Source organism: Podarcis vaucheri (assembly GCF_965113315.1).
Source record: "Podarcis vaucheri genome assembly, chromosome: 6".
Classification (NCBI taxonomy): domain Eukaryota; kingdom Metazoa; phylum Chordata; class Lepidosauria; order Squamata; family Lacertidae; genus Podarcis; species Podarcis vaucheri.
This window is the reverse complement of record NC_138764.1, coordinates 83087386-83209281: the sequence shown is the minus strand read 5'-3', so window position 1 is coordinate 83209281 and position 121896 is coordinate 83087386. Positions and strand designations below refer to the sequence as shown.

Below are 121896 nucleotides of genomic sequence, written 5' to 3'. Positions count from 1 at the left end.
GATCTGAAGCTAGAGAAGCTGCTGGTTCTTAACTATTTATGGAATAGATTCCCCAAGACTGTTGCTATCTCTCATTTGGCAGCATTGTTTCCACCAAGGGCCAATGCATCACTGTATCGAGAGGCCTTGAAACAGATGGATTTCCTACTTGCCTTAAATGCAGACAAAAGGAGGAGGGAACCCCTGGTGGGAAACACTCTCCCCTGGGATTACAGGCTTGTTCTGAGCTTCCTGTCAATAACTTCAGGCACAGAATAATCTAACGCATCTGATTAAGATGGGATGCGGTTGGAGTCAGTGGGGGAGGAACATGTAAAAATAGAAAACGTGTTTATAATAGGCAACATTGTTACAACTTCAGAGACATAAGGCTGTTTTCAGAGAACTTACATATTTGCTGCTCTCACCAATTTTTTACCACTAAAGTTAAAAAGAGATGGGAAGGGGGATCTCCCAAAGGAGATTTTTGAAGGTATTATTGTGGGAAAGACACAGCTAGGCACAAACCTTCACTAAATGCTCCTAATGCAGTGGTTAGACACAAGCTAACTGGGAAGAAATTCCCCATTAGAAACAGAGGGATGAGCACAGCACCTTAGCTAAAGCTGTTGGAGTGATGGGGAGCTGATGCACTCCAACTCCATCCATCCCTGGACATTCACTATCACTACTGAATTACCCAAATATAAACCATGTTAACTGCTCCGTTCAGTCCAAAGGGTCCATGCCAGCAACTTGAGGTTGCTACTTGCACTGCATGAAGGTGCAATTCCACTTGCTAGCCCATTGGGCAATGTGATGAGTAACCACAGTGATAGAATATATTCGTCATGCTGTACCAAGTGAAATCTGGCACAGCAGTGGATAAGCGTGTGAGCTGTGAAGTCACTGGCTGAGTGGCTTGAGGCAAAGCACTATAGCCCTGTCCGGATGCCTCGCGATTACAAAATGATTGAAAAGGACTCCACACTTGCTGACCTCGCCACCTCTCCTGTGCCCCCCCCCAAATGTGTTGGGAGGAGGAAGGTTTGAGCTATATGAATGTAAATTTCTTATGTGATTTGGGACCCTTGTTGTTTTGTGGGAGAACACCCCAATAAGGCTTAGAATAACTTCTCATCTACAACATGGAAGTATTGACCTACCTTATCCGAATGTTGTAAAGATTACTGCTAAGGAGAATATACTGAACCCTTTTATTAAAAGGCATCAAAGCAAACCAGTTCCAGCGGTCAAGAGGTGGACAGATCTCCTGTCTATAGTTTCTCCTTATACCGCCTTCATTTGTCCTAGAGAAGGCTACTCTAGGCCTTTTATGAAATTCTGACTAACAAGCAAAATGATCAAACCGAGCATGCATGCATAAAAACACTTGTATAAAAAATTTATTCTGTTCACAGGGCCAGTATTTTCTTGCTATGTAAATGGAATTTGTAGGAAGGCGAGGCAGGTATACAGAATACATAAGAGTCTCCTTACCTTTACCTGTTTACATTACCTGTGATTCTGAAACATTCATTTCAGTATCTGGTTTGAATGTGCAAATTTAAGATAAACCAACCTCAAACGGGGATTTAAAAAGGCCCTAAGGGCTGCTGTCATGCCTGATTCATTTGGAGTGGCAGTGCCAAACAGCAGCAAGGTCAATGGTCCTAGAATGCAGATTAGCACCTGTAATACAGCAAATTGAGTGCTGCCCAAGATCTGACAGTTATATGTGGTTAGATGTGTATGGCTAGTGTTTCCAATTATCCATACCTTTGAATATTGGTGGTTTTGAGGCTCCAATTTCTTGTGGTTTCAAGCATACCCAATTCTTGATGCAGGCCATAAGTGCCAATTTAAGAAAAGTGAACATGTGTCCTGTCTTTTGTACAAAGGCACAAGATGACATACCAGTCAACTCTGTCTAAGCAGGTTGACTAGCGATGAGTTCATGTTGGAGAATGCCTTAGCTCTCCAAACTCTTGAAAGCAAGACACATGGAAGATGCAGTATTCTGAGGCTCTCCAAGTCAAGAAAGCAAATGGTCTGATCTCTATAAAAAGTATAGCTATAGTCATCTTGAAGAATACAGCGCTTCCTTCCTAAACAATTGTCCTTGTTTGCTTCTAGAGAAGAGTGCCAAGAACCAGCCATGAAAAAATTGTTCTGGCTGTGGATTGGAGCTAGAGGGAAATCTTCAGAACCAGGCTGCCCCTAGATAACTTGATATATATGTAGGATACAACATGCAAGGCACTGTACAAAAATACCCAGAGAACTGGCAATCTACTATTTGGCTGCCAATGTCTATGGTGTAGAAGGCCACATGGAATCTTGACTGTGCCTCCGGTCCACAGTTCCTTGGGCATTTCATCCTAGAGCGCCTCCACACCCCACATCCTTCCCCAAAGCATCTCCTGTCAGCTATTGGCCTGCAGCCAGCCATTCAGCTCTCTGGGTACAAGAACACACAGATGCTGGCATTGCGTTAAGTTGTAGGAATTTATTTTAAATAACCTACAGTTGATTAAAAGGGGATTCATGATAAAAATAGAAGATACTTGTTGAGGAAAGACTGCGGGAAACTTGTTTTTGCACCACACTAAGCTAACAATGCCTCTAAAACTAATGGATTATAGCAAAAAAGGTTTCACATTAAAATTCTGCTTTAATTTTTTTTAAAGTTTTTGTACACAATTACAAAAGAAAAAAAATAAAAAGACCTAAGATCTTGATTATTTTTCCTTTTTTTTTTTTTGGACCAAAGCTCGCTTCCCTCAAAATTTTATTGACCTGTGAAAGTTCTTTTTACACAATAAAATCTTTCAAGTAAAAGAGAGGAGGGTGGAGTTTTCTTTTTTTAAAAAAAGGAGGGAGAAAAGAAAAACAACCCTGCCAAAAAAAGCAAAACAAAACCCACAAATGTGGATATTCCTGCTATATATATATATATCTATATATATATATATAATGTACTCAGAACAAAGTATGATGGGAAAACATTTTGTTACCAATTTATTTGTACTCATAATGCATCAACCCTCCCCAGCCCATTCCTTCCTACCCCCTGCAAATCTACATGATCTTTAAGATCAAGAAGAAAAAAAAGCTTAAATATTTTAAAATAATTAAAAGTAGTAAAAATTCACATTAACAAAAAAAGAAAGAAAAAGAAAATAACACTCAAGTCAGGAAGGATCTTCCCATCATGCTTTGCTTTGAAGAGATGTTGCATTTTTATTATAGGTTTTCAATACCATGATGGTGGCAAGTAAAAATGAAAACAACTGGGTGTTTCCATGATGACTGTTGTGGCCAGAGCCAGTGTGCTGAGAGGGCTTCAGTTGTGTTAAATTAATTGAGGGAGACGGGGCGGGAAATTAAGGGAATCCATTTTCTATTAAAATATAGAAGTTATTGCAAAACCCTAACTGTAAAAACACACCAATATCTCATTGGATTCTGTATACAGTAGCTAATGATTTCCAAGCTCCTCAGTGTAATGGTGAATTTGCCTGGCAGAAGGTTAACAAATTCCCCCATCCACTTGTCCTCCCCCTCCAGAGACAAAAACACAAACCATACAGCTAGAATTTGGGTTTCTGAAACAGGTTTAAATAAGTTGTCCATAGGACAACTGGCTCAGCAACTCTATAATATTTCCAGGCCTATCTTTTCTCAAAGATGTTGGGTATTTCATCAGACACTCGCTTTCCCCTCCCGACACCCCCCTCCCCTCCCCCAAATATAAAGGACAAGTAAGGCTCACAGTTTTATCAATCTCCCTAAAACCAGGCTATTCCCATTCTCATTCATAAGATTCAGCCCATTAAAATCAGGTTAGAACTCAAAGTCTTCATCTGCCATGTCAATTGCCCAGGCAAATTTCTCCCGTTGGGTTTTGTTATAGATCTTCTCTATAGGTATTCCAAATTTCTTGCACCTGGAGGGAGGGAGGGAGAGAGAGAGAGAGAGATAGAGGAATAAAAAGGATGAACAGCAAGAGGTGTGTACAGCCAAACAACTACAAAAGTGCATCCCAGCAGAAGCAATGCCTCTTTTCCTTTCAAAGACTAAAGCAAGGCACTAGGATGGAGGCTGCTCTTTCTTCCCCAACAGGCAAGAGCTTACCAGGCAACAGAAATCCTAGGATCCAGATAATTTAGTTTGGAGGTCCCCAAGGCAATCTGCTTGTTTTCCTCCCGGTCTGTAGCTTGGACCTCCAATTTCATCAGCTGTTCTGCAACCCTTTGTACTGCTTTCTTCTTACTTTCTACGGTCCTGTGAGGGGCAAGGAGATACTTTTTTTTAGGTGGGAACTATAAATGGCTTTTCTTTCTATGGGAATGAAGAACACCCGAACAGACCTGCTAGGTGAGACCAAAGGCTAATCTAGTCCAATATTCTGTTTCCCACAGTGCTCAGCCAGCTGCCTCTGGGAAGCCCATAAGCAGGCCATGAACACAAAAGCCCTCTCCCTCAGTTGCTCCACAGTTACTGGTATTTAGAGGCATGTGGTCTCTAATCCTGAAGAAAGGCTGCAGCTATCATGACTAGCAGCCACTGATAGCTTTTTTCCACGACAGGCATGAATTTATTGATTCTCTTTTTAAAGCAGTCTAAAAACTACATACTGTGGTAGCCACTACGCACTGTGTGATAAAGGTTTTTTTTCCTGACAAGTAAGGGGAGACATGGTAGAGATATATAAAATTAGGCAGGAGGTAAAGAGGTTTTTTTCTTCCCTTCATATAGTACCATCCCAGTGACAAGGTGAGCCATTTGAACAGAAATCTCATTCTGAGCAAAGTTGGTTTCCCTGAACGCCATGCAGAAGTGTTTGGATACACGCGAGCGTCACAGCAATGTGACTTACTTTTTAGATTTCTCATCCCTCCGGACCTTGGCATCGGCTTTGGCGCTTTTCAGTTCTCTTTTGGCATCAGCCAGCTGTTCCTTCTTGGCATCAATCTAGGGAAGGCAAAACACAAACAGAAAGCAGGAGATGGAAGGTGTGGAGCTGACAAGCTGCAAACAGCTAGTAGACTTTTGTCTCCATTGGAGTTCTAGATACCAAGGCAGCGTCACTGTCTAACACACTTCACTGGGTGTCCAACAAGCCTTTTTTTACCTTGACTAAAGTTTCACAGAAGAGCTGGCTGGGATTTACATTTTCAGATAGGCATGCAAGGATCAAACTTGCAGAAGTGATTACCAGGACTTTAGATACCAAACTTATGGTACCGCACTTAGAAAGGAACATTGATTCACTTACTGTGAGTGGCATAAGAAGATATCCATTTAGAGGGTTGTTTCTATTGATTTGCCCAAAGCAGGGAAAAGTGACTTGAATAATCTCCTCACCCAAGCTCCTCTGTGCAGTTTGATCCATGACTAAGCTTGAAGCAAAGAGTAGATCAGGCAGCCATCATGGCAGACAATGGTGTGGCAGTAGCTGTCGCCCCGCACCAGCCTAGAAAGCCCATTCATGGTATGTGAGCTATTATTTGTTTCTCAGGTTGCCATGGGAGATAGAGCAACATGGGGAGGCTAGGTGAGATCTAAGTGCAGGTTCTGAAGAAATATAAATGGTCCTCTAAGGTGGAGGCTGAATGTTCTGGAGGATGCTTCTTAAGGAGGCCTTTACAAATGCATACAGCTCTAAATTGTAAAGCCAGGCGTGAATAAATGCAGACAACCATGTTGGTACAGCAGCATCAATAATGTCAATATTAGTCGATTCCTGGATGCCCTAGTGGCATTTGCTGTGATCTGCAGAGGAATGGGCAAATGCTGAGTTTCAAAGGCAAAGGGAGAAAAGTATATGAAAGAAATAGAGTAAACCTGAGCCCAAAGCCAGAGAAGAGAAGAAAATGAGGGGGAAAAGTCATCTTTGGGCAATGACAGGGACTAAACTGAAGGAGGCACTAGGGTGAGGATAGCCTATAAAAATATTCAAGTCACATGTTACACCTGGGAAAATCAGGAGACACAACTCATGGGTGGGGAACCTGTGCTCCTTTAGATGCTGATGGACTCCCAGCTCCCATCAGCCCCAGCCAGCATGGCCAAAGTTCAGGCGTGATGGGATGGGGGAGCCTAAGTCCAGCAACATCTGGAGGCCCACAAATCTCCCACCCTGGGCCTAGATGGATGTTTCTCAGGCCAACCAGAGAAGACCCAAGGTTTTATCCAAGAAATACCTGATGTGTCACAAGTCCAACAGTATGCACTGTCAGACTAGAAGCCCTGGCAGGGGTGCCAAGTTTGCTTCTGTTGGCAGGAGAATCCTCTGAGCAGACCCTGCCGAGTTGCAAGTTTATTAGATGGGGGGGGGGAGAGAACCTAGGGCTCAGGAAAAGTTTGTGGCAAAGATTCACATGTACAATTACACAAAACAGAGCTTGCAACCCTTCATATGAATAATGCAATTCAGGAAACAAAGTGTGAAATACAAATAGTCAATGGGTGACTAGGGAAGAAGTGCATGACGCCATATAGATGGAATCCTCCAAATAAAATTCCCATCATCCCTACTGCCTACTTAAAGGTTCAGATGCACTGTGCTAAGTCACATCAGGAAACTTTCTCAGCCCAAGCAATAATGGGTTTGTTCTAAAGCAGAGACAGGGAACCTATGGCTTTGCAGGTGCTCTTGAATGCTAACTCCCATCAGTTCCAGCCTAGCAACATTTGTAGGGCTACAGGTCCCCCATCTCTGCTCTAAAGGAATGAAAAGCAGAAGCTGTATGATCTGTGGCAAACTAAGTAAGATGATCTGAAGCTGAAGGCTCGCAGCTCCATTTGCCTAAGCTGTGACTGACAGACTATTCAGCTCAGCTAAGAATAATGGGATAGGTGAGTTGGGGGGGGGGGAGAGTGAAGGCAAACAAGTCGTTATCATTCTGTCAAAGCTGTCAGTCCTAACAACTGAAGCAGCCAGGTTAGATATTATGAAAGCCAAAAAGAACACCCCACTGATTAATAAAACAGATTCAGGCTGTGAACCAACCTAACCAAAATGACCTCAGGGTTTTTGTCAGAAATAACCTGAAAAGTAAAAGGGTGGTTTAGACAAGCAAAATATAATCAAATACTTGATATAGGTAGGCTTGCAATTTTGTGGAGGAGGAAGGTGGATAATTTTGTGTTAAACCACACCATTATCCTCAAGCCATGGAAATGGAATAGTTGTGTTTTGAACTTGCTTTAAGTTCACAAGATAATGAGAAAGTCATAGCCTTTATAGAAATCTGCACGGAATACTTTAGAAAAATAAGGCCTGAGCCACACAAATAGTTCATCACACGGTAAAATAATTTTTGGATCTGACCACTTCAGACTACAGGTGGGAGAAGAATTGCACATTCAAGCTTTTCTCCAGGAATGTGGATACAGAAAATGAGCACATCAGAGAAACTACTACGATCGAAACTTTCTGCCTGCCTATTTAATTTTCTAAATGCAAGGAACTTGGAAAAAACCTTCACTCAAATGATTTCTCCACCTGTGGGTCTCAAGTGGTACAGTCCAAATACAGCTTTGCCATGTGATTGGCAGTTTGTGCAGACAAGCTGGAAGTCTTCCCTGAGGTCAACTGGTCAAGAAGCTTTCAAATTCAACAATGAAACTTTTCCTCAGCACTGATATTTATGATGCCTCAGATAAACCTCAGGAAAGCGCCCAAGCATATGTATCATTAGTCTCTTGTTCTTTAAACCAAGTTATTCCTTTGCCCAAGAGTGTCTAAATACAGGTAGGATCCAGAAAACCAGGAGCAGAATTTTGCTCACACAAAGGGGCTTTCACACCTTCACCCTTCCTGAACAATCCCGAAAAAACTGTTCCTGGGAGTTGGTGGTCTCCCTCAAGCAGCATGGGAAATGGGCCAGGAGGTTCAGGAGACGGTCCTTATTTGAAAGACAAGCTTTCTGGTCATGTAAGGCAGTGTTCCCCAACCTTGGGCCTCCAGCTGTTTTTGGACTACAATTCCCATCATCCTTGACCACTGGTCTTGCTAGCGAGGGATGATGGGAGTTGTAGTCCAAAAACAGCTGGAGGCCCAAGGTTGGGGAACACTGATGTAAGGGACTCTCTGGAGTTTGCCCAGTGTCCTGTGAGTAAATCAGGATGGGAAAATGCATCATAACATCAGATAGCTGTCAGGAGCAAAAAAATAATTATGGTACGTTTTGTGACCCCACTAGAGATGCTTTATAGATATTTCTCCTCCAGGACTAAAAGGCAACTTGCCTGATGTGCAATTCAGTCAGAAACAGGAAGGATTTGAAGAATGATTTTCTGTAATAAAATCAAGCAGGTTTGTCTTTCTAAAAATCAGAGAAACAGGCTTCACTAATGAAGTTAGAGGAGAGCTTGACGCAGGTCAACTAAGTAAAAGAGGTAGCCAAACTAAGTCTTGGTTTGGGTTTTAACGAAAGGAAGCAGTCAGTTACCTTGCTCTGTAAATTCATCATGGATTTCTCAAAGGTCTTTGGAGGCGCCCTCTGGTGGTTGCAGAGAATAGCAACAGCTCTATTGGCACGGTTATAAGACAGGATCTTTGCTGGGACATTATCATCCGCTAGAAAAGTTCAAAATGAACAAGTGAAATTTGCATTTCTGTATGGAAAAGTCTAGCTCTTTCTTGGATAATTTCACTTTTTCATGGGGAAGAGAAATTAGCAGCTTGGCTCTCAGCCATCTGTACCATGCTTATAATGGGACTGGGGGCTGTAGTTTAATACTAAATAACATGTTTTGCATGTAGAAGGTCTGAGGTTCAGCCCCCAGCATCTCTAGTTAAGGATCTCAGGCAACAGAGGGGAGAAATGGTGTTCAGAAGGACGACTGCATACAGAAAGACGTGCTCTTTTGAGGTGAGTCCACAGCTTAGTGGCAGAACATATACTTTGTATGTAAAGGATCTCAAGTTCAATCCCTGGCACCTCCGCTTAACAGAATCAGAGAGCGAGTGATTGGAAAGGTTTCTGCCTGAGACCATGGAGTGAGTAATACTGGGGGTAGATGAAAAAATGTCCTGACTGGATGCAAAGCAGATTTCTACATTCTTTATGCAAGCTTGAACACCTTAAAGTGCTATGAAAATGCTAATGATTACAACTTGTATTCTAGTGTATCAGCTCCAGTATTCAGTTTAAACCCCTTGCATTTCAATAGTTATCCATGGTCTCTGATCTAACCATTATTTGCCTCTTGCATTCCTTCTTTGCAAGCCTGGGCTTGCTGAATTTTAAAAAGGCACACCACCCATTTATATGGACAACACAAACAAAACACCTTTATCAGGCAAAGCCTAGGGTCAAGCCTGCCTTCATTGTGGACAGAACATTATCTGATTAAGGTGCATATTACAGACACCCACTGTGGTGGGAGATGGGTTATAATGGTTTTCTCGGGAACTAGGTAAAGTAAAGAGACCCCTGACCAGTCGTGGCCGACTCTTGGGGTTGCGGCGCTCATCTTGCTTTATTGGCCGAGGGAGCCGGCATACAACTTGCAGGTCATGTGGCCAGCATGACTAAGCCTCTTCTGGCGAACCAGAGCAGTGCACGGAAACGCTGTTTACCTTCCCGCCGGAGTGGTACCTTGTTATCTACTTGCACTTTGACATGCTTTCGAACTGCTAGGTTGGCAGGAGCAGGGACCGAGCAACGGGAACTCACCCCGTCGCGGGGATTCGAACCGCCAACCTTCCGATCGGCAAGTCCTAGTCTCAAGTCGTAGACCCACAGCGCCACCCACGTCCCTTGTCTAAGGGAACCAAATAAATCCTTAAAGGCTGTTAGAGATTTACCAAGTGTCCTGGCTAGCTGTCTTCCCTCTGGCCTGGCTAATTTAGGGCAGCCTTTGTCAACCTGATGCCATCCAGATGTTCTGTACAGCTTCCTAGAAGTTGTAGTCCAAAACATTTGGAGGACACTAGGTTAGCAAAGGCAAGTCACAGGCACCGTTCCTATTTGAAATGTTTCAATACACCTTTGAAGATCTCTTGGAAACCACAGTTGTTTTAAGAATTCTGTGGTCTCCTTTGACATTCTTCGCCACTTGGCACTGGCTGACAAGCTGTCTCTAACCTAATTCAAGGTACTGCTGGGCACATTTCAAATCCGAAATGGACTTGGAAAGGCACAGATTTCAGTTCCTTCCTCTTCAGAAGGTCAGCTAGCCACAACAGCAACTTTGGAACTTTGTTCAATGTGGTTCAAAAATAATTGCCTCTGAACAGAACATGGAACTGTGGAGACGCCAAAGTAATTTCCAGCCAGTGGCTCTTAAGTCTGCATTTGGATCGATGTTACAATCAACACAGAACCAGAAAAGTATGAGGTGTGCTAATCTAAAAAGTACTTACCAGTTGTGAGCTCCTTTAGCTGCTGCTGTAGCGTAATGGAGGCATTATACGTTCGAAATACCTTGGCTGTAAGTCCTTCCATAAGGTCTTGAAGATGCTTATTTAAGATGCTAGTCTAAGGGGAAGAAATAAAGAAGGAGGATTAAATTAATTCCAGCATTCATCAGCAGAACACCTCAACCTGTACACCCTCCTTACTGTCGTAATTTGAGGAGATGGGAAGTGGGAGGATGAGCCTATCAGTGGCTGGTAGCCACCATGGATCTGTTCTACCTCTGCTGTCCAAGGAAGTATGCCTCTAAATACCAGTTGCTGCGAATCACAAGTGAGAAGGGCTCTGCTGCACTGAGATCCTGCACCTGGGCTTTCCATAGGCATCTGGCAGGTCACTTATGAGCTATATGACAATTCAGCAGAAGGGGCAGATACGCTAACAGATGCAACTGGGGAAAATGGTTGTGGGCATGGCATGGAAGCAGATAATATTACTACTACTACTACTACTACTACTGCAACAAAAAGGTAGAGTCTGCAGTTAGGGAGGCTGGGGTATTTTGTACAAGAAAGACACATTTCCTTTTCATGTGACACAGATACTCCAACTAGCCTGTGTGTCAAATTAAGCCCACCAGGTGAGCCAATTTGGTCCACATGGCCATCTTTGGCAGGTCACACCTCCTTGTCACTCCTCTGATGACACATGCGTATCAGAAGAGGCAGCTGCCAAGGAACAACTGGGAGTGCACGTTTTTTGGCAGCTTACCTTCAGCACTATTTAAATTTGGCACTGCTGACATTGTTGCACTCAGGAGCTCTGGAACAGAACCAGATCCCTGCTGCTTTCCGAAAGGCATGGATCCACCCAATGCTATATGTCAGGCATTTAACGTGTGGTGAACCTTTTGGATTCCAACTCTTACTTAGGGACTTATGAATGCTTGGTGGGTGGGGAGATCATGGGAAAGTGTTTCTGCTTCCATCTATATGCATTCATTAGAGCAGGCATCCCCAAACTTGGCCCTCCAGCTATTTTGGGACTACAACTCCCATCAGCCCTGACCACCAGTCCTGTTAGCTAGGGATGATGGGAGTTGTAGTCCCAAAACAGCTGGAGGGCCGAGTTTGGAGATGCCTGCATTAGTGTGTTCTCTTCAGATGCATGTAGATCAGAAGTGGAGCCTGTCCCGTCCCGTCCCCCCGCCAGCCCCACTAGTATACTCAGTGTCCCCAGAATAAATGCCTGAAAGCGGATTTAGTGAACTGGTAAGCTGGGAATAACAATCCTCTGGCCCTCTTTGGACTACAGCCAGCTCCCATCATCTCTGACCATGAGCCATGCTAGCTGGGGCTGATAGGAGTGGAAGCCCAAAATCCCGATGGTAAACAATGGAGCTTGTATTACACATTTTTTAATGTGTTTTCAATCTTTACAGGTTACCCTATAACAAAAAGTTCTCAGGGCAGCTTATAGGATAAAAGAAAGAGGAATGCAATCAATTGTGATGCAACACTAAAACCAAACCCCAAATTATAATAGAGAAACAGAAACAAGCCCGCAGTATTGTATCACACATCCTTCTCTCAAACTGCTGCTACATTACAGTGTCTACGAGGGCAGATTTCAGTTCCATGAACTCTTCTGTTAAATGCAAAACTGCCTGCACCATAAGCAGCATGTTAAAAATTGCACCCTTTTCCAAGCCAGTGTAAAGGGAACCATAACCACAGCAAGAATTTCAATTAAAAAATCCAAACAAGGTTATCATTTATGATTAACTCTCAAGTACCAGGTATGGAAGGCACTCACATTAAGTCTATCAAAGAGGTCATCTTCAGGCTGTTTGTTTTCCATGAACAACTGAAGATTCTTAAAAACCTACAAGGCAAATGGATGGGAGAGAAGAAGACCATTACAGCATGAAAAAAAGAAACTGGATGGACATCATCCCAACTTGATGACAGTATAACATGCTCCTCACTGATTCACATGTCCATGCTTCCATGTACACAATGCTGAAGGAACACTGTTCACTAGTGGCCTACAGGAAGTGTGTTGGTGTATCCTGCAAACAAGGGATAGGTATACGTAGACCACTATTCATCAGTGGGGGAGGGGAGAGGCAACAAATATTTTCCTGACTGAAGAGGTAAATCAAAGAACTGGGGTGCCTTCCCAATAAGAATAAGCTGAAAGCACTAAGGTAGAGATGATTTTTTTCTGGGGGGGGGGGAGAGCTATGCAACTTTATAAAAACAGTTAACACTATGGAGACAGCGAAGAAAATGAAAATTAAAGAAGGATCCATTAAGCATGAAGGTTAAATGGAACCTCCTTGTTTAGATGCAGCTGGTAAGAGCATGAGACTCTTAATCTCAGGGTTGTGGGTCTTTGGGCAAAACAATTCCTGCATTGCAGGGGGTTGGACTAGATGACCCTTGTGGTCCCATCCAAATCTACATTTCTATGACTCCAAGATGTGAAATATTTATGAGCAGGTGGACACTGTACTTACTCAAGGTGAGATCTGAAGACTCACCAGAAGAAAGACAATTCAGTAAGAAGACTTTTCAGACTCCCTCTCATTAAATGATAAGTGCACAAGAAAAAATTCTTACCCTTTTCTCAACAGGGACTTTGTTGTAGTATCGTATGGAATCCTTTCCAAGGAAGTCAAATTCTACCACGTATTCCTGGCCATCCAACTCCGGATGCAAATTAATATGTTCTACACGGAGGGAGCAGCAGCCCACTGTGTCAGCCGTCTCCCCTTCCTCTTTCTCATTACCAGCTCTCAGAGCAAGCTGAAAATATGAAACAATGAAAGAGAGCAGAGAGATGTCACAAATAGCATTCAAAACAGGAGGCATTTTTAACCCCATTGGTTAGCCAGTGAGAAGCTGCTTCAGGATTCCTTGTGCTGAGAAGCTATCAGTTTAAACTCTAGAGCTGTGATTATAGCATTTGTAAATGCAACTGAAAGAATACACTAGGCTTGGTCCTATGCTATCTATCTGTTTAGGTGACGGGGGGCCTGTCTGTGTGCCGTCCACATGCCTTACTGAGCTAACACGGGGCAGTGCTTATAGGTAAGTTAGTGCCAATTTTACCACTGATGTTGCAGCAAAATTCCATTTATCATCATTTTATTCCAGAATAGATCTGCCCACTTTGGCTGCCACCTCTTAACAGCATTGCAAAAAGTAAATTGTGTGTGCATGTATGTACATATGGAGAGGCGTCCCGAGGAAAGTGGGCAGAATTTTACCCGTACTCATTCAGCTCATAGTTAAGCAATCACAAAAAGCAGTGCATTTGCCAAGGAAAGCTTCCCATCTCTGCTTTAGAAATATTTCTGGATTATTCAACTCCATTGGCACCTACTTCAAACATCTCTCCAGCACATTTAGTACCGTTGTGCTTAGAAGCTTATCAGTTTCAAACCCATGCTTCAACAAGACTAGGCCGAGGAGCCCTGCCTAGGCAATAAAAAAAGGAAGGAACTGGAAAAGTGACAGATTCTCACTTTGTCAATGAAGTACAGCGCAACCGCCCTCTGCCGCACTTTCATCTCTTTGGACTTCCAGTCTTCTCGATAATTATTTCGAATCTTATCTACACATTTCTTCAGTCTCCGAGCAGTCTCATATTTCTGCCAGTCCTTCTCACCCTGCAGAGGCAATCACAAGGAACAACATGACGACCTGCTCCAAAGCATAGAGGCTCTAGTTTGGAGATGGAGCATATTTTAAGAATACTTTTCCAAGATCCCCTCATTGCCACTGTACAGAAATTATTCGACTTGAACGTTATTGGCTATTTCAGAAGTGCCTAAGGGGTTAAGAAGTTTTAAAGACCCACTACGCTGGTAGCAGTCTCGCAAAAAAGTAATGAAGTACTCTTTGGATCTTCCATTTAATGACACATTGATTCCTTAGGAACGGTCAGTAGAGAGAGAGAGAGAGAGAGAGAGAGAGAGAGAGAGAGAGAGTTTGGACTTGATATCCTGCTTTATCACTACCCGAAGGAGTCTCAAAGTAGCTAACATTCTCCTTTCCCTTCCTCCCCCACAACAAACACTCTGTGAGGTGAGGGGCTGAGAGACTTGTGTGACTGGCCCAAGGTCACCCAGCAGCTGCATGTGGAGGAGTGGGGAAGCGAACCCAGTTCCTCAGATTACGAATCTACCGCTCTTAACCACTACACCACACTGGCTCTGTTCAGTAGTTCAGTAGTCCCTGGTTCAATTCCAGCATCTCCAGGAAGGGCTGGGAAAGACTCCCGTCTGAAATCCTGGAGAGCTGCTTGCAGTCAGTGTAGACGCTGCCAAACTAGATGGAGCAGTACAAGGCTGATTCCTATGATACAGAGCATTGGGCATGTCAGAAGTAGCTTGCAAGTTTTCAGACAAACTATCACCTTGATTCTAGAACTGGGATTCAACATGATGTACTTAATAGATCCTTGGATGTTCTCTGTCCATGACACCAACCAGGTCACCTTGTTATCATGCCGGACTTCTTTCCATTTATGTCCAGGGGGAGGGGGAGGAACTTTTGAATCTCTGTACAAGGGGTGGGGTGGGGTGGGGACAAGAACACAACAATGATTTCAAAACTGAAAAGACTACAATCTGTGAATAACAGAAAAATACAACCAGGAAATAATTTATTCAGTTTAATTCAGATAATCGAAGCTGGCACCATTAATTGAAATGAAAGTCACAATACGAACTGTCTAGATTTGCCAGATATTTATAGGCCTCAAGCCCGGCAATCAGAAAAACCAAGTGTGTAAATGTTTGCATCGATCCTTATATATATTTGCTTTAAGATTCTTAAAGGTTTGAAAGCAAACAAGGCCTATGCTATTCTTACAAATAAAAACTACAATTTTAAGCTTACTGCCATGTTAAAAGCTACTAAGCAATTTAGACACTGTAAGGTTTTGAAACAGCCCTGTTGAGGTATGTTAAGAAGTCTTTCCCTCTGCAACCTTTACCCTGCACTCATGTTTCTACAAATCACTTTTGCAGAAATACCAAACTGCCTAAGCCGCTGAAATCTTACCTCACTCCATCAGCTCTCACCATCCAGTCCCGCCTTCCCCAAAGCTTGCTTACTGAATATAATACTTTGCTCCTTAGGCAGACCAGGCTATCAATATTCTAAGGTCTTCTGAAACTGGGCAAATTGCTCTTTTGCCTTAAAATATAAGCTACCATGTCTTGAACTGCAGATTTTTTTCAACATGTCTGACACGGTAAACATTGGGTAAGAGAGATCCCATCTTATTACAGTATACCAGGGACCAAGCTGTGATGGGGCTATACCCTCCACAATCTATTAAAGTTAAAGAGATACGATGGTGTCTGTGAGCTAGGAAACTGGTCTGAAGTGACACAAGGCGAGTGATTTGTTAAAGCTAACCAAGTCTTAGGCTGAACAGTAGAATGCCCGTTTATCTCAAAGTAAGCTACTTTGAGCTTCCCGAAGGAAAAAGGAGGGTGGAAATGCAACCACCACCATCTACTAATATTTAAAAATTAATAAACATTTGAGTTTTGCCAGTTCACAATCCTTTTTTTTAAAGAAACTAACTAATGATTTGACAGTTGTTTGTGAACTATGGTGAAAAGTTCACAAGTGGCACTTAACGTGGTATGTACTGGACTTCAACTCTTAGGCTGCACTTATGTTAACGGAGACCCTACAAAGAAACAACAGATTCTACTTGGCAGAAAGGTTATCCGGAGCGAAAAGCCTGAACACAGCTGCTATGCTGTCACTCCTAACTAGTGTGTGAAATCTTCCATGCTCACTTGCTACAATTGATGATGATGTCTTCTGGCATTATCCGCCTCTTCAGCATGCCCATTTTGGGATGGTTTCCACGCCCTCTGAAGAGACCCGGAGGCTCAATCTTAAAGTTGGCAATTCTTTCCTTATGGTTATCCATGATACAATAGCCATATTCTTTTAATAACCGCTCGTTCTCCTCTTTAATTTTCTAGGGGAAAACAAAACACCCACAAAAAAGGAAAAAATTACAACACACTCCAAACCACACTATAAATTATTCAGAGTCAGAGTTACAAGAAATTCATTAGCTCCATCCAGGTTGTGCTGCAAGAGGCATTTTACAAGTACAGCAAAGCACAGTGAAAGAAAGAGGTTGTGATCTTGAGAGTGTTAATAGTCACAGGCCTACTCAACACAGTTTAGAAACAACTTGAAATATCCCCAGCATTTCAAGATCCCATCCTTCCACCATGACTAGCCCATCTCAACGACACTTCTCATTTATCTGAAGTCTTATATCTGGGCCAGCCTTTAATCCCTTCCTTAATTCACCATTTAGCACCCATCATATTAGATTGTACCCTTTGTTTGCACCTTGAAACAACAACAACAAATTCTAAATCAAGTTACCTGTTTTTCCTCCTTGGTCATCTGTTTTCTGGCTTCTGACTGCGCTTTGAAATACTGACTCATATGGTTAAAGTCACACTTGCTGAGGCTGGTGATGGTACTCTTTTCTTCATGGGTCATTTCCTGCAAAAAAGAAATCAGAATCTGTAAAACGCTTAAAAAGGAAACTGCACTCCACCTTGTTTTCAGTAAAGTCAGTTTGGATGCTGCTATCATATATAAGATCAGTGAAGTTACAACAAGAGCTATAAACCTATAAAAGGCCAAATGCAGAATGGAAGAACATCATGGTTTCATCTTTGAGAGTTATTAACATCTAATTAAGAAAGAAGGCATCCTTCATCAAACCATACTCAAATGCTGAGAGATGAAACCTTATCAACATTCTACACCAAAGAAGTCTCTGAAGTCAGGGACTATATGTCAAGTATATTCCTATAATTTCATGTTTTTTCCAGGGGAGCTTGAAATCCTGATTTTAAACCCCCTTCAGAATGGGGAGCGCAGAAACAAATGGAGAGAGGGAGGCAAGGAAGAATTCCAGATTGCTGTGCAGTCACACACCTAGACTTGGGAAGCCCTTCTTAGCTTTCCTCTAATTATAAAATTTTTCACCAGGCACTGCCCAGGATGGATTTGATATTAAAGCTTTTTTAAAGAATGCTAAGTGCTGTGGGTAAAACCTCAGCGCCTAGGACTTGCCGATTGTCAGGTCGGCAGTTCGAATCCCTGCAGTGGGGTGCGCTCCCATTGCTCGGTCCCAGCGCCTGCCAAGCTAGCAGTTCGAAAGCACCCCCGGGTGCAAGTAGATAAATAGGGACCGCTTACTAGCAGGAAGGTAAATGGCGTTTCCGTGTGCTGCGCTGGCTCGCCAGATGCAGCTTGTCACGCTGGCCACGTGACCCGGAAGTGTCTGCGGACAGCGCTGGCCCCCGGCCTCTTAAGTGAGATGGGCGCACAACCCTAGAGTCGGACATGACTGGCCCATATGGGCAGGGGTACCTTTACCTTTTAAGACTCTCAGGGTGCCAAATATTGCACTTGAACAATGCTCCAGCAGGCATTGTTTATTACAAAAGTATCCCTATCTCCTAGCAGTCCAGAGTGAAATATAGGAAGCTCTCTCAGTTTATGTGAACAATGCTGTGAGGTATCTAGGCTGAGAAATGATTTCCTCCAAGCAGCTAAGGGTAGAATATGGTACTTCTCTTCAACCATTTCATATTCACACCAACCATGAAAGATGGTTGAAAAAATGGTCCGATGTCATCCAATGATACTACACTAGCTATTATACATTATTTTGATCATACTTGTTCCATGTTACATGAACAGAAGAGAACGCAGCCAGCCTGCCAATCCTGGGTCACCTGTGACAGCCTATTTAATATACTTCATCATTTGGCAGATTGATTCTAGTCAGGAAAGCTTTTAATAAAAGGTTCCTGGTCCATAGAGTTTAAGTAGAGCATGCCTGTGATAAACACAGGCACATTTCACTGTTTCAGATAGTAAAAAAATAGTAATAATCAAGCCATTTCAACTTAACCAAAGCATTAGGCAGCACTTCTATCACCAGGCAAAAGTAGCTATCTCTTCTTAGCATGACTGACAGCTCTTGTAGTTCTCAACTTTAGGATACAGGTACAACAATGGATACCAGACAAGATGCCTCTAGTCTAAGGCATTATTTAAGTTCCAACTGCTTAAATCTTGGCAACCATGAGCATACACAAGCATAATATAATTTTACTTGCAAAATATAGATTTATTTAAAAACCTAATTTACTTACTAGACAACACTGACTACAAACTGTGGGGCACAAAATTTCTTTGAATAAGCAACTTATCTGTGCATTCTAAATACCCCAAAATACAAAAGCTGAATGTAAACCTCACTCATGAACAAATCAACCCTCCTGCTTAACCACTACAAGGAAATTCTCTATTTGCCAAATGGAGGAGGGTTGACTTCACGTCTCTGGCTTAGATTTCCTCTCGACTCTCCTCTTGCCCCCTTATAGCACAAGTAGGAATCTGCTTTCTTCGCTTCTTTCTCTTCTCCTTCCTGTTGTAGAAGTTTCTCTCTTTTCTCAGCCAAACAAAATGTAGAAAATCTGTTCTATTCCTCCCCAGAACATTTCATATTCTCACTCACTCACTCAAAGTTGCACATGCAGTAACAGTGACTGGCTGTTGGAAAACGACGAAGGCAAACAGAAGCAAATTTCCTGCCCTTCCTCAAGCACAGAACCCCAAGTGTTCAACGAGGAAGCAAAGAAGCAATGAGCCATCTGCTACTACTGTAAAAGCAACAATTTAGCAGGTGTCCAGGCAAGTGGCAAACTGCATGCCTACCTTAGCTACCTAAGGAACCAAATACTCCCACCCTTCCATAACCTTGACCATACCTTTCTCCAGTCTTTGAAGAAGTTTTTCCTGAAGATGTCCTTTGTAGTGTATTCGTGATCAAGCATTTTTGCAAAGAACGTTGCTACTTCTTCTGCTTTGGGACTGAGCTTCATAACTTTACCTACAACAGAGAAGGCAATCCATGAGGAAACAGGAAAAAACGAGGTGGCATCCTACAGACGCTCAACCCCTCAACCAGCCTACTCCTCTTACCTCAGAGAGAAGGGATCCAGGAACATCCCTCCCCAGCGTTGGCCCTCTGTGAATATACAATGCACAGCCAAAATAATGACCCTGCGAACAAGTTATTGAACATCCTTGTGTTTCAGGGGAAGCCAGGGGTCAGGAGGAGGAGGGCTGTAACCAAAGTCACACACTGGGCTCCAATTTTTACTATGGGCAGTACAAATTTACTTTACATTCACTAGCCTAACCCAGCAACTTTACATCAGTTAGCATGAAAATAGTGTTGGGTCTGATTCTAAGTTTTTCAGAAGCGAATGAAGTCAGGTTCTCCAATTTTGGGTTTCTGTTTCGCTTTCAAAGAGGAAGAGCACAGGAATTTTTGCACCTTTAAAAAGGGAGACTCTGGAACCGTGTTAATATGCGAAATGACCAACATACAAACAAGGAGAGGAGGAATTAGCTCCCAAAACAACCAAGGGAAGAGGCCAACAGTAGAAAGAGCACACTGAAGAGGACAAGGCTAAGTTAAGAAAACCAGCCATCTCAGACCACAAGCAGAGCCAGACTGGAAGGAGGGAAAATTTCTCCTGGAGATGAGGTGAAAGGCCTTGAAGACACTGCCTGTCTAATCCAGTAGGGGGAGCTATTCCACTCAGGAATGTCCTCCAGCTCTGTCCTTAGGAAGAAGTGCAATCTCCAACGAAGTATGGCATTAATGTTTTCAATTTATCCATTGAGTTCTATTAGCTCTCACTTCCTTCTCTGGGGATACTTAAAAAAACAAAACACCTTTCTTTTCATTTCTCTGAGTCTTTTCCACCATCCTCTTTACCCAGTCACACCATCCCATTCCCACTCAACTGTCAGACTGCAGGCATTGAGTACATTCAGGGATTGTTTGGTATTATTGGAGAGGGGTGGAGTTATTCCTTCTTAGTTCCTCTGTCCAAGTCTTCTTGCACTTCTGCAAAGCTCAAGGGTACCCCGAGTTTGCCAACGGCATCCTCCTGTCTGTGGCTTTCGCTATTTCCAGATAATTTGCAACAGCATTCAGATAACTGATTTGGAATTAGAATACAGGATGATGGAATCTCTTAACTCTTCCCCTGTGGATGTACAGTGAGACTCTTCTCTGACTACAGCGAGTTCAATCCTATTAGTCTACAAGAGGTGAAGCAATCAAAGGATTCCCATGCATCATAGTAGTTCAGCTGTATGCTCCCACATAACAACATTGGCTTGCCATTAGTCCTAGTGGGGCCGACCCCATTATATGCATGAAGCAAGGGATAAAGGCATCAGGCTCTCATCTCATAGCTGACATGCCCATGATCAGACTGTCTTCCTCTTTATCCTGTTCTTGAGGATCATGTAAATGGCACAAGGGTCCTCCATATTGGGCTGATTTTGTGCTGTGTGAGAGGACACTGGTATTTCTAACTCCACTGGCTTAAAAAGTTGTTGTTAAAAGGCTGCCTGCTTGATATACCAGTGATTCGTGACTGTCCTCTTTCCCCTTGACTGAAGAATTGTAATAGAGGCTCAGCATGAAATAACTAGCTGCACAGAAAGGCAGATTTTTCCCACAGCTCAAGGGGGAAGCAATTGCTGCATCAATGCACTGCAGACCCAACATCTCCCCCTTTCTAACCAATGTGACTAATGTAGGCCCAGACAGTGTTAACGTCACACCAGTCTTCAGTGCACCCAGAGAAGGTGGTTGCCAGCATTCCACAGCAATACCAAACAGGAACAAATATTTCACTTGCCAGCAGCCTAAAGAGTTGGCATCGTTTCAGAATAATGGATTCCTGTGAAATCCAATCCAGCCACTACTTGTACTGGTATAGTTAAGGCAGACAGAGAAGGAAATATGGAGTCTTCATGATGCATAGGGTGTGCCCTGGGTGGGGGGGGGGGAAGAATTTTCCATCTAGCTTAAAGGAAGTAAACTATAGAAAAGTACTACAGAAAACTGCTAAGAAGAGTACTTCTGAATGTTGTAAAAGATTTATGGCCATCTGATCTATTTTGTAACATCTATTTTGGAAGATTAGGAACATAGGAATGATGTTCACTTGACATTTTGTGCTCTGATAGGGATATCAAACTCACAAGGGCATAGAGGTACAATCTGAGGTTTGTCCTTTCAAATACTCAGAAGTACGATCAGAAAGGGACTGGGTCCCTGCTTCTATCTATCTTTGAGCACGAAGGAGGTAGAAAATGGAGAATGAAATGTAGAGTCCAATGCCTGTGGTCTCATAATGCTAAAACAAGGTTAACGTAATTTCTGAATGAGACCAGTAACTACATTGTGTGTTCATGTGCTATTAAGACAGTTTCTAGGATGATTTGGTAGTTAGGCTGAATATAAACCATTTGGGGATTTTATACATTAGTGGCAGCTTGGTCAAACTGCATTCAACTGATTTCACTGTGATAGGACCAGAGGTGTTTATTCCCCTGAAAATATAAATATCAAGTTAATTTAAATTGCTCACAAACTTGCTTGGGGAGATTACTTGGGCATAGATGCCATAAGCTTTCAACTAACTCACATGGGCCAATTAATCCCTCTCACATTTCATATTTTAAAGGAACTTGAAAAAGTAGTTTCTAATGATGGCAGCAATCTCCGGAGCCAGCATAAATAGTCATGTCAACCTCCTTTTCAGTAAATTTAATCTCTCAAACACTGGAAAGGTTCCAACAGTCATTACAGATGAGTCAGAACCAGGAAATTCAACAGGGATAGGGCGGGAAGAAGATATGGATAATCTTTGAATTGACCTTTGGTCATTGGGCAGGGACAGTATGTTAAGTGGCAATACCTTGCTCTGGAAGCAAAGGACCCTCAACCAGCTTTAGCAATACAGAACTAGAAGTGGTCCTCAATGAGAACATGCCTTGCATTCTAACTGGAAAGATGCATGTAGGCAATGAATGCACATCAGCTGCACATGAGGAATCCCGCTGCCAAAAACAACGGTACTGGGTCAGACTTGAGAAATAAAACCACTTTAAAGGAAAATATTATTACCAGACAGCACTCACTGTCATTAAAAAAAATGAAAGGGGAAAAATCATTATCTCTGAACAACTTTTGCTGTGAGAACCCACCACTGAAATACATTCCACTTTCTCAAAACAAACCTCATTTAATATGACTGGATACTTCACAAGTGTCTTCCTATGCAATTATGTATCTTTCTTTCCTTCCTGCTACTAATACTTTAACATTTCTAAATGACACTGTATTCACAGCTTTGGAAATGATCCAGCACTTCTGTGCAGACATCAGGGAGCACAAGGGAACACTATCCTGTCTCTGCACCAGTCACAATTCACTGTCCACACAGGGGGACAAGAGGGTTAAGGATTGTCACATCACAAGCCTTGAATGGAGGAGGAGGAAAGGGAGATGGACAGACCTGTACTCAACAGACTCCAGAATCCAGTACTGGTTGCATGGTTGTGCAGATGAAATTCCAACCACCTCCAGAGAATATATAAACCATCAGCCACATTTTACCAGCATGGGATGACCCTCCCTACAAGGTCTCCCAGTATGGGCTTTTTCTGCCTTATGAATGCTCATTATAAAGACACCTATTTCTCCACCAAACACCAGCCTTTAGTAGCTTACCATCATAGTAGAATTTGACATTTTCAGGCACAGGTTCATATGGTGGTGCAAACACAGGGCCTTTGTGTTCCAAGAATTTCCACTTAATACCTTCAGGATAGCGCTCTTCCTCCCACCTTTAAAAAAAAGGGGTGGGGTGGGAGAGAGAAACATGTGCTCATTCAAATGCCATATGGATTCAAAATCTACAAATGGGGCATCATGAATGCTAAAATTAGTCAATTCAGCAAATTCAACAATCCATCCTTTCATTTACTCCATTTACTTCTTTCATTTTTATAATGCCTTTCTGCCAAGACACACAATATAATTTAGCACATTAGAACAGGAAATGGTACAAAATATTCTCAGCTTCCTTGCCTCTGACTTCCCTGAGAGGATATAGGTCTTTCTTAAAAAGCCCCAGGGAAGGCTGGAGTGGGGCTGCCCCAAAAGTTCTCTTAGGTCTTGGTGGTTATACTCTTCCTCGCCTGGGCTTCCTCATTTCCACCTTCCCTCAGGGCACATGGGTTTTGTTTTGTTTCATTTATTCACACAAAACTTCTATTACATTTTAATCTAGAAAGCCAACCCGTTGTGCTACACACATTACCCATGTCTGCATTTATCACCCAGCACTTTCTGACTGCCTCACAAGCAAGACAATATATTCCAGACTTCTTCACAAAGAAGCTAGCTTTGTTTTTATGTCAGTTTAGATGCATGTCTTATTTGTATACACCACTTGGGGTGTTAGTAAAAGCAACAAGGAGGAGAAATCCCCAGAGTAACCTGCACTAGGGTCAGTGACCTCTCCTGTGGTCAGAAGAGGGAAATGATGATTAATGTTGCTTGAGGTACAGAAATGGCACAGGCCAAACTCATCCCCACTTAAAAGTCTGCTGGGTTGTACTGGCAGCAGGGGATGACACTTTTCTGCAATAACACTAAATCCAAACCTGAAATGCTCAAATTCTCAGGTACTTGTCATGTCTCTACAGAAAAACCTGAAATAGGCATTTCCGATACAGGGATTCGCAACATATCACCAGTGAGCCATATCTTTCTTCCTAGATTAACTTAGCAACTGACTTATGTGTTTAGTCTGTCTGTATTTCAAGCAGCAGAACTGAAGGTCACATAATATCTTACAGCAGAAGCAGGCACTGGGTAAAGGGTGGGTAGATGCTATTTTAAAAAAGTTTTGTTTTCATTGTGTGTAGAAACATACAGAGAGCAGAGATACTCATCAACTTTTTTCTATGGTGTATACCAGGCAGGAAGGGAGCGAGGAGGGGAGAGGACCTTTTAAGCTTCCACTTTACTACTGTGTGGAAAGAGCTCTTAGCAACAGTTTTTAAGGTGTCCTGCAGCTATCACACACTGTGTGAAGTAGCTCCAAAAGAAATAGTGGTTGGATGGGGATACAGAAAGATCCTAAAAGATAAAAAGAAACATTGGAAGCAGCCCAAAGTATCATAAATTTCCTCCATGCTAGTTTCACCAGCTCTACCACTTGGAAAGAGTTGCTATGACTTAGACCTTAGACATTTTCACCCCTGGCTATGTGGGAATACAGAGAGACTTCATCTACCACTACAAGTAGTGCTGAGAATAATAGCTTGATTCCTCATATTACTTATCTGATAGAAGGTTGGCATTACTCCTCTAAAATCTGATAGAAGGTTGGCATTACTCCTCTAAAACCCTAAACTCTAAAACCCAACCAAACAGGTTTCTTTTAAAACAACTGGCATCTCTCCAGCCCCTCAATACCCCCTTGTCTTTCACTCTGTCAGATCTGCTTGAGGTGGAGGGGGGGCATCACCAGCTGAATTACATGCAAATTTCTGGGAGTTAATTTGGCAACGTGGGCTAACAGTTTTCATTTGAAAGCAGGATCACTTCAAAAGTGTGGCTGCTGTGCTCCACAGGGTACAAGGGTGGGAGTGGGCAATGGTAAGAACCAGCAAGCAAGCATGGATGAACAACTCTACATTAAGCTTGAGATATCTGCTTGGCCATGTGTTTGTTTTCCCCCTAGAACTCTATCAGCTGGTGTTAGGCTGCAAGACAGTGGTGGGAAGACATAGCAGCAATGGCCAATCGTGGCTCCCTGACGTGCACATATTACAATACATTTTTTAAAAAACTATTCCTTACATTTGTATTTTAAATTTTTAAGTACAGAAAAGTAAAGACAGAGTGCCCTGCATTGTAATGGGCAATGTGTTTCACGATGAAACACAGAAACAAGAAGCATAAAGCAAAGGAAAATTAGCAAAGGAAAAACCACAAACTCTTCCTCAGAACTATTTTCTATTGAAACTGCCAACAAATTCTCAATGAAAACGATCCTTGGGTTTTGAAGCCATAAAGTATGTTTAAATATCTGCTGGAATGTTTTCACTTAATCAGTTTGTTGACACAGCCTCTCTCTAAGGAGTGTATCTCGAAACACTGGGAGTTGGTTAGCCAAAAGTACAGAACTAAAGAACAAACACCAAAAAGTTATTCAAAACACAGTGCTGCACAAAGTGGATTGCAATGCAATACACCATTATGAGACTGTTAGCACTGTGTCCATTTTAAGCAAAATTCAGGATCAAATCAACCTTGATCCAGAAAACCGTGGAGGGATGCCATGCATGGAGTAAGGCCTTGAATTTTCAATCTTAGACAGTTGCTTTCACAGGCTTCTTTTAAAATTCCCTGTGGTATGAGGTAGGCTAATGCTCAGGAATGTTAGTTAAAAAAAGAAAAAGAAGGGGGGAAAAAGACTAGCTTTACATCGCTGCATATGCCTAAAAAGGTTGGTTTAGTTTGTGGACTGCAGCCTGTAAGGGTTAACGTTTTGAAGGAAGGCTAAGCAGCATGTTCATAACACAAAAGCAAGAGTCATGAAGTTTTATAAAGAGTGATTCTCTTGCAAAAGGCATACTAGTTTGGAAAGTAAGAAAATAAGCAGAACTACAAAAAGTATTAATATGGTTCAAAGGAGGTAAGCTTTCAACTGTTAGATTCGTCAACTAAACCTTCAGTGGATTAATTAGTAGAGTCAAACTTTAAAATTAGGTGCCAAGCTATTTTTTGCGGGGCTGGGAAATAGGAATGTTTCAAAAACCTTCCTTGGAAGTTTTAAGCAGGAGTTGGATGGCCATCTGTCATGGATGCTTTAGTTGAGATTCCTGCCTTGCAAGGAGTTCAACAAAATGACCCTCAAGGTCCCTTCCAATTCTAAGATTCTATGATTTCACTTGTTCTAAAATGATGCAGCAGTGTTTTCTATCCCTTGATAAAACGGTGTAGACTGAGGGGGTCCACTTGCTGGTATAATTCAAGGGACCACTGGTCTGGCTACCTCAGCAACAGGGACACGCTCCCTTAGTCTAAGCAACTGCTAACTGGAAGAACAAAATGAAGATAAGAGCCCTGCTAGATCAGATTAAAAGCACCAGCCTGTTCCAGTGTATGGGAAACCCACAAGCAGAACCAGATTGCAGCAACACGGTTCACACTTGTGATTCCCAGCAACTGGTATAAATGAGAAAGGGCTAATAGTCCTTGATAGACTGATGCTCTGTGAACAATATCATGAATAATGAACAGTGGCTGTGAGCAGGTGTTTAAAAAGTGTACTTAAGTGAAGGGTAGAGGGCTTTTTGAACGAACATTTTCACTGCTCCCAACTGGCAATTTTTGCTGAGCAAATATAACTTTATGAAATCAGCAAAGTGCTAGTTGTAAACTTCACTTATTTTTTGTGATACTTTTGCTGCTAGTGAAATTGATATTAACAGAAAACAAAAAACTACCGCTAAACGTTCTAATAACAGATAGACATGCCACCTAATAATAAGAGAAACAAAGGTTATGACTTCAGTACCTCAGGACTTCTAATAAAATGGATATTAAATTTTTGTTCCAATGATAAATCAATTGGTTGAAAGCCAATTATTAACCTAACAAATCCTTAACTAGCTGAGAGCTCAAACTGGGGTTTTCCTTTTCACTCTAAAATGGAAGATAATCCTGTTTGCAGCTTTGAAGTCCAACCACAAAGAGTTTTCAGTCAGCATTTTTTCAGATGTAAGAGGAAGCAGCCAGCCACAGGCTGAAATATCAGAGGTGTGTTACCATTTCCATTTCTGCTCCTCTTCTTTTTTTGTTTTCTTCTTCTTCATGTCTCCTTCAGGAGGCTTCTTATCTTTGCTCTTTATTTTCTTGGGTTTGATATCCTGAAGAGAGATTTTTTTAAAGAGAGAGATGCTATACAGGGAGTAGTTTTACAAAATACTCTTACATTTAAAAACAAATAAATTTTGTAAGAAACCATTTGAAATGTGCTTCTCGCAAAAAGGCCCTTGGTCTGAATCAAACTACTTATTCAGTTTCCTACCAGTGGCAAGGAATTATCATCAATTAACATGCAGAGTGTATCATGGTATGACATAAATAAATTGGCAAAGCCATATACCGGAGGTAGAGAGAAGTGAAAGGGCATTATGTAGAGAAAAAAGGAGATGAGGACCACTTAGCCTAAGGATGGAGGAGGAGTTGCAACTTTGTGGCGAGCAGAGCCCAGCCACCAGTATGCTCTCTGCATGAATCTAGCCAAAAATCAGGATCTCTACATACTGATCTTAACATGTACTCTAGATCAAGACATCATGTTTTTTTGGGGGTTATTGTTTTCAGATGAATGCTAAATTGGATATTCTAAGCAAAATAAAGTGTTCTTTCTCCACAGTTGTCTCCACAACCTGTTATTACCCCAGAGATCCAGAAAATATAAATTCAACCAAACCTCCTCTTCTTCCTGTTTCCGCTTCTTTGATTTTTTTATATCTTCAGTTTTGATCTTCTTGGGTTTGTAGTCGACACTGAAACAGATCCAACAATTGTAAACAAATCATTCATTTCCAGTCCCGGATTTTATTACTCTCACCCTCCACACACAAATGTTGCTGCTGTGCTGCTTACAGCCTGCATTCCAAAAGCACCAACACCCCAATTCTTGTAGCTCAGATAAAACCTGCTGCTTGACTTTAAGTTATACGTTTCCTGAAGCCCCTTCCGTGAGAACAGATACAGCTACTTTCCAGCGTCTGTAGACAAATGCCAGTTCTCTACCTGTGCTGAATGCACACTGACAATATATACATGGCTGTTGCAGACAGAATACAATCAAGAAATAAAATCTGCTATTTTTGTATTTGTTGTTGCAACCTGTTGCCCCTCATTTGCACTGATCACTTTTCTTCTCTTTGCTGTTGCAGGACCAGGGGGCGGGGAGAGTTTAAACTCCCTTTGCAGCAGAAAGGGGTTACACTAGTAGGACGACTGATACTGGTCCTGACCCAGTGTGAATCCCAGGCACCTAGCGGTCCCAGATGTAGTGGGATCCAGATGAGCACTGTGATACACACATCAGGTCCACAGTTGCTTCTATATTAACATCTCCCTTGCAGGATCAAGGCAATTCACTATAGAAGACAGTTGGGGTTCACAAAGTATTATTAACACTCACTATTCATTTGGTCCTTAACATTTTGTCTTACTCATTATTCTTTTGTTTTATAAAAGCATTTTTCAGCTACCTTTCAAAAGATCAAGGCCGCTTACATAAAATGAAAACAAACAAAAAACTGCGCTATTAGAAAACAAGTAAACCCCCCAGAATATGGCCCTCCCTCAAGGGTAATTAAAAGCATTCACTTTTCACTGAGTGGAATGATGATGTCTGAGTGACAACTGATATCTGGAATGGGCAAAAGAACTTAAGCCCTTAAATCCATTGATCTCAATGGGTCTATTCTGAGTTATGACTTAGGCAAGATACTATAGTTGCTTGCTATAGACAGATGCAAATGTCCCATTTCCCCCGCTTTTCACTGTAGGTAATGTTCACAAGCTACTCACTCATCATCCTCTCGGGGTCTCTTTAGGGGCTTATAGTCTTCTTTGTAGTAGCCATCGTCATCCATTTCTTCCTTAATACGAGGTGGGCTAGACAGAAAAGGAAATGAGTTATTTAGTCAAGAACATGACTACTAAGCTTCAGCTTGTAGCCTGACTTCACCTACCACTGCAACCCACGCGAGGAGAACTCTCTCATTATCCCTGCCATATTTAGAGTTTAACAGGATGTGTGACTTTCATATAGTTTCAGCTAAACTGAAAATGTAACACCATATTGCAGGGCTGGTGGGGTTCTGCCCCTTAACCTCCCCTCCCCCCGATTTTGGTGTCAGCAAAAAAGAAAATTAAAATAAACATGCTGGAAAGTAGATCCCAACACCCTGGAGGGGATACCAATAACTCCCCGCTTCTTAGCTGATCTGTGTATGGTTTCCTCCAAAATCTCCCCCATAACACCCTACTAGGTTTCTATATTCCTACAACAATGGGGCAATGGATTACAAATCCTGAACACAAACTTGTAGATGTTAGCAAGTATTAAGTGTTAAAGATGTGTCAGATTCAAACTACTTGATTGCTTTTTAGTTACAACAATTCAAGTTTTAAAATTGTTTTAATAAATCTACTCTCCCTGAAATATCCACACACTGGATATTGGGATATTCCATAATAGAAATTACTAGTTCTATTTTGTTTTACCTACAGGTATGCATGGCATTTTTGTACGGTGTGTGTGTGTGGGGGGGTATTCATATTTAAAGAGAATCTATAGCTTGCCCTTCCAGTGAAAACCATGGTGGGTCAAAGCATATAAAACAATGTAACAAAAAGTGGCTGTGTTCAAACATCATATTGACCCAGACTTCCTACCTTATCATGGTTTATCAGGAATAAGCAGCATGCTAATGCAAGCTGCCTGATCTCACAGCTGGAAAAACTCAGCAGCGCTGGCAAATACACCTCTACAGTTACTGGGAACAAATGCATGCTGCTAAAGGAGCCATTTTGATGGAAGTCACTTTACAAAGCTACTCAGGAGACCACATTTCAGCCACTGAAAGCTAATTTATTGAGCTGACTCTAAAAATACTTTTTTTCCAAAGGCAAAAATTCTGCAGCTATTTCGCAATGAAGATTGCATTCTGTGGAATACAAAAGATCTTAGAGCTGCAGTCTGCTTGGATGTTTCAGTGCAGTGAAAACTCCACAAAACCCAAAACACTGCAGGCAATGAGGTCACCTTCTGCAGTGCCATCTCTCTTCTAAAAAGATGTAGCCTGATCTGCTTTCCACTTCAAATATCTAACACTGATAAGATCAGCTGGTAATACAAGACAGCAGAGTAAAATACTTGTACAAGGAATGCTAGTATTTAAAAGTACAAAGGCACTGCAGATTTTAAAGGCTGTGTTTTAAATCAATCCACCATCGTGCCTCAAAATGCAGGAGATTGCTGGAAACAGGCTGCATGATAGTGGAAAAGTCTGGCGTCAGTTCCACGAGGTATTTATGCTGAGCATAACTGCTGCTGGCTTTTTGACAAGCGGGTTTTACATTCTTAAGATTGCAGTTCCTAGAAATACCAAGAGGGGTCCTTGCTTTCTTCTACTAAGAATCAAGCAGTTTATATATGCTTGAATACTGTTTTAGAAACAGTGCACAGGTGGAACAACTTTAGTTTGACCCTAAATTCCTAGTTCTTCTACTGAGCGTTTGATATTGATAGGGAACAACTTTAAAAGTCTATGTTATTTTAGAGTCTTTATCAGGGCAAAGAAAAGAGGATCCCAGAAGTCTCAGGGATCCCACTGAGAGAAATTCCACTCATCTTCTGGGTACAAGTCAAAACTAAAAATCTAACAGTCTTCTTCACACAAGGCTCCCAGCTGCATACCTGGAGAAGCCATTTTCTTTTTCCTTCTTTATTTTCACTTCACCAGATGATTTACTCTGAAAACAGAAGTGAGAGCTGGTTAGTAAGCTATAAAAAGCACTGTCATATCTTCCCTGTTCATTCAAATATAACTGACAAAAGACCCTTGTACCAGGAGCAAGTGCACCTCCAGCTATTCCTCAGAAATGCTTTCGGCATTATTGGATCCGGTCAATCTCCAATACGTGCTTTGTCCTGCTGTTTTCCTATCTATCTAGATGTTCTCCCCAAGTTTTTCCTTTTGTCTGGCCACAACTGTAGAATTTGCTATCAACTCCTTGGCTTATTTAGACAAGGCTTCTGCTTGTACTGTTACACTGCATAATTATGCACTTTGCCCAGACATGAACAGATGGGTAAGAAAATTATCAAGGTCCTGTCTGTCCCTCTTCTGTCTGTCAAGGCTGGGCTAAGGTGTGCACCTGCATCGGTGCAATGTTTGTAATATCCTGCATCAAGTTACCTACAGAATCCCTCCTCATGTAGAACACAACGTGTGCTGAAGTTCGGCCTATAGCTGCTATAAAGTTTAACATGGCTTTTATTATGACAAGTTTACAACAGCCATTTAAACAGACGCACAGTGATGTCATCTAACACCTAATGCCACGGGGCTCTTATAGCCTTGAGTTTCTGCTGAAACTGCATGTGGGATCTGACTAGCAAAACAGCTTAAAAATGTCAAAAATGCGAAGCTGCTCGTGTCTTTATCCACAACAAAAGCCCAGTCCAAAGCAGTGCCATTCAGCCCCACCACCATCCTTTACCTTTTCTTCCTTTCGTTTCTCCTTGTCTCTATCTTTGTGTTTGTCTTTGTGTTTGTCGTGTTTCTCTGAACTGCCATCTTTGTGTTTGGTTTTCTCCTTCTCTTTGTGTTTCTTCTCCGAGGAATCTTTGTGCTCACTGGAAGATACAAGAGTCAGTTGGGACAGGATCGGTAGCAACTGACACGCCAAGCCCTAGAAAGTTCTCTATTAATATGAAGAATCACACAACTGTAGCAATAAGAAACATAGTAAAGTCAAGATGCCTCGGGGACACCACAGACTAATGCATTTTCGCCTGAAGGAGTTTCAACAATATATGTGCACTGTTCAGTACACCTTAAGCCCAGTACTAACATCTTGGCATTTATGCTTTTAACAGTAGACATTAACTGGAACCTTCAGTGGATTTGTCCCCCTACTGAGACGGGGTAAAAAGAAGACAAACCCTGTAGTTATAACACCAAACATAATATTTATGGCTCATATTGGTACTGATAAATTTATTAGGTGAGAGAAACAGAGGCACACAGCAATTAAGCAATGGGCTGTGGTTCACTCAATTCAGTCCCTAGAAGAGCCAGAAACTGAGTTCAGGAGTTCTTTCATGTCTAGTTACATGCTTCTCCTGTTAGTGCATTTTAGAAACCAATGATGCTTGTGCCATATGGCCTTCGCCAAGCCTCACTTCTTCCCTCTCCCCACCAGTGGCCTGTTTCACTTATGAGGGAGAGAACAAATGGAACGTATATTAAGGCTAAAAAAATGATGGGTTTTCATTACATCAGAAAGAAAATGGTATATCTCTACAGTCATACCTCAGGATAAATACGCTTCAGGTTGAGCGCTTTCAGGTTGCGCTCTGTGGCGACCCGGAAGTAATGGAGCGCGTTACTTCCAGGTTTCGCCGCTCGCACAGACGGTCAAAATGACGTCACGCACATGTGCGGAAACGGCAAAACGCGACCTGCGCAGACGCGTCTTATGTTCTGTTCGGGATGCGACTGGGGCTCTGGAACGGATCCCGTTCGCATCCTGAGGTACCACTGTAATTCTATTCTAATGCCAAAATCAAAACAAAACCCAGTCTCTTTAGAAAGTGGTCCATTTCCCAATTAACTATTCAGTGGCTGCTTAGACCACAATAATCAAAATTAAACTTGTAGATTACAGAGATGAATTGTTGAAAAACCCTTGAAGATGTGGTATATCCTGCTAGGGAAAGATTTAAGGCTCATGTGTGATTACATTAAATCCAGGCACATGATAAAGAAAGCAGCTCTTAAGAGAACTCCAATACTGCATTTTGAGAAGTCAACTGCAGCCTTCTCCTATTACACTCATTAGGTTTCCTTACTTCATTATCCTGACCCTCTTGCCCCTCAATGACTCTGCAAGCTAAGTACTCTGGATTCCCCTTTCATTCCTCCCACTTGCTAGTGCCACTCTATTTCTTATGGTTTGATTCTCAGCTCCCACAAGCCCTTCCAATGTGACTTACTGCTTCTTGAATCTGGAAAATTCTCCGTCCCTAATGTAGAGACACATACCACAATAAAGTCAAATAAGCAACTATATTTATTACATTTTTATTCTGCCCATATCCTAATAATATTTTTAATGTACTTTTTCTTGGTTTTAATGAATGTATGGTATAGTTTGTTTTTTGTAAAGTTGATTTAAGTTGCCTGCGACAAGAAAAAGTATCTAATAAACTTAAATAACAACAACAATATAGAACAAGTGCCTCCCCATATTTCAGCTCACTACCACTCTGAAAAGGTTAGACTAAGCGATAGTGATCTCCTCTGCTCATCAAATTAACTTCATGACCAAGTGGGGATTCGAACCTGGGTCTCCCCAGGTCTGGTTAAACACTATATAATACCAGCCTTCAATGTCATATACCTTCTCCAAATGCCCATAAAACATTTAGTCCTTTTAAAAATGGGATGCAATTTTTGAGTCACTTCAGCATTTAAGTATTTAAGGCAAGAACCACTACATATAAAGAAATCATATTTACCAAATACAAAAAGATGGAATTTCTAATACAATCTTCTGTTCCCCACAGTGGCCAACCTTTTTTGGTTCACATAATTTATTTCAACAATCCAACTTTCATAAAATGGAAAGCCCACTTGTTACAATATCTAACAAACTTAAACTGGCTAACAGTATTTTTATTTCACTTTTGTTTTATGCAGTTGTGATTCCCCCCCCCCCTTTCATGAAAATGATGCTGAAAAGGTTAAGTTACATAACTTCATATCCAATAATCAGGTCTGAATTTTGCTGTCTGTTTGCCTGTTGCAAAGCAAGCAGATGCAGAATTAGGAATGCCTAAATGTCATCCGCTCCTTGCTTGGAGGACAGAGAATATACTTCTTTCTACCCATTCATGGTTTATTGTCTTGAGAAACTTGGGTTCCCAACCTCTATCGCTTCAAAAGAGAAAATAGGAAAAAGAAAAAGGGAAAATGTACAGGTGCTGTAAAGAATTAAGAGAGGATCAATACTAGCTTGGCTAAGTATGCTAGGTTATTAACCAATGTTAAGCCAGAGTTGTATGATGTAGTTTGGGTACAACAGGGAATAGGTTTAATGAAGTCAGGATTGTTGCACTGAACAGAGTGTTTGATAGTGAAAAGGGAAGAGACCTCTTAAAACCATGGTTTATAAAACAATGGATAATCATCAAAACCTGGCCACTATGATGGAGGTTAATTGCTACTATGATGTGCTCCAACAGACATGGACACCAGCAAAAAGTAACAGTTTTTAATTGCAGGAACACAACAAATTTTTAGCCAGCTTTTAGTCATGGCACATTAAAGATTCTTCACATTTTTCTACTGCAAAAACATCCTCTGATCTTTTTTTCATTACTTCTACCTGGGTGTATTAAATACAACTGACACGAATTCTTGTCACCTGCAGCACTACAATCAGTTTCCCTACTTCAGTCACAAACACATGCACCCCACAGCTATACAAATTGACAAGTAAAAAAGACAGACACAGTGAGAACTTTCCTGGTAACAAATACCTATTTAGAGAACATACACATATGAAATGTCACCACAAGCAAACTTCTCAACAGGAAAAAAAAAGAGAGATTTAATTTGCATGACAGCAGAAAATAGGAAAAAACCACCAACAAATGGTATGTGTCTCTGAAGAAAAAACTCACAGACCAGTGCAGCTTCTAATAAGTGAAGGTAAGCAAATGTGTCATTTAACTTAATATCGTTTTGTAATCAGACAAGAACTATTCGGAGCACCTCACATCAAGACATAAGCCCTCATTTTAAATGCCTGTTTGTTATGAATGAATAAGATTGGTAAACTAGCTTATGTGCCAAAATAAAAAATAAAAATTTTTGCCATCCTGTGAAAGAGAGAACATAATTCCCATTTGACAGGTGTGAAATGGATGACATGGGGATGGCAACCTGGATCATACGTCAGCCTGAGATCAGGCAATACAATTGACTCAAATCTACACTGCAGTCCAGTCCTTACTTTAAAAAGCATGTTCAGCATGTGCAAACAATCTCCTGCTGGCACAGACAAAAACTGTTCACCTAACAACTAATAAGGTGGTGTTTTGCTGCCTGAGGCAAAAAGCCCCTGTTCTATGTACAGAAGCCAAGGAGATTGGCAGCTGGATCTATCAGTGGTAATAGGCCAGTGTCTTCCATGGCTCTTGAGGGCAACGTGCTAATTGAGAGGATTCAGGACAGGCTGTTGGCACAAACAGCTCTATCCTCCAATACAGGGGAATGTTGTCCCTCAGCATCTACACCCGAAGCAGCAACCCCACTCTGCCTAATGGTAGGGCCGGCCCTGGCTCTCCTGCGCAAGCTCTGGAATTCCTTCTTCTACCAAGGTTCAGAACAAGTAGGGAAGCTTGCAGGGCAAGTTACCGTACAAAATGTTACTTTGGCCTTTTCCAAGAAGAGAACACTGCAGCTGCATTCATTGCTTAATTCTCAACCTGGCCAACAGGCACAGACTACCATTTCGGAAAGCTTACCTTCTCTAGTAGGCAAAGCAACTGGCCCTAGTGCAGGCTTCCTCAAACTTGGCCCTCCAGATGTTTTTGGCCTACAACTCCCATGATCCCTAGCTAGCAGGACCAGTAGTCAGGGGTGATGGGAATTGTAGTCTCAAAACATCTGGAGGGCAGAGGTTGAGGAAGCCTGCCCTAGTGTAACACAGTTATCTTCCCAGATGTAGGACAGCAGTGTGTTGCAGCTACTTTTACTCCTCAGCCTGGGGCAGGATGATAATGAATGGTTAGTTGTTTCCTGACAGCCTCTCCTTCAGCTAGATCATAGTAAAGGACACTCTGTTCCCTTCAAACATCAGCTCACAGCTTGCCACCGAAGCTGCATTACATAGCTTCCCCTCTGAATCATGAAGGATGGATCAAGTCTATGCACAAATCAGGTTTAGAGACTGTTGCATGAATCAGTCTTCACTCATAGCTGAGCTGGGATCACAACTTTTATTATTTTATATTTATATCCCACCTTTCCTCCAAGTTGGTCAAGGCAGCATACCTGGTCTCCCCTACTTCATTTTATCCTTGAAACAACTCTATAAAGGCCTTAAAAGCCTAATGTCTAATGACCTGGTTTTTAAGTGTTGCCTACAGAATTCTTATTCCGACAGAGTGCATAAGACAACATGCAACTGGTGTAAAGACTGAAAATTGGTGGTGGTTCTTTTTGCAGGGGAGGCACTACTCCACTCTGTGGTCCACCAAAGTGGAGGACTCAGATTCAGTACAGGAATCTGAAAGGTTCTTTCGGCCAATTACGTGTGGAGAAGCATGGTAGAGCTAGAAAACGATATTTTTGCTCCTATGAAGTGTTTTACTCAGTGTTTGCATCTGTTTCTGCTCCATGTTTCTTGTTTTCATAAAAGCTTTTGATTTGATTCACAGGAAGCAAAGTATTTTGATGATTTATTCTGAGATGTACTTAAAAAAAAAACCTCTGCAAAAAGCACTTTACTTTATTAGTAGATTGATGCACAGCTATTCCTTCAGGAAGTGTTTCCTTCAAGTAGGCATCACTGTACTCTCTGGAAATTGCTCACAACATTAATGGCATTGCTAGAGTTAAGACGTAGCTTTTTGTTTGGAGATGAACTAACCAAAAAAACTGCACTGAATATGACATAGCAAGCCACTCTGAGCCTTTGACCAGCCTGCTTTCCAAGTTGCCTTTGGGCTGAAAGATATTGGATGTTGGATCCAATATGTTGGATTTAAAAGCATTAAGATTAATCCAGAAACAATAATAAATTCAAGTAAACTTGAATGTTGGCTGGGCTCCTTTGGGAGGAAGGCTGCAGTATAATTGTAATAAATAAATTTTGCTCCCTTAATGGAATAACTTTATAAGTATGAAAACAGCTCTAGTACCAAGGCAACCCCCACCCCACCAAAACTTCAATATGGCTAGCCCAAACACTCTGGTTTGCCCCTGATCATCTCTTACACGTCACCTTATGCAGGCCTAAACCATTCTACAGGAATTAGGCCTGCCCCTTTGGCCAGTTTTCCCACTTCCTGGATCATATTAAGTGTAATTCAGCAACCTGCCTCCCTAACATGGGTGTATGCTACAGAGTTCTATGTAAGCAGAGACACTGCTTGAGCACGGGAAGATCTGCTGCCGAGCCAAGTTTGAGGTTTTAATATTAGTATATAAAATCTTTTATTTATACAGGTTCTAGTAATTCAACTCCTGACAGAGTTCTGGTCTCTCTCTCTCTCTCCCTCTCTCCCTAGGGTAGGACTGAGCACATGTATATTTATGAGATGAAACATGGGAGGCATGTGATTTCAAAACACAAAAGGAGTAAGAATGGAAAAAGTGACAGAATTTCTTCACTGATTTACCATATTCATGTTATACAAAGTGAGGAATGTGCACCTCCCCTACTTGCCCTCTCAGCATGCCTGTACCACCTCCTCAGACATCACCAGACATCTGCTAAATATGAAACATGAATCCAACCCTAAAGCACATGGGCCATGATTGCAAGAGCAATATCCTAGAAAAAATTCTGAATTAAATGCATGATCCAAGTTATGTAGTCAGTTCACGTTGAGCCCCCATATAGGCGATCTGCGGCATAAGAGGCAGGATACACTCATATGCTTGATCCCCTCGACACACAGGGGAGTCATCTCAGTATACACTTCCTGATCTGGCACATGAAGTGCTTCAAATTGCAAATATTATGTTCTCAATGAATCTATTATAATTGAATCGTGCACATTACACAGTGCATGCTTGGATGGGACAAGGCAATTTATTGTGTCTACTCAGAAGTATGTACTACTGAATTGAATCAGGTAAAGGGGCACAGCGTGCCTTCTAGAAAGTACTGTATTAGTCAGTGCAGGAAATCATCATGAATAGGTGGCCAGATAATGAATATAAGGTGATTGGTATATAAATATGTTCATTTAAAATGCCTCTAAGTTTTAGGAAACCATAAAATATGAATACAATTACTAAGCAATCATACTTGAAAAGCTCTACATACCATAATTAATTTGTCTGCATATAAATTCTAACCAAGAGCTCCTCACTTGGGAAGAACTGTCACACAAGATTCATTGAATGGACACAAGTAAACATGTGCTTGATGAATAAGGTGCTACAGCCTGTGGCACTGTCTACCCTTTATCCACTGTGTTCTCACCAATAATAATAATAATAATAATAATAATAATAATAATAATAATAATAATTTATTTACACCCCACCCATTTGGCTGAGTTTTTTTTGCTCGCCTTCTAAGATATATATCTTATCTTTTGGAAGCCTGCAATGTGATTGAGATTATAAACAAGAAACACATCAGAATAATGAGCCAAAAGCCAAGCAGGTTTTGCATTATACCATGCAAAAAGTCCCTTTCTAAAAGGCTGTAAACAGTACAATGTGGGTGGAGGAGAGAAGAGAGTTTCACAACAATTTAGCAACATTTGGAAGCACAAGGTGAAATACCACCCCCATTCCCTGCAAAGTGTGTTAATTGGCATTGCTGGGATTTAAGCAACCAGTAAAGTGTGCAACAGCTTAGCTAAGACATTTACAGCCTCTGCCTCCAAGGTCTATGAATGTTGTAAGTTTTGGAGTTATGTTGGCTATCTATCACAAATTGGAAAATGAAATGGTTTATTAAAATGTATTCAAGTTTAGAAAAAAGCACAAAAGGGATCAAGGTGTTAAATTTGTTAAAAGGTTAAATTTGTGTAACTGTTTAGGTACAAAATAGGGCTATGTGAATGAAAGGGGGGGCAGTCATATATACCATAGAATGGCAGCCCCATAATTTGATATCTGGAAGCTATTCACAGGTTTTAACCTCAGTAACATTAACTTACATGTAACCTGGTTAACCCCCAAACAGTAAAAAATAGCTGTCTTGAATTTACCATTTCAAGTGTCACTTTATGACTCAGGAAGATTATTAAAACAAGAGTTCCAATGAGAATGGCTACCAATTTATGTGGAGACCTTTGAAGTAGGGAAAGGAAGCCAGTACCAAAGCACAGCTATGCCTATCAAGAGCAAGCACTATTGGTTTTAATTTGTGGTGAACTAGCCTGCATCTCCTGCAAAGTTAAAGAGTATGTGAACAAAAGTGACTAAAGCAGGCTTCTTGCCTTGCACAACACTTAGGCCAGCCAATGTATTTATTGGCATAGTAGACACAATACTATCTGACCAACAACAGCCTGACTGGGCTAGCCAATCTCTGAGATTGCATCATGTCCACATCTCCCCCAACTATGGCTGGAAACAGCTGAGAAGTATGCCAATAGCCCAATCAGATGGGATCACATGAAGCAAGTTCAATGCATGCCACCTCCCCACTAGCCAGCTGACAAGCACTCAGAGTGTAATCTTGCAACCGGTACATGTTTCCAGGCCTAATTTTGCACGTCAGGACAACAAACCTGCTGACAACAGCCAGCAATCTCACCTGTTACTGTGCTTGGATTTCTCTCGATCTTTCTCTTTGTCCTTCTTGTGCTCTTTGTGTCTGTGTTCCCGGTCTTTGTGTTTATCTTTATGTTTGTGAGAATCTGAAAGCAAGTGAACAGAGAAACGAATTAGGAAATCGCTGAGAAGCTATGACAATTTCTAGTAAAGCAGCTTTGTATTGGCTGCCACAAATATGCAACCTAAACATCCCAGTAGCAGTGATGTACATCACTTCACTATATGTATGAAATTGGCATCAATTATCAGGCAAACCCATGTGCATCCTCTACTGCTGGGGTCCTCAACTTTGGGGGGGGGGGGCAATGGGCCTTGGCAAGTGCCAAGAGATGGGGTTTAAAAATAGTTTTTAATGCTGTAACCTGGGACCTTTGGGTGAAGGGAAGGAAATGAAACGAAATAAATAAAAAGTCTGAGGACCTCACCCTACATGACTGTTTCTCTCTGCTTCTCTCTGAAAATAAGCCCAAATCTATTGTTATTATGTTCCCTGACATTTTACAGATGGGCAATTCTCCTCTCCTGGGATAGACAAGTTAGTATTTCTGGTGCATGGAAAGTGACAAAAAAGGACAGAGGGAAAAGGTTTAAATGAAGTGTGCAGGTTCATCCATAAACCAACCTGTGGAAAAAACTAGCAAAGGATCACCACAGTACAGTGGACGCTTGGGTTCCGAAAGTGATCCGTGCAAGAGGCACGTTCGCAACCCACAGTGCCGCGTCTGCGCCTGTTCCAGTACTTCCAGGTTCGGCATGGTGCACAACCAAAAAACACGCAACCTGAAGTGTCTGTAACCCAAGGTAGGCCTGTACTCAGGACTTCCCTACTCAAATAGAAAAACCATATTGCCCCCAAGAATAAAACCTTGCAAATATTAAAGGAGTTTTGGTGTCCTGTTCTCTTCCACATGACATTTAAAATAATTGGTCCTCCTTCCCTCCCAGACATACAAACAAACACAAACACACAGCACCGCACAACAGATTATGTATTCTCTGCTTACTGTACAAGGAAAGTATTGTCTTTTTCTAGGCCACACAGATATACATGCAGCTAAAACAATTTTTAATTTGGGGGAAAGACAAAATTTAGAGGGGTCTTTGGGCTGCAAATCAAATCAAATCAAATCAAATCTTGGGTGTTCATATGTAACCTATGCGCTACAGGTTACCCATCTTCTTATAGAAAAAGCAGAAAGGGCCACTAGTAAAACTGGCACAGAAGGAAAAATGTCTAGACTGGAAACACTCCTAACTGGAAGTTAGCCTCTGAATCTAACCAATTATTTGATCAACTGCCTTTTACACATTGGATACTCAATTTCAAGTTAACAAACAGTTCAGTGGAGATTTTGATTGGAACATTTTATTCAAATTACCTAGAAATTCTACTCATTAAGCAACTTTCTAAATGCAAGCAGTTTTATTTCTCCTAATACATGTTTCCTCCATAGCTGTTTGGAAAGCATCTCAATTTACTGGATCAACAAGTGATGCAGTGACTATTTCCTAATGCCACTGAGGACCCGCTAAAGGGAAGGTCCTCAAAATATTCCCATCTAGACCTGGTTCACGTTATAGGCAAGCCAAGTTCTGTTTGCTTACAAAGCATGCCTAGATAAGTTTCCTTAACAATTTGGTTGGTAATTCCACCCTAAATGTCATAGAGTTATAATGTACAAGCAGTAGGAAAACAAAACAAATTTTGGAGAAACAAGTCATGGTTTGATGGACTGTGGGGAAACCTGTACTTAACTTGTTGTTTAACAAACCATGGCTGAGCATTATGTGCATACAGGGTTTTTCTTAAAACCAGCAGCCATGATATTCAGAGGTGAAGTATGGGAATAGAGGACTTTGCATATTGTACAGTTGTTCCTTCTGTTTTTCTAGTATTGTTCTTTTCAGCTTCACCCTACTTTGTCCCAGTTCTAATCTCACAACAAAAAGCAGTAAACAAAAATGAAATGTTTGTGACATTTGACTAGGCTTAAGCTAAGGTCTGATAGTTACTGGACAGACTAAAATTGTTAATTTTGCATCAAGAGCAGACTAAATGCTTTCTTCACAGATGGAATATAACACAAAGTAGATAACCTTTCTTGGCCTCAAGGCCACATTTAATCTTGGCTAACACATCAAGTGCTACATACCAGAGGCGGGTGAAAGTGGGTTTGGCCACTGTAAGAGCCCTGTGACTATGAATGATTTCAAAGCTGCAATTGTAATAGAGTAGCCTTTCAAACCACCATAATTCTACAGGCAAAAACAGACAAACTACTTTGGCTTAATAGACATCAGATTATCTTGGTTCACCGTAGCACAAAGTTATAGAAACAGGTTCCATCAGGAAAGAAAGCTAGATTATAACAGTTACTAAAGATCTTTAAAGCAACTTGCTTCATTGAAAGCGATTATCTGGGAGCCTAACTGTAGAGCCAGCAATAAACTGTGTTTAATGGAAGTCTTGTAAACAAATTATTAGAGTAATCTCTTTAGACAGTTGTCTACATAAGCATAATGGAAAGTACAAGACCAATAAACAGCAAGGAGGAAGTGAATAGGAAAAGAATGTGAAAAAGAGAAAGGCTTGTGAAATGAGATGTTTGGATTACAACTTGATGTGAAATACTTGACAGGAAATATAGTATATACAGTAAAGTTTACAACCAACTTTTTGTATTATGGGGTCAGTAGGCGCACACTCTTTATCCACATCATATAGGGCTGAAAGTGTATTCTGCCATACAAACCGAGGCCCTCACAACTGATCAGACTCCATAATAGTGTTGACATCATCTAGTAGTAATTTTGAGTTAGGCTAGACTGCTTGTACTACACTGCATACAAATATGTACATTTACATGTTATATACACACAGAGGGGAATCACTCACTTAAAAGTGGAATGACTCACCTTGAAATCAATTTCCGCCCTTCATTTATTGTAGAAATCATTGCCATTTTTACCATACCTAGATTAAATTTGATACAACCACTTGAAGCAATAAGAGTACAGGTGGGGGTTAAATTCTGCTCCCTTTTATAATATCAAATACACTGTAAAATGTGGAGAAAATGACCACCACCCCTCACAGGTCTCAGTGAATCCTGTTATCCCTGAACAAAAAGTAAAACGTTTCCATCTCTTAACCTATATTCCAAAGTGCAATAGAAACAGGTAAGACACCCTGGAAACCTTTATTTCAACATTTTAAAATAAATAAAAATGAAGCACATAGAGATGCACAAATATGCAATTTATGCATTCTGTACAGATAGCACAATCAAATGATTGTATAATAAATGGGGAAATGGAAAGTAAAAGAAAGTTAAGCAAGCTGAAAATTATTGTAAAGACTCGGGTGGGCAGGAGGGGGGGCATATGAAGCAAATGCTACCAGTGAACACTTTTCAGAAAACCTTTTTGCAATTCCAAGCAAAGACCCCAAGCACTTCCTTCTTCCAGCTCTTTCTTATAATTGTTTTACTGGCCCAGTGCCCTATTAGGTATTAGAAACACTCATAGAATATTTTGAGAGTATTCTGGCACCTGTCATTAGAAAGTCTACGAAGGGAAACCATTTATGCTTATTTACAAAGATAAAAATCACTCTTGAGATCTAGAGACTCTGAACTCAGATTGGATTCCAAGGTATTTTGTAAAATGGGGAGAGGGATTAATGGAATTATGTGAACAAAATTGGACTAAAGCTATGGGTTTGTAGGCAGCAACATTGCCCTCAAAGAGTTTATTTCATTTTATTGTAGTTTAATGTAGAAAATAAGCTGAGCACCTATTCCCACAGAATTACACACTACACTGTACTTCACCACCTTGCAATTTCATAATTATCTCTCCAGAACAAAGAGTCAATTTTATTAGTGTATTCTGGAAGCATTTGACCTTCTGTAATTTCACTTCATTGTTTCAAGGTTCCAAACTCCTGGCCGCCAGCACTATCTGGGGACACACTTTGTTTCCTCTAAATGTTAGCCACACATTTGCAAGAGTTTTAATCTGAAATATAAAGGCAGGAATTGCTGCTATTATGGTAGTTGTCATATGCATGATCTCCATGTTAAAACTACTGAATCACCTCTCAAGGCAATCTGTAATACAACTGTTCTTTTAGTAATCTTTGACACCCCTCCCCAGACAGAAACTAGTGGCTTGGGAATCCCATCAATGGAATATCCAAGGGCTGCAGTATCCAAAGCCACAAAAGTGCCATTTCCTAATCCTTGTAAGCATTCAAATGTTAGTAACTGTAATAAGTGTGAAGATTTTTCCACACAGGCACAGTTCAGATGCCAACAGGCCTGGTGCCTGAATTCGAACAGATTGACCTCACCCCAAAGGTGTACTCCTCCATTGTCTCCCAAGACAGATGGCAACAATGAAGTTTAGATGCCACACTGGTTGCAAAACCATAGATGAATGATCACTAGTGGATCAAAGGCTCACACACTTACCCCCTCCCTTGAAGCTCTGCCCGTGCAAAGTTCATCATCCTTTCTTGTATTAATTATGCTTTAGAGCTACACTTGAACTGGCATAAATATAAGTTACCATAGCCTTTAAACCAGAGACTGAAAGCACTCTCGGAAACTTTAAACAAATCTCTGGTTTAAAGGATAACTATGGTTACACCAGTTCAGAAATAACTCTAAACACAAAGGAGAGGACTAAGGAATTAATACGGGGAGAATTAGGGAAGGAGTGAAGAGCATGGGACTGTAGGGTTCTTATTAGTTCTGCCTTTACTATTGAATAGTTCCTAGATCCCACAGCCACCACTGTCACTACTCTGCCATATTACTGACTCAGAGGAGGTCATTCACTCCAAGGAATACTGGTTATGGGAGCAATCAAAAGGAACGGGTAAAAGTAAAAGTATATTACTTTTCCCAATTATCATCTGCATGTTCTCATGCATAACATGACAAAGGACAACAATGGTAGTGCTGAACAATTTGAAACAGACAAGGATGGCTTTGGGAATGTGTCAAATTGTATTAACAACCTGCATGCTCCCATGATCTGTCACCCCCCCCCCGCAAAAAAAACCATACACCCAGAAACATGCAATCAGAAAATTCAGGGAAGAAGATATATGCTAAATATGTTCCATCAAGCCCTTCATATGAAGATCAATGATTTTATCAAAGCATTTTAAAAATAATAACAACAGGGGGCTTAGATAGGAATTCTGAATTAAAATCTGCTGTAGCCTAAATTACTCAGTTCAGATGATCTTTCTAAACAATTGAGAATGTGCCAGAGACTCTTTTATTCCCTCTTCTATTCTTACACCTTTATTTTCTGTTCAGTGTTCAGAGTAGTTTGCTGCAACAGCTTGGCAACCCTAATCACTTTCTTAAACAGAATCAGAAAAAAACTAATTCTAATTCATGTTTGTTTGGTTTTTTTTGCAGGAGATGGGGAGAAGTACTAATCATAGTTTGCTAATTTGGACACCATGACAAACTAGAAGTAGTGCGAGACTAACCTTATAAGTCTATAAAAGCAACTAGCCTAAGAGGCTGGTAGCAGGTGTTTCCATGATAGATTCCCCTCCTCCACAGTCAGGATGGAAAACAGGCTACAAGCTAAGCATTTGGTTTTTTACTCACCTACCATGCTCCTAATTTATTCTCTCTCAAACTTACTTGCCTGCCTATAAAGTGCAAATAACAGCAACTAGCTCAAGATGAGGCACTGCAATTAATTTGAAATCATCACATCAATGTTCTCTTTAGAAAGTATTCAAAGTGCAATTTGAACGTAAAATAAAAGCAAATTCCCAGAGGTATTGTGGCTTAGGAAATGTAAGATTGCAGTGACGTTTGTAAACCCAACAGGCATAAGACTGTAACGTAGAAAAATGGGAAGAGCTATCAATGACGACACTGAAGAAGTATTGACCTTTGTTGAAAGACTTGTACAGAGAGAACAGTAGCCAAACCCAATTGGATGTATTTTTAAACAAATTTTGCTGGATTCCAAAAAAATATTAAAAATATAGTGTTACATATAAGTACATTTAAGAAACTGCATGGAAATCAATGGTATTGCCCTCATTTACTTGTGAGGCTAAGGAAGGCGCATATGGGTTTGCCAGTCTCCCTCCCTCGTGCCTTAAGAGGATGTGGTGGAAGAGGTCAGTTCTATATTGATTTTTCCCATTATCTTGTAGCACTGCCATGGATTTCTCACAACGTAGAAAAGACAACCCTTTGACAGAGAAGCACTAAAATATACAGCAAGAGATGTTCTGCACCCAGCTTATTGTGCTAATATAGATGTACTTCTCATAGAATACCAAAGTTCTATGCTATAGGCTAGAAATATTTTTAAGCTAGTTCCTGCAACCTGCCACTGCAATGCTATACAAAAGCTCTGTAATCTATCCTCCAAGTTCTCATAGCTTACATAAACTACAACTGTGTAATGCAACTATTCACAAAAGAGTTTTCTGTTTGAATTGCAAGACTTTCGACATGGCTCTTTTATTTAAAAAAAAATTCCAATAATTTCACTGATAAAAGTAGGCAAGATTATTTACACACATATTACAACTATCACTGAATGGTAGAAGAGTCCCTGGAGCAAGCCTACACATATTTCACATACTTTTCCCATGCCTTGAGTCCTGTCAGGAGAAAAGGTGGGGTATAAATAAATAAATAAAATAATAATAATACTTCAGCTAAATGAAGGTATTTGACAACTGTCATACAAAACAGTGGTGCCAGTACTGAACTTGGCAAATGCTTTCATTCCCTGGTAGTGCAGCACAAATTGCTTTGTGAGGCACTGCTACTGCTGCAGATTACTGGCAAGCATCTTCTTAATGTACTCAGGAGCTGCCTGGCAACTTCTGTTTCTCCACAGAGGTCTTGTTGTGGGCTTCTTCTCCCCAATCAGGAATTCCAATGAGACCAATATGATATTGCAAAACCTACTGAATACAGAGCAACAGCCAATTTTAATGGGACCCAAAGCTCAGGTGTCATTAATACTTGCTAATAATTCTCCCAGAGAGGACTGTATGTTGGAACTGGCTTTATTTAACAACACAGATTTAAGAGTGCTTTGAGCACTTAGAAAGAGTGCTATATAAATACTACATTCTTATTGTCTATAATCACCCTTCAACCTTCTAATCTTGAAGGCCTCAGCAGGTAAGTAAATAAAATAATAATAATAATAATAATAATAATAATAATAATAATAATAATATTTATACCCCACCCAGATATCTGGATGTTAAGGAGGAGGAAGTACCACAGACCTTTCCTCTGAAGAAAGACGTTTGTAGGCTGGAAGTACACTTGGAGACCAACTTATCACTGGAGTCTTAAGTGGCTTCTGTAGCTAGGAGTGTTTATGCCCAGCTCAAGCTCTGTCACCAGCTGTAATTGTTCCTAGATTGGAATAGCCTTACCTGAGTTGTCCATGCTCCTGTATAGACTAATGTAAAACACTATTATGTGGGGCTGCCCTTGAAGACAGAACCAAGTACCGAAAAGAACAACCCCCCATTATCAACCATCTCAGATCTTATAATGGGCAAGTGAGGCCCTGTTGGTGCCACCATCACTGGATCAGAAGCCCATCTAGTTCAACATCCTGTTCTCACACTGGCTAACCAGATGCCTTTAAGAAGCCTACAAGCAAGACGAAGTGCAACAACCCTCCTTCTGCTTATGATTCCCAGTAACTGTATGCAGAGGCTTACTGTCTCTTATAGGGAAAGTAGCCATTTAAGAAAATGTCATTAAAGACCAGCTACAATTGAATTATTTTTAATAAGCACTGCTGCACCCTAGTGGAGCAGTTGGTTATCGTCAACAGAGATTTATGTGTGGGGAGGGGACAGATGGACTCTACACTAGTGAATGTATGAAGCCTGTCCCATTTAATTTTAGTGAAGAAGAAGAGTTTGGATTTGATATCCCCTTCAGGAGTCTCAAAGCGGCTAACATTCTCCTTTCCCTTCCTCCTCTGCTGTGAAAGCAACAGCCCTATTTTTTGGCTTACAGAAAGGGAGGAGGTAAATATTCTGAGGTCTAGAATACTTTTTGATTAGAAAACAGGAACCCAGATAACTTGGAGAAATAGATTCAATTTCCGAGGCTACTAACATCTTAAGCAGGTGCTGCCCAGCATTACAGTGCAATTATTTAGCAATCTAAGAAAAGCAATTTAATCATGTCAGTTGCATCACTGCCTGAATCAGCTATACCCTGGGAAGAAAGAGGCAGAGGAAGTAAAATAATGATTTTCACTAAAGTAGACCTCACTTCACACTAGAATCTATATTGCATCTTAAGTGTAAATAAAGGGCAAGCAGATGTTCAAACATCAAACAGAAATTTATGTCAGAAAGGATCATTCCAATATCACAAATCTCAAGGAAGATATTGCATTACAGTTATGGTTTGTACTTTTTAACCCTCAGAAAACCTGAGGGAGTTCAAACTTGAAACTCCAAATAGAGTTCAAAACATGCACACCAGCTTTCATCCAGATAACTGTCTTCAAGACAGATTCAAAACAGGTGTAGAGACCAAGGTAGTATCCAAACTTCAAATGCAGAAACAAACTAGAATACTCCTGTTATGGGACAGCTATATAAATTAAGTAGGTAACTAAATATGGTGAAAGCAAAATGTCACTTTAGCGAAGAATCTAAATATTGCCCTTGAAGCTTAAATTTGTTTTACTCTGAATTGTTTTATTTGATGTTTTAATGTGTTGTAAATCGCTTTGATTTTTCTTTAACATATAAAGTGGTACAGCAATGAAATTAATAACAATAACGTTTAGATTTCCAGTCCAAATGGACTGCTGAGCAATTAAAGCCCTAAATGGCCTCAGTCCTGTATACCTGAAGGAGTGTCTCCACCCCCATTGTTCAGCCACTGAGGTCCAGCACCGAGGGCCTTCTGGCGGTTCCCTCATTGCGAGAAGTGAGGTTACAGGGAATCAGACAGAGGGGCTTCTCAGTAGTGGCACCCGCCCTGTGGAATGCCCTCCCATCAGATGTCAAGGAAATAAGCAGCTATCCTATTTTTAAAAGACATCCGAAGGCAGCCTGTTTAGGGAAGTTTTTAATATTTAATGCTGTATTGTTTTTAACACTTAATTGGGAGCCGCCTAGAGTGGCTGGGGAAACCCAACCAGATGGGCAGGATAAATAATAATAATAATAATAATAATAATAATAATAATAATAATAATAATAGTGACTGGTGCTCATTTCAAATAATGGCTTGTGCTGGACTAGTTCTCTACTCACCTGTGAGGCTGAAGAGAACAACCGGCTATGTAAAGACTGTATGGAAGACTGGAAGAAATTTATAAACTACTTGCAGAAATACTGTAAGATTAATGAATGTTAAAGGGATGTTGGATTGAAAATAAGCGGTATTGGTAAAAAGATTAACAAGAATATGTAAATACGGATTGACAATGGTTGAAAATATATAGTTATAATAGGTTAAGATATTGAGTAAAGATAAATGATAGAGGGTAAGGATTTGCTGAATTAACCATGTGAACTGGAATACAAAAAAGGGGGTGTGAGGAGGTCAGGAAACAAGTAAATGAAATATAAGATATGAAAATATTGATTTCTTTTTAACTTTTTTTTCTTTTTATGTATTTTGTCTTTGTATTTTTGTATCTCTTTTTCTTTTATTATTGTTAATTTTTCTTATTTCCTATTTTTAATTCTGTAACCTTTTATTGTCTGTAAAATTTCAATAAATATCATTTTTTTAAAAAATGTGGTGGTGTATGTATACACATGCCTAGACTTCTTCCACAAATAGTTCCTGCATTTGCAGTTGCACACTTAAGATTACCAAACATGCCTCTCATTTGTTGCCAATAGGACTCTGAGTCAAACTAACACAAAACAAATTACAATTTATCTGCTTATTACCAAAACCTCAATATGTATGCCTTTTTATTACTGAACAAGGTTTAGTAACAAAAGGGAATGTCAACATTTTATTTCATTATTATTCCTATTACAGGGCTACATCAGGACCAAATTAGATTTTTTAAAAGTGCACTGATAAAAATAATCCAATGTCAGTTAATCAACTAAGACTGTTACTTTATTCATTCTTGCCTGTAAGAAAGCCCCATTCCAAGTAAACATACAGAGGATTGGGCTGTGAATCCTACTCAGATATAAGAATAGCAAAGTCAGTGTCAGAAAAGGCTATATAAAATGAATATATATTCATTTTCATCGCTCACTTCTCTCTGTCTCAGTTTCTCTCTCTCTTGAAACCTCATAACTTGATGACTCTCAGTCAAACAAGTGAAGTCCTTTGATTACAGGTGTTAGCAGGTGACATGCAAATACTATTTGTAGAATTTGATGCAAGATAGGCAGCCTGCACAGGTTGAGCTGTTACTTTAACTGCAGCCATCAAACAATGAATTTTCTTTCATCTGTGAATTGAACTCGTCTATGAGACAACTGAACAGGACAAGGTCACAAATCTGTGCAGGTAACTTGCAACTTACACACATTTAACTCGTACACATTCAGATTTACACATTTGGCAAAAATTGTTAAAAAAATTAAAAAGGACGCAGAAAGGGGGCATCCAGGGGAAAAACTTAGGCAATCTCACCCACCAATGAATCATATGTGTTTTGACTATACATGATTTTGGCTTTAGCACTATCCCTGGAAACATCAGGAAGAACTTTCTGACAGTAAGAGCTGTTCAACAGAAGAACAGACTCCCATGTATATGATCTAGTTGATATTCCTGCATTGCAGGCAGTTGGACAAGATTACTCTCAGTGTCCCTTCCAACTCTGCAATTCTATGATTCTATGAAATATAAACCCAGCATTAAGAGCCATACGCACCTGGTAAAAGCAATATTAGCAGCCAGTGGACCATCAGCATTTTTCCAACAAGCACAAGCTATTTCTTTTCCCCTTGTGCTGATTCCAATCTTCATCCTTCACAGGCAGCTCCTGCTCAAATGCTAACTCCTGTGTCAGATGCACTGGGACTTTGATTCAGGTTCAATACACACACACCAGAATGCATGCAGCCATTCTAACCAAGTTCTCTTGTGATGTTTTGTCTACAAGCTCTTAAATGCCATGGTAAAGAAAGCTAGTAGTAGGAAGTGTTTTGCTGTCAGCAACAGTTTGTAGCAAGGTGGATTGTGATGCTGATCACACCATTTACTAGGAGCAATTTCAACAATCTACTTAAATCCTTTCACAGGCATTAGAAAGTGAAACCTTAATGGGCTTTTTAGCAGTTCTTTCCAGGGCCAAGATCAAGCACAAGACTAGCACAGCTGAAAGAAAAATGCTCTGACATTAAACAAAGCAATAGTAATTGAGCTTTCTAAATAACACTAATGTGTTAGTCTCAGCTCAGTTCAACACACAATCTTTACTGAATGCAAAACAATGCTTTCTTGCTTTCCCCTCCACATTTTAAGAAGTGGCTTTATTTTTTTAAATCTTCCTGGGAAGAGGAATCTTTCCTAATCTTTGAAAACCTTAAAATGGAAAGTTAGCTATGTTGGCCATTAAGAAAAAAAGTAACACATCCATACGAGGACAACACCTTTATTAGATCTATCAAAATTCCACAAAATAGTGCACATACAAGTTTCAAGTTCCCAAACCCCTTTCATGAGGTGATATATGCTTTTACCCATCCTGGGAGGCCAGGGTGCCACCTGAAACCTGCAAAACACCTGAAGGGGCCCCTCCTCCAACATTCTGTCTTAACGTTTTTAGGAGATGCAAGCACAGATGTCTCAAACAACTTTTTTTCCTCTCCTCCAGCCCCTTGCTCTAATTTACCCAGAGCAGAAAAGGCAGCCTCTGCAAAGGAGAAAGAGGAGGGCAGCAATGCCAATGCAGGGATGCAGCAGGCAGCTTCTGCTGTGGATACTTGGGACTCAAAGGAACCATTAATTATCGAACATATTTTCTTGATCCTACACAGTTCATCATTAATCTGTTCTGCAAATTTCATGTTGTAACTACACTGATCATTGGGAGGGGGGGGGAGAGAACCACATTCAATAGATTCATCAGTCAACAAATAAATCTATTGCACCCTATAGAAGCAACTTTACTATACAGAGGAATTTTTAAAGCAAACATTTCAATCTACACTGCATTGCTTCCGAGAGCAGGAAAAGACAACTGAGACCACTTCACAAGCAGTACGCCTCACACTGGTGATGATCCTGTTATCTGCTGGTTTCATGCAGTCTGTCCTTACAAATGGTTGCTGAGTTTTATAAAACACACAGAGGAATACACTGGATATACATAACTCAAAAAGCTTTTTGATTCATTGCTTTCTCCACAGGACACCAGCATTTGCTGGATACCAATAAGGACAGCTTGCTAGAGAATGAACACAGCTTAATAATATTATCAAGTATTTATATAGCACTTCTGAGTGTTCAAAAGCACATAATGTTATCTCAGTAATTGCTTTAAAAAACCTATAAACTACTCAAGTATTACTGTCCCCATACTACAGATGGCAAGGGTGGGAGGATACCAAGGCTGAGAGAGGAATTTGCCTAAGCCCATTTGAGCACCTAAATGCCACAAATGAAGGTAACAAAATTCCAAACATTCTCTTCCAAGGAAAAGCAGCTTCTTCAGAAACATGAGCAAGTGGGTTGAGAAAGGGGTAATAAGCAGGAAGGGAGGGCTCAATCCTTCCCTGTGCCACCCACCCAAGCATTCCAAGCATGTTTACGTGGTAAATGAATGCTTGGAACCAGTGCTTTCATTTTCCACAGAAAATTTCCCATTTTATAAGTTCACTAACCAGGTTCCACTTGTAAATATGTATTAGTCAAACTTGGCCATTTCGAAGTTGTTAGCTTTGTTTACTAAATATAAGTAAATTAAACATGCTAATTAGTTCATTCTCTAGGACATCAGAAAACTTTCCAGTGCAAACTGATGCCTTTCCAATTCAAATTACCCTGATTTACATAAGAATCTTTTTAAAGAAAATTCACATTACTGTCTCAAACTCCCTGGAAGAAGAAGCAACTTGTGAGGAAAGGCTTACATTGGGAAAGCGAGTCAGGGAAAGTGTTGAGCCACTTCTCCATTTCAGACAGCCAACCAGCTGAAGCCGTCCCCCCCCCCCCACTTCAACAATAGAGCCAATAGGCCCCTGATACACACATTTGTTTCCACAATGTAGTTTGGGCATTGGTGAGTTTATAAGGTGGGCTTCACAGCAAAGTCTATCATTATTACTTTACACTAGCTCTTACCAATACAGATTTGGAAGCAGAGGAGCAGAGTTATTATTCACTCTGCTCTAGTCCTATGCCACTCTACTCAACTTTTGTGGGGTTGACTAAATTAGAAAGGAAGCCTGCTGGGAGAGTTGGCTCTCACATGTTCTGTAGATCACAAATAAGTATCGTAAAAACTCAAACCAATTGGCAAGGACCACTGCAATAAATGGAGCAGCAGTTTCTCTAAGTACAGCACTGTTATACCTCCCCTTCAAGAGGGGCAGACTTTTCAGTTCTCCAGCACTGTGAGTTAAGGCACTTAATGTTTGAAAGCTACACACTTCGTTATGGCATAAAGAGATGCCTTTGTGTGTATTTGTTAAGTAAATCCTTATGTTTTAAGCTTTCTTGGAAATACATGCAACAATGGCGTGATTTATTGCATAAAAAGATTATAACACTGGTTTTTTTTAAAGATAACCAATTATTTTTAAATATACAGTGCTACCACCAAAGAATTATCACTGCAATGTTTCTGTTTTGTTTGCATTTCAAGAAATTAAGTGTTGCTAAGAGGACAGCAGCAGGATGAACAAGATGATACATTGCCTCCCACTGCCCTGGGATGAAATATGTTATAGAAAAGTTTGCCAAGTTCTCAGAGTGCATTCAGCCCTAGGACTGCCAGATCCTTGAATGGAGAGATTCATCCCATAATTAGGCTGCTAAGGTAGGGTGAAAGGGTGCAGGTTTTCCACTGGTCCCTTTTTCCAGATCTCTTTCCTGCCTGCTTTACAACAGCAGGGATAACCTTGACTTTATCCTGCAACAACTGAGGAGGCTGGGTGGGATTTCCAGCAGCCCCCGTCTCTTCTGTTTTCTCCAATTATTGCAAGAGACAACTATACTCTCAAGGTACAAAACTGACAAAACAGGTATGTGACATGATTAAGAAAAATTTTTGAGTCACTACGAATAAACATTAGTCACTAGCCCTCTTCTGGCATTCAGCTCAACATGCAAGGGCAAAAAGTGTGTAGTGGGACAGCGGCTTGAATGTCAACCTTGTCTGTGATGCCTGAAGATAGTCCCATGCTACTCACCCTTTAAATGTTTCGTCTGAAGTTCTGAAGGGGGCTTACAAGCATGTTTGTCTGGATGTGCTTACAAGCATCCTTGCAGTCAAAAACACTGATAAATGATCAGGACACTGGGGACGGGGCAACATATACACTCTACAGTTTTGACCCCATGTGACCAGGCTGGAAACAAGAAGACTACAAATTTTAGTTAATGCTATTGTTCTGCAGCTAAAACATATTTCTCACTTTCTTGGTTTCTAGGAGAGATGCACATGTGTCATAATATGCATAAACGTGGAAGAGCCATCCCTTGTGTAAGAGAAATGGGGAAATTGCCTCTTAAGGTGTTTGCCGTTTGCAATTTATCTTTCAACAGGTATGTCCATATAATGATCATCACCATCTTTAACCAGTGGCATCTGTTTTAGTACTGAAAATATGGTGAACTTTTAGCCCATGAGCTAATCTTAGCCCATTAGGGAGTCCAATTTGGCCTTCAAAACCATTTCCCTCAAACCACACCCACTCATCAGCTGGCATCACCAGTGACATCAGCTGTTGAGCAGGAGGAAAAGGTTTAATGCTGCATTGGTTGTGTGCCCTGTTCCCAGTAGGGAACAGCATACGTATGGTCAAGGCAGCAGGATTTAATCCCTTATCAACCGATGAGGAGGGATTAAAGCCTTTTGCAAAAGTACTGTTTGAAGCAGCTCGTGCTTTTCTTTAAGCAAGTGGGTGAGCGAACAGTAGAACAGTCTCTCTCACACACCCCACTGCCACCTGCCAACATAAAGAAGCACAAACTGCTTCAAGCTGCACTTTTAGGTAGCCCCCACAATCCAGTTTCAGCCTAAATGGGAGCAAGCAGTTTATCTTAAAGGCTTTGCAAGTATCACCACAATTCCCTTTTAAACATCTCAGATTGGGGGCTTAAAGGGGAAGTGAGGGGCGAGGATACTTGCAAAGCCGCAACGGGAATTTTTGGCAGGTGGATGGCCGCTTCCACCAGTAGAGTGTTGACAATAATTTTTCACGAGTTTTAAAATCTGTTAGTTTGTTATATTGAAGCACATCTGCAGGTGTGGCAGTGGATGTGCTGGACCATTGTCTTGCAGGTGGCAGCATAAGAACAGGCCTTTTCTGCAGCAGCTCCCTGTTTGTGGAATGCTCTTCCCAGGAAGGTGCGGCTGATGCCTTCATTTTATACCTTTCAGTGCCAGGCAAAAACATTCCTCCTCAACTAGGCCCTTAGTTAATTAACATCCTATACCCTTTTACACATTTTTGTCGGCGGGGGAGTTATGTTTTGTTCTTATTATGTATTTTGTGTTTTTATCTTGTATTTTTATGCTGTGAACTCCCCTGAAATCCACGGACGAAAGGTGCTTTACAAATTTAATTAATTAATAAACACCCCCCACCCCCTAAAGCAGATGGCAACAGAGAATCTGGAGGGGAAGGAAGCACATTCAATGTATGAAAACAGATACTGTATGCGTGAAGAGGCACATTCATGTTGTCTCTGAAGTTTATTTGCAAAGTTTGTAGACACAAGCACTTCTTCAACATTGACATGTATTGACTGCAGAAGGTTAATTCCACCGTCTGAGCCACTACACCACACCACCTTCAGTGTACAGATATTTACACATAAAAAGGATTATGAACTTTCTAGGTTTTGAAGTCAAGATTGAGAGGTCAGTCAATCCTCACTAAGCCTTGTATCTGCATTCAGCATGCAGGAAAGAAGTTAGAGCCACAGGATCCCCATGTATGATTATACAAGAACTGAAAGGCCAAGTAAACTTCTAACTCATCCAGGAATACCTCTATAAAAACTAGATCTACTGTTTTATACTGACTAATATTTATTTCCCCATACATCAGGAGTGTAAAGGCAAGTAAAATAAAGCAGAAAATAGTTTTGGTTCACCTATAATAGAGCAAATAAATGAAAGTGAAATTTACAATATGAATTTCATTTTAACAATCTTAAACTACTCTTGCATATTGTTGGATATAGCTATTCTACAAACCTGGATTTCAGATACACTGGAATCTAATGCAAGGAAAAGCTAAAAAATAGACCCAAACAAAGTACAAAGCAAAGTGAAGATGGGGTACCTTCCATTCTACCCCTGGGCCTCAGAACAGATGTGAGGTGTTGAACCATCTCCACTCCTCCTCCCCACATGCACACATGATACATATGTCTAGCAGGTGATGCAGAAACAAATCCTTACAGCATGGATAGGGAACTCATGGCCTCCACAGGTTGCTGCACTCCAAGCAATCCCAGCCAGCAATGACTGCTAGAAGGCCACAGACTCCCTATCTCCACTCTGCAGGACACCTCAGAACATGTTGGACTCGCCTTTATTAGATGTTTTTAAGCAGAGGCTGGATAGCCATCTCTCAGGGATTCAGGTCTATTGGATTTCCTGAACTGGCAGACAGCATGGATGCGGTGGCTGCTTTGATGTTCCTTTGAGCTCTGGATTCTATAACATCAGACTATGGGAGGGGGCATAGCTCAGAGCAAGTCCCAGCCATCTCCAGTCAAAAGATCAGGTTATGCAGACAGTCCAGAGTACATTTTGAAACTATTCAGAGACACTACCTGCTCCTTATTAAGTCTTCCTACATGATTCAAAAGTGGCCATTTGTTAATAAGCTGACCTAATGTAATACCCGATTATGAAATCCTGCATACAGTTACTTGAACAAAGTCCCATTGTGTTCAATTCGGTTTACTTCCAGGTAAGCCTGCACATGACTGCAGTCTTGAATGTGAGATTTCTCTCTCTTAGCCAACATTCCATGGCTACTGAGTCCTCACTGGGCTACCTCTCCCATTTTAGCATTATTTTCTTCCTAAAGACTTTATGTACTTCTGAAAACCTTGTCTGTATCTCCCTCACGTGTGTTGAGTGCTGCTGTTTAGACTACATAGGAGCGGGTACTCAACCCTATATATGATTATTATATACAGCATAAACAACCCTATCAATATTACATTTAACAAATGAGCAGATCCCCAAGCGTGCCTTTCAAGAGAAGCACAATTCTCCCCATTTTGCACAAATTGCTTGTATTATAAAGTCTCATACCACCACCACATGGAGTTCTCCAGGTTGTTCATGCTTAAAACTTCTAAGAATTTGTAAAATTACCACCTGTCTTGAAATGAGCTTTTCTAGACACGTTAGAACTGGTACATGCCCAATTCCAGTTTTTCCACTATACTAGTCTAATGAGTTTATTACTGAATCATCAATGTGTACAGTGGTGCCTCGCAAGACGAAATTAATTCATTCCACGAGTTTTGTCGTCTTGCGATTTTTTTTCGTCTTGCGAAGCCCGGTGTCGGGAAAGTTTTGGAAAAGCTTCAAAAATCACCAAAGTCTTTAAAAACCTCAAAAAAGGCTACCACACCGCGTTCTATGAGTTGCTCCTTGAAGTCAAGTCGCAACTGTATTAACGGTGTTAAGAAAAAGGAAACAAACTTGCAAGACGTTTCTGTCTTGCGAAGCAAGCCCATAGGGAAAATCGTCTTGCGAAGCAGCTCAAAAAACAAAAAAACCCTTTCGTCTAGCAAGTTTTTTGTCATGCGAGGCATTCGTCTTGCGAGGCACCACTGTAGTTTTAAAAATTTTCGGCATGGACACTAGTCAGGCTACTAAACTGCGAGGCATTCAAACAATTCCAAGGCTAGTAAGCATTACTCTGGCCACAATTCTCACCCTTAGTTATTCTGAACAGGCAACACTGAAAAAGCAAAAATACCACCAGCACTTATGCTGAGTCACAACACTGGTCCATTTAGCTCATTCTTGTCTACACTGACTGGTTCTCCAAGGTTTCAGACAGGGAACATTACCACCCGTACCTGGAGATGCCAAAGACTGAACCTGGGATCTTCTGCATGCAAAAAAGATGCTCTCTCACTGAGCTGCAGCCATTCTTTCAATAACAACAAAGGGGTGAAGGAGATTCTTCGATGCATTAAAAATGTAATTGCCCCAAAGTAGCATATTTTAAGAGCATTTGCCATGCTTATTAACTAGACTTGTTATTGAAAAAACAGCAAGTAAACCTTTACACAGGGCACGAAAAAAGAGAAACTACCTGTCCTGTCCTCCTGAGCAACTGATCCAGCATACCCTAGTTATGTACAAGACTACTTCTGACCAACATCACAAATTTCTTGCATTTATCTCCTGCCTTTCTTCCTAGGAATTTTACAGCAGCATATCTCATTCTCCTACTCATCCACATCTTAATCTCATGACAACTCTCCAAGGTAGGTTAGCTTAAAAGACAGGGACAAGCCCAAGGAAACCCAGTGAGCTTCACAGCAAAATGGGGATTTAACCCCAAGTCTGCCTAGGCCCATTTAGTTAGCCCAGGGATCTGCAACCTTTAAGACAAAAAGAGCCACTTGGACCCGTTTCCGAAGAAAAAAAACTGGGAGCCACAAAACCATTGCGACATTTAAAACAAATATATCTCCAGAGCCTTGATCTGACAGCGGGTGGGAAGGTGACGTCGGGACGGTGCGTGACTAACGCAGGCACCGCCCCCATGCGACGTCACAGCCAGTACAGCGCCTGCCACAGTGGGGAGTGTCGGGGCGCACAATGCGCCTCCTCCCCTCGCTAGTATCCGCCCCGGAGCCGCGGCAAAGGTGTAAAAGAGCCACATGCGGCTCCGGAGCCGCGGGTTGCAGACCCCTGAGTTAGCCTGTTTAAATTCTATTGACATCAATCAGATTTAGACCATTGATGTGAAGTTCTGCAAATGATAGTGTAAAGCAGCACAGTTTGACTGGTATCGTATCCATTTCATTTCTCAAACAATGCATTCTTGAATTGGACAGTAGAAAAAATTACATCACAGCAAGTTTGCAATAGGATTTTCTATACTTTTGCATCATCACATCTTACTTTTACTTGTAAAACAAATGTTAGAAATGCAAGTAATGAAAGCTTAGCAATATTCAGTATTTCTTTAGCTGCCATTTAAAAATTAACAAATCCCTGGAAAAATATCCCTGGAATTATACAAGCTGCATTTACTGTACAACCTATCCTAAAGCCAATGTATGTTTGTCCATCATATCTGAACAGCCTCTCTCTAGAACAAGGAACTGCAACCTCAGAGGAAACCAAACAGCTGTTTCAACAAGTTTTGGCTGTTGTTCAAATACTGAAACGTAAGCTCTGACCAGGAATGCATATCCGTCAATGAAGAGTCCAATTTAAGCCATGCCAATTTCTTGTAGGGAAAGAAGTAGTGAGCTTAAAGTGACATATCAAATTTGAGAAAGAATTGCTGTTCACTAGCAAAGAAAGATATAAAATAAATGGCAAGTCCATACATTAGGTTTTCAACCAATGTGAGTCTCTACACATTACTTTTATGCCTCAAATCCTGAGACTGCCGGATTTTGTCCACTTGCTCACTTCTGAGACAAATTATGATCAATATGTTTGAATGGGTTGCTGTTCATAGTCCTCTTCAGAACTAACCCTTAAAGAGGGGAATGGGGAGACACCAGCTGACCCCACCACCTGTCAGGAATACTGTGTATTTATGCCAATAGATCAATAAATCATATGAACAGTTGCATCTTGCACTGTAGATTCTGCCTTGAACAGGGGGTTGAGCTAGATGACCTCCAAGATCCCATCCAACTCGACAGCTGTACGACACATTGTCACCAAGTTCACTTAATTCAACAAAATCTGCTGAAGAGGGCGCTTGTGCCTTTTTCATAGAAAAAGAAGCACACCATATAGGCAGCTTTCCTCAGCATCAGCGAAAACCTACAAAGCTGGTTTATCAATGGTTCTTGAGTTCCTGCTCTGTATCAGTGGGACAAAACGGGTTTATCATGAAAATAAATTCATGGTATACTGATGTTCTAGGTTTTAATTTTCATTGTATGTCACTTTGGGAGCAAGGTATACACAGAACATGAAAGCAATAAAAATAGATAAATATCTATGCTTCCCTTTCTACAGATGCTACCCCCACGCCAGGGTGCCGCAGTGTTAGGCCTTCCAATGCACAAACCTTTCCATATTACAAATTTTAGGCTCCAGAATGAGCTCTAGGAGTGCTCCCACACCTTACTATTATAAAGGGAGATAGAACCTCACCTGGTAACATTTCCATCTCTTCAGTTTCTTATATGAGAACACCATCTAGACATTAACAGTACAAGGAAAACTAAAAATTATAGGACTCCTTCAAAATGACAAATCATTTTGAATGATTTAAACTGATTTTATATCTACAGCTTTTTGTATTTTTACTGTTGTTACAATAACTGCTTTTGTTTCTGATGTTTTTGATCTGTTTTATATTTGTTTTATGGTTCTCTTTTGTAGGCTATCTTGGAAATCTAGATTAATAAAATTACATTTTTTCAAAAGAAGACTAATCATTTTCACCATGCAATGCTACAAAACCCGTGCTCTCCCAGAGAATTCTCTGTATGCTCCGATGCACATATGACACTCCACTGCAAATGACTGTGCATGAGGATCAGTTCCAAAGGAAAGCCACTGCAGGAGCTCTGTTCATACAGGAGATTCCGGTTTTTCATCAAGTAATTTGCATTAGTAAAACTTAAGAATTGTTTCTGCCATAGGTTTCTGGTGCTTTGTTAATATGGCTGTTTACAAAAGCAGGACTAGAGTTAAATTCCTACATGGATACAGTGGTATCTTGGTTTGCAACCGTTTTGGATTACAATCATGTCAAACCCGGAAGTGTGTGTCCCCTTTTTTGGATTACAACCAATTTTTTTTTTGGGGGGGGGGAGACCCCATTGGCGAAAGCACGCCTTGGGTTACAACCTGTTTTGGACTTCCGGAACGGATTATGGTTGTAAACCAAGGTACCACTGTATAGGGAAATACAACTAGCTTTACTTTTGGTTTTGCAAACAGCAGTCAACTTAAAAGAAGCTGATTAACAACCAGAACAGATTCCAGGGAGAGTTGGCAAAACAATTTTTTAAACCATTTTATCCACATTGCAGAGTCTAAAGTCTTTTTCTCACTTGTTATTTCCAACCTGTGATTCAACAACCTTCTGCTGGTGAGATTCCCAACTATTCTATGGAAACTACTTAAGATGCTAAACTATATCAAGAACCAGTGATTGAGAGGTGGAGAAAATGACATAAAATGGGAAGAATTGGAGGATGCAGAGCTATTGTCTACTGAAGCTGATAGAGAAAGTCCATTGATTTTAAATACGAACATTATTGGATTTAACTATTTTAATGAAAGGAGAAAAGTACAAGGAATATCATACAGCCAAGAGTAATTATATTTAGCATAATGGTTAGATCAGGCACCCCCAAACTCGGCCCTCCCCAGATGTTTTGGGACTACAATTCCCATCATCATCCTGTTAGCTAGGGATGATGGGAGTTGTAGTCCCAAAACATCTGGAGGGCAGAATTTGAGGGTGCCTGGGTTAGATCTTTCCCAAGATCTTGCTAGTTCTTTAATAGCTAATGTCCTCTAATTCAACTGGTGGGTGTGGATTATGGCATGATCTAAGGCATAACAACAAGCCTACCACGAAACCAATATAATGGTAAGAAAAAATAAAAATGTATGTTTGGGTCAATAGTGGATCCTGGGTCTGAAGAAGTTGAAGGCTCCTCCTCTAAGAAGATAAGTGGGGGGGGGGGAGCCAGCAACATGTCTTTAGCTAGGGCAATTCAAGTACACAGGCATCTCTTGGAAAAGGAGATCAGGTGTGATCTAGCAAGACATGTGATACACCTAAGTGAGATGCTTTGAGTGAGGCTGCAAGTACACTCTCTTTTCCTTGAGGCAGGAACTGGTCTATATTTAGTCATCTAGTAGCTCAAATCTGCGCAACACAGCAAATCTCTGGCAAATAATTTTAACAGCTTTGTAGCCTTAACAAGCATTCAATGTCATGACGACAGAAATGTTCACACACCTCAATAAGGAACCGTAGACAACTTCTTTCTTAGGAGTTTGCTATTTAAAGAGAAAAGGTTGATTATATTCTCAAGGGCATGAATTAGGGAAATGAATTGCCTTGTCCTCTCATGAAAACAACGTACTATGCTGCAGAGACTGACAGACAGACAAGTTTATATTTTTTTAGTATTTGCAATACTGTTTTCTACCAGATGTTCGTATCCATATAATTTTAACTAGATGAGCAAATGCTTTCCTTTGACAGGTGCTATGCAGTTCTGTAATGGTGGCCCCTCTTGCCTATAGTCAAGCTTGTGCCCCAACATGTGCTAACTCTAGTGAACACGCAACTCCAGATTTTCGTCCTGCCCAATTGTTTTCTGGTCAACAAATTACTAGGCCCTAAATGGGCAAATATCTGCAGGAGCGCCTCCTCTACTACCAGCCGGGGGGAGGAAAGGTGACTTGGTTTGCAGTCCCCACCAAGGTTCTTGGTTGAGGGGACAAAGGAAGAGCATTATCTGTTGTAGGGTCCCAACTCTGGAGTTATCTCCCACTAAAGGTACCTTCCTTCCTGCAGTGCCCCACCTCACCACCATTACTGGTTTTGATGTCAAGTGAAGACATTTTTATTTACCCTGTCTTTGGCAGTTTGATAATGAAATGTTTAATTCTTTGCAGCAATACATGAGTCACTGTTTTGATGATATTCTACTTTAAAAACAAGGGTTGTATTCAATGTTGCACTAAGTAGTTCTGCTTGCACATAGTTTATGTTTGCACAACAGAACCTTGTCTGCTCCCCTTCCTCTGTGCAACCTCTTAATCTGTACTAGGGGTTACCCCAATCCTCTGGAGCAGATCTGGGGAGGGTGTGGAGGAAACACAGGGACAGGAGGGGGGAGTCCTACTGTGCTAGTGGTAACCCTTGCACTAACAGGATGAGTTAGTAGAATACTACTCTGCGTCTGACTATTTTTTTCTATTTTGCTTTTACATTTGAGACCTTTTGAATGAAGGGCTAGTCACAAGTGCTCTACATTAATAATAAAACCATCTTTTCAGGGAATTATTTCTGATACCATTTTTTAGCTCACCTCTCAAACTATGCAAGAGCTAACTACTTTTGGAAATAAAGCTATCAAGTCTCATGGAAATAAATGCATCAAAAACAGGCCCCAGCAAGGGTCTCTAATCATATTTCTTTGGCGAATACACAGATTATGCATGTTTTGTTCAAGTTTCTCCTTAGCTACATGCAGCTGTACATAAACAGTCCAAACATCTGTGACCAAAAATAAAAAAATTCACTACACCATACACGCGCTCCAATATATACACCATTTCAATATATACACTGTGCTTACAAGCCTATCAAAGGGGGAGGGAAAGAAGGGGGGGAATGCAGATACAACTTAAATCTGAGATTACAACTTAAAAAGCTTAAAAGTAGGTGGTTCCTAGAATATACATTCTTCACAAGAACATACGGCAACTTGGCCTTTATCTAAGGAGTGTTTGGAAGAGACAAAATATTTTCACTGCATGTTTGTGATAAAGCTTTTAGAGGTTTCTGAAAGCCTCCTTACTGCCTCTTTGCTGTTTTTCTCTTGTGCTCCCTTGCATACCTTATCTTTGCTCTTTCATTTCCATCTGATGGGAAACCCTGACGCTGACATTTCACCAAACAGCACAAACTTTGCTTACTTGTTTCTCTGGGGTATCAGAACCACAAAGATTGTTCTCTTTACTTCACTACTCAATATATTCATAAAACCAAAAAGGTCTAGTTTTCAAAACAGCAAATATTGGATGTGAGCATTCTAGAGTACTAGTGGGGGTTTTTAAGTAGGTCCATTGTGATCAGGGGAGCCTCATTAGTCGAATTATGTGAATTTTGAAATTTTGAAATTTGCCCATTTAGGGCCTAGTGATTTGTTGACCAGAAAAGATCTTGAAAAGGGTTGCTTTATATGTTTTGTTTTTAAGTGTATTTCTTATAAAGCTGCTTTGTATACTTGCCAATATCATATCTGAAGTGAATACGCATCTTCACGTTCATTTGTCAAAACATGCAAGTTGGGCCAGTTGCAGCTCCCTGCATCATGTGTCACTGGTGCATCTTATTTGTCACCTTGTACAGAGGCTGACAACATGTTCGTTTCAAAAGGCACATAAAGCAGGTCTGCAACAAGCACCCATTTAAATTGTGTTGCATTAAGTGACCCTCAAAATAACACAAAGAAAATTGAATGAGTTATATAATTATGGGAGTGAAATGGGCTCTCATTTGTTAGGCAAAGGCCTGTTTCACACATTACACAGTAATAGACCTGGGTTTATAACCAAATGTGCCCTCAGTCAAGGGTTGTAGCCTCTCCTAGTTCTTTGATGAGTGAGCCTACAAGATGCACATATTTTCAAGCACCACTTGTCATACTTGCACTTTACATTATCTAGTGTACAATGTGTATCTAGACAAACTTCTAATTTTGTCGAGACTCAAAATCTGTGAAACATCTAGTAATAAAATCAGAAGGTATCATGTTAATATGAATACAAGACACACAGTTCATGCATTACATTTCTATGTGTAAATCTGAGAGAAACACCCAATGCCTTGCCAAAGTTCAAAAAGTTGCTGGAAGGGAACCAGAACCAGGATACTTTAAATCACTATAAGTGTAGATACATTATAGAACTCTTATGATAAGTTATTTCTAGGGTATTGTCTAGGTGGGAGTCACAGAAGTGCAACACCACCATTATAATGTAACGTAAGAGGCAGCCAAAGTTACACGTTTTGAAGAAGTTTGGTAACTGCTCAGACCTTCCAGATCCTACCAAGTCCAGATGAATCCACTGGTTGAAAATTACCCCCATCCAACAAACCACACATTCCTAACACAAATCACCAAGGATATGAGGAAGGAGCATTTTCTGTCATTAATTCTGACTACCCAATTGTAAACAGTTTATCAGTCCATTGTTGCCTTTGGAAAATTTACAACAATGAAAAAGAAAAACCACTATCCCACCAAACTGCAACCCTACACATGCTACCTTGGGAATTAAATTTCACCCAACTAACTGAAATGATGATGATGAACTACAGCAGTAGTTCCCACAACTGGAAGTCCATGAACCCCAGGAGGGCTGCATAACCCACCCAGGGGTCCATGGCACCATTCACATAGCAACAACTATCACAGAAATGAACCCCTATACTACAGTATTATTATTTAAATGTATTACCCACTCTTCTACATTAAAAATAGTGTAAAACAACTTCTAGGTTGTATGTATCTTAATGAGGACAAGACACATTTCAACACTTACATAGCTAAATATCCCAACTAATCATCATGCCAAAAGAAAATTATGCTAGCTATGCTGCTGTTCCTGTCAAATCAAGTAGAATTAAAGTGTCATGATCTGAATGTGCAATTTAAAGCTCTCTTTAAGATATATGTAACACTCCATAAGAGATGGGGAGGGAGAGAAAAGATATATAACACTATATATTCATTTTTCATGACATAGGCTGTAAGAACCCTACTAAGGCAGCAGATTTAAAGTCTGTTAAGACAACAATCAGTTTCAGCCAAATTTGTAAAATGAATGAAAAAGACCTGTGCTGATCTTCATAAGACTTTATTTTCAAAATACAAAATAGCTCTTCTCTTAGGAGCTTATGCTCTCATTAAAAAACAACTAAGAAGAGAGTGATGCAGATGCCAACAACACTGTCTGGTTTGCACAATTATTCTGCAATGAAATTAATAGAACAGTTAACATGAATTACATGTCAAGTATATATTGTAATTTCCACACTTCATGCTGACAGTGCAACTAGGAAAATGAACAAAATCCAGTGGGCTACCCCCCAAAAATGCCTGAAGGTACAAATGTACTCTTTGCTCTTATGCAAATACTTGAATTTGTATGTAGCTTTGTTTGAGCTAAAGATGGCTCTTGGAAACTCTGTAAATTCTGATTTACTGTTTAGACTGCAATCTCCCTTGCGGGGTTTGGCCACTAAGATATTTATGTTCAGTTAGTTCCTCATTGACCCATTATACTTGTGCATTTCTAAAAGTTTATCATTGAACAGTTGAAATTAACATATGTTCTGATCTCACAAATATGGATTAAAGGGGGGGCAAACTGTTCTTATCACTAGCTGGCCGACTGCAGCTTACATCAAATCATGAGTCACTATGAAATGGCCTTGTATCACCTAAACACACTAGACAGTAGTGGAAAGAAAGCTTGGAAGTGAGGGAAAGGGGAAATGAAATGTTACCTGTTAACAGCCATTATTTCCTTGAGCTGCTGCTTTGGCACCACTTTTGTTTATTTACTAAGCCCATATAAAAAAAATTCCTTCCTGTAGCACCTTAAAGACCAACTAAGTTAGTTCTTGGTATAAGCTTTCGTGTGCATGCACACTTCTTCAGATACACAGAAGAAGTATCTGAAGAAGTGTGCATGCACACGAAAGCTTATACCAAGAACTAACTTAGTTGGTCTTTAAGGTGCTACAGGAAGGAATTTTTTTTATTTTGACTATGGCAGACCAACACGGCTACCCATCTGTTACTAAGCCCATCACATCTTTCTTTGCTGTGTGATCCCAGTCAATCAGGGATCATGTAATGAACATGACACTGCAGCATCAAATAGCCAATCAGATTTGGCTTCATGGCAACTTTATTGAGGGAAAACCAAGCCATGACCTTGCACTTTCTTTCTTTCTTTGGGGGGTGGGGAGAGAAGAGAGAGCACACTAACATTGCCAAGGCAACCAAACTAGAGCTGATGGTTTCACTGCCTGCTAGCACTGAATGACTTGCACACTTACAATTCACTAGCTGGGGCAGGGTGCAGATGGCACCAAATCATCCCAATCAAGGTACTACCCCAACTGGTTAACTAAACATAACAGTAAACATCATCCTAAAACCATTTGCTCCATCCATCAGATGATCTCAGCCCACCTCAGTGAAAAATGCTACTTCCTCTCTACAAAGCAAAACAGAAAATACAGCAGAGAACCACTCACATGACTTTAAAAATACTTTCCCTTTTGACGATGAAGAGGCAAAAGTACTTGTGGACATACAGATGCACGACCCTGCATTATATAAACATTAAATAAACATTAAATAATACAAAATGTTATTCCTTTATAAGCCCTCTCAGTAAGCAGGCAGGCATACTAGTTTTCAGTGGAGCAGTAGGTCAAACTGAACCAAACAAAAACTTGAGCATGCTTTCAGCAGCCACTGACCAGGAAAAAGCACTACCCAGTTAGCCAGAAGCACAAGAAGGACTGTGCACCAACATTTTTTATAGATGGAACAATAGCAGAACAAGGCAGATGAGCAAGGACTTATCTCCAAAATTGTACTGCATCTGAAGCACCTTCAAAGTTCAGCAGACCTGCAAAGATGAGTGCCCGCATGCTGGGGGAGAAGAGGGAATTATACCATACTGGAACTGATTTGTGGATTCATACATTAATAAGCAATACATGAAGGCAACAAGATTCTGGAGGCGAGTGTTTATCGTCCTTCTGTACAATTCACAATGATTGTATTAATTTTGCTTATGCGTGGCTCCAATTTCTATTAGTGACCAAGTGTCAATGATATCAAAAGACACTAAGAGATCAAGTAATAGGACACATCAACAACAGTTACTCAACAAATGTGACTCTTGGAAGCAATCTGTACTCCCACAGCCCATCACAATTATTTACTGAGGATGAGGAGCACATTTCTGAGCCAACCTGAGTGTAATCAGTTCACTAAAGAAATGGCATCATTTGCAATGCTGAACACAGAAGTTTTTATAAAACTGTTAGATAATACCACACAGTAGGAGCTACAACTACTGCAGTACAGTGGTACCTCAGGTTACGTACTTAATTCGTTCCGGAGGTCCGTTCTTAACCTGAAACTGTTCTTAACCTGAAGACCACTTTAGCTAATAGGGCCTCCTGCTGCTGCCGCACTGCCAGAGCACGATTTCTGTTCTTATCTTGAAGCAAAGTTCTTAACTTGAAGCACTATTTCTGGGTTAGCGGAGTCTGTAACCTAAAGCGTATGTAACCCGAGGTACCACTGTAACACTATTGTAAACAAGTACATAATATCAAAGCACAGATTTTCTTCAGTGTAAGGACATGAAAATCTGACACTCAGTTTCAAAACCAATGCTTGCAGCTGCATAAGCTGCTGTTTGACATGCAAGTTCTGTATGGTCTTGTTGAGTGCTATTAATGCTACATTTTGTAACTGATAGCACTACAGAAGAAATTGGAATGACTGAAGAATGGTTGGGTTCTCTTTAAACATGGTACACAAATATTTACTTCAGAAAATGAAGGAAAATGTATGGACAGTATCTCATTGAACTGTACAAGATAATGATAATGTATATACAATTCATAATCAGCTCAAGTAAATCATATCAAAGCTGCCCAAAAACAGGAAATAATGCAAACTTCTATCTCATCTTTGGAAATCTTTTTCAACAGGGAACTCTGACCGGAGAAGTTGCAACACTAGCCAGAATTAATAATAAAAAATGCTAATTTGGGCTACTGCCAAGCATTCAGCCAATGAGCTCTACAACCAAAGATCTTCAAGATCTTCAATATTTTTACTCACTTAGACTGCAGATTAAGCTTATCCACAATTTAAATGTGAAGAACTGAGGCAAAGAACTTAAGCAGCTTGCCAAAGGTCACATGCTAATTCATCTGCAGAGACAGATAAAAGGAAACTAAGGAGACCACACCTAGAGAGAGGAGAAGATCAGAATTGCAAACCCTATTATTCTTGAGTTTATTTGGCTTACCATACCTGGAGTTCACAGATCATATTAGAAAGGAACAGGTTTCCCAATAATTGGCTGATACAGGAAAATAAGAACAAGCTGACATTTCCCAAAGTCATTTGTTTCCTGGCAACATTAAACAGAACACTTGCTACTAGAACCATAGTCCTTGGAGGTTGATTGACTAAACTAACCTATGTGATGTTTTAGAATTTAAGTTTCTCCTTTTTTATTTAGCTATTGTTTACTACAAATCGCTAGTTCAAACAGCTTAAAACTTAAGCTATTTCATGCATCTAGTAGATTCTGCCATTTGTAAATGTTATTAGACTTGAATATTTAAAAGTCATTCTTCTACTTTAGCATTTTGAGAAATAGAGTTGAACCAAAATTGTCATATAGAAACATTTTTGTGGTGTTACTGCAGATTCTATTACGACTCAAAACTTATTTCTGAGGAAGCAAATGTACTTCGGTGAGAAGTTCCCATCTAACAAGCCAGAGATTTGTAAAGTTGTCCTCAAGCCTACACAACATATTTCACTGCTATTCCACAGATGTAGGCCTCTAATCTCTCTTACTACCAATATACATTCTCACATTGACCAAAACAAAAGCTTACTCAATGATATATTTTACTGAAGATTTGTTATGCAAGCCTGTGAGGGAATGTTGAAAGCAAAATCCTATTCTACATGCTACAAAAAGTTTATTGTAAGGCACCAGGGTTTTTGTTTCTTAGTAATTACCCACCATAGCTAAAAATCTTTACTTGTATAAAAAGAAAAGAGCTATGTTTTGCATTGTCTAACATATACACTTTTTGGTAGTGGTGGGAGAACTAGCAAGTTGAAACAGATTTTAAGTCTTCAATACAGACACAACATCGTTCACACAATTTTCCTCTGCCAAACATACAAATTCATATTGAGAGCCTCAAACCCATAGAACTGTTGGAAAATATATCACACAAGTTCATTTCTTCATTAAACTAAGTTGCTTGCTTTCAGAAGCATGCAACGTCTTCATTTCTGTATCAGAGTAATATTACATGAGTTCAATCCTCCAAGCTATCAAGTCTTGGGATAAAATACAGCTACAAGATGACTAACAGGTCTGCATAGGGGGGGGGGCAAAAGCCTGATGTAAAAAAATAGAAGTGAATATTGTAACTGAAAACTTTTTTAAAAAAAATAAAAAGAACATTTTCTTAAAAGCAGTATGGGATTGCTAGTTCTGGTTACACTTTATACTGCAATTTCTGGATGGTTTACCCTGGAAAATTATTTTCCATCATAGGCAGATTCAAAAATCTGCAAAAGCACATGGTTACAACCCTATCTGAGCTGCACCATGCACCAGGCAGTTGGGTGAATGACATCTGAATGCACCCTCTGAATGTCAAAGAGAAGAGTACATGTAAACTAACCTTAACTGTGGCATGTTAATTTTCTATGTGGAAAGTGGTGTGGTTGTTCTGATGAGAGCATATCAGCATGTACTACTACTGCTGCTGCATTCTGAAATAGTAAGCCATGGGATATACTTTACCTGAATGGTTAAACTGGCTCTTTGAATTGGCCCTATTCAATTGCTGCATTTGTGCAGGAGAATTATTTTGAAAATTATGAACAGGAGACCCTTTTACACATGGTGCTTAAGATAGTGCTTATAGATGGTGCTTAAGCACAGAAAAAATAAAAGAAAGTCACAAGTTTATAGAAAATAAAGTACCAAAATGAAGCATAAAGCAGATTTATTCTACAGAAGTACCTAAGCAGATGTTTACAAGGACAATCTGGTTAGGATAGGTATTGATACTTAACTGTCCATGGCAGGCCAAACTTATGCTTGACAGCACTTTGTTTCCCAAACCATACTAATGCATGAATTTAGTTCTGTTCACAGGAAACAATACTATGCATTAAACCAGTAGTGTTCACTGGGTGTTTCCCATCAACTTGAGAATTTCTACTATTCTTTCCTTAGCTTTTGATATCTAAAACAATTCACACATGGTGGCACAGCTGTACATTACCCCAAACTGGCTGCCTTCATCAAATACATATGGTCATTACATACTCAATAAACAGAGATATGTAGTTTTAATCAGTGCCTTTAAATAAATATGAATAGACAATAACAGTTCACTACTTTTCTGTTTAAGCACTTTTTCACATTTTTAGAACTGTGTGCTTGAAGCTACACGAATGGAAGATCTGGGAGACAAGTGGAACTAGCAAACTTTGTTAACTACAGTATAAAGAGATCTATTGAACTAAAGATGCTTTGTATGGGGTTAATTCTATGTCTTCTCCACTGCTTTACTTGGAATAAAAATGGACATTTAGGACTCTAACTTCAACATTCTGACTCAGAAGTCAGGAACACAATAGTGTAAGTAAAAAAAGGACATGAAGGCAAGTACAGTCTTAGTGGCAAGGTCAAAAAGGATGTGACTATTGACACTGTTATTTCTTGAAGAATAATCAAGAGCCTGTGGCTGATTGCAGTGAAATAACAACTAAAGAAAGGCTGGAGTCAACAAAAGGGGAGAAAAGCCATCCTCCAAAGCCATCTTCATACTTTACTTAGTGATAAACATTACTTGTTTGTGAAATAATAAATACCCAGGCTAGGAAAATGTTTCTAATTCCCAAGTATAAGACTGAAAATATTAGAGACCACCACTATGTTAAGGCAGCATTTAAGTTTTAGGTGCCCAAGGTAACCAGACACTTGAGATAGACCTGTTCAGTACACACTTCAAAAAGAAGTCAGAATAGGGCAAGAAGCCAAAAGATTCAACACAATTACAGGTATATTGTAATTCAAACCCAAACCCCATCTTCAGCACAGTCTTAACACTGAACTTCTAATCCCTATAGAATACAACCACTGATATTTTTATTTTATGTATTAGTCAATGGATGACCATTACAGAGTGGTTAAAAATATTAGTGCTTATTTCTTAGCAGTTGGGGAGGTTCTGCACATTTTGTACATTTCTGAAAAATCTAAAGGTCTTAGCAGAGATATTTCAACATACAGGGAGAAATACCTGCATTACATCAACACATATTCTTAATCATAGATGACTTCATACTCCTTATACAGGAGCAGAAATTCAGAAGATAGAGAACCTGCTGTCAATCCAGTATGCAAACATGTTACGCAGAACACTGCAATGTTTCATGAAAGCAAGACAGCCAGTATCATAAAGCCCCCAGGAGTTAAAAGCCAAGGTGAAATCACCTTTCAAAAGGTGGGAGAAGCAATCTTGGCATTTTCTGACAGATATGTCATTCCAACTCTACATCCCCTTCCCCCAGAACCTATTTTCTCCTTTTAAAAGAAGAGGAAAGCTATGCAACAGTGACAAAGGCATATATAGCAAAATCATAATCCCCCCACACAACAGATTTTTTAATTTAAAAAACCTCTCAATATATCCATTATCAATAGCTTTTATAAACTGAACACAAACATACACCATCAGCTACCAAACTTTAGCAAAGTGATACCGAATACAATTCTAGAACTGCCTGTGCTGTTTTATTTTTGCTTGTTTTTAAAATCCAGAAATAAAATCCCTGTTCCTGCATCCAGATCTTAAAATATGCTGTGTATTCAAATGGATGGAGAATCAGTTTAAGAGCAACATGTTGCAACCACCTTTCTACAGGGGAAGGTTTTGAAAGAAACAGAACTGGGGGAGGAGAAAAAAAGGACGAAGTGGGAATAAAAAGGCAGCGAGGAAACTAAACCAAGCTTTAAAAGAACAAAACAAAAGCAAGCAAACAAAAATGACGGTTTTCCCTTTTCGGGGAGAATATTTAGAGCTAGGGTGGTGATTATATCGCATGTTTTCACTGCAGGAGGCTTCTCATGGGCAGCTCGAGGGAGGAGGAAAAGGAGAAAGAGACACACACAGGGAAGAGACAGAAAAAGAAAATGGCGCAGAGACTAAGTCCCGACCGTCGACAAGGCGACTTTCCAGGGGGGAATCGGAGCCCAAGAGGGCTTCCGAAAAACCAAGCGAGACCGGATTTGGGGTCTCCACTGCCCTCACTACCGAGAAATGGGGTCGGATGGGCTGAGGGCCCTATGATATCCGAGTATTAGGAAGCTCGATGGGAACAATGGGGCCGATGAGCGAGGAGACGGGACTTAGTCTCTGGGACGCCATGTCTGTCCTTTACCATCCTCAGTAATACAAGAGAAGGGGAAAGAGAGGGAGAAAGGAGAGAAAGCAGGGCAAATCCTACCCACTCCCCAGTACAGAGGGACCAGGCACTCACCATTCGCTCGGAAATCTGGATCGATCTATGGGGGGGAAAGGAAAGAGGAAAAAATACATATATATTTTTTACGAAAACAGGACCTGGGTATGGTTTTATCACACACGCGTTTTTGCCCTGTTCAAGGCAAAACACGAGCCGAGCTGAGGAATCAACCCGGTGGCCCTTAAAAACTGATTCAGGGTTACCCCTTAGCAAAAGCGAGGGGGGCAAATAGAGATCCCCCCTCACTTTCCCCACCCCACCAAAGTTTTCCCATCCTATTTTAATTGCCTTCTTTTTCCTCGTGCGTGGCTCAGTATTCCCAGTAGGATTTTTCCTCAACCTTCCCGCACCGCCCCCCCCATTTAAGGGCCCTACGTGCCCTCTAAGCGCTAGGGGAGAAAACGAGAATGAGGAGGGGGGACCCCCAAATTTCCCCTCCCCCAAACCCCCCTTCTTTCTGGAAGGAGTTGGGGAAGATTCGGGTTCAGAGAAATGACGGGGGGGGTAGGAGATGATTGATTATAGACACAGTGTCTACAGGCAATTTGAAAGAAGCCCTGCGAGAGATTAAGGTGTGACTCTCCGCAGGCAAAAGGGGTCACCCCTCAAAGGGGTCTGATGGGATGCGACGGTTTGGGGGAGCAGAGAGAGAAAGAATAAGGTGAAAGGCCTAACTACTATTAAAGGGCCGCAGCCAAATAATTCCGGTAGGAACTGAAAGCAATGAGGCTCTCTTCCTCAGAGAAAAGAAGCCCCCCCCCCAAAAAAAACCCCTCTTTATTTAGCGCCCCTCCACTATTAAGAAGGGAAATACCTGCTTTTGAGGAAGCTGAGGCAAAAAACACCTTCCCGATATTTATGGGAAGGGGCTAAGTTATGAGGGTGAAGGGTTCTCTTTCCCCTACACCTGAAAGTGGGGGGGTATCTTAATTTTTCCCCTCCAGAGGAACTTTAGGCCTCGGTCTCCATCCACTTCCCCCTTAAGAGTAAGAGTAGGAGCCCCCCGCCCCTTACCTGGGAGTCGTTGTGCAGCTGATCCCCACTCATGCCTGTAAAGCAGGGCGGGGGCGGGAAGGGGTAAGCCTCGCAAGAGAGCTTGGGGAGCAGGCAAAGTCTTGAGGCCGAAGGGAGAACGCAGCCCCCTCAAACAGCACAGTCAGTTGTGTAACAGACTAAGTCCTCGTTTGCCTTTACTGCGCAGGCGCCGCGACTTTTAAACCGAGGGGAGGGGCTTAGCGAACAGCGGGAGGAGGGAGGGCAAGTTCGGAGGAGAGAACGCCTTCGTTAACATGGCCCAACCCTTCCGTTGCCTCTCCTCCAATCAGGAAGCGCCGTGACTGAGATTTGCATGCTAGCCACGCCCGCCACCTCTTGGTTGGACTCGCCTCCCCGCCCCGGCTACACTTTGTGCCTGATTTGGCCACGCCTCTTCCTTCTCCGCCGTTTACGAAAAATGCCGGTTGCTCCCCCCTCCCCCTCGCGCGTCTCTTCCTTCCTCCCATCTTCAAAACGCCGGGTTCTATTTACATATCCGGTCACGCCCCTTCCTCCGGCACCAATGAGGCTGCACGAGGCGGGCTCGCCTTATTAACATATACAGAGGCGAGTTCTCCCCGCTGAGAGAAAGGTACTTTTTCCGCAGCACGCTGTGCAAGACCCATGGACGCAGTGCGCCTGCGTGCCCTTTCAGCCTCCCCTTCCAATGGGGGGGTTTTCTATTAAAAACTCACCTCATCTAACCCTCACCCAGTTCTGGACACCTGTTAGCCGGTATGTAAGGTGGAGGAGCCCTACGTCGGAGCCAGACCGCTTCTCAGACGTCTCAATGCTGAATTATACCTGCAAAATATCTTTTGCAAAATTTATTCTGTCCTCTGTTGTGAACCACATTTTTTTTCTCCCCCTCCCCCTTTGAGGCCCTTTCTATGAGCCGATTACTATGATTTGTTTTATTATTGTTCCTGTTTTGATGATGTATTTTGTGTTCGTATCTTGTAGTTTTATGCTGTCAACCGCTCTGATTTCTTGACATGAAAGGTGGTATTCAAATTTAATAATAATAATAATAATATGGCCATATCCCCACGTTTCTTTTAAAGCACACTTAGAACAATTTAAAGCACTCTTATAACCATTTGGCTTCCCCAAGAGAATTCTGGGACCTGTGATTTGCTAAGGGTGCTGAGAGTTGTCAGAAGTCCCCTATTCCCCTCACAAAGTGAGGCTTAACAACCTCTTCCCAGAAAATTGTAGCTTTTGTTGTCCAGCAGTATTTCACTTTCCATTCTTAAGTTGGGAACAGAGAAGTTGCTTTGGAAAACAATAATCAGGCATCCAAACAACTTGACCAGTCCAACGATATTGAAGAATCATTGCTTCGACGTCAGTGATCTTTGCTTCTTCCAGTACACTGACATTAGTTTGCCTGTCTTCCCAAGTTAAGTGTAATTTTTTTCTTATGAGGAGTTGGAGATGGCGTTTATAAGTGGTCCATGTTTCACAAGTGTACAGTAAAGTCCTTAAACACTTGGCACTTCAGTTGGGAGGAAGCTGCACTCACAGAGCTCAGACGATGCTGGATTTCGGCATCAGTGTCGGTCCTTGGGGAAAGATAACTGCCCAGGTAGAAGAAGTGATTGACATTTTCCAACATTACACCATTAAGTTGGATTTGTGATGCTGCAGAGGGGTTGTTTCGTGCTTGTTGGTGCAGCACTTTGTTTTTTTGGCTATTGAGTGGTAGGCCAAGCTTTCTGTAAGCTTCTGCGAGGATATTTAGGATGGTTTGGAGGTTATCCTCTGAGGGTGTACACACTACATTGCCATCAACATAATAGTGCTTTAAATATATGGTGTGAATGTGGCCTTAGTTGTCTCCTTGGGCTTTAAATGGGCAACAAAAGACAGCTGAGCATGCTGCAAACGGATGTAAAAAGGCAGTGTGGGGAAGCTTGCTCTCTAACATTAATTCATTAATCAATCAATCAATCTAATAATTGGGGTCCAGGGTTTTATTACATATATACCTCACATTTCATCCAAGAAGCTCAGGTTGGCATACACAACAAGGTAGCTTAGGCTAAGAGATGGTTGCTGTCCTGGTGAGCTTCATGACTGAGAGGAGATTTGAACTCTTGTCTCCCGGGTCCTAGTCCAACTACTCAACCACACTGACACTAGTCTTCCTGCAACCAACGTACATCTCCTGACCTGTGAGGAAGAGGAAGAGGAAGAGTGTGAAGTAGGCAGGCAAAGAGAAATTCAGGCCTGCTCCAGGCAGACTGTCCCCTCCCTGCCCCCTGCTCAACTTTAAATGAAATATCATTTGTTTTAGTTCTTTAACATTGTAAACTGCATTGGGTGCCTTTGGCAGAAAAGTGGAATATAAATTCAATGAATAAGTAATAAATAAACAGAATACCTTAGTTGTCGAAGGCCAGAGTAGAGAGTTGTGTCTTCCAGCAAAGGTTGTGCAATGACAATCCTAGATGCATCTCTGTGGGGAGGGAGTTCCACAATTTAGGGGCTGCCACAGAGAAAGCCCTCTCCCAAGCCACCAGTCTCTGCACTTCTGAGTGTGGAGAAATTATCATATTCTGCTTGCTGATGGCATTGTCTATAGTTACGTATTGTATCTTAAATGTTTACGTGTTAGATTTTTGGGGTTGGGTGTTTCTTTAAGGTGTTTATATACAACTTTTCAGGTGGGCCTTACAATACAGTTTACATAGGATTATTTCCTATAGGATCAGCATGAACAATTGACAAAAGGAAAATTACACATTTACAGTGCATCCCCCCCCCCCCCCGCAGAGAGAGAGATGTCTGATGGACAGTGGCGTAGTGTGGGTTGTCAGCACCCGGGGCAAGGCAAGTAATTTGCGCCCCCTAACCCGTGGATTTGCGCCCCGTAACCTGTGGATTTGCGCCCCCTAACTCTAACCCCCAGATGTTGCGCCCGGTGCGGCCGGCCCCCCCCCTGCACCCCCCACGCTACGCCACTGCTGATGGAGCTTACTCCCAGGTAAGTGTGTGTAAAACTGCAGCTTAACTGTGTAAGCAGCAGGATGGCATGCACAGAAATAAGTTCTGCTGATTTCAGCTCATTTTACTTCCATGTAAACATGCGTAAGATCACTGCTCATGTAAAGCTGAGTTAGCAATAGTATCTGAATTCATTCACTTGCTCCTTGACAGTTTAACATTGTAAACACTTCGAGTTATATGCTTCTCTTCTATTTGTATAAAGCCCTAGGCACAGTTTACAGCATTGTATAAATAATAGCAATATCTATACTGTAAACTGCTTGCTTCCCATTGTGTTATTTTCAGAACACTTCTTCTAAAATGTGACACATAATCTGAGCTGGTTTTTTCCACTCCATTTCTCTGATTTTATGCCAGAGCAGCTCTGCTGTGCAGTGTTTAGCGCAAAAGTATTGTTAACACAGCAGAACAGAAGCCTCTCTGATTTCTGGTAATCCAGTTTTGAAAATTCTCTATCATCTATGATGGAGGCTCATCGCAATAGAGCATTTGTTCACAGAAAGGCCCAGCTTGCCACAAAATGGCGCACTAGGCACTACTAGTGTTGAAAGTATTAGAGACACTGAAGTGACTGAATATGGAAGCCAATATTCTGAAGACTTGCAGAGCTCTGGCCCACATTTCTTTATCTCCTTACATTCACAGAGAAAGTGACACGTTTCCGAGCACAATTCAAAGTGTTGGTGCTGACCTTTAAAGCCCTAAACAGCTTCGGTCCAGTATACCTGAAGTCTCCACCCCCATTGTTCTACCTGGACACTGAGGTCCAGTGCCGAGGGCCTTCTGGCGGTTCCCTCACTGCGAGAAGCCAAGTTACAGGAAACCAGGCAGAGGGCCTTCTCGGTAGTGGCACCCGCCCTGTGGAACGCCCTCCCATCAGATGTCAAAGAAAAGAACAACTACCAGACTTTTAGAAGAAATCTGAAGGCAGCCCTGTTTAGGGAAGCTTTTAATGTTGAACAGACCACTGTATTTTAACACTTTGTTGGAAGCCGCCCAGAGTGGCTGGGGAAACCCAGCCAGATGGGCGGGGTATAAATAATAAATTATTATTATTATTATTATTATTATTATTATTATTATTATTATTATGTCTGTGAGGGAGAGAGCATGGCTATGTTCGCTGGTCCTGGCCCCTTCATCACATCCCTGATGGTCCTGAATGGTCTGAAGGGAGACCACAGTATACATATAAGCTCCCCACTGCCTAATGGGTGGGCTGGGTTGAAACCAATTATGGCAAAGAGCAGACAGTTTCCAGTGCAAAACAGATGGGTAGACCTAATGGTGAGCTGAAAGAGCTGGTAGGTCTTCAGCAGGAAATATGGAGGCATAGTGAGAGAGCTTCTACAGAAGCAATGAGATCAGGTCCCCATTTTAACAGCACGGCTGCAATGCTGCAAGGCCTAAGGAGACTATTGGAAGACAGCAGCATTCAGATGGATTCATAATGGCCCCAGACAACATGGTGTGCACAGTAATGTGTTTCTTGTGTAGTGCCATCGGTCAGAGTTTAAAATATTCTTCACAACTGTGAGCATTTATTTCATTTCATGTGCTGCCTTTGAGTTTAAAATCTCCCAGGGCAGCTCGCAATGGTATAACCCACACTCTTTTTCATCCTTTGTGGAGAGGGGAAATATTTTGTGCTGTTTTAGATTACCTTTTCTTCGGTTGAATGTTTTTGGATATTTTATTTATATTTGTAATTCTGTATTGAATTTCTTAGCTATCTTGTATTTGATTATTGTAGATCACTTTGGGATGCCTCTGTGTCTGTGAAGCAATAAACTAGCTCAGTCGGCAGAGCGTGAGAGTGTTAATCTCAAAGTCATAGGTACAAGCAAAAGATTCCTGCGTTGCAGGAGGCTGGACTAGATGACCCTCGCAGTCCCTTCCAGTTCTATGATAAACTAAACTAAACTAAACTAAACTAAACCTACTACTAAATTCCTTTTTACCTGTGGACTCATTCTGAATTAAGAGTGTTTCTAGCAATTATTTTTTAAAATAAATACAATGGTACCTTGGGTTAAGTACTTAATTCGTTCTGGAGGTCTGTTCTTAACCTGAAACTGTTCTTAACCTGAAGCACCGCTTTAGCTAATGGGGCTGCCCGCTGCCACCGCGCTGCCAGAGCACGATTTCTGTTCTCATCCTGAAGCAAAGTTCTTAACCCGAGGTACTATTTCTGGGTTAGCGGAGTCTGTAACCTGAAGCGTATGTAACCTGAAGCGTATGTAACCCGAGGTACCACTGTAATACTAAAAATAATTTTTAGAACAACTTACACACTGCTTGGTGCCTGCATGTTTCTTCATAACAAAGTTCAACTGAGAGAGAGAGAGAGAAGGAGAGAAGGAGAGAGAGAAAGCACACTCTTTTATACCCTTCAGGTGCAGACACACAGTGGCTTTTAGTATACTTTATCTCAGCATCATTATGTTACAGATGTTTAGACTAAGGCTCATAGAATCATTTCTTGCTTTAGGCTATCTAGTGAATTACGGCCTGGGTGTCACAGATCCAAGGTGTCCTTGCATGAGAATTACTTGACGTAATGTTAAACAGCAACTAAGTGCAGGTACACAGTATCAGCATGTACAAAGATCAGTAGCTTCTACGCAATGAATGACTATAATTATGAGCCATAGGCCAATAAAGACTTTTGATCATGAAGTATAGAAAAGAATTGGTGTAGACGTGCTGCAAGAAAAACAACATGTGGTTTCTCTCAAGATTAATGTGAGGTGTTATCTCTAATGTTAATGACGGCAGAGTAATTTTTTTAAAAATGATTTTTTGTTTGTTTTGATTTCTTTCTTTGTCCTGTTTGTATTTTGAAAATTTATAAATAAAAAAATGAACATAAAAGATAAAAATAAATTCCCCTGATTTTTTAATGCATGCAGTTATTTGTTTGCTATGCTGCTTGTGGAAACAGGAAACTGTTGTACAAATAAATTATTTTAATTATTATTATTTCTCCAAATGCCCAGTGCCACATTAGTCTCGTGTGGATAACATGGCCTACAACATGAACATGTGAAGGAGGGCAGTAGCAGGATCATGCCAAATAGTCCTGTTCCCCTCCAAATAGTCCTGTTCCCCTCCAATCCCTATTGCATTCAATCGGAAACAGATTGAGGGGAGTGAGACTGGTTCAGTCACACTGGGTGTGGAGCCTTGTGGGTGCTGCAACTATGATGTAGAATGGAAGGCAAGAGGTGGGGGCGCACTGAATTTTGGTGTCACGCAGGGTGCCACTGAAATGTGAGACCCCATGGTCTGCCGCTGATTCAACTGACTTCATTTGAAGAATCTACCTGCATGCATGTGAGGAGGTTGTGTGATCTGTGTGGAGGTTGTGTCTAACCCCATTCCCTACTTGTGTTCAATATGAAAATGCCATATGAACAGAGCAATTGCTCTTCCTCCATGATTGCACAAACATATGTATTTCATTAAATATGGAGAAGTGAGCATCATGTCTGGTAGCATCATCATGATGTTTCGTTTACATGATCAAAATAAAAAAAATCCTTCCAGTAGCACCTTAAAGACCAACTAAGTTAGTTCTTGGTATGAGATTTCGTGTGCATGCACACTTCTTCAGATACATTGCGTATCCTTCCAGTAGCACCTTAAAGACCAACTAAGTTAGTTCTTGGTATGAGCATTCGTGTGCATGCACACTTCTTCAGATACACAGTGTATCTGAAGAAGTGTGCATGCACACGAAAGCTCATACCAAGAACTAACTTAGTTGGTCTTTAAGGTGCTACTGGAAGGAATTTTTTTATTTTGACTATGGCAGACCAACACGGTTACCTATCTGTAACGTTTACATGATGTTACAGAACTCTCATTTCATTAATTCTTGCAGTACCTTTATGACCGAGAGTGATTTGCCCAGGGTCTAGGGTGGCCACTCAACCTATGCATCACCAGAATAAAAAAGAAAAGAGGGCACAGGTTTCCATTAAATCTGTATATGCTGATTTATATGATAATACAGTGGTACCTTGGTTTAAGAACAGCCCTGTTTATGAACTATTCAGTATATGAACTCCGCAAAACCGGAAGTAATGTTAGCGAACTTTACCTTGATCTAAGAACGGAAGCCGAACAGTGGAAGGGCACCGATGGCGGGAGGCCTCATTAGGGAAAGCGCGCTTCGGTTTAAGAACGGATTTGGTTTAAGAATGGACTTCTGGAACGGATTAAATTCGTAAACCGAGGTACCACTGTATACAGGTGCAAATGGGGGGGGGGGAGAGAATACTATAATTTAAATAGAAACATATTTCACAATACTGAGGAAGGGTGTGACCAAGTGATCTGTGTGTCTACTCAGCCAGCTTTCTAGGTGCTAATTGTGGCATATTGTGGATTGCCAGTGCCCGGGGCAAGGCAAGTATTGTGTCCCCTAATCTGTGGACCGTTAGCACTCCCTGAGTCCCTTCCACCAGTATATAAGTTATAGTTATAGAAGTCTATTAACCCCTGTTTCAGTTTGCCTCACAATCCAGGCTCATATCTGACTCGGTGCCATAGGGAGGGAAAGTGTGGTTTTATCGTTATAGGACACCCCAAGATATTGATGTTCCAGCTAAACTGGCTATTTCAATTACAAAGATCAGCAGAGAAGATAATAGTCTAGTGTGATTATGACTGCTTACATGCCAAGACTGCTAATGCCCATTAAGATAAAAGAGGACATCCACACATCATATTTCTATAGCATTTCTGCCTTTGCTGACTCAACAAGGCAGCAGTGTAGCATGCTCATTTAATTAAGTCCAGGTGATAGCTTTGGGGGGAAAGGGGGAGGGAATGAAATCATAAATATAGTCCCACCTCAAAACTCACCTTTTCCAGGAACCCTTTGGAACAGATTATACCCTATTGTAACTAAGCAAGAGTGCATGTAATTGAAATAATGGCACATTTCCCTGCAATTTACCCTTGCCTATCTCCCCCCCCCACTTGTTTTCTGTGTCTATTTTAAGACTGCAATCCCCTTGGGTAGGAACCAGTAATACTTGTATGTTTGTATATAATTATTAAAGTGAATTTATATAATGAAAAATCCACTGCAATAGGGAATTCGGGATTATTATTTTTACTTGCTTACGTTTAAGATTTGGGTCTCCCCCAAAAAAATGTGGGTGACCTTTTCAGCCCAAGTGCCACCATAGACAACCTTCTGGAGTCACATGCCAGTGGTGGGAAGGCCCAGAGGCAAAAGTGGGTGGAGCATTGGATCTTCCTACATCCTTACTGCATTCCAGCAGCAAAGTTGCTAGTTATAGGCTCTCCACCCTGGAAGAAAGGGCTGTAGTGTAGAGGTAGAGCATCTGCTTTGGATGCACAAGGTCCCAGGGTCCATCCCTGGCATCTCCAGGTAGGACTGGGAGAGATTCCTGCCCGAAACCCTGGAGAGCCACTACCAGGTCAATGTAGACAATTCTAAACAAGGTGGGCCAATGGTCTGACTCAGTTGCAGGCATTTTCCTATGCTCTTCCTATAGATTCTGATGTTAGGGCTTCAATAGCAAATAACCTGGACCCTGTAGGCTTGCAGGAGTGTGTATGTGCATGCATTCTTAGTGTTAGGAATGTCAGGAGTCAGGCAATGAAAACACCAGTGTCAGTGAAGTGAACTCTAAGAAACAACAACAACAACAATATATTATTTATACCCCACCCATCTGGCTAGGTTTCCCCAGCCACTCTGGGCAGCTCCCAATCGCATATTAAAAACACAATACAGCATTAAACATTAAAAACTTCCCTAAGCAGGGCTGCCTTCAGATGCCTTTTAAAAGTAGGATAGAATCATAGAATCATAGAGTTGGAAGAGACCACAAGGGCCATCGAGTCCAACCCCCTGCCAAGCAGGAAACACCATCAGAGCACTCCTGACATATGGTTGTCAAGCCTCTGCTTAAAGACCTCCAAAGAAGGAGACTCCACCACACTCCTTGGCAGCAAATTCCACTGTCGAACAGCTCTTACTGTCAGGAAGTTCTTCCGAATGTTTAGGTGGAATCTTCTTTCTTGTAGTTTGGATCCATTGCTCCGTGTCCGCTTCCCTGGAGCAGCAGAAAACAACCTTTCTCCCTCCTCTATGTGACATCCTTTTATATATATTTGAACATGGCTATCATATCACCCCTTAACCTCCTCTTCTCCAGGCTAAACATGCCCAGCTCCCTTAGCCGTTCCTCATAAGGTATCGTTTCCAGGCCTTTGACCATTTTGGTTGCCCTCCTCTGGACACGTTCCAGTTTGTCAGTGTCCTTCTTGAATTGTGGTGCCCAGAACTGGACACAGTACTCCAGGTGTGGTCTGACCAGAGCAGAATACAGTGGCACTATTACTTCCCTTGATCTAGATGCTATACTCCTATTGATGCAGCCCAGAATTGCATTGGCTTTTTTAGCTGCCGCGTCACACTGTTGGCTCATGTCAAGTTTGTGGTCAACCAAGACTCCTAGATCCTTTTCACATGTACTGCTCTCAAGCCAGGTGTCACCCATCTTGTATTTGTGCCTCTCATTTTTTTTGCCCAAGTGCAATACTTTACATTTCTCCCTGTTAAAATTCATCTTGTTTGTTTTTGCCCAGTTCTCTAATCTGTCAAGGTCGTTTTGAAATGTGATCCTGTCCTCTGGGTGCTTATTGCCTTGACAGGTGCCACTACCGAGAAGGCCCTCTGCCTGGTTCCCTGTAACCTGACTTCTCTCAGTGAGGGAACCATCAAAAGGACCTCGGCGCAGGCCTAGTGATCACAGCAAGGAGGTATTTTGCCCCAATGAGGCAGTTGCGAGGACAGCAGGTCCCTGCTTTCCCACCACTTTCTTAGGCTCCTCCCTGAGTTCCTTCCCCAGCAGCCTAAGGCTCCGCCCTCTTGTCTCTTGTTGCTCCGCCCTCTTCATTTCTGTGTGTTCTCTGGGATCAGGGGGAAGGGGAGCTGGCCGCAGCAGGATGGGGAGGCTCCCTGGATTCTTCAGCAGACTGCCTCCACCTTGCCCCTTGACCCACCTCTGTTTCTGCCTCTGATTCTGGACCACTCTCTGCCCAGCCTCTTTCTGCTCACTAAACCCTGTTGCCTCTTCAGCTTCCAACACCTCCTCCTCCTAGTCTGCTCCTGCTTCTCCCTCTGAATACTCATCATCGTCCCACCACCAATCCCCTGGCTCTGAGTCTTCTTCTCCTGGGGGTTCCCTTGGGGTCTCCCCAGCTGGTGCCTCACACCACTCCTCTGCAACCAGCCAGTGCATGACACTTAGGCAGTAAGCGTTTATTGCAGGTGAGAGGAGCAATCGCTCTGGAATAATCTGAGGATTAAATCCTTTGTCAAGTTCAGCATGGCGCCAGCTATCCTAACCGTGTTTACAGCATGCCGCCTTTGCTACAACTAGTAAGTAAAGTAGCCATGCGGTCCAACCCTTTGATAGCCCCATGCTTCACAGCAATTCTCAAAGGCCATCTTTTAATTACTGAGCCGCAGTCTAATATTACGCAATTACAAGTTTGAGAGTACTAGCTAATATTGGCAAGGCTATACCAAACCTGTTGCAACAGCCAGCTAGCATCCCTTTCTGTGAGGATGACTCACAAAGAAGAAATGACTTTAAACATGGGAAGGGTGAAAACAAGAGCCGCTGATGTGTCCTCATTGAATTAAGCAGCATTTCATTAGGCCACATAAATCCCTCCCAGGTATTTTATAGCAAACTGGGTAGCACAATTATTGTCTAATAGGTGCAAATATCTTGGTATAATGGCTAGAAGATCCAACTATGACTTGGGAGGCAGGTTCAAACCCCTGCCAGTGACTGCCAGCCTAACGTACCTCACAAGGTTGTTGTGAAAATAAAGTGTGGTGTGGGGGGAAGAACCCTATATACCAACCTTGAGGTCCACAGAGGAAAGGCACAATCTAATGGGATGGATGGATGGATGGATAAATAGTAATGCTTAATTGGGCCTTCTGTGTGTTGTTTCTTAGGAAGACATTTCTCAAAGTGAGAACAAGAAATTAAAAGTACTATTTCTCCCTAATATACACTTTTGTGTAATGCAGGTTTTGCCTGAAAACACACATTTTTGCAAGCAATTTCCCCTAATATAATGCATGCTATAAACAGTTTTCACGAATATTTGCATTTTTAGGCACACTTTCCCCTAATATACAAATGTTTGCACATGCAACTTTGTTGGAAAACTGGCTCACAAAATCTGGAGAAGTGCAAATTTTGATGAATACCTGTGTATTGTTTCACATATTGTTTCAAAAGGTGTCAATGGGTAGGTCTGCATTAAATCAAAACCCTACCTGAACCAAATTACTCCTTTATCCCTAGGAATGGGACTTGGCTTACTTGGACAAAATATTACATTTTTTGTTTTCCTTCGCATCAGGTGGCATCAGGCTGCAGCAGTAGCGCTGAAATAAGGTACAGAACAGGAAGCACCAAAATAAATAATTAGTTCCTCTCACAAGATTTAGAGCAGGGGCAGGGAACCTCGGTCCCAGGGGCTGAATATGGCTGTTCTCTACCCTGGCCTCCAGACCGATTTATTTAGCCCTAGGCCAAGAACTGGGAACCTCAGATCCAGTGGGCAATTGTTGCTAGACCCAAAGAGCTGGTCTTGACCTTTAAAGCTCTGTATGACTTGGAACCACTATACCTAAAGGACTGCTTTTCCCCATATGAATCTGCCCAGAGCCTGAAATCTGCATCTGAGATCATTATGCACCAGACTTCTGTAACTTCAAGCTGAACTTGGTGAATTTGGAGTGGAGACTTACCCTTAATCATTGTTCCTTGCTTGTTAATTTTAATGGCAAAATGCATTTTCACCCATCTCGTCACACAGATGCTGTCCAGATGACGTTTGTTTTGTTTGTTATAAAGTAATTGGCACTTTTAAATCAGAGTGACCAGCGTTCTAATTCAGCACTCACAAATGGTGAAGTGTGGAAGCTCACTAAGGGAAAAGGAGGGAAATTCATGTAGAAAAGAAACACCCTGTAGAAAAGATATGGCACTGACCCCCAATAACATGAATCAACTGACCAGTTCTATCTATGGTCTTCCAGTCGAAGCCCAATATCTGAGAGCAGTTGTTACAGTGTCAGTCTAAGGCCTGGGATGCCAAGGTTGAAATTCCTGCTAAGCCATGAACCTCACAGGTTGGAATTAGGTTGGACATTGTCTCTCAGCCTAACCAACCTCACAGGGTTGTTGTGAAGGTGAAATGGGGAAGGGTGAACTATGTAGGTGAACTTGAGCTTGAAAATGTACATTAAATCTGAACTAATTTTAAGATGTATTTTAATTAACTGATTGCCTGTTTTATGTTCTTATGTTCTTTGTATACTGTGTTAGTTTTATGATGTTAGCCACCCTGAACCCAGCTCCGGCTGGGGAGGGCGGGGTACAAATAAAATGCTGTTGTTGTTGTTGCCCTTCAACGGCAACTATTTGCATCTCATTGGGGAGGCTAGCTTACTTATGCTGTTAGAATCACTGTTCTTGTGCTGTTAGGGCTACCACCTGAATTTCTGAGAGTCTCTGAATTAACATCTGTCAATTTCACTTCTCCTTTTCGGTCAGTTTCATTTAATCTGATGGGCTTGCACAGCCTTCTGCAACCTGGTGCCCCCTAGCTGTTTTGAACTACAGGTCCTACCAGCCTCAACCAGCATGTGGTGGCTGGGGTTGATGTGGGGTGTAGTCCAAAACAGAGGGCACCAGGCTGGCAAAGACAGGGCTAGTATAATGTCATTTGACACTGCCAAATGCATTGTTTCAAATATCAAAAACTGGGTAGGATTCACATTTCTAAAAAAGGAGAGATGAAGAATCTAAAGCTGCCTAGAAACTACAACTTCTTGAAACCCCTAATACCAGATGTGTGTGGGCTGGAGGGAGTTATTCAGTGAGGAGGGAAGGAAGGAAAGAAGGAGAGAAAGACATACTTTTCACACATTCAAGGATATTATTATTATTATTGCACATCTTCCAAAGCAGAGTCCTGGCATTCCTACCAGTCCAGATGGCAACTCTAGAAATGGGTTTCCAAAATTAATGGTTTGGGAAAGATAGCTCTTCTCGTCTATTAGGCCTCTGACACCCTGCCTAGAAACATAATTCATCTGAATCCATTTGGTGGGGATTAAGAAAGAGAGTGCAGAAATAAGAAACTTCAGGGTGCACCTGCGTCAGCATAACCAGATGCCTTCATCTACCTCAGCTGCAATAAAACATGTCTCTTCTGCATCAGCCTCCACAGCCACAGTAGGCGCTGTAACTCTCCAACGGTCTGACTTCACACCTGAAGATGCACTTTTCCATTGCCTCCTGAGACAAATGAATGCTGAGAGAGAGAGAGAGAGAGAGAGAGAAACTCAAGAGCTGATAGTACAAAACTAGTATTGCTTTATTGTTGCTGATCTAACAATCTCAAAGGTTATTGATTAGTTATACGGTAGTTATACAGTAAGCATGCAAAGTACACACATTTAACTTGTGTGCATTCAGCTTTACATGCTTGACAAAATAATTTATTTATTTTTTAAGGGGGGCAGGAAGGGGCAGGCACCTGGGGGGAAAGACTTTGGCCATTCCACTGACCATTGAACCCACTGTGTTTTGACTATACCCAATTTTGGCTTTAGGCACAATCCCTGGAACATAACCTCTGCATAAGTTGCAGACTCACTGTACAATACAGCAATAATGTTTTTGAAGCACAATCCAATGCATGCTTATGCAGACAGTGCAGGGTGTTCAATCAGAGCTACTTTTAAGAAAACATACATATTCATTTTGGGAATATGGAATTTAAAATGTGGGCAGTCGCTCAGAGAACTCCATACCTTACCTTCTCCAATGTTCCATATTTGGACTGACACATTCACCTCATACATTTAAAGCCCTCCTATACCACTTTTAACAGCCATGGCTTGTTAGGAGTAGTTAGGGAGACCCCTTACAGAGCTACAATTCCCAGCACCCTTAAACTACAGTTCGCAGGACACTTCGTGAGGCACCATGATAGCTAAAGTGGTATAAGAGTGTTTTAAATGTACAGTGTGGATGTGACAATAGATTACTGCTCCATTCTTCTTCACATAGTGCAGCTTGCCTTGGGTAGTTTTCACTTGCATCCTTGGGAATTTTGATTCATGGATTGTTTGCCTTCCAGGAGGTCAGCATGGGATGATGGTGGCTTTAAAATATAAATGAAGTTTGCATGATATGGAGCCCTCAGTAGAGACATTGGCTTGACTCACATATATAACCCCTATCAAAAAAAGCTATTTTGTTGAGGCTAAAATGATTATGAACGAAGATTATGGCCACTGGGCCCATCACCTCCTGGCAAATAGATGGGGAAGAAATGGAGGCAGTGAGAGATTTTACTTTCTTGGGCTCCATGATCAGTGCAGATGGTGACAGCAGTCACGAAATTAAAAGACGCCTGCTCCTTGGGAGAAAGGCGATGGCAAACCTAGACAACATCTTAAAAAGCAGAGACATCACCTTGCCAACAAAGGTCCGTATAGTAAAAGCCATGGTTTTCCCAGTAGTGATGTATGGAAGTGAGAGCTGGACCATAAAGAAGGCTGATCGCCGAAGAATTGATGCTTTTCAAATTATGGTGCTGGAGGAAACTCTTGAGAGTCCCATGGACTGCAAGAAGATCAAACCTATCCATTCTTAAGGAAATCAGCCCTGAGTGCTCACTGGAAGGACAGATCCTGAAGCTGAGGCTCCAATACTTTGGCCACCTCAGGAGAAGAGAAGACTCCCTGGAAAAGACCCTGATGTTGGGAAAGATGGAGGGCACAAGGAGAAGGGGACGACAGAGAATGAGATGGTTGGATGGTGTTCTTGAAGCTACTAGCATGAGTTTGATCAAACTGCGGGAGGCAGTGGAGGACAGAAGTGCCTGGCATACTCTGGTCCATGGGGTCACGAAGAGTCGGACACGACTAAACGACTAAACAACAACAACAAAATGGTTTGCATTCCTCAGTGTGGTGAGTAGTTAAGAGCCAGTGTGGTGTAGTGGTTAAGAGCGGTAGTCTCGTAATCTGGGGAACTAGGTTCGCGTCTCTGCTCCTCCACATGTAGCTGCTGGGTGACCTTGGACCAGTCACACTTTTCTGAAGTCTCTCAGCCCCACTCACCTCACAGAGTGTTTGTTGTGGGGGAGGAAGGGAAAGGAGAATGTTAGCCGCTTTGAGACTCCTTTGGGTAGTGATAAAGCGGGGTATCAAATCCAAACTCTTCTTCTTCATCATCATCTAAATAGGGTAGCTACTACACTCCATTCCTTGTTCACCTACAGAATGCAGCAAGAGGCACTAGACTCCTCAGCTAGGTCCTCCAAGCCCTGTGTCATATGTCTGAGGACAAAACTGTTCATCTGTGGTGTTTTACTGCCATCAAGCTCGCCAAACCGAACAATTTCTAGTCGTTTGTCAGGGAGCACCGACATCACGGCCATGTGCTTTGATTTTTGATGAGCAAATTTATGCCAATATAGATGCAAACGGCTCTCCTGACAAGTTATCAACACAGCGACATGTCACAACCTCCAGCGAACACAATGGAAAGGCTCCCACTGACTTCAAAGGGCAGTGGATCAAAATCATGGCGTGCTCTAGACCTCTTGCCATGAAATATAGAGCGATCGCTGATGCTTGCTGAAATTCAAATTCTCAGCTAGGAGAGGCTTCAGCCAGGCTGTAAAAATGAGGCAAGGAGGAGCTAGAATGGCTGTATAAACCTTCAAAACAAAAGAAAACAGAATAGACATCAGTTTGATTGCATTTCAGCCATCAGCCAAAACAAAAAAGCAACAGATTGAAATAAGGGCAAAACCAATTAATAAAAGCAGACAACAAAGATTAAGCCAAGCCATTTGTGACAGAAGCATGTTAAGCATTCTAAGAGGACCTATCATATATCCTTGAAACAAGTACTTAAGTAATTCAGCTTGTAATCGGATAGTGCTCAAAAATAAGCACCCAAATTACCACTGACATGTAAATCAAAAACAGTTTGCGGCTGTCAGAATGATCTCCTTGTGTGTGTAGCAATAATTTTCAATATAGGAAAAACTTATAATAAGACTGTAGCATACCCTCCAACATTTCTCCAATGAAAATAGGGACGCCCCATACCATAATGATAATTCTACTGTTTATACCCCACACATCTTACTGGATTTCCCCAAACACTTTGGGCAGCTTCCACCATATATAAAAACATAATAAAATATGAAACATTTTTTTTTTAAAAAAAGCTTCCCAGTGTGGTGTAGTGGTTAAGAGTCACGTAATCTGGGAAACCGGGTTTGTGTCTCCGCTCCTCCACATGCAGCTGCTGGGTGACCTTGGGCCAGTCACACTTCTGTGAAGTCTCTCAGCCCCACTCACCTCACAGAGTGTTTATTGTGGGGGAGGAAGGGAAAGGAGAATGTTAGCCGCTTTGAGACTCCTGAAGGGGAGTGAAAGGCGGGATATCAAATCCAAACTCCTCCTCCTCCTCCTCCTCCTCCTCCTCTTCTTCTTCTTCTTCTTCTTCTTCTTCTTCTTCTTCTATACAGGATTGCCTTCAGATGGCTCGGGGGTTGGATAACTCCATACCATCCAACAATTCTCCAATGAAAATAAGGAAATCCTAAGGGAAAGTGGGACATTCCAGGATCAAATCAGAAACCAGGACGGCTTCTCTAAATCAGGGACGTCCTTGGAAAATAGGGACACTTGGAGGGTCTGCTAGAGGCACATAGCAAACACTCCACTTGGATTTATAGGCTCTGGATGATAGAATCATAGAATTGGAAGGGACCCTGCGGATCATCTAGTCCAGTTATGGTGAACCTTTTTTAGAGACCGAGTGCCCAAACTGCAACCCAAAACCCACTTATTTATCGCAAAGTGCCAACATGGCAATTTAGCCTGAATACTGGGCTGGATGAATCCCAAGCTGGAATTAAGATCGCCGGAAGAAATATCAACAACCTCAGATATGCAGATGACACAACCTTGATGGTGGAAAGTTAGGAGGAATTAAAGAACCTTTTAATGAGGGTGAAAGAGGAGTGCGCAAAATATGGTCTGAAGCTCAACATCAAAAAAACGAAGATCATGGCCACTGGTCCCATCACCTCCTGGCAAATAGAAGGGGAAGATTTGGAGGCAGTGAGAGATTTTACTTTCTTGGGCTCCATGATCACTGCAGATGGTGATAGCAGTCACGAAATTAAAAGACGCCTGCTCCTTGGGAGAAAGGCGATGGCAAACCTAGACAGCATATTAAAAAGCAGAGACATCACCTGGCCAACAAAGGTCCGTATAGTTAAAGCCATGGTTTTCCCAGTAGTAATGTATGGAAGTGAGAGCTGGACCATAAAGAAGGCTGATCGCCGAAGATTTGATGCTTTTGAATTATGGTGCTGGAGGAGACTCTTGAGAGTCCCATGGACTGCAAGAAGATCAAACGCATCCATTCTTAAGGAAATTAGTCCTGGGTGCTCACTGGAAGGACAGATTGTGAAGCTGAGACTCCAATACTTTGGCCACCTCATGAGAAGAGAAGACTCCCTGGAAAAGACCCTGATGTTGGGAAAGATGGAGGGCACAAGGAGAAGGGGACGACAAAGGACGAGATGGTTGGACAGTGTTCTTGAAGTGACAAACATGAGTCTGACCAAGCTGCGGGAGGCAGTGGAAGACAGGGGTGCCTGGCGTGCGCTGGTCCATGGGGTCATGAAGAGTCGGACACGACTAAACGACTAAACAACAAACAACTGAGGTTTTAGTTTAGAAAAAAGTGCAAGTAGATAAATAGGTACCACTCCAGCGGGAAGGTAAATGGCGTTTCCGTGCCCTGCTCTGGTTCGCCAGAAGCGGCTTAGTCATGCTGGCCACATGACCCGGAAGCTGTACGCCGGCTCCCTCGGCCAATAAAGCGAGATGAGTGCCGCAACCCCAGAGTCGGCCACGACTGGACCTAATGGTCAGGGGTCCCTTTACCTTTACTGAGGTTTTAGTTTAGAAAAAACAACTCATACATTAACATCTTTTGTCTTAAAAGAAAAACACAATAACAGAGCTTTCAATGATACAAACAATTGTTTTACTGAAAGCATGGCTGTCAACCTTTCCCTTTCTTGTGAGGAATCCTATTCTGAATAAGGGAATTTCCCTTTAAAAAAGGGAAACGTTGACAGCTATGATTGAAAGGCAAAAGTTTGCATTTGGCATGCTTTTGAACAATTGATGTGGTTTTTGCTGTTTTATGCATGCAGATAATTTGTCCAACCTTGCTGAACTCAAGGTGGCTTACTCCCGAGTAGGAACAACAGACTGGCGGGAGGCCCTGGCGCATCAAAAGTCAACACCTGCTCAGCCCCTCGCTTTCTTGCTAGCCAGGATTACCACGACTCTAAATGCACCCAAGAGCAGAGCAGGAAGGAGGGTTGGGCACAACCGAGCTTGATGGCGGGGAGGCACAGCCAGAGGAAGCCGTTAGGTTTGGTTGCGGTGGCAGATGGGCTTAGTTGGTGACTTGAGCAACGGTGCCACAGGCTTTGGACGGAGCAGCAGTTTCCCAGAGAGTCCTTCTCCCCCCACCCCCCTTGGCGTGGCCCCAAGGGTGAAAATGGTGCCCTAGCTGTGCTGGGACCATGCTAGAGGCAGCCAGGAGATTCCTGCAGTGCTGGAGCGTCAGTTTCACCCCCTAGCTATGGCCCTGCTAGGGCGACGGTGCGTGTGCCCACAGAGAGGGCTCTGAGTGCCCTCTCTGGCAGGCGTGCCATAGGTTTGCCACCCACCACTGATCTAGTCCAATCCCCTTAAATGCAGGAATATGCAGCTGTCCCATAGGGGGATCAAACCTGCAACCTTGGCATTCTCAGCACCACGCTCTAACCAACTGAGAGAAATCCTATAGGCATTTTCCTGGGAGCAAGTTCCATTAAACTCAGTGGGGTGCACTTCTGAGTAGACATGTATAAGATTAAATATAACAGGATGTATAGGAGCACATCAAAATAAGCATAGTTTTGGGGGGCATGAATGTAGATTTCTTGAGTGCTATTCGACTCAGTCATACTCAGGAGAGACCCATTGAACTAAATGGACTAAAGTTGCTCCTGACTGACTTGTTTTTTGTTTTTTTTAATACTTTTATTTTGCTTTAAACAAATACAGTGGTAACTCGGGTTAAGAACTTAATTCGTTCCGGAGGTCTGTTCTTAACCTGAAACTGTTCTTAACCTGAGGTACCACTTTAGCTAATGGGGCCTCCCACTGCCACCACAGTGCTGCCACGCAATTTCTGTCCTCATCCTGAAGCAAAGTTCTTAACCCGAGGTACTATTTCTGCGTTAGCGAAGTCTGTAACCTGAAGCGTCTGTAACCCGAGGTACCACTGTACAGATAAATATAAACAACAAAAATTACAAAAGAAAAATCCTTAATAATAATAATGGAAAAAGCTAAAAAAAACCTACAAAAAATATCATAGTACATGGCATAGAACATAATCCATTATGGGAAAGAAAAAAGAAAAAGGAAAGAAGAAGGGGGGGGGGAGAAAAAAGAGCCAAAACACAAGAAGGCTCATCCTGACTGACTTGTTTTAATGGGCCTTAATAACATAAGAAGAGGCTGCATAATAACATAAGAAGAGGCTAGTGGACCATCTCTACCAGCGTCCTGTTCCCACAGTGGCCAACCAGATCCTTGTGGGAAGCCCCGAAGCAATGCTTGAGCACAAGACTGTTTCTGACCTCTTCTCTGAGATGACTTACAGAGCAAGCCTAATAACGCCTACTCAGAAATCTAAGTCCTATGGACTTCAATAGGGCTTATTCCAGGTAAGTGGGGTTAGGTTTGCCCCTTGTCTCCATTGTCATCAATGCATATAAATATAGAGTTCGCTTACTGGGTTTGTGTGGCAGGGGTTTCCAGCGATGTCTCTCCTCACTTCTCTGGTAATGGAGGCAGGGGACCCCCAGGGCTTTGCCCCACAGGATTCCACCGCCCAGGGCAGTTGTTTCAGTCTACCTCACAGGCGTGCTGGCTCTGGGAGAAGGATGCAGCAAGTTACTATAGTGTCTTTCAATTTATAAGGCACTAGGTCAACATTATCTGAATTATTCCAGAAGGAAAAGTGGTTGGCAGCTTTTCTTGTTGAAGATGGTCTTGCTTTGAGGGGGTGGGGGAAAGACTGTTGGTTTTGTTGTTCTCATTATCACCATCCCTATTCCCACCTTTCTACCATGAAGATGCCCAACTTAGCTAAAAATAAAAAAAAATGAAAATTAGCAATAATCATTACAAGTAATTGAATACAACATCTGTATTACCAAGAATAAACCTGTTTACACAGGTTCTCTTCACCGGAGTCCCCTGTTTTAATTGCCATGTTGGGGATGTTTTACTATACATTTCGGTTATGAATGTTTGTATTTTAAATTTCTGCATAACTTCGTAATCTCAGGGTTGTGGGTTCAAGCCCCACGTTGGGCAAAATACTCCTGCCTTGCAGGGGGTTGGAGTAAATGCCTTTGTGATCCCTTTTGACTCTATATTTCTATGATTCTATGACAGGCACAGGCAAACTTGGCCCTCCAGATGCTTTGGGACTACAACTCCCATCACCCCTAGCTAACAGGACCAGTGGTCAGGGATGATGGGAATTGTAGTCTCAAAACATCTGGAGGGCCGAGTATGCCTATGCCTGTTCTATGACATAAATATTATACTTTGGAAACTGTTTAGAAGCCTATGTTGGCATTAAGTGGCATAGACATACTGTACATACATACATACATACATACATACATCCATTATAAGCACACACATTAAGAGCAAAATGAAAATGATTTACAACAATGAGTTGTGGCAGTTTGGTAACACATATGCCAGCACTGAGTAACAAGCAGCTAACATACAATACCATACCAGTGGTGTGCAGTGAAAACTTTCATAGGCTCCAGCCTATTGAGGGGATGGATGTTGTGATTTCCTGACGTCGTGCGCATGAGCATCGCACCTCCCTCCCTAAGCCAGGCAGAAGTTTCCCAGGCTTTGGGAAGGAAGCGCCAGCGGGAACATTTAGTGGACTAGCCTAGAGCCCCTGCTCTACTGACTGCATGCCACTGCCCAATCCATATGCCTTTTGGAATAAGAGTTGGTACAGTGGTACCTCAGGTTAAGTACTTAATTCGTTCCGGAGGTCCGTTCTTAACCTGAAACTGTTCTTAACCTGAAGCACCACTTTAGCTAATGGGGTCTCCTGCTGCCGCCGCGCCACCGGAGCACGATTTCTGTTCTCATCCTGAAGAAAGGTTCTTAACCTAAAGCACTATTTCTGGGTTAGTGGAGTCTGTAACCTGATGCGTATGTAACCCGAGGTACCACTGTAGTTGTGACGTTAACATATGAGAGTGCTGGAGGTAAAATAGTTAAACAGGTTACCCAATCAGGACTCGGGGGGTGGAGTCAGAGGGACTATAAAACCAGCTCTGGGAGGGGCAAAGGGGAGAGTTCATTGGGGAGTTCGTTGGGAGTTGGGTGGTTGGTTGGTTGGAGTGGGAGTGGGAGTGGATTGGGATAGAGTTTGTGGATAGCATGAGTTAGTGTAGCAAAATAAGCTGAGTCAGAAACAGTTAGGGGCTAGGAAGACAAGTACCGGTAAATATCTGAGAGGTGGTTTAGTGAGTGAGAGCAGGTATCGGAAGTTATAGGTCTGGATAGGCACCCCATGAATGTAACTGACTGATACTGTTTATGAAACCGCATGCTTGTTAAACTGCAATAAATTAACACAAGTTTATGTTCCAATTTAACCCTGACTGGACTCAGTATTGTACCAGGTAGGGCCTGGGTGGTGGCAGTGAGAAATAAAGTGGTGGCACAGGGATCAATAGACGGTGAAATGTCCGGGGACCCTGTGTGATCGCCACAGTAGTCACCAATAGCTTTCTCCTCCATGAATTTGTCTAATCCTCTTCTAAAGCCATCCATGTTGGTCACCCTCACTGCCTCCTGTGGGAGGCATATATGCCATAGTTTAAGCTGTAGGCTGTGGGAAGAAATACTTTCTTGTTTGGAAGTTTGCCCAGAAGGAATGTGGCCCTCAGTATGGCGGGGGGGGGGATGGTTCCTTACTCCTGGCATAGACAACAGTGAGCTAGACAAAACAATGGCATGTGTGTTCGCATGTATTCATATATTTCACAGGGGGCCATAGCTCAGTGATAGACCACATGCCTAGCAATGCAGAAGGTCTCCAGATCAACCTCTGCTACATTCACTTACACCAAATTTGGAGAGCTGCTGCCCGGCCTGGTTGATGGACCAACCACCTGACTGAACAAAAGTCAGCCTTATGTGTTCGTAGTCTCCACTCGTCTAAGTAAACAGGGGCTCCACGCATATGCCGAATCTGCTGTCTTTAAAGTCTTCCACCCATATCTTAATCCAGGGCAGCCGCCTTGATTTAATTCCCAGCCGTCTGGGGAAGGCCTGGACTTGTTGCTGAAACAGGGGAGACTCTCTGGCAAGTGATTTGTTAAATGGAAGCACTAGCCTGAATGCGAGGAGTGGCAAGGAGAACGGCTTGCCGTCGGCTGGATTTATTGCCCGTGCTTCATCACCACCTTGGGAGGTGCACGTTCTAAATCTCTCTGGTCCCGGAGAAATCTGTGTTTCTGAGCAGCCTGTGAGCCTGACGTTGGCTCTCCCCCGCTTTCAAACTATGGATTTAATCGTTCAGCTCCCAGACTTTTCTCCACTCGTCCATTGTTCCTTTTATGAGGTCAACGGCATCCCCCTCCCCCCTTTCAACATTCAGCTAATTCTATGCACAACAGCCAAACCACCAACCAGCCCCCTTTACGTATCTCAGACTGTGCACTGGGTAGCAGGGGAATGACCCTAACCTTTGAGCTCAAGGAGCGGGGGGGGGGGGGGGAGGCTGCAGCATGCAGTCTGGTCCATGTATGAATGTGCAGCAGGTTATTAATATTCATCAGGAATGAAAACTAGCTGGTGGAAGAAGATCGGGATAAATAGGTGTATTTATGTGAAGGCCAGACTGCGGGCTTTAGCTGGCATCCCACAGACCACTTAGGGAATTTCGGTCGTAATCCTTCCTTGCCTCTCCATGAAAATCAGGAAGAAGGTCGTGGATGTTAAGCAGCCGCTCCAGGGTATAACACTAATTTTTTTTTTTTTATAATATTTTTTATTAGTTTTACAAAAGTTTTTATAACAGACAAACACAAAAAAGAAAACAAACAAACAAACAAGTATAATTTCATAATGTCATTTCATAAACTTCTTTCCTCGGACTTCCCCATACCTCCCCTTTCTGCATCCTCATGTCCAAATTTTATAGCAACTTATAAATGTTTTTTCCAACTCTAATTCATCATAGTCCTTTCTTATTCTAATCTTATATTACTGCAGCCCTTTCTCTCTATAGAATCTCGACATTCTAAGCTTCATCAAGTTTATAATAGTCCTTAAGATAAATCTTGAATTTCTTCCAATCTTCTTCCGCAGTCTCCTTTCCCTGGTCTCGAATTCTGCTCGTCATTTCCGCCAATGTCATATAGTCAATCACTTTCATCTGCCATTCTTCCACGGTGGGTAGATCTTGTGTCTTCCAATACTTTGCGATCAATATTCTTGCTGCTGTTGTTGCGTACATAAAGAATGTTCTATCCTTTTTTTGCACCAATTGGCCGACAATGCCCAAGAGAAAGGCCTCTGGTTTCTTAAGAAAGGTATATTTAAATACCTTTTTCATTTCATTATATATCATCTCCCAGAAGACCTTAATCTTCGGGCATGTCCACCAAAGATGATAAAAAGTACCTTCAGTTTCCTTACATTTCCAGCATTTATTGTCAGGCAAATGGTAAATTTTTGCTAGCTTAACTGGGGTCATGTACCACCTGTATACCATTTTCATCACATTTTCCTTTAAGGCACTACATGCCGTAAATTTAATTCCGGTGTTCCACAACCTTTCCCAGTCAGCAGACATAATATTATGACCAATGTCCTGTGCCCACTTAATCATAGCTGATTTAACTATTTCATCTTGTGTGTTCCATTTCAACAGCAAGTTATACATTCTTGACAAATTCTTAATATTGGGTTCTAGCAGTTCTGTCTCAAGTTTTGATTTTTCCACCTGGAAGCCAATTTTCCTGTCTTGTTTAAAAACCTCCATTATTTGATAATAGTGGAGCCAATCTTGTACTTTGGGTTTTAGTTTTTCATGGCTCTTTAATTTCAGTTTCTCTCCATCCTGTTCTAAAATCTCACAATACTTTGGCCATCCGACCTCCATATTAACTTTCTTATGGGCCTTCGCCTCTAAGGGTGACAACCATCTAGGGGTTTTGTTTTCCAACAGGTCTTTATATCTCATCCAAACATTGAACAACGCTTTCCTTACAATGTGATTTTTAAAGGCACTATGCACTTTGATTTTGTCATACCATAAATATGCATGCCAACCGAATGCGTTATTGAAACCTTCTAAGTCCAAGATATCTGTATTCTCGAGGAGCATCCACTCTTTCAGCCAGCAGAATGCTGCTGCCTCATAGTACAATTTTAAGTCCGGCAGGGCAAATCCCCCTCTTTCTCTTGCATCTGTTAGTATTTTATATTTTATTCTGGGCTTTTTGCCCTGCCAGACAAATTTCGCAATATCTTTCTGCCACCTCTTGAAACAGTCCATCTTGTCAATAATCTGCAAAGTTTGAAACAAAAATAACATTCTAGGCAATACATTCATCTTAATTACTGCAATTCGGCCTAACATTGATAATCTCAAATTTGACCATATTTCTAAGTCTTTTTTAATTTCTAACCAACATTTTTCATAATTGTCCTTATATAAATTCAAATTTTTAGATGTTAAATTAACCCCTAGGTATTTCACCTTCTTAACCACCATCAAACCCGTCTCTTCTTGAAACTTATTCTTCTCCATATCTGTCAGGTTTTTCCCTAAGACTTTAGTTTTTTGTTTATTCAATTTAAATCCAGCTACCTGGCCAAATTGTTGAATTATCTCCAACACCTTTTTCGTGCTAGTGTATGGCTCTTGTAAAGTCAGAACTAAGTCATCTGCGAAAGCCCTTAACTTGTAATGTTTTGCTCCGACCTGTACACCTTTAACTTGCTGGTCCTCTCTAATCATATTCAGCAACACCTCCAGGGTATAACACTAATAAGTAAATCCAATTCCATGGGCAGAAGGCTAAGGAGTTTGGATAGATTTGTCTGGCCTCCCACACAGCTTCTTCCTATGCCTGTTTCTGTCAACCAACAAATTATTGCAAGCCAGAGGATGACAGCATCGCTACACCTCTAAGTATGGCTAGGAGACAAATTCAATTTAGTTGGCATTTAAAAGCAAACTTATGGAATCCACGCTTTTCAGAATAATATGTGAGCCGAAACACAGCCCTCCTTTAAAATTCACACTTCTCTGAATTTTGTCTCCAGCCAAGTAAAGCATACAAAAATGAATATACCGGGATAAAGTGTGCATATAAATGCATATGTAAATGAAAATAGCATACATTAGAATGCATTATATTTTGCTTTGCAAAAGTGTGTATTTGCATATAAAAAGGTGTACATATTGAAAGAAATGCTGTTAAAATTTCATGAAGTCATTGAAAGAAATGCATTTGCAAACTGATGTGAAATGTGGAGAACTAAGTCTAAGGCTGGAAAAATAAGAAACTGAGGAAAACTGAAGCTGACAGATTCCTGCCTCTGACTTTGGAAGCACCTAAAGAAGGGGAAACTCGGGGTTAACTTTGAACCTATTCAAAATGCAAATGGTGGGTTGATAATTTGAACTCTGACCAAAGCAGTCTCTCACTTGGCATGCATATCTCAAATGCAGCAAGAGAATGAGCACTTGCACTCTGCAAAAAACAAACCCTAGTGGCCAAGTTTACTGAAGTGAAAGTCCCTGGATCTGGTCGATTGCTGTCTGTACATTTCCCCTTCCTCCTACATAAATGAGATATGTTCCAGATTTCCTCCTAGAGTCAGCTCTATGCATGTTGACTTGGAGCGGTACATCTCATTATATTAAGTTGTAGATAGGTAGCCGTGTTGGTCTGCCATAGTCAAAATAAAAAAATCCTTCCAGTAGCACCTTAAAGACCAACTAAGTTAGTTCTTGGTATGAGCTTTCGTGTGCATGGTATCTGAAGAAGTGTGCATGCACACGAAAGCTCATACCAAGAACTAACTTAGTTGGTCTTTAAGGTGCTACTGGAAGGATTTTTTTATTTTCATTATATTCAGTGGGACTTTTTCCAAAGCAAGTGTGCAGACAATCAAGGCCTGCTTGATAGATACAGTGGTACCTTGGTTCCCAAACTTAATCCATCCTGGAAGTTGGTTCCAAAACCAAGGTGTTCCAAAACCAAGACGTGCTTTCCCATAGAAAGTAATGCAAAATGAATTAATCCATTCCAGACTTTTTTTAAAAAACCCCAAAACAGGAATTTAACATGAATTTTACTATCTAACGAGACAATTGATCCATAAAATGAAAGCAATAATCAATGTACTGTACTATAAAATAAATAAGCCCGTATTGTAGATGATAAAAAATTGATTTCCCCCCCCTTCCCTGCATTGTTTGGATGGGGGACTTTTATCCCTTTCCACAGTCACACAATCAATCAATCAATCAATCAATCAGTAGCTGCACTGGGTTCCACACAGTCACAAAAACAAATTAACCAAAAAAGCCTCAAAAATAAAAACGCAAAATAAATAGCAAAAACAAAAGCACCAAACTTTTTTTTTAAAAAAACTTAATCCGTTCCGGAAGTCCGTTTGACTTCCGAAATATTCGAAAACCAAGGCGCAGCTTCTGATTGGTGCAAGTGCCCCAGAAACAATAGCCGACAACCGTATTGGATGTTTGGTTTCCAAAAATTGTTCGAGAACTGGAACACCTACTTCTGGGTTTTCGGAGTTTGAGAACCAAAGCGTTTGAGAACCAAGGTACCACTGTACTGTAAAGAGCAACACTGACTGAAGTCTTGCATTCAGTGGGACACACTTCCTAGCAAGTGTGTTTAGATTGCAACCTAAATTCTGCAGTATTTCAGAGCAATTAAAATCTTTTAAAAAATATAATAAAGACGCCTGGAGCTGATGACTGGAATTCCTCACCATGCGTTTCTCTAGGGGCGTCCCAGACATTTTGCTGCCTGGGGTGATGGACAAGATGGCACCCTTTCATCGCACATATGGAATCTCACTGGGCTGGCAGATAAATTTTATTTTGACACCAGCAATGAGACAGCACCCTCCAATGCATTCCATCAACAGGGTAGCTGAGAAGGTATAGAACAAGCTAGCTTAGGGAACTGGGGGAGAATGGATGAAGGACTGTTGCCGCCCGCCAGAATTTGCCACCTGAGGCAGCTGCCTCACTTTGCCTAATGGTAGGGCCAGGCCTGCATGTTCCCAATCAAAATCATGTCTCCCCAGCTGCTGCTTTTAAACTGTGCCCCCCCAATACCCACCTTGAAGGGCAAACAGATGAGGAAGGGACTTTTAATCAGAAAAACAACTCAGGATAAAGAGTTACCCACCCCACTGCAGTGGGAGAATGAATGGAGGTGCAAGCCAAAATTCAACAGGAGCAGATTTTCCTGAAATGGAGATGGAGTATGGGAAAGGCTACACCTGGTGAATTTCTGTCTGCTAGGCAGCTCTTAAGAGCACAAGCAATTATAAAGGTAAGCCTACCGATAAATGGAAAACGGCTTCTCTTCAGCTATTTACATTAATGCTGCATAACTATGACTCCCCCCCCCACTTTTTATAGATGAGAGAGAGAAAGATAGGCCTTGTTTGCTGAAGAATCAGTAAAATTCTGTCTTTCTCAGTGGGAGGCTTGGAGATTCTGAAGCCAGCTCTATATTGACACATCTCCACAGATTGTCACCAGCTGACAGATGGCTTCGGAGACAAATGAGAAGAATCTCACCCTGCCATCCCTCTTGTTTGTACTCAGCTTGATTGTTCATAATGCAGCTCTAGAGGTTTTCAGCAAAAAGAAGAAGAAAGACAGTAAAATCTCAAATCCTCCCTCAAATGGCTCCAAGTTAATAATAAAAACATGTTTAGAACTGATGCACCTCCTTCAGCGTCCTCAAAGCTCTTCATGTATATTAAGGCTATGTACACACCACACTTTCAAAACACAGTTATAGCACACCGCTTCCCTTAGAGAATCCTGGGAACTGTCTACCCCTCACAGGGCTGCAATTCCTGGTGCTTTAAACAAACTGCAACTCCCTGGATTATTGGGGGTGGGGGGAAAGCTTGAAATGTGCTTTAAATGTAGGGTGCCCACGTAGCCAAAATCTGTAGGAGTCTCATGTATACTTACCAGAGAGTAAGCCTCCAGCTGGTGCTTGAGAGTCCCATGGACTGCAAGAAGATCAAACCTATCAATTCTGAAGGAAATCAGCCGTGAGTGCTTACTGGAAGGACAGATCCTGAAGCTGAGGCTTCAATCCTTTTGCCACCTCATGAGAAGAGAAGACTCCCTGGAAAAGACCCTGATGTTGGGAAAGATGGAGGGCACAAGGAGAAGGGGACGACAGAGGACGAGATGGTTGGACAGTGTTCTCAAAGATACAAACATGAGTCTGACCACACTGCGGGAGGCAGTGGAAGACAGGAGGGCCTGGCATGCTCTGGTCCATGGGGTCATGAAGAGTCGGACATGACTAAACGACTAAACAACAACAACAACAACCCCATTTCACTCAGTGGGACATCTTTACAAATACAGTGGTACCTTGGGTTACAGATGCTTCAGGTTACAGACTCCGCTAACCCAGAAATAGTACCTTGGGTTAAGAACTTTGCTTTAGGATGAGAACAGAAATTGAGCTCCGGCGGCGCGGCGACAGCAGGAGGCCCCATTAGCTAAAATGGTGCTTCAGGTTAAGAACAGTTTCAGGTCCAGAACGAATTAAGTTCTTAACCCGAGGTACCACTGTAAACATGTATGGCAGGGGTGGGGAACCCTTTTTCGGTTTAGGCAAGGGCCCCATTCCTTTCTGGGCACTCTTTGAGGGGAGCACATGCCAATAGTAGGTGGGGGCCACAAGCAAACATGGGTGGAGCAACAACTGTGAATTTTACACACATTCCCACACAATGGAGAACATTTCAAAGAGCTTTGATGGCACACAGCAGTGTACCCTCCAACATTTCTCCGATGAAAATAGGGACGTCCTAAGGAAAAGCAGAATATTCCGGGATCAAATCTGAAACTGGGATGGCTTCTGTAAATCTGGGACTGTCCCTGGAAAATAGGGACATTTGGAGGGTTAGCGAACCAATTAAACACTTTGCTAGTGCGCAGCAAGCCTTCTCCACTGAAGGTAGCTCTCTAAGTGCTAGGCCACAATCTCTGGTCTAGAAGGAAGAATTGATTCCAGCTCCAAAACCCTAAATGGCTGCTCCCTGGCCAGTTCTTGCCCAGTCATCACCACCACCAGGGATGAAGCGGGTGATGCCCGGAGGATTGGCTGAAGGCGACCGCTCTTTTTCCTTGATTATCCTGCCGCCAGTGTTTGAAAAGGTGAGTCATACTTTTAAGTTAATCAACTACTCACTTAACATGAAAGGGGCAGAAAATGGAATTGCACCTTAAGAAACTGGCTGGTGAAAACCAGAATCGCTTTTTCAAGTAACAATTTGTTAGCAGTTACAGATAGGTAGCCGTGTTGGTCTGCCATAGTCAAAATAAAAAAATTCCTTCCAGTAGCACCTTAAAGACCAACTAAGTTAGTTCTTGGTATGAGCTTTCGTGTGCATGCACACTTCTTCAGATACACTGAAACAGAAGTTGCCAGATCCTTCTCCTTTCAGTGTATCTGAAGAAGTGTGCATGCACACGAAAGCTCATACCAAGAACTAACTTAGTTGGTCTTTAAGGTGCTACTGGAAGGATTTTTTTTAATTTGTTAGCACTTAGGTAACGCTAAGTTAATCAACAGTTGTCAGATGATTTGTCTACAACTGAAGGCTGGAAATAACTTGTGGGAAATGACTTGTAGGAAATAACTTACTCCTTTTCCATGTGCATAACAGAAATATTCTGCATTGTGTGAAATTTACACTCACTGTAAGGACTTCATGCATGAAGTAGCATTGGACCTGACTGCTGAAATTTAGAAGTTGCTCACTGATGCTCACACTGGCCAAGGATGGAAGATTCTGTTGTTAAAATAGTGTTCATAGGTTTATAGACTGACGGTTTAGCTTAACCATTGTATAAACCGATATCAATATAGTTGCTTCTAATGTGGAGTATAAACCAGATTTTTATACTAAATATACTTCAAGCATGTTCAAAGTGCAGTGGCGGTGGTGGTTTAGTGGAACTATGCAAATATTTCACCAGTAGGCCTATTGGTCTAACACTGTTTAGCTGCTAGGTTTGCTCCAACAAAATAGAAAACCACCTGAAATGGAAGCCCTTAGAAAAACCACTGTACTAAGTTGCATTTGTCAAAGTGGACCATATATATATGCCATCTCTAAAACTTTGTGAAATACTTTTACATCTTAATAATTTTGCTTTTGTGCACAGATTTCAGCATAGAGACAACAATGTGGATCTTATTTCAATATCTATAGTGCTTTTTTTTAAAAAAAAGAATATAAAGGCTGACATTTTGAAAACATATGGAGCTGAGTGACTTTATTCTCAAGATGCGCGTTGTGCTCAGGTTGTGCTTCTGAACTTGGACTCTGCTTGTGGGCATGTCATTGGCCGCCATGAGACTAGATGGGCCTTTGGCCTGTTCCAACCTTTGTCTGCTCCTATGTTCTTCTGACTGTGGTTACCTAGGAAAGAGATCCCTTGTGGAATGCTGAGTGAGAACATCCTGTTCTTACCAGGCCTCCGTGCATTTATAGCTGCGGCATGGAACATTTTCTAAGTGACAAGTGAACACTTGTAACCACCTTCTCTGTGCCACTGCCACAGAACACGACATCCAACTGCAGTTGACAACTGGCCAGAATTTAGTGAGTCAGCCAGAAAAGGAGCATGCAAAGCCTAAAGATGTGCGTGCACACTCTTTCCACATCTACCTTCTTTCTACACGATGCAGTTTTAAAAAGAGAGAAAGAAAAGGAGACCTTGTAATCTTCAGACAATGGCATACGCATGATGAAGAGCGCTGTTCTTAACACTGATTTTTAAAGAGAAAACACACTGGACGTACAGTACTTAGAAGCCCCCTTTGCCCTTAGATCCTTTTGGAAGCATAAACAGAATATTTGCTTTGCCTAGGTGCCCAGAAAGACAGCACTCCGCACACACTGCGAGAAGGCTTCTGTCGGAGGTGCCCTTAAAATTCACAACAAAAGCTGCCAAGGCGTCCAATTTAACAGACTGCTAAACGGGTTGGCGTCAATTGATTGCTTGGGAAGCAAGAGACATCTAGTGGGCAAACGTGTTAACTGCAATGAAACAGCCAAAAAAGTTCCACGGTTATGGAAAGAGAGTTAGCATTGTAAGAGGGCCGAAATATTGAGAGCCGCAAGCCACTCTGCTTCAAACCTTTCCTTTCAACATGTGAGGGGGCCAGGGGTCACGAACAGCAGGGGAGGTGAGAGGAGAGGCAGTTAGGAACAGTCTCTGGCAAAACAGGAGCAGTTGGAGCATATTAAACTCACCAAGCTTTAACACTGCAGATTAAATTTTGCCTTGTGCTTATTCACTACGGCTGGCAACACCAAAAATGCGGCGACTGGTGGTGACTTTCAGAGGATCTGCTCTCACTGTCCAGAATGTCTGTGGTTATCTTACATTTTGCATGCTTGAAACTTTTCAAATTAATTTTCCAAGCAAAACTGAGACTTCTCAGAGTTATTGATTTGTTTTGTTCTTATTATGTATTTTGTGTTTTTATCTTGCCTTTTTCTGCTGTGAACTGCCCTGAAATCTATGGATGAAAGGTAAGTTTACAAATCTAATTAATTAATTAATTAATTAATAATATTTAAAAAAACCAACCCCCTAAAGCAGATGCCAACAGAGAACCTGGAGGAGAAGGAAGCACATTCAGTGTATGAAAACAGATATGGTATGTGTGAAGGTGCACATTCATGCAGTCTCTGAAGATTACAGTGGTACCTCGGGTGAAGTACTTAATTCGTTCCGGAGGTCCGTTCTTAACCTGAAACTGTTCTTAACCTGAAGACCACTTTAGCTAATGGGGCCTCCCGCTGCGCCACCGGAGCACGATTTATGTTCTCATCCTAAAGAAAAGTTCTTAACCTGAGGTACTATTTCTGGGTTAGCGGAGTCTGTAACCTGAAGCGTCTGTAACCTGAAGCGTCTGTAACCCGAGGTACCACTGTACATGGATGAAGACTGCAAATGTACTAGGTTGCTTTTACATGAAGGGATCTTTATTTTTATTATTTTTTGTTTGGTTTATATCAAGATTGCCACCATGCTTGCAATAATTAACCGGTATCTCTCAGAAATCTGTTCAGTCATATTGCCTCTGTTGGGGATGTCATCATAGTAAATTTCCAGACCTGACCCAACCTTTCCCTAATCGTGGAGATTCTACTGATCTCTGTATGGAAGCAACATGGATTTTTCCTCCTGTTATTGAATTAGAACCTGGCATTCTTATTCAACAGAGTGATCGCTGTGATCCTACAAAACAGGGTCATAAAGACTGTGGTGTCTTTATGATATATGGTTTATTTACACCAGGCATAGGCAAACTTGGCCCTCCAGATGTTTTGGGACTACAACTCCTATCATCCCTGACCACTGGTTCTGTTAGCTAGGGATGATGGGAGTTGTAGTCCCAAAACATCTGGAGGGCCGAATTTGCCTATGCCTGATTTACACATATATGCAACCTGAGCCTACAGTGGAAGAGTTCACAATATTAATACCCCAAAAGGGTCCTGTTTTTCCCATAGCTGCAGCATCAGATTCAAATAGAAATAAAACATTGCTCTCAAACTTCGCTCTGACTCTCTCGTCAGCTTTCTGCTTTTCTTATAGGTCTCATCACTGCAAAACTCTACTCCAAACTCTGGCTTTGTTTGTTGAGGGAGGGGACTAAAGGAGTCTGGCACACAGCTTGACACACCAAATTCATCCCCAAAGTCCCAGGTTTGATTCTTGGTATTTCTAGTTTTTCTTTTAAAGGGCCAGGTAGCCACGATGGGAAAAGACCCCTGCCAGAGATCCAGGAGAGCCGATGCCCATCATCAAATAACAAAACTGTAGAGTTGGAAGGTACCTTGGAAGTCATCTAGTCCAAGCTCCTGCTCAATGCAAAAATCTTGCAACTATGGCATCCCTGAGAGATGGCCTCCCTGCTGTTGTCTGGCAAAGGACAACCCACCACCTCCCAAGGGAGTCTGTTCCACAGCTCTTTTCATTAGGAGGTTTCTCTTAATGCAGGATGGGGAACTTGTGGTCTTCCGTCATGGATGGATGTACCATTGGGGAATCATTGTAACAAAACAGTATTTCTAGCAAACTGACCATCACATGTTGGGCATGTGTCTGAAGTAGCCATACCCAACATGGTGGCCAATTTGCTATAAATAGAGCTTGCCCCTATGTGTCCATTTTTGATTCTTTGTTTCTAGGTTTTTCTGAGCACGGCAGTCTTTAGGCTTGTTCACACATAGCACTGAACACAGGTACAGTTGTGCCTCTGGATGCGAACGGGATTCATTCCGGAACCCCGCTCGCATCATGAGCAGAACACAACCCATGTCTGTGTGTCTGCGTGTGCGCGGGTTGCGATTCGCCATGTATGCGCATGTGCGTGATGTCATTCTGAGCATCTGCGCATGCGCGAGCGGCAAAACCCGGAAGTAACCCATTCCGTTACTTCTGGGTCACCGTGCAACGCAACCTGAAAACGTTCAACCTGAAGCGACTTTAACCCAAGGTATGACTGTACAAGCTACACGTTTGTGTGAAAGAGTGTACAGTTGTTGATCTGTTCAGTTCAACTATTGTGTACACAGACTGTACACTCAGTATATGTGAATAACAGTAGAATTATACAACTCAATTATTTGTGTACACATTATTTGTAGACACATTCAATGTAACATGTGTCTCTTTCTGTAGTGTGTTTATTAGGGCTGAGCATGCCATGTGGTCCCAATCCACCACTCGTCTCACACCCTGTTTCAACATACAGTTAAAATAAGATTTAAGAATATTGTTGGGAGAGGGTGGGTTCAGGATCGGATCCTCTTGCTTACACAAGTGAGAGGATGCAATTCTGTGCAGTGCGGCTCTTCCACGAGCAGCTTCCTTGCATGAAAGCGACGCCACTCCTGGAGAAGCAGCACTGCTCAGGATCATATCCTCTCACTTATCAGCTGCTAAGCAGGAAGAGCCAATCATGCATGGCACTGCTTCAGTGTGGCATTGATCCACAGACCCAAAGAAAGGCCTGTGCGAGTGGCTTGGTGGAGGGACACTAAAGAAGGATGTCAAAAATGCCTGAAGAAAGTGCAAACTTACAACACAGCCTACAGAGCCTTGCTGCCGTTACAGACTCAGGATGGACACCGGAACAGCAAGCATTTGTCATGACTTGTCCACACCCGGGGAAACACTGATGCATTACCTATACAAAAAAACCAGCATACGTCAGTTGGGCCAGAACCTCCCATCTGTTCACCTGGCTGATGAAGGCAAAGGTGGCAGGCCTCCAAGTCTTACAGATTGCTCCCTTCCCTAGGCCAATAACCAGAATAGCATGACATCAAAGCAAGCACATAAACATAGGCGAGCTCATTCTGGCAGCAGCTACCAATTTGTCCTGGGGTTGACTACGAAGATGGCGTTTACAGGCCTTCCAGAACATTTTCACTGTTTGGTTCTGCACAGGGGGCAGGAAGGAGGAGATGCTTGGCAGGAAGATGGAGAGACCTAGCATCTTTCTTTTTTAGATAGATAAACTTTATTCGCATTAGGCAACGGCCATAGCAACATAAAACAAGCAATATAAACAATTAAAAAGACAACAATGGGTAAAAAGGGCATTCAAATGACCTAGATTATTGTTCAGATAGTGGCCCTTAATCTCATTGCACCCTCGATAAACCTAGCAACCTTTGCTGTTGTCTGACCATTTTGGTCTGATAATAGAAAGAACAATGTGGGATGGTAAGTAAGAGTGGGGTGATGATCTCATTCCTCAGATCTTTATAAAGGGGACAGGACAGGAGAACATGAGCCACTGTTTCCAGATTGCCATCTTTCTTCCACAAAGAGGCAGCTGCCCAACAGGTCCCTCCTTCTTGCAGTTTCTCCTTCTCGCTCATGCCTACCTCTCTATCCTGCCTGCCACCTGCCACCTGACAGCCCTGAATGGCCTTGGGCTGCTCAACCCAACCTGTAGTGACCCAGTGCTGTCTCAGAATTACTCAAATGAGTCCTAGACCTGCCTGAATAGGCCTAATTTGGTTGGTTTGGCAGTTAGGGCCTGAGTTGAAACCCTTGTGTTTATTGGTTTCTAGTTATGCAAATAGATATGAGATGGGTCCAATGGTTGCCAGTGTCTTTTGGTGACTCCTGAAAGCATGGAAAACCAGTCATTCCACCCCTGCCCTGGGTGTACCTGGGGGATCTTTTCCATCAATGACCTGAAAGGCTACTAGCTCCTCAAACACAGCCTACCACCTTTTACTCAACCCCATCACTCTATTTCTACAGAGGTTATTATTATTATTATTATCATGCCCTCAAAATGGTTCAAGTAGAGATTTGGACAAGCTGACAGACAGAGTCACAGACACATGGGACACTTTAAATATACAACTGCATATGAAAGTCATTTGCATTTCTGTTAAGCCGGGGAAAAATCTATCTGGCTGCTCCTTTGGTAACCATCCACCTTGCAAAGATGCCCCTGTGACTCTCCCTTAAATCTGTCAGCCACTAAATATCTTGCAGATTAAACTCTTTCTGGGCAGCCCTTGCCTTCCCTCTCTCCATCATCACAATGTCCTCTGACAACACTATCATTCTCCTTAAGTGTGTATTATAGATGCTATATAAAAATAAAATGTGTCTTTACTGATGATACAAAATTCCAGTCTTAAAACGTAATTGATGACAATGCTGTAAATCGTGAACAGCCAGCATTGCTTTTTTTTGCTAACTCATGAGAAAAATCCATGGTTCAGAAATCTTGCCGATGGGGTTATTAGCTACGATCATTCTCCTGAAAACTGTGCGGTGAATTTTTCTTTCCTTAACTTGCTTGCTCGTAGTTATTGCTTTATTAATTATTTCCCCAGCCATCTGTATTATATTTCCAGCTGCCTTTTTGGGTGATCTGAAGTCACGAATGGCTCTGTTCCCTTACTCTAAATCTCACGCTCCTCTTCTTCATTTGATCTTAAGGTGTGATTGTTTGGTGGATCGTCAGACTTTCTAGCTTCAGGGACCTCCTTACTGCATCAACTCGCCCATTGAGCAACTTCTGCTTCTCTGCCAGGTGATCCTAGGTGTGGCAGCGGATGCTGTTAACACACCCATATCATGCAGGATATGGCGATGGCTGTTGGCCCTCACCTTTGCTCTGTAGAATTTGAGGTATGGCACACCCACAATACCTTTAAAGCACAATCTTTTGCTCAAAGAATTCTGGGCACTGCCATTTACTCCTCACAGAGTTCAAATTCCCGGTGACACTTAACAAACATCAGTACCCAGAATTTTTTGAGCGAAACAATGTTCTTTGAAGGTTTAGTGTGTGCACAACTTGATAGTCCTCCCTAGAGTGCACCCACACTTCTCTGTGAGCTATGATGGCTTGCCTTTTAATGGGTTGAATCCAGCAAAGTCATTGCGTGAGCAGAATGACTTCTGTCCATGCAACAGAACTTTATTCTATTGTCAATTATGCTCTTTTAAAGCTGAATTTTATATTTGACTTCCTTTAGAGCCAGTGTGGTGTAGTGATTAAGAGCGGTAGACTTGTAATCTGGTGCATCGGGTATGCGTCTCTGCTCCTCCACATGCAGCTGCTGGGTGACTTTGGGCTAGTCACACTTCTCTGAAGTCTCTCAGCCTCACTCACCTCCCAGAGTGTTTGTTGTGGGGGAGGAAGGGAAAGGAGAATGTTAGCCGCTTTGAGACTCCCTAGGGTAGTGATAAAGCGGGATATCAAATCCAAACTCTTCTTTAGTAATGTTTTCTCTTGAAATGGTTAAGATTTTTTGTTTGTTAACTTTGTGGCATTAAATGTGCCTTCTGTTGGGAACCTCCTTTGTAATGTTTTATTTTACAATTTTTAAGATAATAGTTTGGTTTCCTGTTAATTGTGTTGCTTTGAATGTATACTTTATATCTGACTTTCTTCAAATAGTCAAATATTCAAAAATGACTTTCTTCAGTAGTGTTTTATGACGGATTGTCTTATTTGATGTTTTAATGTGTTTTAAACAGCTTTGAGATTCCCCCCCCGCCCTTGAAAATATAAAGCAGTATCAAAATGAAATAAACAATAGCAACAACTTTCTCTCTCTCCACCTCCCCCACCCCCAGCATGCCCCTCCAAGGTTGAGAAAAACCTCTAGAACAGATTGGGGAGGGTATGCAGGTGTGCCCAGAGGGATGAGAGGGAAGGAAAAATTACGTTGCACAAGTGGAAGTTTCTCTGCTCCCTCAGTAACTTTTCTGGATTCAACCCAAAAAGGATTACGTATGTGACTGAATGGAGGTCAGGGATAGCTCAGTTGGTAGAGCATAGTATTCTTAATCTCAGGGTTCAAGCCCCACCTTGGGCAAAAGGTTCCTGCATTGCAGGGGATTGGGGTCTCTTCCAGCTCTACAATTCTACGATTCTATTGTTGTTCAGGAGTCCGGTCAGCCAAAAGTGCAATCTCCTTGATTCAGAGACACTGTTGGTACTATATAATGGGAGAGAAGCACAAGGAAGTAGATTCGGTGATTCAATGAGTCAGTGTGCCTGGCTGTTGGCCAGAAGGTTGGTTGTTTGAGTCTACCCAGGGATAGCTGTGAGCAGAATTCCTGAATCGCAGGGGGTTGGACTAGATGATCCTGGTGGTTCCTTCTAACTCTATGATTCTATGATTACCAACAAACCATAATAGCCACGGAGAGCTGGGCAGCATACCAGTGCAAATAATGTGATCTCTATCAAATAATCTGGGGTGTTATAGGCTGGTCTGGAGATAAGCACCATGCTAGTCATCCTAGTATGTTGCTCAACTAAGAACTCAGGTGAGCAAGGTTTGGTAGGGCAGGTTCCAGTTCTTCAAGGTAATAGGCGTTAAGTTTCTCTACTTGTTTGGGGCCCTCAAGATCAACCACAATCAACCTTCCTGTGAAATAGGGTGAGGGACTAGATGAGCCCAGCCATCCCCCACACATTCCATGCACTTTTGCACCATTATTATTATTATTATTATTATTATTATTATTATTATTATTATACTGTCCTATACCCGGAGGTCTTAGGGCGGTTCACAGAAAAGATCACAATATATAAAATCGAAATAAAAATAATAACCCAATTACCCCCCCCCCCAAGAGCAACATATATTATGTCAATCAGATTAACCAAAGGCCTGGTTAAAAAAGGAACATTTTTGCCTGGTGCCTAAAAGTGTATAATGAAGGTGCCAGGTGAACTTCCCTGGGGAAAGCATTCCACAGATGGGTAGCCACTGCAGAGAAGGCCCGTTCTCATGTTGCCACCATCCAGACCTCTTGAGGAGGAGGCACACGAAGGAGGGCCTCAGAAGATGATCTCAGGGTCCGGGTAGGTTCCTATGGAAAGAGGCAGTCCTTGAGGTATTGCGTTCCTGAGCCATGTAAAGCTTTATAGGTCAAAACCAGCACTTTGAATTGGGCCCAGAAACTAATTGGTAGCCAGTGCAGTTGCACCAGGATCGGTGTAATAGGCTCAAACCATCTTGCTCTGGTGAGCAACCTGGCCTCTGAATTCTGCACTAGCTGAAGTTTCCGAACCGTCTTTGTAGGCAGCCCTACGTATAACACATTGCAGTAATCTAACCTTGAAGCTACCAGAGCATAAACAACAGTAGTTAGGCTGTCCCTGTTCAGATAAGGGCAACCAGCTGAAGCTGATGGAAGGCACTCCGGGCCACTGAGGCCACCTGAACCTCAAGCAACAGCAAAGGATCCAGGTGTACCCCCCAGACTATGAACCTGCTCCTTCAGGGGAAGTGTAACCCCATCAAGAGCAGGCAACCTCCCTGCCATCTGGTCTAGGGAACCACCCAGTAACAGTGACTGACTCAGTCTTATCTGGATTGTTGTTGTTTCTTGTTGTTATTCTTTATTTAATGAATTTAATAGGGCCCTTAATTGGAAGATCACAGGGTGGTTTACAATATACAGTGGTACCTTGGTTCTCAAACTTAATCCGTACCGGACATCTGTTCCAAAACAAAAGCGTTCCAAAACCAAGGCGTGCTTTCCCATGAAAAGGAAAGCAAAATGGATTAATCTGTTCCAGACTTTTAAAAACGACCCCTAAAAAGAGTAATTTGAAATGAATTTTACTATCTAACAAGACCATTTATCCATAAAATGAAAGCAATAAACAATGTACTGCAGTCACACAGTCAATCAATTAGTAGCTGAACTGGGTTCTACACAGTCACAAAAAAGCCACAAAAACAAAAACACAAAACAAATAGCAAAAGCAGACAGATCTCAGCGTAACACTCAAAATGGAAGTGTGGCACTCAAATTGGAAGCATAACACTCAAAACGGAGCATGTTTGGCTTCCGGAAAAAGCCCACAAACCGCCCGGGTTTGCAGTGTTTGGGTTCCACGTTGTTCGAGTACCAAGGCATTTCAGAACCAAGGTACCACTGTAAAACCACAAAATACATATTGTAATAGCAAACCAAAACTATAACATCCCACACTAGATGTGCAGCTACACACAAACAGGGAGATCCAAACCACACCTTACATATTGGGCAGTATCTAACTAATGTGTCCCATCAGTGCAAGGATTTGCACTTGCAAAATGGAACTTATCCTCTCTCCTCCCCCTGAACCCCCCCTTAATCTGTTCTATGGGTTCCCCCAACTCTCCAGAGCAGATTGGGGGAGAGTGCAGGGTGCACAAAGATGCAGGCAGTTCTGCTGCGCAAGCATAAATCCTTGCACTGATGGGACACATTAGTTGCATGCCATATATACTGAATGCAGTCCGCATGTAGATCCCAGTCTTGAAATCCGGAAGAAGCAGCTGAAACCCCAAGTGCAGTCAGGGGGAACCTGTGGCCTTCCAGCTATTGCTGGGCTTCATGTCTCAGCCACACCAGCCAACACGGCCAAGGATCATGGGAGATGTAGTCCAGCAATGTATGAAGAGTCACAAGTTCCCTACTTCTGCTTTAGTCCAAGCTTCCCCTATCTGGTGCCCTCTAGAGGTTTCTGGACTACAATTCCCATCACCCCCATACCATTGGCCTTGTTGACTGGGGGCAATGGGAGTTGTACTCCAAAACATCTGGAAGGTACCAGGTTGGGGAAGGAAGGTATACACTAATAATGATTTAAATTAGAGCTGTTCCACCAGGCCTTTTGTCAGGGCGCAGCCTGACCCCCTCCTCTGGCAATCTGCACAAAACCTTGCTTGATGGTTGCCATTAATTTGATTTTAATTTGATTTAATTAATTTTATAATGAATGTTTTATAATGTTGAACCATTTGATTGTTGTTAGCCGCCCTGAGCCCAGCTTCGGCTGGGGAGGGCGGGATATAAATAAAATTTATTATTATTTATTATTATTATTATTAAATTGCTTTTCCACTATCTCACCAAAAGTGAAAATAGCAACTATATGAAGACAATATTGCTCCAAGGATAGATAAATAGGAATGGTACGAGTATATAGAAATAAATTTAGCACAGATAGAAAAAGGGCAATAAACTGGCTTTTTCCTGGAATGTATCATGAAATTCTTTTGCACAAAGCAGGTAGATTTTTATTATTTTGCCAATTAGGATGTAGCAGGATAAAAAAGCAGAGCTGAGTCACTAATGATGCTTTTACATGTAGATTTTTTAATTGTACCGTATTTTTCGCCCTATAGGACGCACCGGCCCATAGGACGCACCTAGCTTTCAGGGGGGAAATAAAGGGGAAAAAAATTATTCCCCCCCCCAGGCGCGGGGCTGGGGAAGCCCGAGCTTCCCCAGCCCCCAGAACAGGCTGCTATCCGCAAGCCTTCTCCCACCAGCCTCGACAAACTCTGGGAGTATTCCCCACCTCCCGCAGAAGCCGCACGCTCTTTAAAGGGGCTGTGTGGCTTCTATTGGCTTTTCTAGGAGATGGGGGAATTCCCCCACCTCCCTGAAAAGCTCGCAGGCTGCCATCTGCAAGCCTTGGGAGCCCGCGGGAAGTCGGGCTCCCAAGGCTTGCGGATAGCTTCCTGAAGCCTGCATTCGCCCCATAGGACGCACACTCATTTCCCCTTCATTTTTGGAGGAGAAAAAGTGCATCCTATAGGGCGAAAAATACGGTAATTAGTATTTGATTTTTACATGAGCATATTTTGTTTTCCTGTTAATTGTCCTGCTTTAAATGTGGACCATTTTGGTTTGTTTTTTTTAAATTGGAATGAATTTTCATTTAATTCTGAAAATGTTAGAATATTTAGGAAGTTCTTGAAGTTTGAAGATAGGTTGTAAACAGCATAGTGATTTGGGGTTGCAGCCATTGGTAGTTCTACCCAGAGCAGGCAAACTGAAATTAATGAACCTAAATTAGTCATGTCCATCAACTTCAGCTGGCATTAGATACAACCCATGTTCCGAAACATAGAAATGATTTGAATAAACAGATAAATTTGGGATGCTTTGGAAAAGAAGTTTGAGTGCCATCTTGTGGTAAAATAATGAACCAAACCCATCAGATATGTTTTGCATACAATCGGATGATGATGATATTATTATTATTATTATTCTGCTTGTCCCAGAAAATAGGATACATGAAATAAGGATACATCTTTTACTGAGTTTCACAGAGTTCTTCTGCATTCCTCTTGAAGATGAACTCTTTGAACTTCAAATCTTTGCACACCTGCTTCAGAGAAGTTGCTCAAGCGATGGCGTTGTCTTCCCTTTACAAAACACGCATTGCCAGCTTTGGGTACTGAATGATACCACTGTGCATCGGTTATTGAAATGGCAGCACGCTGCATGCAGAAAACCAAGTACAATGTGTTGAAACCACATGGTAAGCCAAGAGATCAACGTTTCAGCATATCAGCACTATAATTTTATTGCTCTTCACTTCCATTAACATCTGCACAAAGCCTGTCCTTCATGTACATTAAACTATATTTTATAAAGGCATTTCTTTTGGGCTCTAAAAAGAGCCCCCCAAGCAAGTTTCTATTCTACAGCTCCATCTGCACTGTACATTTAAAGCGGCACCATACCACTTTGAAACAATCATGGCACCCCCCAAATCCTTTGGGAACTGTAGTTTGTTAAGGGTGCCGAGAGTTGCCAGGAGGCCTCAAATCCCCTCCCAGAGCTGCAATTCTCAATGTAATTTAACAGTTAGTCCCTCTTCCTGGAGAAATCTGGGAATTGGATCTCTGGGAGGGGAATAGGGATCTCATTAACAACTCTCAACACCCTTAACAAAGTACAGCTCTCAGAATTCTTTGGGGGAAGAAGCCATGCCTGTACAATGCACAATGTACAATGAAGATAGGGCCTACAACACTAGGTAGACACTAGACACTTCCCCCCACTCAGAAAGCAGAACACCTCACAATTGGCCAAGATGCCTGCCCAATGCATGACTGTGGTGAAGAAGAAGAAGAAGAAGAAGAAGAAGAAGAAGAAGAAGAAGAAGAAGAAAGAGTGTTTGGATTTGATATCCCTCTTTATCACTACCTGAAGGAATCTCAAAGCGGCTCACATTCTCCTTTCCCTTCCTCCCCCACAACAAACACTCTGCGAGGTGAGTGGGGCTGAGAGACTTCAGAGAAGTGTGACTAGCCCAAGGTTACTCAGCAGCTGCATGTGGAGGAGCGGAGACGTGAACCTGGTTCACCAGATTACAAGTCCACCGCTCTTAACCACTACACCACACTGGCTCTTGAAGGGCTGTCATTGCATGATAGACTATCTGCCTTGTATGCAGACTGCCCCAGGTTCAATCCTTGGCATCCCCAGGAGATATATTTTTTTAGAGTTCCCTGTGAAAAGGGATTGAGTGTTAAGCCTCTCTGGAAACGGTAGCTTTGTGAGGGGAACAGGGGTCTCTTAACAACCCACAGCAACCTGAACAAACTGCAGTTCCCAGAATTCTTTGGGGGGAAGTTATGACTGTTTAAATTGGTATTGTAGTGCTTTAAATGTACCCTATAAGGTGAATGCGTCCCAAGTTCTTCTAGCCTGGATGTTGTCACCAGCTCTGGTCCTGGGTTTGATCTGTGGAGAAGAGTGCTCCAGGGGAAGGACTGCTTTTCCTCAAGGGCAGGGCAGCCAGAACCACCACTAGCCTGGGCTATGGTGCTTGAGCAAGTTTCAGAACTGGTGTTTGTGCTTGCTTTCCCCTCCTCCCTCCCATTCCATTTTTCCTCACATGCTGCGTCTTTTTAGATCGTGATCCCGAGCGCAGGGCCTCTCTTAGAACCGATTTGTATAAGCCACTCCAAAAGCCTTTTGGGCAAAAGGGTGAGGTATAAATACTGTAGATAAATTATATAGATATAACGCACACAGCTTCTTTGGGGAGGGTGACAGTGAGATGCATAGCATCTCAATTCTCATGGATGGCTACTTCCAGTCAGCAGCTGATGAGGCAATCCATTCATGTGGGGAATCAAAAGGTTGATGGATATAGCGATGGTCACATCACTCCCTTGTGTAGTGCTAGCTATAAACTGGCATTCTTTATGCATAATTACCAGCCTGATGGGGTGGGCATATATAGTTGGCTGCCTTCAGAAGGAAAAGTGGAGGGGGGAGAGTTAGAAGGAGGAGAACATTTTCAGCAGGTGGCGCTGTTGTTCTTTATAACACCAATAACAACAAAAAAAGGCGGCTTCAATTTTGCCTCTTCAAATATGGCTTCTTGGTTGATAAATAGCTCCCAAGTTCTGTCAGTTTCTGTGATTTAGGCTCCTCCAAATAGTGAGAATGTAGAGTTTCCTCAAAAACTAATGAAAAGAGAGAAAGATGAAGGTCTGCATTTTCTTTTCCCCTCTTAACAATCTTGGTTTGGGATGTGAGAACCGTTTGGTTCATCTTTAACTTGTTACTTCGTAGGAACCCCTGGCTCTTTCTTGATCTGATCTGGATCCCTTCAGCGATGTTCGCAGTCAGGGCAAATAATTATTCCCACACAGTGGGCTATGTTCAACCCCCAAGGCCACATTCACACCATACTTATAAAGCACCACGACACCACTTTAAACTGTCATGGCTTTCCGTTAAAGAATTCTGGGAGTTGTAGTTTGTTAAGGATGCTGACAGTTGTTAGGAGACTCCATTCCCCTCACAGAGCTAGAGTTTCAGAACAGATGAACAATCAAACCCTCTTCATAGGAACTCTGGAAACTGTAGCTCTGGGAAGGGAACAGGAGTCTCTCAACACCTTGAACCAACCACAGCCCCCCCAAAATCCCTGCCACATCCCAATGGCAGCTGTGTGTCATGTCCAGTTTCCCCTCTATAATATCAGACCCTCCAAGTGCCCCTATTTTCCAGGGATGTCCCTGATTTAGAGAAACCGTACCATTTTCTGATCCTGGAAAGTCCCACTTTTCCTTAAAAGGTAAAGGGACCCCTGACTGTTAGGTCTAATGGTGAACGACTCTGGGGTTGCGGCGCTCAACTTGCTTTATTGGCCGAGGGAGCCAGCGCACAGCTTCCGGGTCAGGTGGCCAGCATGACTAAGCCGCTTCTGGTGAACCAGAGCAGCGCACAGAAATGCCATTTACCTTCCTGCTGGAGTGGTACCTATTTATCTACTTGCACTTTGACGTGCTTTCGAACTGCTAGGTTGGCAGGAGCAGGGACTGAGCAACAGGAGCTCACCCCATTGCGAGGATTTGAACCGCTGACCTTCTGATCGGCAAGCCCTAGGCTCTGTGGTTTAGACCACAGTGCCACCCACCACTTTTCCTTAGGATGTCCCTATTTCCCTTGGAGAAATGTTGGAGAGTATGTCATATCTATTTTGACTTCCCTGCTCCTTGATGTTCCACACTTCCATACTAACTACTATCAGAAGTCAATAGCTTGGAAAGGATGCCCTGATGTCAGGACACTTGGCTGGAAGGAGAGGGAGATACTAGACACACAACTGCTGTTTTCACACTTCTAGCACACTTCTAATAAAACCCGGGTATTCTAAATCTAGATACACTTTAGATAAATGAGTGGGATTGCAGGGGCAAGCATTCATCTATGCCCTCCATGCATTCATCATGCCTCATGTGCAGAGAGTATGCTCTTCTATCTTTGGCAATCACTTGTAGCCGAGTAAGATTGTCTTCCATAAACACAGTTTTAACAATGAGTCCGTAAGTGACTGTGGACTGCATCCACACGTCCTTCCACAGAGGGGACATTGGTTTCTGGGAGGGAGTTGATCACGGTGTGGATTTGCCAAGCGTGCTTTCCTCTTAGCACATTTTCCCCTTGCATCCTGAGTTCGAGTGTCTTCAAAGCCCATGACACCTTTGGTAAAGACTGTTCTCCAACTGGAGCACTCACAGGCAAGTGTTTCTTAGTTACATTTAAAGATTTGCCTTGAGAGTATCTTTAAACTTCTTTTGTTGACCACCAGCATGACGCTTTCCATTTTTAAGTTCGGAATAGAGTAGTTGCTTTGGAAGACGATAATTATTATAATCAGGCATTTGCACAACATGACCAGTCCAGCGAAGTTGATGTTGAGGAATCATTGCTTCAACACTGGTGATCTTAGCTTCTTCCAGTACACTGGTCTTAGTTCGCTTGTCTTCCCAAGTGATGTGTAAAATTTTTCGGAGACACTGTCGATGGAATCTTTCAAGGAGCTAGAGATGGCGTTTATAAGTGGTCCATGTTTCACAAGCATACAGTAAGGTTGGTAGTACAATAGCTTTGTAAACAAGCATTTTGGTTTCCCTGTGAATGTCCCGGTCCTCAAACACTCTGCACTTCTATCAGAAGAAAGCTGCACTCGCAGAGCTCAGGCGAACTCACATACAGGGTTTTCGTGTGCTCCCTTCCTTGACCACACAGACAGGAGCCACCTGTGTCCAAATATACATGTGTAAGCTTCATGCACGAGGGGATGCTGAATGCTCATGAGGTCTCATTTATTTATATTTATTGCATTTATAGGGACGCGGGTGGCGCTGTGGGTTAAACCACAGAGCCTAGGACTTGCCGATCAGAAATTTGGCAGTTCGAATCCCCACGACGGGGTGAGCTCCCGTTGTTCAGGCCCAGCTCCTGCCAACCTAGCAGTTCGAAAGCACGTCAAAGTGCAAGTAGATTAAATAGGTATCGCTCCAGAGGGAAGGTAAACGGCGTTTCTGTGCGCTGCTCTGGTTCGCCAGAAGCGGCTTAGTCATGCTGGCCACATGACCCGGAAGCTGTATGCTGGCTCCCTCTGCCAATAAAGGGAGATGAGTGCCGCAACCCCAGAGTCGGCCATGACTGGACCTAATGGTCAGGGGTCCCTTTACCTTTACCTATTGCATTTATATCCCACCTTTTTCTCCAAGGAGCTCAAGTGTACTTAGTTGTTCTCAATTAACCCCTACAACAACCCTGTGAGGTTAGGTGGAGAGGCAGTGGCTGGCTCCAGGTCACTCAGTGAGCTTGAGCACTCATGGTTGAGTGGAGATTTGAACCCTGGTTTCCCAGATCCTCGTCCAGCACCCTAACCACTACACCACACTGGGTCTCCTTGGGGGTGGGTTGGGGCTGTGATTCTACTTGCCCCTCTGTGTATTTAGATTGCTAGCACAATCTAGTCTTCTATTATATAACCCTCACGATTTCAGCTACATCCCTGTCTGTTTCTTTCGTGAGGCAGAAGTATACCTTTGTCGTTTTGAAATGAAACACTTTAAAGGCTGCTCACCCATCCTTCTTGAATATCCATAACAATCTGATACAGACGCCCAAAGAGGACAACTGACACCATATAAAGCTATAGCAGGAGACTGGCATGGTGGCAGTCTAATCAGCTGAGCAGGGATGTAGCCAGTATACTAAATGCTTATGGAACGCAGGTAATTGAATACCTTTGGACCCTTTGGCTTAAGAGGAAATTAAGTCACACTTCTGGTTTGGAGCCACTCAGACTATGCCATATAATTTTAAAGCACCCAGCACACTAGTTTTCAATGACTTTCCTTAGAAACCACCCTAGGTCCTAGCTGTAAGATTCTGGAACAAAATTAATACAGCAGTTGAGAGGATCAGGGGCTTACAATTACATTGAGAACCATTAATCTTCTTGTTAACTTATTTAAGGGATATACCATTTAACTATCATGAATTAATT

At 41.9% G+C, this 121896-nt stretch overlaps 1 protein-coding gene across 1 annotated transcript; it reads right to left on the bottom strand.

Annotated features, from left to right (window-relative positions):
- Nucleotides 1-1363: 1363 nt before the first annotated feature.
- On the bottom strand, nt 1364-74346 carry TOP1 (DNA topoisomerase I). Its single transcript, XM_082225978.1, has 21 exons — nt 74164-74346; nt 73165-73189; nt 39654-39756; nt 31638-31773; nt 30832-30887; nt 28938-29024; nt 27823-27898; nt 27153-27253; nt 23037-23152; nt 19201-19322; nt 16790-16912; nt 16180-16367; nt 14778-14922; nt 13885-14028; nt 12977-13162; nt 12168-12236; nt 10361-10475; nt 8442-8569; nt 4862-4956; nt 4117-4266; nt 1364-3928 (listed from the first exon to the last, which is right to left on the bottom strand). The coding sequence occupies exons 1-21, from the start codon at nt 74194-74196 to the stop codon at nt 3826-3828; spliced, it is 2301 nt and encodes a 766-aa protein (XP_082082104.1). The 5' UTR covers nt 74197-74346; the 3' UTR covers nt 1364-3825.
- Nucleotides 74347-121896: the final 47550 nt, after the last annotated feature.

Coding starts and splice junctions, on each gene's coding strand:
- TOP1 (XM_082225978.1), bottom strand. CDS start 74,196: ATGAGTGGGGATCAGCTGCACAACGACTCCCAG. Junction 30,888..31,637: donor AGAAACGAAAGGAAGAAAAG/GTAAAGGATGGT, acceptor TTCTGTTTTCAG/AGTAAATCATCTGGTGAAGT. Junction 29,025..30,831: donor AAAGAAAATGGCTTCTCCAG/GTATGCAGCTGG, acceptor TTTTCTGTCTAG/CCCACCTCGTATTAAGGAAG.